The following is a 130,038-nucleotide window of genomic DNA, read 5'->3' on the forward strand; positions in this document are numbered from 1 at the left end:
GTAAGGGAGATGTATCGACCCTGGCCGAACGCACTCGTCCAGGTGTCAGTGGTGAGGTAAACCTTGCAGGCAACGGCATTCTTCAAGCTTCGGGTTATTTTGCTGACCACGTGCTCATGCAACTCAGGTACTGCAGAGCGCGCAAAGTGGTAGCGGCTGGGAACCACGTAACGTGGGATGGCCACTGACATCATGCCCTTGAAGCTGTTTGTCTCCACCACTCGATATGGCAGCATTTCGCAGGCCAGAAGCTTGGCTATGCTGGCTGTTAGTGCCACGGTCCGGGGGTCATTTGCTGGCAATTTCCTCTTGCGCTCAAGCATCTCCGAGACAGACAACTGAACCGTAGGGCTGCACACTGAACAGCTGTTGGTTGTTGTGTTTGATGACTGGGAGACCTCAAGAGCACTATTCCGGAAAGTGACAGTGTCAGCGTCGTCTGATGTTTGTGAATGTTGTTGTGAACCACGCAATGGCTGGGCTACTGCTGCTGCTGAGGAGGGTCTGGTGGTGAGTCTGGTGACCCCAAGGGAGGCAGTGTTGCTGCTGGTACCCTGTCCTGGCGGCCACAGAGTGGGATGTTTGGATACCATGTGGCGGGTCATGCTGGTGGTGGAGAGGTTGTTAATATGTTTCCCCCTGCTCAGGCGGGTCTTGCACACCTTGCAAATCACCATGGTACCATCCTCACTGCAGTCTTCAAAGAAAGGCCAGACTTTGGAGCACCTGCCTTGCTGGCGATTTCTGTTTGCGCCTCTTTTGCGTCTCACTTGAACTTCCACGCTTGTGGTGCCTGAAATTTCGCGCCGCCTACCTTGTGGCACAAGGCGAACTCGTGCAGCAGTGGGTTCTTCAACAGACTCATCTGTGCTGCTGCTACAACGGCGATGTTCTCCTTCACATACAAAATCTGGGTCTCTGTCAACATTGTCCATACCCTCCTCCTCTTCCATCTCCTCAAACTCGTCATATGTGATTGTGGGCCACCGCCGTGGAGTAGAGCTCCCCACAACAACCTCTGCGCAGCACACTCCAACGTCGTCTTCAAGATCTTCTCGCCCGACCTCCTGCAATTGAAACCCCTCCTGCCCAACTTGCTCTGGGATTTGGGTTTCAAAGTCCTCCTCGGACTCGCCTTGCATTTCAGTGCGCTGTGCATTTCCCACAGTCAATGGTTGTGAATCCGGGCACAAAATTTCTGGCTGTTCCATTGACCTTTGAAAGGTGGAAGTTTGTTGGGCTGGGAATAGCTCCTGCGAATACCCCATTGTGTCCTGAGGAAATTCTTCGGACTGGTTATTTGGCAGTTGTGTGCGTGGTGTCGCTGCCGGTTGTGTCAGCTTTGTGCCCACTGGCTCCTTGTAACTTGCTGAGCACTCGGACCTCGTGCGTGATGTGCTGGTGCTGCTTAACCCACTGCTGGACGCTTGAGAGGTCATCCAATTAATTATCTGGTCCTGTTCTTTTGGATTTGTGAGGGTTGAATTCCTGGACAACATGGGCGGTATTGAGTGGGTTTTCTTCGGTGCTCCACTGTGGCCTGTACGTGAACCATCAGGGGGAACACCTCTTCCCTTGCCCCTCCCTCTTTCACAGGATTTCTTCTTCATTTCACTTATCCTTAAAGTACACGCTGACTGGCAGCAGTACAGTGGCAGTACAGAAATGCTATACAGTGGCGGGTGAGCGGTGTACTACTATTCCCAGCAGCGACACAGAGCACAATGCTATACAGTGGTGGGTGAGCGGTGTACTACTATTCCCAGCAGCGACACAGAGCACAATGCTATACAGTGGTGGGTGAGCGGTGTACTACTATTCCCAGCAGCGACACAGAGCACAATGCTATACAGTGGTGGGTGAGCGGTGTACTACTATTCCCAGCAGCGACACAGAGCACAATGCTATACAGTGGTGGGTGAGCAGTGTACTACTATTCCCAGCAGCGACACAGAGCACAATGCTATACAGTGGTGGGTGAGCGGTGTACTACTATTCCCAGCAGCGACACAGAGCACAATGCTATACAGTGGTGGGTGAGCGATGTACTACTGTTCCCAGCAGAGACACAGAGTGGCAGTAAACACAGTGCTATATAGTGTGGCTGAGCGGTTTACTACTGTTCCCAGAAGCGACACAGAGCACAATGCTATACAGTGGTGGGTGAGCGGTGTACTACTGTTCCCAGCAGAGACACAGAGTGGCAGTAAACACAATGCTATATAGTGTGGCTGAGCGGTGTACTATTATTCCCAGCAGCGACACAGAGCACAATGCTATACAGGGTGAGCGTTGTACTACTGTTCCCAGCAGACACACAGAGTGGCAGTAAACACAATGCTATATAGTGTGGCTGAGCGGTGTACTACTATTCCCAGCAGCAACACAGAGCACAATGCTATACAGGGTGAGCGATGTACTACTGTTCCCAGCAGACACACAGAGTGGCAGTAAACACAATGCTATATAGTGTGGCTGAGCGGTGTACTACTATTCCCAGCAGCGACACAGAGCACAATGCTATACAGGGTGAGCGGTGTACTACTGTTCCCAGCAGACACACAGAGTGGCAGTAAACACAATGCTATATAGTGTGGCTGAGCGGTGTACTACTATTCCCAGCAGCGACACAATGACCAGGGGACCCTGGCTAGCCTGGCTGGAGAGAGAACTACCCTGCCTGCCTACCCAAAGCTAAACCCACAGACAAATGGCGGAGAAATGACGTGGATCGGGTATTTATTTACCCGAACCACGTGACCCGTTCGGCCAATCAGAGCGCGTTCGGGTCCGAACCACGTGGCCCGTTCGGCCAATCACAGCGCTAGCCGAACGTTCGGGTAACGTTCAGCCATGCGCTCTTAGTTCGGTTATATGGCCGAACAGTTTGGCTGAACACCATCAGGTGTTCGGCCGAACTCGAACATCACCCGAACAGGGTAATGTTCTGCAGAACCCGAACAGTGGTGAACACTGTTCGCCCAACACTAATGATTGCTAACTGCGAGACTATGGGAAAAGCTGAATCCTTATCATATGAGACAATAGCATTAAACCTACTTTTTTAGCTTTTTAAAACAGAAAATAAAACTGGGAGGTTCTAAAAAATTGAATACATTTTTCAGGAGTAGGATGGATGAAATTGTTTATCTTCACAGTTTATTTTCAACTTGGATTTTCCATAATGTTCATGTATGAGTTAAAACGTTTGTACAGTATTTCGTTTAAATTGCTGTTGCTACTTTGCGATAGATAAGTGACTTGTGGGTTGCAGTTTGGGCACTCGGCCTCCAAAAGGTTCGCCACCACTGTCATAATCTAATGTCCCACCATTGCTAGGTTTATGTAAATTTGTTTCCACCCGTTACCACACCTATATTCTGGTCCATGGCCCACCCATTTTTCGGTGCGGCGCGATAAGCACGCCGCACAACGTTATCCTCATATTTTTGGCACGCTAGCTGCAGTGTGCTGAATTCTGCTGCCTACAGTATGTACAGTATACGTTGTTCTCTAGTGCCTGCACTGTGTGCTGATTTACCTCCAGTGTGTACAGTGTAAGGTGTTACTCTGTGCCCGCAGTTGGCTGATGGTTAAGGGCTCTGCCTCTGACACAGGAGACCAGGGTTCGAATCTCGGCTCTGCCTGTTCAGTAAGCCAGCACTAATTCAGTAGGAGACCTTTGGCAAGTCTCCCTTACACTGCTACTGCCAATAGAGCACGCCCGCTGCTCTGCTCTGGCGCTTTGAGGCTGCAAGGAGAAAAGCGCAATATAAATGTTATTTTGTCCTTTACTGATTGTAAACCAGCTATATTGTATGCTGATCCCTGCTACTTTCAGTATGTTAGCTGTAAAGCCTGGTACACACATACAATTTTGATTAGCCAATTTTAGCTCTGTTCATAAAATTCATTGTCTGTTGGCCCACTTACTGCACGGGTGTGGTAAAATTGGGGGTCAGTGATTGACCAATCAAAATTGTATATGCGTATACATCTTTGATCTATGCCTATACTGATTGTAAATTATCCAAATAAAGGACAGGGGACTCCATCCAATATTTCGATGGGCAGGCCCATTATCTGTAGCTTACACCGCTGCTAAGTTCATGTACATTTGGCCCCACCCATGGCCATGCCCACTCACCTCATGGCCACGCCGCATATACCTCCCCGCCTGGTGCCCACAGGTTCCCCCGATCTCCAAGGACCCTAGAAACGCCCCTGGAACTGGGCCTAACAGATATCCATTATTTATCACAATTTTTGTTCACAGACCACTAAAATATGCATTAAAGGAGCATACAATTAAACATATATTTTTGAAGGGAACAAGTGGAAGATAGCTTGTAGAACTGGTTTTGGATACTGAGTATACCTCGTAGTGCACCAGCTACATTCCAACTCTTTGCGAATTACATCTTCGAAGAATTTTTGAATGTGTTCATAGTAGTCTACATGGGTAAAAGCTTCATCTTCACTACTTGTTTGGATAAATGTACAGTCTATGTCAGGAAGGTTCTTGGATGATTCAGATTCTCAGAAGGTAACAGCAATTCTTGAATGGTCAGCTCCACCCAGTAAAAAAGGAATGCAAGGGTTCACTCTATCTAAAATGTACTTTTACAACAAATATCCATTGGATTTCATATTTGGGCATGGATTTGTCAGATGTCTGCATTTTAAAAAACACCAATAGGCAATACCATTCCTTGTGTAGATTCCAATCACTGCCCCATAGGTCTCAAAGCACATAGCAGGTCTCAGATCAGTAGTTGGGGAAGGGGATGATTATGCCACAGAGAAAGAATTTAAATGTCTGTTACTCCCACTCTCCTTTCTATCCCCTCCTACTGTCCTGTCTCTACTCCCCTCTCTCCCTTTACTCCCCCTTTTAGACCTTGTTCACATCTAAAATCGCAATCACAGGCGCCAGCGTTTTGCGATTTTGTGCGCGATATTTAGCACCTCCCGGCGCTTACCTGCATGTTGTGATTCTTTTGTTAAGCGCTTCTACAGATCGATTTGTTTTTCACTTTGACGCAAGTCAAAAAAGTGAACTCTTTGACCCGGTTTTGCAATTTCCCTATACCTTCCATTGAGGCAAATCGCCCCAAAAATGATACAGGCAGTGCTTTGGTGAGCGGATCGTAATCGAACCGCTCATGTGAACACTCTCGTATGGAATCATTGCACAAGCGCTTTTAGGGCGATTTTCAAAATCGCCGGTGCTTAAAAAAAATCCTAAAAGCGCCCTTAGTGTGAACAAGCCCTTACTGATTACTCCTATCCTAACACGAAGCCTTGCAGCCCAAACTCTCTACCCTTCCATTTTCAGGAACTGCAGCCTCTGCCTTCTTTACTATGCCTCTCCTCCCTGCCAAGTAACCAATTACTGAGAGTGCCAACACCTTCACTAATGGCACAAGCATTGGGGGAAAAGAGATCCAGGGTGCAAAGACTTCAGCAGCCACACAAAGGAAGCCAGGGAACGGAGTAAAACCAAATACTGGTAAGAGAGGTAAAAAAAACTGATGCCCTATCTTTGAAATCTAGAAGTGTATTGGGGGGGGAAATAAATGTTAAAAATTACACTTACCTCCATACTATATAAAATCTCCAGCCATCTCAAGACTCCTGCATGCACCCTGCAGAAATCACCAGAGCTATGAATGGGAGCTATATCAGCAAGACATGGGAGAGGCTGTTCACAATAAGGAGCCTGGAGACCTAATCTTCAGGGATATTTTTAACCAAAGGCATTCCAGGCAACTGCTTGGAGTGCAATTGGTCCTGGGGGCTCCATGCCCCTGGATTAAGCCCCCACCCGAATAAAGCCCCACCTCCTGCATGTTTTTGATGACCTGCTTCTGCTGAATGCGTATAGCAATAGGATGTTCAGTGTTCTGAAGAGCAGCAGCATCACCAGTCCCTGGAGAGCAGACATCACAAGGTCAAGATAGAGTAAGTTGCAGGCAGCCTCCACTGTGTCCACCTGTGCTACATCCTATCTTGTGTATTCCTGTGTCTCCTCCTGTCCCCCTCTGTGCATTTTTCTGTTCCCCTTTGTGCCTCCTTGTAGTAATGTTGCAGCTGGTGCCCCTGGAAGAGTGGAGTCATACTAGCCTGAGAACCTATCACCCAAAACCAGATGTGGCTGATTTTATGCAGATTCCAGCCTGGTAATGTGTCAAAGGGCACCAACTTCCTGGCTGCTGTCAAGGCCATCAACCTGTCCCATATGCCCCGTTTTGCGCACATAATCTAGCAGTCGTTCTAAACATGTGGTGGTGTCTAACATAGCGCTTCTGGCGCAGCAGCTACTTACGCTACTCCTCCACATCACTGTCAGAGTGCAGTGGGAACAGTTTAACCACTTGCCGACCGCACGCTTATACCGTGCGTCAGCAAAGTGGCAGCTGCAGGACCAGCGACGCAGTACCAGCTGCAGGCTGATTAATTAGGAAGCAGCCGCTCTCGCGAGCGGCTGCCTCCTGTCAAATCACGGCGGGGGGCTCCGTGAATAGCCTGCGAGCCGCCTAAATGTAAACACAAGCGGAAATAATCCGCTTTGTTTACATTGTACGGCGCTGCTGCGCAGTAGCGCCGTAAGGCAGATCGGCGATCCCCGGCCAATCAGCGGCCGGGGATCGCCGCCATGTGACAGAGGACGTCCTGTCACTGGCTGCACAGGACGGATAGCGTCCTGTGCAGCCCGGATCACTGGGGGGACAGGTAGGAGAGGGAGGGGGAGGGAATGTCGCCGCGGAGGGGGGCTTTGAGGTGCCCCCCCCCCCCCCGCAACATGCCACCAGCAGGAGCGATCAGACCCCCCCTGCACATCATCCCCATAGGGGGGGAAAAAGGGGGGGCGATCTGATCGCTCTGCGTGCCCTCTGATCTGTGCTGGGGGCTGCAGAGCCCACCCAGCACAGATCCCATCAAACAGCGCTGGTCCTTAAGGGGGGGGGGGGGGTAAAGGGTGGGTCCTCAAGTGGTTAAAGCACCACAGGCTGAGTTTTGGCCAATGCAGGGAAACTAAACCCAGAGTGTGTTGCAAAGTTTGTGTGAACAGTGCAGAGTGGTTTGTCATTATGTACTGGTCCTGGAGCTGTGCTGCCTACAATGAACACAGCCATGTTTGTTAACCCCCTTGGCGGTATGAAAAATACCGCCGGGGGCAGCGCAGCAGTTTTTTTTTTATTATTTTTTTTTTTTAAATCATGTAGCGAGCCGAGGGCTCGCTACATGATAGCCGCTGCTCAGCGGCATCCCCCCAGCCCCGCCGATCGGCGATCAGGAAATCCCGTTCAAAGAACGGGATTTCCTGGAGGGCTTCCCCCGTCGCCATGGCGACAGGGCGGAATGACGTCAGCAACGTCGGGACGTCATTGGGAGACCCGATACACCCCTCGGCGCTGCCTGGCACTGATTGGCCAGGCAGCGCTCGGGGTCTGGGGGGGGGGGGGCCTCGCGCCGCACCGGTTAGCGGCGATCGGGCGCGCGGCGATCGGGGTGCTGGCACAGCTAGCAAAGTGCTAGCTGCGTCCAGCAAAAAAAAAATTAAGTAAATCGGCCCAGCAGGGCCTGAGCGGCACCCTCCGGCGGCTTACCCCGTGTCACACATGGGGTTACCGCTAAGGAGGTTAATGATTACCACTATTCAAAGTATCTAGAGAAGTGATTATTATGCGCACAGGACCAATAGAGAGCTAATTCTGCAGTTGAGGAAGGGCCCCTCGGCAGGGCACTCCCTATTGCTACGCCCCTGCTTGTCACAAATGCAACATAGCATCTCCATGTCGATTTCCTGAGGTGGAATAGCAGCAAGTGTTAGTAAAAGTCAGCAAAGGCTATGCAAAGCAGCAAAGACCTTACCGCATCCCCCCCCCCCCAAAAAAAGTCACTTTCCTGAGGCTTCTACCAGCCGTCCTGTGCCCTCGAGACGCTATGGGCGGGAACATGAAGGGATACATGTGGCCAGGCCTGCCGACTCCATTAGCAAAAACAAAACTAGCTTGGCTGCAGGGGACCTGAGGCTCCGTGAGTGACTGCAAGGGCATGGTAGAAGCCCCAGGCAAGTAAAACTGATTCTTTTTATTCCTGACTTAAGTGTCCCTTTAAAGCCTATAAATGACATTAATGCCAGTTGTACAAGCTAAAGCTTTTAAACGATGCAGTTCAGACGAGACAGATCAACAGCTGTATAACCAAGGCAAGTGTAACCCTCTAAAAATGGTTCCCAAAAGTTTTGCCAATTTGTGTGAGGTAACTTTGGCATTGAAGGCTTACTTTCGCCTTAGATGCTTGTCTGTGGAACCAAAACGGCGCATGGGAGAGGAGTGAAGGCATTGTAATGGTCGCATAGACTGTTGCTAAGCGACCAAAGCACACAGAGCAGTGGAACTTTCCAGAAGCCCAGCGCGGCCTGTTGGAAGCTACAGTGCAGAGGGGCAGAGCTAGAAGGGTGTCGCTGGAGGGAACTGGCTAGAGCGCTCCAGAGAGCGAGTGGAACTTAGGAGACAGGTGCAGCGGTGAGGAGTGGGAAAGGAGGCCACGAGTGGAGGAAGGCCGCAGCAGTCACCCCGGAGACTAAGAGGGGACCCGGCGGCCACACAGACTATAGTGGAGCAAGTTAGGCCGGGTTTCCACTGCTGCAAATACCCAGCCGATTCCCCGCCCACGAATTCGGATGTATTACAGCAGCCTACAGAAGTCTATGAGAGCCATCCGAATTCGTGGCCGAGGAAAAATCTGAGGCCCTGCAGCATAATTTCGTCCGTAGCTGTCCGAATCCCGTAGCTGTGCATAGCGCGGCTAGAGTGATTCGGCTGCGAGAGGCAGCAGTTGTGCCAGCATCGCGTCTCGCAAGACGCATGCCACCGCACAAATGGAAACGTTGCCTAAGGCAGAGGCAATTCGGCCAGTGACCAGAGGCAGCGTGCAGAGTCCATCCAAGCTAGTCTGGACAGAAAGGACCCCGACAGCCAGATGAGTATTAGGCCTTAGAGCCAACTTCAAGTTAGTGTGTGTTCAGTTATTAGCCAGTGTTCAGCAGAAGCTTGCTGAGATAGAAACATAGCAACCCAGAACCTGAAGAGGCCAAGTCTGTTCAAAGTGCTGTTACTAGAGATTGTGTGCAAAAGCTTTAAAGATACAGAGCACTTGTGTTGGATGTTAAAGCAAGATGGAACTGCCCAGCTAAAGTGAAGAATTCTGCCACTTAAAGTGTATTGAGTGTAAGAGACATTAACAGCCTCCATAAGTACCCCACAGAGCTGATACAGTCCCCCACTTACATTAAGTCCTGTTAGAGACAATGGGCTCTATCATGCGGTAAAGTACATGCGGGAAGTTTGCGACCAAAACATTGGCAAGTTCACATTCACAAAATGTTCTGCATGTTTTTCCGCATGCAGAAAAAAAAAATGCGGGATTCAGGCGGAAAAATTTCTGCATAAGTCGGTATTTTCCGCATACAAAAAAAAAAAATCAATTCACAAAACATTTCAGGCGCCTAATTTCAACATTTAGCTTTTTTATCACCTACAAGGAGGTGATATTCAGTATCCCATTGACTTGAAGTCTGGAGGCTTAAGGGCTGTGCTTGTTGGACTTACACTTTTTCATGCGACCTTTCTACCGCACGTTTAATAGCTGTTTATGCATCTTTTTTACTGCATGCGGAAAATAGTGAATGTGGGGGAGAGAGAAAAAAAAAAAGTTTACTGCTGGTGGAAATTTCAGTAAAATTTTGCGGTATTTTTTCATCTTTGTGATTAGATCCCATTGTACCTGTCAAGACGGTTTCAAGTCAAGAGTTAAAGTTCATGTGTTCTGTGCTGTTCTGAAGTGTTACAGTGATGCAAGAAGTGAACCAAAGTGTGATTTGTGCATATTACCTAATTACACGGTCCTAAAGAAACTACTAAGGCCATGAGAGTAAAGAGAACCTGTCAGTATTAGAGGATAAGTGAAGGAGGAGTTGCATTGAGTCTTGTGATACTAACGTGTGCTACAGTAAAGAGTGAACTGACCATTGACCAAGATACAGAGTCCACTTAGTACAAGTTTTGCAACAACTCTGACTTTTAGGCTGAATAAGCTCTAATTTAAAGTGCACTAAGAGTTATATTGTGGTAGAGTAATTTGGGTGGCATAGCTGGGTGCATTGGTTACTTGTATTTTCCTAATTCTTTGATTTATATTTGGTTTGTTATTTTGGGAGGACTTGTCCAGAAAGGTGTTTTAAGTGTAAAATGGGTTTGTGGTAGATCAAGGGTAAAGAGTAAGATTTGAGCAAGGTGAATATCCTTTTTGGGATCAACCAAACTGCAACTGTACAGTACCATAAGAACTGTCACAAGTTCCAAGGTTTTGCTGAGCAATATAGTTTGGACTTGGTTAGAAGGGACTGAACTTTTATTTCTCAGACCATCCCCTTTCCCAGCCCACACTCCAACAGTTGTATGGTGATGTAAACATGCGGTAAAGTGATTGAATTGTACAATTAGACCTTTGTAGCTCAAATTTCCTATACAATTTGTATGTTACTTAATCTTTTTATTCCGCAGCAATACCCGGTGCACTGGCTGTGAAGATTGGGAGATTGTGTATTTGGACCTGTGATGTGCAAGGGAGGTGTATTGTGTTGAAGTGTTACAGGTGTTTTTTTTTTTTTTTTAACAGTGGTCACTGTAGCTACAAAGATTTTTGACCCGAGTTTTGGTCTGGCGAATTCCTCTCAGCCAGAGCCCAGTGCTAATGGATAAATTGGGTTACACAGGGATGTGTTGAATTAAGTTATGAGGGGGCATGCTTCATGCCATGTGGCCTTATGGGGTGGGAAGTGTGGCATGCTATATGCACTGTGCAGAAAAATGGGTGTGGCCATGGACCAGGATGTGAGTGTGGTCATAAGTGGAGCCAAATTTACATGAACTTCGCAATGGTGGGTCATTAGACTAGGACTATGGTAGGTATTAGATTATGAGCACCTCTGATAGCGATATTGACAGGGGAACCCATCCAGTGATGTATACCTCAGGTCAGCACTTCCCATCATAATATGTAGCAAGCCAGCAGACCTCCAAACAGATGGCAGTCAGAAGCAGGCACATGATACCCCTGTGGACACCCACGCTGCATATGCAGGCCTTTCTGCAAATATCCCTGAGATACAAAAATGTTGGGATGAAAAATTAGGTTTTACCTTAAATACAAGGTCAGAATTGTAGAGACATTGTGATCTTCCCCTTGAACAAAAAGTACTTGATATACATCAGTATTGTATGCTCCTGCTGTATTGTGTAAAATTAATGCAAGACTTGAATTCGATATGGCAAGCTTAAGCTCCGAAATTAGAAAAAAAAAAAAAAAAGTCATTCTGAGTGTAACTGTTGGATCACTTGCTTACACGAGGCCTGTAGCTAGCAATGAAGTGGTGGAGATGGCCTCACCTCCTCCCAATGGGTGGGCACAAGGGCCAGTGCTAAAGACCCAATGATAATGTCAACTAAGGAAACATTGATGCCACCTTTACCACCACACTTAGTAGTTTTGCCAGTTTCCCCATTAATGAGAGAGCTTCACCCAGCCCCACTTATCTTCCCAGAAGATATTAGAAGCCACAACTGAACATGCAGGTGATTGGTTAGTCAAAATTTCAGTTAGTTCTATAAGCCTGAAGTGACTGAAAGGGTTTACCAGCAGCTGCATGTTGGCATTTGCTGAGCATCCTCACTTTCCTTCTACATGTACCTACAGTGCCCTGTACAGGTCTAGTTGTAGTTCTGAGTCCCCAGGCTAGACTGGGCTCAGTACACACCGACATGATGTAATATCCCAGTTTCCAGGGTACTGCTTGAGCAAGCTTTCAGTGTGGCAGGCAAGGGAGTTGAAGGGACCATCACAATGGATGTGGACAAGAATTCTGCCAATTTCTGACATTAACACCCACTGCCAAGTAGGGATTGTAATGAGATGCAAGCAATTCCAAGTGGATATTGGATTATGCAGCTTGAAAGAGTAAGCACAGCACCTTATTCCATTAGTATGTGCTTATTAAACCAAGGTCACCCCATCTTTATAATGGACATAGTGCTATGATTTGGTCTGTCTTCATTGTATCTATGTTCTAGCTGGGGTAGGGATGAAGCTCCAATTTACAATGGTTATATTTGCTAATGGCAAAGTCTATGCAAGTTCATTTCTGGGTTTCCCCAAATAAAATTCGCTTGGTTGCCTTTACTGCATTGTATGAGGGGCACCATATTGCTGGCAGATCAGAAGCATGACTGATGTTAAAGGTTCCCACAGCATGTGTGACATGCCAATTATGGCACTGGAGTTTCCTGGTTTTACGTACACCCCAATATTGAGACATCTGTAATCCCATTGCATATGTACTAATCAATCATTTTCTCAAGCAAGGCATTTTATAGTTAAGTAGTATAGTCCATGAGCAAAGATGAGACTTTACAAGTAGTTTTAAAACTGCATTTATTAAATTTAACCTGCTCCTGAAGATGCAGTGTTTTAGTTATGTGCATACATTTGTGACAAATAATTTAACAAGTGAGGAAAAAGTTTAAGTGTTCTTGTTATAAAAGCTTGTGAATGTGGCCACTACTGCAATGGTTTAGGCAATAAATATCAGTTTAGTGATTGCATGGACAAGTTCACTCATGAGTTTCCTTTTAAAGTGCATCAATCAGATACAATCCCTTAAAAAATGCAGCCTTATTACTTTATGCAGTTGGGTGCTTAAGGATGCAGTCAAAAAACAGTGTCTGACAGTCTGTACATCAATTAGTAATTATTTGGGCAGGCATATAGCCAACATCACCAAGTCCCTTGAGAGCTACTTGGCCATTATGATGAATTAGAAGTTCAGTGATGCTACCATGGTGAAGAGACATTCGTAGCCAAGCTTCTGGAGGCACTTGCAGAGTCCTAGAAAGAAGGAAAAGATTAGGCTAGCAGATCCATAACCTTTGTTTTCTGTGCACACCAAGATTCATTATGACTTGCCTGCAATGAGGCTGTACAAATATGAGGTTCTACCTGGTAAGTTGGTAGCAGTGGCATATTGAGAAAAGTCACTCATGATAAACACTATTAGACATCCAATGCAGTGTTCAGGCTACTGAAAGAGAAAAGGACAAACCAGTAAATGCTGCTCAAAAACTGCACTTTATTTTATGGTAATTAAAACACACACATAAATAACTTGAAAATGTCAGGTGATTCCTGACAGTAAATAGTACTGTAAATACAATATACGTGCTGCAATCTTAAGAGGGCAGTAAGGAAAAAGTCCCTTTTGAAAAGCCTATTTGTCTATATGGGGATCCATCCCTACCAAGCTGAGTTAAAGGTACATAGGAGTAGGGCACAGCTAATAGATCCAGCAAGTGTGCAGCTGCCAGCCCACCCCTAAAGTAAGTGAAGCTGGTATGTTGTCTTTGGTGACGTCCCAACTGTGACCCCGAGAGGGGACCCAGGTATAAATATCCTGGGGACAAATACCACTCACAGAGGGCAGAAAGGACGTGACCAATATGATCAATGATCAGTCAATCAGCAACCTGCAGTAGAAGGGGAGGACACCCAAACAATAAGACCAATACTGTGCAATATGTCAAAAATATTGAGGACACCCTATCCTGACCTGTGAGGAAACCAACATTTGGAATTTTTATAAAGGTTATAACCACTCACAGAGGATAAAAGGGTGTGACCAATATGATCAAAAATAGGCTATTCATAGAATGCAAGAGAGCCGGTAAACAGAGCAATATATACAGATGCCGCCAAAAATCATTTGTGCCAATACCACACTAAAATTCACAACAGATTTTCAATTCAAAACCGCTGAAATTGGATTGTATATGGGAGGGCGCCACATGTACTGTAGACCTAAAAAAATTCAAAAATTAGAATCGAATTGCAGCATAATAGAATGTAGCTAGGAGCAAACAGGAGGGCCCTCCTGTGTTAAGCCAGCAATTAGTTGATGTACAGTTCTCAGTCCAAGCGTACTCCTTCAATAATAAATCATCTCCACATAAATGTATATCACCACACCGTTACATATAGGTCGACAGGGTTTTAAATTGCCGGATAGTCTTTATAATGTGCCAAGTTCCACCTGGGCCAGCCAAACCACTACTATATCCACGAAGGTCGCCCAGTTTAGATATAGATAATCTTGCGGGCAGTTAGTGGGCAGTGGATAGGGCGCTATAGAGCAAATCTTCTGATGTTATCAGTAAAGAAAAGTCACATAGTCAGTTGCGCATAGCAATTAGCACCTCAATTTGTTTGTGGAATTGCTGACATTAAACAGTCATCTTGCCATTATTATGGCGCTGCAAACAAAGCTCCAGGCGTTTGTGATAGTAGCAGGCAAGATAGCCTAATGCGGAAATACTAGGCATCCAGTGGTTATAAGATCAATATTCGTAGTATGCCATTAATGCAAACTATAAATGGCAGCAATACGTTGAAATCACTTATCTGGTCCAGTGGTGTGCTGTAATCAATAAGCTGCATACAGGTTCAGTGAAAAGCGGCTGCTGGTGGCTTAGCTAGGCAACGGCAGGCAGGCTCTCCCACGTGTGGTAATGGCGGCGGCTCACATGAGTTAAACCCGGCTGTAGAGTGTAATAGAGCGTAGCATGACGTCTACGCGTTTCGCCCCGCCCACCGGAGCTTCATCAGGACGTGCTACGTCATCACGTCTGCTGTGTAAAGGTTCCCTCTATTTATATTGCACGGTCTGAACTTGGCGAAATTCCAAGCAGACCCCATCTAGTGGTGGGAACCTAACACAGCTGGTATTGCATTTATGGAGACATCTTGTGGTCAAAAAGGGGTAGAACAACCCCCTAGTAAAGGGACAAACCAAGGTATAGTAATATAGGCACCCAATTGGCAAAAAATGGGCTGAAAAGGGAAAAATTAGATCCTAAAAAATAGTTCAGGGATTCTATTTTAGAAATACCTTAAGATTAAGATCCACATTAAGCCCCAAAGGAACCAAAGTCTTTAGCTGATATATCCAGAAACTCTCCTTTTTAATTAGTTGAGCTTTCATATTTCTGTACCTGATACCCGGGTCTAGACGGTAAATGGCCTTAAATTTTAAACCCGATGGATCAGAATTATGGAACTCTGCAAAATGAGAGGCTATTGGAGTTTTATCTCTTTTTTCTTCCTCTGCTGAGTCAACAATCGCTCGCACATGTTCCTGAATTCTGGTTCTTAATTCCCTTTCCGTCTTGCCCACATAATGCTTATTGCAGGGGCAGGGGTTTCCTCACAGGTCAGGATAGGGTGTCCTCAATATTTTTGACATATTGCACAGTATTGGTCTTATTGTTTGGGTGTCCTCCCCTTCTACTGCAGGTTGCTGATTGACTGATCATTGATCATATTGGTCACATCCTTTCTGCCCTCTGTGAGTGGTATTTGTCCCCAGGATATTTATACCTGGGTCCCCTCTCGGGGTCACAGTTGGGACGTCACCAAAGACAACATACCAGCTTCACTTACTTTAGGGGTGGGCTGGCAGCTGCACACTTGCTGGATCTATTAGCTGTGCCCTACTCCTATGTACCTTTAACTCAGCTTGGTAGGGATGGATCCCCATATAGACAAATAGGCTTTTCAAAAGGGACTTTTTCCTTACTGCCCTCTTAAGATTGCAGCACGTATATTGTATTTACAGTACTATTTACTGTCAGGAATCACCTGACATTTTCAAGTTATTTATGTGTGTGTTTTAATTACCATAAAATAAAGTGCAGTTTTTGAGCAGCATTTACTGGTTTGTCCTTTTCTCTTTTTGCAAGTGTCATATTTATACCAGTGCTGGTACCTGCACATAGAGCACACACTCAATACTATTTTGGTTCTATATACAATTTTTTCTAGTTTAGTACCTCTGCTTTAAGGGGTTTTTCCAGTGCTGCAATTTATCTTGTTTGGACAGATTAGATACAGTCCCTTTATCTGTGGAGACATCTTGTGGTCTTTAGACATGGCCTATATACCCAAAATCGACATAGTGGATGAGGTGGAAAATGCATTTAAATCCTTTGAAAATGCTTCAGGTCAGGTGGTGAGTGTGGCACAAACACCGACTGAGACGCTGCCAGATCCTTTAGAGGGAATGTTTCGTACACATGAGGACTTGGCATTAAAAATTGTTAGGCGGAAGTGGAACATCATATCCTTGAAGAAGTATATTAAAGCTGAGATTATACCACGAGGTTTGAGAGAGAGAATTATCCCCGCAGAACATTTAAGAAATGATAGATTCATGCCCCAATGGAGGGAACACAGTATATCTAATTGTATATATATTATGACTATGATGGTTGAAGAGGAGACTATACAGCTAATTGAAATGGAAAAACAGTTGTGCAAATCCGCAGCAGAACTGGATAAATATGAGAATAATGAGGCCTTTGGCCCCTTTAATCTTAGAATGAAGAAAGCGTTAGACAGTGAAAACGACAAAATGAAAGCGGCCAAACAAAAAAAGTTTCAACGAGATGTGGATGACTTTGCAACACAAAAAGTGTTTGTGGAATATACACAGAAACCTAGGGGGCGTAGTAGATCCAGAAGAAGAAAGATGTTGGGCGTCCTCCTCGGGTGAATCCCAGGAGGACACCTCAACTTCAGCGTCTAGTACCCCCAATCGCCCTAATCCCCGTAAGAAAGATTATAGAGGGATACTCAAAAGATCGGAGGGAATGTCAACTAGACAGACTACTTTTTTAGAGAGAAGTCAAAAAAGAGGCGGAAGAGAAAAACAAGGTCACTTAGATTGAGGCAGGATGACAATCCAGCTTCTCAATCTGTGGATAATAATATTATCAATCTCACCGATTTAACCCTGACGTCTACTGATATCTCTGTGTTAAACAAGGGTCTCTCGTTCTGTCCGGCAGAGGCTGTCCAGAACTTTGAGATTTATAAAGATATGCAACTTTACTTACGCAAGATTCTTTTAAAGGTGGAATATGGAGATGTCATGACTCAGGGGTTAGTGGGAGATCACATGGGGTTTACCGACGTTGATGATTTTGAAATCATTGAGGGGATGGAGGAAGAGGAGATGGGTTTTGAACAAAAATTCCCCCTACATACAGATATGAGACCAGTTTCTGAGTATATTCCTTCAATGACAAAAAACAAACATGTTGCATTGTTTAATGAATGTGTTATGAATGAAATAGAGACTTGGCAGAAGCAAGATCCTAGTTGGGACAACTTATCTATAGGTGAACGTAAATCCCTGAAAAAATTGAAGAACCTTGATAATATTGTCATCAAAAAAAGTGATAAGGGCGGGAATATAGTTCTGATGCCAAAAGAAATGTATTTAAAGGAAATTAATCGACAATTGGCAGATTCTAGAACTAATTGTTATGAAAGAGTTATTTCTAACCCTTTTGTCAAATTAAAAGATGAACTAAATACAAGGTTAGAGTGGGGATATTTGGATAACGTGCTTACTGAAAAAGAACTCAAAGCCCTTAGGGTAGATCAATATGTTGTTCCGACTATTTACATACAGCCCAAAATTCATAAGGATCCAGTCTGTCCTCCCGGGCGCCCTATCATTGCTGCTATAAACTCTCCAACTGAAAAAATAGCACAATATGTAGACAAAAAATTACAACCTATGGTTGAGATGCTGCCATCCTTTGTCCTGGATACCATGCAATTGCTACACAAACTCAAAACTGTATCGGTTCCTAGTCATGCGATTTTAGTGGGCTTGGATGTGGAATCCCTTTTCACATCCATCCCTAATGACGTAGGCAGACGTGCGGTTAGAAAATTTATGACACGATTTTATCCTGATCAGGATGGACACAATGATTTTGTGGATACCCTGCTCCAGTTCATTTTGATGAATAATTTTTTTACTTTTAATCATCGGTATTATCGCCAGCGGCGGGGCGTGGCCATGGGGGCGGCCTGCTCTCCATCGTACGCCTGTCTCCACCTGGGCGCATGGGAGGAGGAAGTGGTCTATGTGGATCGGGCGTATCGGGAGCATGCCGCCCTCTGGCTGCGCTATGTGGATGATGTGTTCCTACTTTGGACAGGGTCCCCTGAAGCCTTACAGGATTTTATATCTCGCCTAAATGTCAATACTTATAATATTTTTTTGACCTATAAATCAAGTCCTAGTGAACTTGAATTTTTGGATATAAGGATTATACGAGAGGGTGATGGCATCACAACGTCTACTTTTAGAAAAAGCACTGCTGGTAATACTCTCCTACATTACCAGAGTGCTCATTTGCATTCCCAAAAGTCCGCAGTCCCAATAGGACAATTTCTGCGCCTTAGAAGAAACTGTAGTGACATTGACACGTTTAAAAAAGAGGCCTTGGACTTGAGACAGAGACTAAAAACCAGAGGTTACCCAAATAAACTCCTTAAGTCAGCTTATTATAGGGCCCTTAAAACAAACCGAGAGGATCTCTTAACCAAAAAACCACGCACCAATCCACAATTTTACCCAAGATTGATTGCCACTTATGGCCCCCATTGGAACAAATTCAGAGAGACTTTGCAGCGTTTCTGGCCCATTTTACTTAATGATTCAAAAATTGCTGGAATTATAGGGCCTAGACCATTACTAACAGCGCGACGAAATAAAAATCTAGCTGATATCCTCACTCAATCCGAATTCAAAAGTAAGCAAACCCCCTTTTTCAAAAAATCTAATGGGATGACGCCGTGTAAAAAATGTTCAGTTTGCCAATATGTAGACAGTACTGACATTTTTGTAAACTCTGCAGGTGACAGGACATATAATATTAGGTGCCCCCTTGATTGTCGTAGTACTTTTGTGGTATACCAAATGACCTGCCCCTGCAATAAGCATTATGTGGGCAAGACGGAAAGGGAATTAAGAACCAGAATTCAGGAACATGTGCGAGCGATTGTTGACTCAGCAGAGGAAGAAAAAAGAGATAAAACTCCAATAGCCTCTCATTTTGCAGAGTTCCATAATTCTGATCCATCGGGTTTAAAATTTAAGGCCATTTACCGTCTAGACCCGGGTATCAGGTACAGAAATATGAAAGCTCAACTAATTAAAAAGGAGAGTTTCTGGATATATCAGCTAAAGACTTTGGTTCCTTTGGGGCTTAATGTGGATCTTAATCTTAAGGTATTTCTAAAATAGAATCCCTGAACTATTTTTTAGGATCTAATTTTTCCCTTTTCAGCCCATTTTTTGCCAATTGGGTGCCTATATTACTATACCTTGGTTTGTCCCTTTACTAGGGGGTTGTTCTACCCCTTTTTGACCACAAGATGTCTCCATAAATGCAATACCAGCTGTGTTAGGTTCCCACCACTAGATGGGGTCTGCTTGGAATTTCGCCAAGTTCAGACCGTGCAATATAAATAGAGGGAACCTTTACACAGCAGACGTGATGACGTAGCACGTCCTGATGAAGCTCCGGTGGGCGGGGCTCCGGTGGGCGGGGCGAAACGCGTAGACGTCATGCTACGCTCTATTACACTCTACAGCCGGGTTTAACTCATGTGAGCCGCCGCCATTACCACACGTGGGAGAGCCTGCCTGCCGTTGCCTAGCTAAGCCACCAGCAGCCGCTTTTCACTGAACCTGTATGCAGCTTATTGATTACAGCACACCACTGGACCAGATAAGTGATTTCAACGTATTGCTGCCATTTATAGTTTGCATTAATGGCATACTACGAATATTGATCTTATAACCACTGGATGCCTAGTATTTCCGCATTAGGCTATCTTGCCTGCTACTATCACAAACGCCTGGAGCTTTGTTTGCAGCGCCATAATAATGGCAAGATGACTGTTTAATGTCAGCAATTCCACAAACAAATTGAGGTGCTAATTGCTATGCGCAACTGACTATGTGACTTTTCTTTACTGATAACATCAGAAGATTTGCTCTATAGCGCCCTATCCACTGCCCACTAACTGCCCGCAAGATTATCTATATCTAAACTGGGCGACCTTCGTGGATATAGTAGTGGTTTGGCTGGCCCAGGTGGAACTTGGCACATTATAAAGACTATCCGGCAATTTAAAACCCTCTGTCGACCTATATGTAACGGTGTGGTGATATACATTTATGTGGAGATGATTTATTATTGAAGGAGTACGCTTGGACTGAGAACTGTACATCAACTAATTGCTGGCTTAACACAGGAGGGCCCTCCTGTTTGCTCCTAGCTACATTCTATTATGCTGCAATTCGATTCTAATTTTTGAATTTTTTTAGGTCTACAGTACATGTGGCGCCCTCCCATATACAATCCAATTTCAGCGGTTTTGAATTGAAAATCTGTTGTGAATTTTAGTGTGGTATTGGCACAAATGATTTTTGGCGGCATCTGTATATATTGCTCTGTTTACCGGCTCTCTTGCATTCTATGAATAGCCTATTTTTGATCATATTGGTCACACCCTTTTATCCTCTGTGAGTGGTTATAACCTTTATAAAAATTCCAAATGTTGGTTTCCTCACAGGTCAGGATAGGGTTAGTGTTGGGCGAACATCTAGATGTTCGGGTTCGGGCCGAACAGGCCGAACATGGCCGCGATGTTCGGGTGTTCGACCCGAACTCCGAACATAATGGAAGTCAATGGGGACCCGAACTTTTGTGGTTTGTAAAGCCTCCTTACATGCTACATACCCCAAATTTGCAGGGTATGTGCACCTTGGGAGTGGGTACAAGAGGAAAAAAAAATTAGCAAAAAGAGCTTATAGTTTTTGAGAAAATCGATTTTAAAGTTTCAAAGGGAAAACTGTCTTTTAAATGCGGGAAATGTCTGTTTTCTTTGCACAGGTAACATGTTTTTTGTCGGCATGCAGTCATAAATGTAATACATATAAGAGGTTCCAGGAAAAGGGACCGGTAACGCTAACCCAGCAGCAGCACACGTGATGGAACAGGAGGAGGGTGGCGCAGGAGGAGAAGAAGGCCACGCTTTGTGAGACACAACAACCCCGGCCTTGCATGAGGGCAAGAAGCGTGCGGATAGCAGGCTTTGTACCGCCATGCAGTCATAAATGTAATAAAGATAAGTGGTTCAATAAACAGGGACCACGCGGCAACGCTAACCCAGCAGCAGCACACGTGATGGAACAGGAGGAGGCGCAGGAGGAGAAGGCCACGCTTTGTGAGACACAACAACCCAGGCCTTGCATGAGGACAAAAAGCGTGCGGATAGCATGCTTTTTACCGCCATGCAGTCATAAATGTAATAAAGACTCGGACCTCGTGCGTGATGTGCTGGTGCTGCTTAACCCACTGCTGGACGCTTGAGAGGTCATCTAAGTAATTATCTGGTCCTGTTCTTTTGGATTTGTGAGGGTTGTTGTCCTGGACAACATGGGCGGTATTGAGTGGGTTTTCTTGGGTGCTCCCCTGTGGCCTGTACGTGAACCGTCAGGGGAAACACCTCTTCCCTTGCCCCTCCCTCTTTCACCGGATTTCTTCCTCATTTCACTTATCCTTACAGTACACGCTGACTGGCAGCAGTACAGTGGCAGTACAGAAATGCTATACAGTACCACTATTCCCAGCAGCGACACAGAGCACAATGCTATACAGTGACGGGTGAGCGGTGTACCACTATTCCCAGCAGACACAGAACAGTACACAGAATGCTATATAGTGTGGCTGAACGAGCGGTGTACTACTGTTCCCAGCAGACACAGAACAGTGAACAGAATGCTATATAGTGTGGCTGAGCGAGCGGTGTACCACTATTCCCAGCAGACACAGAACAGTGAACAGAATGCTATATAGTGTGGCTGAGCGAGCGGTGTACCACTATTCCCAGCAGACACAGAACAGTGAACAGAATGCTATATAGTGTGGCTGAGCGAGCGGTGTACCACTATTCCCAGCAGACACAGAACAGTGAACAGAATGCTATATAGTGTGGCTGAGCGAGCGGTGTACCACTATTCCCAGCAGACACAGAACAGTGAACAGAATGCTATATAGTGTGGCTGAGCGAGCGGTGTACTACTGTTCCCAGCAGACACAGAACAGTACACAGAATGCTATATAGTGTGGCTGAACGAGCGGTGTACTACTGTTCCCAGCAGACACAGAACAGTACACAGAATGCTATATAGTGTGGCTGAACGAGCGGTGTACCACTATTCCAAGCAGACACAGAACAGTGAACAGAATGCTATATAGTGTGGCTGAGCGAGCGGTGTACCACTATTCCCAGCAGACACAGAGTGGCAGTAAACAGAATGCTATATAGTGTGGCTGAGCGAGGTACACAGAGTGGCAGTAAACAGAATGCTATATAGTGTGGCTGAGCAAGCGGTGTACTACTATTCCCAGCAGACACAGAGTGGCAGTAAACAGAATGCTATATAGTGTGGCTGAGCGAGGTACACAGAGTGGCAGTAAACAGAATGCTGAGCGAGCGGTGTACTACTATTCCCAGCAGCGACACACAATGACTGGGGGGGACCCTGGCTAGCGTGGCTGGAGCGCGAACTACCCTGCCTGCCTACCCAAAGCTAAACCCACAGACAAATGGCGGAGATATGACGTGGTTCGGGTATTTATTTACCCGAACCACGTGACAGTTCGGCCAATCAGAGCGCGTTCGGGTCCGAACCACGTGACCCGTTCGGCCAATCACAGCGCTAGCCGAACGTTCGGGGAACGTTCGGCCATGCGCTCTTAGTTCGGCCATATGGCCGAACGGTTTGGCCGAGCACCGTCAGGTGTTCGGCCGAACTCGAACATCACCCGAACAGGGTGATGTTCTGCAGAACCCGAACAGTGGCGAACACTGTTCGCCCAACACTAGATAGGGTGTCCTCAATATTTTTGACATATTGCACAGTATTGGTCTTATTGTTTGGGTGTCCTCCCCTTCTACTGCAGGTTGCTGATTGACTGATCATTGATCATATTGGTCACGTCCTTTCTGCCCTCTGTGAGTGGTATTTGTCCCCAGGATATTTATACCTGGGTCCCCTCTCGGGGTCACAGTTGGGACGTCACCAAAGACAACATACCAGCTTCACTTACTTTAGGGGTGGGCTGGCAGCTGCACACTTGCTGGATCTATTAGCTGTGCCCTACTCCTATGTACCTTTAACTCAGCTTGGTAGGGATGGATCCCCATATAGACAAATAGGCTTTTCAAAAGGGACTTTTTCCTTACTGCCCTCTTAAGATTGCAGCACGTATATTGTATTTACAGTACTATTTACTGTCAGGAATCACCTGACATTTTCAAGTTATTTATGTGTGTGTTTTAATTACCATAAAATAAAGTGCAGTTTTTGAGCAGCATTTACTGGTTTGTCCTTTTCTCTTTTTGCAAGTGTCATATTTATACCAGTGCTGGTACCTGCACATAGAGCACACACTCAATACTATTTTGGTTCTATATACAATTTTTTCAGGCTACTGAACACTGATGCTGGGAACATGGTACTTTTTTGCCACCATTTCATGCCCGATTGTTTTCTGCGCAGTATGTTCTTATCTTCCATTAGTCTTTTCCCATTGTTCCCTATGCATCATCAAGCGCAGAATCGAGTGGACATGTTGAAAATCAATTGAGCCATCTAAATGGCTCAATCGAGTGGCAAAAATGTACCGTGTATAGCCAGCATAAGAAATGTCTATTACTGGTCTTACATCACACACACTTCTAGATTGGACTACATGATGCTGGTCATTTAGCAATCTTTTCAGGGATAGATATAGTTTAGATTGGTTCTCTTTGATCACCTGTAGAGCAGAGTGGATCAGAATTACCAATCACAGAAATCTTGACACTTTCCCACTGCCACAATAGCAACTTTACACTATGCATAGCAATTGACCATAACTTAAGGTGGCCACTGGCCAAATTGCCACACAATGTTGAAACCAGATCCCTTTAATCTGATTCAGATTAGAAAGGCGATTAAAACCACCATACACTACACATTCAATAGGATTTCACAATGAAATCTACTGAAAACCTAGACAGCAGCATTGGTGTATCAAGTAGTGCAATGGTATGGGCCAAATTAAGAAAAAAAAACAAAACCTAGTTGATAAATTTGGGCGTCTTAGCATATCAAGTACTAGTGAAGTTTTAGCATCTCTAGTACTAGTGAAGTTGTAGAAGACTGCCCCATGCCATGAAAACAATCTTATACATGCCACACCTCCAGATTTATTCTGTAGTCAGATATGAGAGCTAGAGCCTGAGCAGAGGTGTAGCTAGGCTTCTCAGCGCCTGGGGACAAAGACAGTTTTTGCGTCCTCTGGACAAACTGGGCATGGCCATGAATCAGAATGTGAGTGTGGTCATGGGAGGAGCCAAATGTACATGCTGTAATGCTGGGTAGCCAAATGTGCCCCCTCTCTCCCCCCCCCATTTACATAGCCAAATGTGTCCCCCTTCCCCATGTTTAGATGCACCCCTAAAGTTATCCAGATGTGCCCCCTTGTTCTGTCCTGCTGTGGTTAACACTTCTGCACTTTACTGCAGAGGGAGAGAAGCAGGGGCACTTTGGGCAACCAGCAATCTGCCTTTCACTCACTTAGGGGTACACTGGCCATGCTCTGTGCCCCCTTACAGTTGGGGACATGTGTCCCCTCTTGCCCACCCATAGCTATGCCTCTGATCCTGAGCTATGAGTCATTTGGGTTCCCATGCAATGCAAACAGCTGAATGTTATTTGTCTAGATTTATCCTACTGCAAATTGGCTACTAGCTGGTGTAGGATGCCCACATCCACTGTAATGACTGCAGGAGACTGGCATTGCCATGGCTCTTTGGATGTACCTATCTAGATATGGATGCTAACCTAAATCCCCCCCCCCCCCCCTCCCTTGCTTATGTATTCATTCACTGGCTTTATATGGGCTAATCAAGTGTTTGCTGAAGTTAGTTAGCTGGGGGCTGTCTGCTCACATGCATGTTATCTTGAGCAAATGCTAAATGCTACCTGGACATGGGATACAGTCATAAGTCTACAAATAAATGCACAGGGTGCCAAGAGCCCACAATAGTAAACAGCTCTGCATCTGAACTGTAGTTTGACCAGAACTTCACTGACAACTAAATTGGTGGGTAGGAGAACACCAGGGCTGTGAAGTCAAAGCAATTTTGGGTGTCTGGAGTCAGGGTGAGGGATTGAAACTGTAATTAAAGTAGAAAATATGATAAAATGTTCCATTTCTCAGAGGGAGAATATATATATATATATATATATAGTAATACCTGTGCTTAGGCCAAACATGAAATAACCAATCAAAAAATAGTTACTTGTGCTGCTTCAATAAAGCAGCCCCTGTATTTTTAAAGTCAGATATACATATTTGATTGTGACTGTATAGTAGACAAGACAAACATTTATATTGCGCTTTTCTCCTTGCGGACTCAAACCACCAGTAAATATGTAATATAGTAAATATGATGTGTACACAGGAATCTCCTATACTAGACATTATGCTGTAAGAATAAAGCCTGATGTGTAGCTGTGTCACTAATAGAGATGGTCAATCAGATGGAAATTCTGCGTTGATGGCCGATTTATGCGCCCTTATGCAAAGGGTACCTGAGATGGAATTAAATTAAAATACGTAACTGGAGCTTCCTCCAGCCCCCTTCAGGCCAATCAGTCCCTCACCTGGATTTTCTGTGAAGAGACCCAGTAATTCAGCCAGTCAGGCCACATGCCGCTCCTACAGCCAGTAGCATTCTGCACCTGTGCAATAGTGCTGCGCAGGTGTAGTACGCTACCAGTGCCGGAGTGTGTGCGCGCACGCATGTGCTCTATGCCAGACTGGCTCAAGTACCTGGACTCATAGCAGAAGATCAAAGTGGCTGAGGAGGACAGCGAGGGATTGATTGGCCTGAAGGTACAAGTATGAATAAAACTTTAATTTCATCTGTCTCAGGTTTACTTTTTTACACAGTAGTACTATACATATGCACTCCCCACAGAGCTGCAGGGAATCCACTGAAAATGTTGTGCACATTGAACCAGGTTTATGGGTGATAAACACCTCTGGTCAGAATGGTGTATGAAAAATGTCTAATAGAAGAATCCCCTCATTCTCCTGCAGAGTAACACTGGGTACATGTAAGAATGATGTGCAGGTACATTGCCTAGGACCCATGTTCTTTGTTCCTGTCTGTACCTTTTACAAGTACTCTTACCAAGGACTAGTTTTAGTCTATGAATAAAGGGAATACACATGGCAATCTACATAGCCTCACTTCAGTTGGCTTTTAAATTTGTAAGTGTTGGCAGTTGAGACAAATAGATTATGTTACATACATCCAAAACAACAAGTTTGTAATATGCAAATTAGAAGAGTCTGAGTTATTGGATTTTGTAGCAACTCCACAGCCCTGGAGAACACCCCTGTAATATCAGGAACCAGAGTGCGTAGAAGATCTGCAATGTGTGGGCTTGGGAGATAGTGTTTAGGATAATGTACTGGATAGTTACTACACCATCATTCTGAGCTCCATCTCCAAGCCCACACAGCTGTTCCCCTGAGCACTGTGTGCAGTAACAGTATCCATAAGTGGTGAGCGAAATTGGTGTTCCTTGGGACAGACTAGGGAAGGAGTACTGCCACTTCTCACCTATAGACCATCTCATTCAAATTTTATGGCTGATAAATACAGGGTGCAATTAAAAGTATGCTTAGCAACACTCGGATCAGGGGTACTTTTGTTTCCCCAAACACAAGGTGCCCATACACAGATTGTCAAGCCTGACCCTCAGATCAAGAGGAATTCATTAATGCCAGTATATTACAGGTTTCTAATAGATCACAGCATGAAATCTATTGGAAATATGCAGCCACCTCTTAGGATGTTCTTATGGTAGCCCCTGGAGGGGGACTAAGAATAATAAGTTTCCTCACATCTGAAGAGAGAAAATAGAATATACATAACACTTGCCTCTGACCATTCCCCTCAAGCTTACGATTCCTTCCAGTTCTGACAAGGTTGTCAGAACTGAAATAAACCAGTTGCTGTCAGTTAAATGAAAGGACAACTGATGAGCAAGCTAGTGTCCATGTGAGACCTCCAATGTACATTCTCTGAAGCTCAAAGATCCAAACTAATTACCCACAAAACCTCCATCGTGATTAAAAATCCAAGAGAAACTAAGATATCACAATGGTATTTCACGCTGGAGAAACTACACTACATTTTTCCCCAACAACGGTTCTCTGAGAGAAGGTGTTCAGCAACGGGCTCCTTTCTGCCCCTGTTATGGGAATGCACTTTACTTGGCAAAAGTGGAACATTTAATCAGAGAAGTTAAGGTCCTTCACCCTGCAGTTATTTCTCCTTCACAATAATTGGAGCACAAAAGCATATAAAACTCCATAGTGACTATGCTAAAACCTGGAGACTCTGGACTTTCTACAGAAAGTCAGGAATTTAAAAATCTTAGCAAAGCCTTGAAGTCACTCATTGGGACACTCCCCTCCTTCCCCTGGTGTTGACTAACACATTCCTTTAAATCAGACAGCATTGGCCACCCATTACTCGGACCTTGCCAGTTATGTTTTTCCTTTACTCAACCTCTTTTTCCTCTGTCACGGTTCTGTTCTTACTCTTGCCTATATCATTGCACTGAAAATATGCCATCATACCAAAATATAGGTACGGCAACATTATGGGTAATACCCATTTTGGATCACAAAATCAATCTTGGACTGTGGAATCAAGACTCTTGCAATATCCTATATTTGCTCTGAGGTTATGAACATTTATATTCCTATAATATCTGAGGATTTACTATTAGTCACCACAATGTAATGCTTTGTGAGATTACATGTGGATTTCTTAAGTTATATGGATTACCCATTGTAAAAACTACATTCTGCCTATAAAGTATGGTTGTACTTGTATATTTTTATAACAGTGCTCTGTTATACCAAAACTATATAAATAAAATTTGAAAAAGTTATGTCAGTGTTTCCCTATGGCTCAAGTGGGAGACAGTTTAACAGTGCTGACCAGAAAGTAGTTACAGGGTGATGGCAATTTTCAAAATGGAGTATGGAGAATTCCAATGATTACAGTGGAGAAACAAGACAGAAGAGGAGAACGAGATTGAGGATAAGACTATGGGGCAAGTAGGATGTGTGTATTTTTCAGTTTTGGTTTAAGCTAGAGCACAGCAAGTATTACCTGCATACAAGGTAGCGGATTACATTGTCATGGCAGACAATTATCTCATAGCTGTCTTCTCTTTGCTCATGGTCAGCTCGGTGAATGAACTTCCTAAATGCAGCTTCTATACGAGGTCCATCTGTATAATACTGGACAAGACATTTTTATAACAGATTAGTGCTGCTTAAACTTGAGCTTGCAATCATTTCTATGCAATTGATGCAAAATAGCTGTTGTAACTGAAGATGAATTCAAGGACTCACAAAAACTTCTGGCCTCCAGTGCTGACATGGGTCTGGTTGGATGGGATGGCCTTCTTGCAACAAGTCAGAGCCTGTTCGTGCCACACCTGACAAAAAGGGTAGTTGGAAGATAAACATTTGAATGTAAAAGCATCAAAATTTGCAGCATTTCAGTACTTTAATTAGGAGTACCAATTTAAGGGCCCTTTTACACTTACTGCATTGCAGTACTCCTACTGCAGCTTGTCAATGGTCATTACAGGCAATTAGTGCATATATGAGATGCCCTGTGGATGCATGTTTAAGTGTGCATTTAGCTACCTTTCCATCTCCCTGGCAGCTTTGTACTTTCTGCCAAGTACAGAACTGCAAGAGAAACCAGAAGTAGCTCCTGGGAGAAGTGAAATCTGGACATCTAGCAAGGAGAGCTTCATGGAAGACCAGATGATCACTACCAGGAACGAGAGGCAATTATCCCCAACAAGCCGACACCCATCCCTTTTAGCACACTTCTCTCCCCTCCCACAAAAAAAAAAGCATACATGTTCACACTTCCTGTTAATTCCAGAGATGACCAAAGTCATGTGAGGCCTAGGTCTGATCTATGCCAAGATAGAATCCATGCTGCATTAACCACTTCTGTACCAGCGGCCTCTGCCCCCTTAAGGACCAGAGACGTCAGAATAAATGACAAATTGCTGCAAACGCTGTCCACCTCAGCCACACGTCATAGAGACTGCAGGGTTCCTGTGAGCCGGTCAGGAGCTGCTTTCATTGGCATCTGACTATCAAGTAAGACAAGGGGAATTGCTTACATTAACCACTTGAGGACTGTGGGCTTTACCCCCCTTAAGGACCAGACCCTTTTTTCCCCCATTCAGACCACTGCAGCTTTCATGGTTTATTGCTCGCTCATACAACCTACCACCTAAATTAAATTTTACCTCCTTTTCTTGTCACTAATAAAGCTTTCTTTTGGTGCCATTTGATTGCTGCTGCGATTTTTACTTATTATATTCGTCAAAAAAGACATGAATTTTGTCAAAAGTTTTTAACTCTGTCATGTTTCATGAGGGGCTAGAATTCCAGGATAGTATAAATACCCCCAAATGACCCCATTTTGGAAAGAAGACATACCAAAGTATTCACTGAGAGGCATGGTGAGTTCATAGAAGATTTTATTTTTTGTCACAAGTTAGTGGAAAATGACACTGACAAAAAAGAAAAAAAAAATGAAATCTGCCACGGACTCACTATGTTCCTCTCTGAATACCTTGAAGTGTCTACTTTCCAAAATGGGGTAATTTGTGGGGTGTGTTTACTGTCCTTGCATTTTGGGGTGTGCCTAATTGTAAGCACCCCTGTAAAGCCTAAAGGTGCTCATTGGACTTTGGGCCCCTTAGCGCAGTTAGGCTGCAAAAAAGTGCCACACATGTGGCATTGCCGTACTCAGGAGAAGTAGTATAATGTGTTTTGGGGTGTATTTTTACACATACCCATGCTGGGGAGAAATCTCTGTAAATGACAATTTGATTTTTTATTTTTACAGAGATATTTCTCCCACTCAGCATGGGTATGTGTAAAAATACACCCCAAAACACATTATACTACTTCTCCTGAGTACAGCAATACTATGTGTGACACTTTTGCAGCCTAGGTGCGCTAAGGGGCCCAACGTCCTATTCACAGGTCATTGAGGCATTTGTTTGCTAGACTACTCCTCACGGTTTAGGGCCCCTAAAATGCCAAGGCAGTATAGGAACCCCACAAGTGACCCCATTTTAGAAAGAAGACACCCCAAGGTATTCTGTTAGGTGTATGGCGAGTTCATAGGTTTTATTTTTTGTCACAAGTTTGTGAAAAAAAATATAACACATTTCCACTAAGTGTCATTTTTCACTAACTATTGACCAACACCACTGGCGAGGTGATCAGGGCTGGGGTCTGAGGGCATTCTGAGGGTGTGGGCATGTGATTGAGTGCCCTAGGGGGTCTAATCTGATGGGTAGCAGTGACAGGGGGTGATTGATGGGTAATTGGAGGGTGTTTAGGGTAAAGAACAGATGTAAACAATGCACTTGGGAGGTGATCTGACGTCGGATCTGCGGGTGATCTATTGGTGTGGGTGGGTGATCAGATTGCCTGCAAGGGGCAGGTTAGGGGCTGATTGATGGGTGGCAGTGATTGACAGGTGATCAGGGGGGATAGATGCATACAGTACACAGGGGGGGTGATCAGGAGGGAGCAGGGGCAGTTTAGGGCATTAAAAAAAAAGTTTACAGATCGTGACAGGGAGTGATTGATGGGTGATTAGGGGTTGATTGGGTGCAAACAGGGGTCTGGGGGGGGGGGTGGGCGATCAGGGGGCGGGAAATCAGTGTGCTTGGGTGCAGACTAGGGTGGCTGCAGCCTGCCCTGGTGGTCCCTCGGACACTGGGACCACCAGGGCAGGAGGCAGCCTGTATAATACACCTTGTATACATTACAAAGTGTATTATACACTGTATGCGGCGATCCGGGTGCTAGTAACCCACCGGCGCTTCCGAATGGCCGGCGGGTTACAGCGCGAGGGGGTGGAGGCAGTCACTGGCGGAGGATCGCGTCACAAATGACGCTATCGCTCCGCCCATGCCCGTACAAGGACCGCCGCCAATTGTACATGCGGCGGTCCTTGCGGGATCCACTTTCCGGCCGCCATTTGTACATGCGGCGGTCGGTAAGTGGTTAATAGACAGGGTCAGGAGCCAATGAAGTCAGCTCCTGACCAGCTCACAGGGCTCTGCCATTATAGAGACAGCAGAGAGAGTAAGCTGCAGACAATGGCAAGAACACAGCGGTGAGCTGTAATCTATGCCCTAGCAGCCACATCAGCATCAAAACAAGGTGTAGATTTCAACTAGTCATCCTTAAAGAGAGTCTGAAGCGAGAATAGATCTCGCTTCAGACCTCATAGCTAGCAGGGGCATGCGTGCCCCTGCTAAAACGCCGCTATAGCGCGGCTTAACAGGGGTCCCTGTCCCCCCAAACCCCCTCCGTGCAGCGGGGGGAGCGCTTCCTGGTTGGGGCAGGGCTAACCGCCGCAGCCCTGCCCCATGCGCGTCTGTCAGACGCGTATCTCCGCCTCTCCCCCACCCCTCTGTCTTCCTTCACTGAGATGGGCGGGGGAGAGGCGGCGATGCGCGTCTGATAGACGCGACTGGAGGCAGGGCTGCAGCCGTTAGCCCTGCCTCCAGGAAGAAGAATACGAGTGACCATTTTCCGACCAACTTTTGCGGGGGGTGGGTTGGGGGTGAAGGGACCCCCGTTAAGCCGCGGGATAGCGGCGTTTTAGCAGGGGCACACGTGCCCCTGCTATATATAAGACCTGAAGCGAGATTTAGTCTCGCTTCAGTGTCTCTTTAAGGACATGTTTTACCTGGCCTTAGAAATCACTGTGGAGTGATTCACTGGGGATATTTATATACCATTGGTTGTCAACTCTTGCATATATAGTTTTCATGCATATACACACCTTGGGAAGTGCTGTGGTCTCCAGAATTGTTAGTGTGCCTGTTGCATTCACCACTAATCTAGGTGTTTGTCTAACGAACAAGACCTACCCTTAGAGTTGGGCCGAACGGTTCGCCTGCGAACGGTTCCATGCGAACTTCTGTGGTTCGCGTCCCGCAGGTGAATGTTTTCAGAAGTTCGGTTCGCCCCATAATGCACCATGGAGGGTCAACTTTGACCCTCTACATCACAGTCAGCAGGCCCAGTGTAGCCAATTAGGCTACACTAGCCCCTGGAGCCCCACCCCCCTTATATAAGGCAGGCAGCGGCGGCCATTACGGCCACTCGTGTGCCTGCCTTAGTGAGAGTAGGGCGAGCTGCTGCACTGTCTCTCATAGGGAAAGATTAGTTAGGCTTAGCTTGTTCCTGGCTGCATACCTGTTCAGCGAACCCGCCACTGCATACCTGTTCTGTTCAGTGAACAGTTTGGTGTGTCAGTGTGAAGCAGTACCTTAATTACACTACCTGATTGATGTATACACATGCAAGATGTTTTAAAGCACTTTAGGCCTGTCATTTAGCATTCAATGTGATTTCTGCCCTTAAAACGCTGCTTTGCGTCAAATCCAGATTTTTCCCTGGGGACTTTTGGCATGTATCCCACTCCGCCATGCCCTCCTCCAGGTGTTAGACCCCTTGAAACATCTTTTCCATCCAACTTTTGTGGCCAGCATAGGTTTTTTTTTTCTCCAAAGTTTGCCTCCCCATTGAAGTCTATTGCGGTTCGCGAACCGAACCTTCCGCGAAAGTTTGCGAACCTAAAATCGGATGTTCGGCCCAACTCTACCTACCCTTTGGACTGTTGCCCCCATTCTGATTGGGCCGAGGGTCCAGGATGTAAAATTTGTGCATAAATTAGATTAATGGCTGCACAGGCTTAAGGGGAGCTTGCCGCCTTAAACATTGCATTGATGTGTTAGAATCCATCATAGTATAACAGGCTAAGTGAATAAAAGCTGCATTACTGAAGATTGACATGCTGGGCCACATACTGTTGCTGTTTTTATGCAAATATTGCATCTGCAACACTGCTTTTTTACAGCCATGTAATATCAGTATTAGGTAGCCAGCTATAAGTGTCCCCTGCATAGGTAGTTCGATATAGGTGTGAAAAACCAACACCTTACTCAGGCATTTGTCTGGATGTTATGGGGCAACAATGCAGGGCCCAGAGTGCTGACTAGGTTTTGCCATGTGAACAGCGTTAGAGCTGCCATGATATAGGTGTCCCCAGTATAGGTAGCCAGGTCTATAGATCCTCAGTATAGGCATCCAGGTCAGTAGGCGTTCCCAGTTTAGCCACATCTATAGGCATCCCCAGTGTACAGGTAGCCTGGGAGGAGGAGCAGTGGTGGGCACTCTTCCCCCTTCCTCACCTGGGCCCCTGCACCCCCCCCCCCCCCCCTTCAAGCTAGAATGTGCAGCAGGTGGGCAACATTCAACTTACATCTTCCTGCATGATCCTGCTCTGGTCTTCTCTGCTGTCCAATCACGCTCTCACTGCTTTCTGTGAGCATGATTGGACAGCAGAGAAGACCAGAGCAGTGGCAGGCAGAGCAGGATCATGCAGGTTGTATGTTGCCCGCTGCACATTCTAGCTTGGGGGGGGGCGGGGGGGAGTGGCGAAGGGGGCCCCCCTGGTGGAGGTGAGACTGCTCCCCTTGCTCTGTGCCCCCTCCTGCAGTGCTTGGGGGCCACTAAAAGGGAGGCCTACTGGGCAGAATCCCAAGCTCCTGCCAGCCCTGTCCAACGCTGTTTTAGCACGACAATGACTCAAAACAAAGTAAAAGTGGTAAGGAATTGTAGCAGACAACATTAACGTTTTGGAGTGGCCCAGTCTGAGTCCTGGCTTTAATCCAATTGAGATCTGTGGAGGGAACTAAAGATCAGGGTGATGGCAAGAAGACCCTCCAACCTGAAAGATTTGGAGCTCATTGATTAAGATGAACAGGCAAAAATACCTGGAGACATGCAAGAAGCTGGTAAGAAATTGAAAGCATTTGATTTGCTGTAATAGCCAATGAAGGCTTTTCTGTTGATTAAAAAAAAAAAAAAAAAAAAAAAAAAAAAGGGTATGAATTGTTGACTGGACACTTTTTGCTCAAATTTAAAAGCAGAGAAAAAAGGTTTATTCCACATTACACAGTCATTTTTTGGGAGACATCATGTCCAAAAAAAAACTACTTGCTGGTTGAATAAAACTTAGTCAAATTTGTCAGGGGTATGAATAATTATTGGCAGCACTGTACATACTTTAGTATAAATCTAGAAATTTAGGTCTGACTCACTAGGTAAAAATATAGGGGTTGACTTACGAGTCAAGAGCAACACTAAGCACAGAGTTGTGTGTACTATTAGTGACATTCCCCTTTGCAGTTTACCCAGTGGTGAGTGATGTTCTTTAAAGGCCTTACGAGCCAAAACAGTAAAGTCTGTACCTGTATGAAGTTGGAAGGCACAGAGGACGCCATCCACACCCTCCATTCAGCTCCGCCGGGTCCCCGCTGCTTATGCTCCCCCCCCCCCCGGTCAGCCCCTTACACCACAGCCCGGGTTGGGCTCTCCTGCCTCAAATATGGGTGTCGGAGGAGGCCGCGCAATTGCACCAACGCGAGTGCGGCTGCGCAGCTCTAAGGCCTCCCTCCCCGATCCACGCTATGTAGCGTGGATCGGGGAGGGAGGCCCTAGAGCTGCGCAGCCGCACTCGTGTCGGTGCAATTGCGCAGCCATATTTGAGGAGGCAGAAGAGCCTTACCCAGGCTTTGGGGGGTTCAGGGGGAGTTGCATGGAGGGCGCGGATGGCGTCCTCCGTGCCTTCCAACTTCATACCAGGTACAGACTTTACTGTTTTGGTTCGTAAGTCCTTTAAAAAAAAAAAAAAAAAAAAAAGCCAAGAAAATAAAGGTCTGGAAGTCCTGGCCACAACAACTAAGGAAAGGGGCAGGGGAAAACTAGGCTGCAGGAAGAGGGGTGAATAATTTCTACACAAGGGGCTGGAGGAGTTTTTGGCTGCACTTTAGACAGGAGGGATAAATGGTTGCAATACTGTATGCAGTGCAGTTATTAACCCCTCTAGGTCCCCAAGTACAGCTGTTAATTCTTCCTGGTCCCCAAGTATAGCCATTTAGTTTGCTTGATCGACTTAAGAGTCAATGAAACATTCCTGCTTAAGAGGGTCAAATATTGGAGTCAACTTGTACATGAGGTTGACTTATATTTGATATATGGTAATCTTGGTTGCATCATAAAGGCTTCCTAGATCTATGTAATCCAACCCGTGTCACAGCCTAGGCTGTTATGTAGAATTCAGTGGATTCTTGGAGGCCATGTGTTATGTCTGACTTCATAACACTAAAACATTCTGCATTTATACACCTGTTATAAATGTCAGAAAGTCAGTCAAGCTGAGGAGAGATTTAATGGGCAAACAAAAAGTTATAGTTTCATGTTATATAGCCAGTGAAATCCCTCTAAGGTTCTTTTAATTCCAAAACGGAATTAAACGTGCCAACTTCTTCCATAGCGTTGTACACACCATAACCAGTGGAAAGCCAAGATACAAAGAAAGATGGCCTAGTTGTACCACTTACCTTGCAGGCACTGGCCAATGATTTCTGATGTCTCTTTGGCCCTTGTCAATGTAGAGTAAGTTATGTGATCATAATGATACCCCAAATCAGCCAGACGCTTACCAGTCAATTGTGCCTGTTCACGACCTACAAGAAACGGGAGGAAAATTATTGCAGTGTAGTATTGTGGTTGATTTAAGAAGCCATTAGGAGTTGATACTATGGGAAGATACAAAAATTCAGCCTTATTTCTTCTATCCTATAATTTTCTAAACCTGTTCTAATGTGGTCTGGATTACTGCAGCCTTTGCTAGTTGCACTGTCTAATATATCTAATATTTTCTTTGCCAACCAAGGGAGGAATGGGCTGCCTCTGTTCTAATGAGTACAAGTTATGCATGCCCCCTCTAGGCTCTGTTTGCTGATGCATGGCAGAAAGGGGGGGGGGGGGGGGGGAGAAGCTGCCTGTCACATGCTGAGAAACCAAGAATCCCAGACTGGAGTGCGGAAGAATGTGCTCGGAGACTAAATTTAAAGATAAACTGCTCACTGCAGCTACAACTGGTGCAGGGGAGGGGGTGGTTGGAGTTGCATGCCTACCTGCCTAATGAATCAGATCCTAAAAGCCATTAGAAATAGATTTAAGAGTTACATTTTTTTGAGCAGAACAGCCACCTTAAGGCCTCTTGCACACTGCATATGCATTTCCAATTTTTAATCTTTACTGCATGCTGTGTTTTTTTGATCTGTTTCTGTTGAATGTATTCAGGGGGGAAAAAAAAAAAAAAAAAAAAAAAAAAAAAAAAAGAATACAAATTTGCAGTGTGCAGGGGCCTAAAACAATTTGTCTAATTCTTTATGCCTCTCACTTTCAAAATGCGAGCACTCATTTGCATCTCCTTAACCATCCCTACTACTAAGTTCATGCAAATCCTGTAGCTTGAAGACAGACCAATCAAACCACACCTTAGCAGGATTCAATTGGTCCATTTTCAAGCTACATATATTTGCATACAAAATTTGTAGTCCTGCATGAACTTGCATCTCATTGCCCATCCCTACTCAAGCAGCCCTTGTGCAACAATGCCACTTATAGTAATCCTGCAGTGCAGGCTCAGACACCAGAGGTGAATTAAGTTTTTATTGATGTTAATGTACAAAGCAACTTCGGTCCAATGTATACATTCCCTATTGCAGCTCAGTCCAATGTATACATTCTCCACTGCAGCTCTGGGAGCCTTACTGAATGTGCAGGTTTCTATTAGACTGCCCAAATATGTAGCCACCAGCTCCAATCAAAATGTTTATTTGTAAGGCCTAGTTCAGTGCATCACAGAATTCTGCATGTCAACTGAATGCTTATACAATTCTATGGGGCTGTTCACAGTACTGCATTGTAATGGATACAAAGTATGCAGGCTTTGTATTAAAGTCTATGTCCAGTCTCCATTGCAGTTCACTCAGTGCCATTGACCCTAGTCTAAAGGCAATATCATTTCTGTGGACCACTTGTAAATCAAGTTGTGTGTGAATTTACATTTTAAACCTGCCCATTACAATGCAAGTAGCCAAAATTGCTGAGATGAAGGGAAGACACTCTCCCCACACACTTACCAAGTTTAGTTAATACTTTCTCTGAATCTGTGTTTCCATCCACATTGTACTGCCCATGCCGAACAAGGAATATATGCCGCCTGGATGTGGCTTTATGCTTTTTAAGCTGATGCTTCAAATCTTTCTCCGTCAAATTCTTCAGGTCTTTTGGGTTAATAAGAGAGCTTGGTTCGCGGCTGGAAAAAAAAAAAAAAAATTAAATAAAGTCAGCTCATGTTCTTGTATCCGAGGCCAATACTAATCAGGGTTGTGGAGTGCGCTAGAAAATAAGAAAAAAAAATTCCACCAACTAAAGGTTAGGATTCCACTGATTAACTTCTAATTTGCATATTACAATTTTGTTGATTGACATGTAGCATGAAATGCATCTCTTAACTACCAACTCTTAGCAATTTTAAGATACAACTTAAGAGTGTGATATGGAGGCTGTCATATTTTATTCCCTTTTAAACAATACCAGTTACCTGGCTAGCCAGCTGATCTGCCTCTAATAAGGTTAGTCAGACTAACACAAGTCCTTGGTAAGTGTACTTGTAGAAGACAACATCTATCAGGCCCTAGGCAATGTGACTGGTAGAGTTGGGCCGAACCTCCGATTTTAGGTTCGCGAACTTCCGCGGAAGGTTCGGTTCGCGTTAAAGTTCGCGAACCGCAATAGACTTCAATGGGGATGCGAACTTTGAAAAAAAAAAATTATGCTGGCCACAAAAGTGATGGAAAAGATGTTTCAAGGGGTCTAACACCTGGAGGGGAGCATGGCTGAGTGGGATACACGCCAAAAGTCCCCAGGAAAAATCTGGATTTGACGCAAAGCAGCGTTTTAAGGGCAGAAATCATATTGAACGCTAAATGACAGGCCTAAAGTGCTTTAAAACATCTTGCATGTGTATACATCAGGTAGTGTAATTAAGGTACTGCTTCACACTGACACACCAAACTGTTCACTGAACAGAACAGGTATGCAGTGGTGGGTTCACAGAACAGGTATGCAGTGGTGGGTTCACAGAACAGGTATGCAGTGGTGGGTTCACAGAACAGGTATGCAGTGGTGGGTTCACAGAACAGGTATGCAGTGGTGGGTGGGTTCACAGAACAGGTATGCAGTGGTGGGTGGGTTCACAGAACAGGTATGCAGTGGCAGGATCACTGAACAGGTATGCAGTGGTGGGTGGGTTCACAGAACAGGTATGCAGTGGCAGGATCACTGAACAGGTATGCAGCCAGGAAAAGCTAAGCCTAACTAATGTTTCCCTATGAGAGACAGACAGCAGCTCGCCCTACTCTCTCTAATGCAGGCACACGAGTGGCTGTAATGGCCACCGCCGCCTGCCTTATATAAGGGGGGTGGGGCTCCAGGGGCTAGTGTAGCCTAATTGGCTACACTGGGCCTGCTGACTGATGTAGAGGGTCAAAGTTGACCCTCATAGTGCATTGTGGGGCGAACCGAACTTCCAGAAACGTTCGCCTGCGGGAGGCGAACCACCGAAGTTTGCCGGGAACCGTACGCCGGCGAACCGTTCGGCCCATCTCTAGTGACTGGGTACATGTGATATGCAGGTACTCAGCTGGAGAATGAGGCCATTCTTCATGTACAATCTGAACTAGGATTATGGGTGAAAGACAACACCTCTGTGTTCAATGTGCACAGCATTCTCAGGGGATTCCCTGCAGCTCTGTGGGGTATAGCACTACTGTGTAACAAAGTAAACCTGAGAGATGAATGTCATGATAGCAGCTAGTGATGTGGATAATACAGGAACATTTTTCATTTTTAAGTGCGTCACATGTGTATGGTTGAAGGAAGCTGCTACCTTGAGTCTGTATTCAGTCCTCTGAAAGTTGCTAATTGATCTCCTGTAGTACATTTGCATCTGAAGGTAAATAGCAGTCAGGTCTTCACCTTTGATCTGCTGTCTCGGATGTGATGGTCTGGGTACAGGTAATTACATAACATTGCTTTGAACTCTGTACATGTAAACAGCTACCTGTAGGCCGAAATACAATCTGACTAATTGAGTCTGTGATCGCGTGACGCGGCGTCTCCCTCCTACCTTGAAAAAGCGGGATCACTCCCGCGAAACTAGTGGGTCCGTTTGAGGGGTCCCTGGCCGCACCCTGCCTCCGCTCTGCCTGTTGCCTCCACTACCTATCCGGCTAAGTATTCTATTTACTTTCTTTCCTTTCACTATAGGGCGTACTGCACATTCACTGGTCCTGCCTGTCTATCTATTATTAGCACTTTATAATAACTTATTGTACTGTTATTGTGGGTACACTGTTGATAATTGTATGATTATTATATATTTTTGACACTCATGCACTTTGAGAGATTCTCATCCTAAAACACTTATGTTTACTGAACCCGGGTTCTGTCCGATTAGGGCTCATTCACTGAGCCCTTTGAGGAGTTGATACTTTATCATGAGAAGGTACCTACCAAGCATTGCGGATTTATTATGATGGGGCAGAGGTTTTGATGTGTTTGTTTTTCGTATTTTAATTGTTTTTATATCATGGATCAATTGTGAAGTATAGTAGCTCACATTATGTTGATTTACTAATAAAGATTTATATATATTTTTTGAGATTTCCGATTGTCCTGAGTGGTGCTATTTTAGGGGTTGTCTTTTTCTTCCTCTTTTAAAAGATACATTTTCTGCATTGTTCCACTTTTCCTGGAATATTAAACATTTAATAAGTTTGACTTCTGCTGTACTAAACTAACACTCATAGCCTAGAAGGAGAGACTGCAGTGTAGCCTGCATTACAAGTCAGTGCCTGATTGTTCTGTGCTACTGTATGATTGTACAGTGTGTGGTGTTCCTGCATTTGGCCTAAAGCGCAAAGCTGACCTAAATACGAAAACGTGGATTGCGTGCAGATTACTCAACAGCAGAGTGGATGTATCTAGCGACAGCTTGTGGTGGCAGTGAGAAGTGTTCTGAGGGGGTCACAGCCTTGTTTTAGCTTTGATCTGGTCAAACCAGGAACCGTATACGCAGGCGTGCCGTGTGGCCGGTTCCTGACAATGTATGTAAAAAAAATAAATAAAAATTTTTTTTTAATTTCATGGGGCTTCCTCCAGGCCCCTTCAGGCTAATCAGTCCCTCACTGTCCTCCGCCACCTGGATCTTCTGCTATGGGTCCAGGTACTTGAGCCAGTCGGTCAGTGTAGTGCGCATGCCACTGGGAGCATAATACACCTGCGCAGCACTATTGCGCAGAATGTTCCTGGCTGTGGGAGCGGCACACGGCTGGACTGCTTACTGGAACTCCTAGCAGAAGATCCAGGTGGCGGAGGAGGACAGCGAGTGTATTAGCCTGAAGGAAGCACCAGGCATTTATAAAAAATAAAAAAATAATTATTGTAGTCACTAAACCAAGTTAACACATATTTGATATCATGAGCAAAGGTAGTGCATAAACCAGCATTTTCCATCTCATTGACCATCTCTATGAGGGCTTTTTTCCACTATGAAATGCAATTGCGTTTTAATTTCCACCATGCGATTGCGCTTCTATACTCATAGTACAGCTCAATCGCATACAAAATGCGGCAGGACGACGATTGCGCTTTGACCAAGAGCGCATCGCAATCGGATCACACTAATGGAAATTGCTGCTGCAGTTTCCATTAGTTTAATGTACCTTGCAATTAGAATCAAATCGCAGGCTAGTGGAAAAAAGGCCCTTAGCTGCACATCAGGCTTTATATAGGATTCCTGTGTACACATCATATACTGTATAGTCACAATCAGATGTATATCTGACTTATGGGGACTGCTTTATTGAAGCAGCACAACTAACAATGTTTAATTCCTTTTTGTGGACCAAGCACAGCTATTACTATATATTTTTTATGATGCCTGTTATCCGAGTAATAGAAAATGTTAAAATATTCTAATTACCGTTTAAATTCATTAGGAGGTGTCTGAGCATTTTCTCCAGGTACCCAAAAATTGCCCCAACTCTGACTCCACAGCCCTGCTTATCAGGATAGGCCTCATATTAGATTATACAAGTAAATAGTATTTAGCATCTGAGTCTTTGGCCCATGAAAGTTCTCAAATCTGTCCCAGCAACAAAAGTAAAGCCAGGTACACATCTGAATTCAATTGGCCAATATCACCACTTTAATGTAGAACAAGAGCATACCTGAACATTCAAAATCTGTTCACCCGTCAGGTGGTTGGTAAAATTGGCCAAGCATAAAGTGTGTGCCATACTTGAAGTAAACCAAGGTGAGCAATATGGAGGTTGCCATATTTGTTTCCTTTTAGGGCCTGTTCTCACTATGGTGATTACTGTGAATTGTTGAAGTGCTAGTACTATTCTAACCTTGTGGCAGTGATCTCACTGCTGTGATTGATTGTAGACGATTAGCACCAATTGCTGGAAACAGTAAATTCGGGTGCCTGAGGCTAGTGGACAAATCGGGCGCCGCCATTCACTCCTATAATAAATATCGTTTAATGGGCGCCCGATAGGAAAAAAGGGCGCCGGAGAAAACTAACGTTTTAAAAGCGGCGCCCGGAGACTTGTTTTATTACGGTTTCTCATGATTACACATTATTTAATGATTTATACATTTTTAAATATTATTTTTAAACGAAAAACAGTACAATATTTTTCCCAAACATTATTTTTAAACGAAAAACAGTATTTTTTTTTTTTTTACATTATTTTTAAACGAAAAAACCAACAGGGGGGGTCTTAGGTTTAGGCACCAACAGGGGGGTCTTAGGTTTAGGCACCAACAGGGGGGTCTAGGGGTTAGGGGTAGGTACAGGGAGGGTTACTTAGTAATTTTTTTTTAAACGTTATTATACGTTTCACTATTTAAACAAAAGATTAACGTTTACAATTGCCGATTTAATGCACATTATTTATTTATAACTTAAAAACAATTTAAACGAAATACAGTACAATACACTTTTAAACGTTATCCATGCTTATCGTTAAAAACCTGGCGCCCTTTTTTCCCAGCGCCCCTTTTTAATGTACGCCCAATTGCTAACCTGCAGCATTTTGCTGTGATTCTGGAGCTATTGCAATACAGTGCTTAATAAAGCACAGATTGATTACTCCAAATCTTGGAAGTGTACAGTTATTTTACTGCACTAATTGTGGTAAAATGAGTGCTAAGCACTACAGTTGAGCTTTTAAGTGTGAATGGGCCCTTAAGCAATACCAGTTGCCTAGCTGTCCTGATCCTCTGCATACAGTATGCCTAAACAAGCATATGCTGATCAGGTGTTTGACAAAGTTGTCAGCTGACAAGATTAGCTAAATGCTTGTGATTCAGATACTTCAGCAGCCAAATAGGTCAGTGGGTCTGCCAGGCTACTAGTTTTTTGAAAGGGGGAAAAAAAAAATTAAAAAAAAAAAATATATATGGCAGCCTACATATTGTGCTCACTTTAATTCTGTGTTCATCACAAAGCAGTATGCTGTTGTATCTATGAAGTTACCTGAAACAAATCAACCCTCAACTTTAACACCAGAAGCACACAGAACACTATGAATGAATATACAAATCCAGTGAAGCAGAGGACTGAACTCCCCTCAATATTTGGGGACGGGACAATATTTTGGAGGGGAGTTTTGCTTTATAAGAAGCAGAAAAGACAGACTGGATAGTGAGGCTAGGTTCAGTGGGAATTGTGTTCTCTAACATGCAGGTCAACTTTCCCATTGCATTCCTATCCATGCATTACTTGCATATAGTCCATGAAAAGTATGCTTCACTGTAAGAGAACCCAAGATAAGAAGCATCTCAGGTTCCATACTAACCTGGGGCTTCCTTAAGCCCCCCCCCCCCTCGCCTCTGATATGCACGATTATGAAAATATCCTAAGACAAATCAGATTCAGAAACTAAGCTGTCGATTGACCAACAAACTTCTGAATCTGATAAACCTCATTCAAATTCTCAGTACAGCCAAGGTGAGTTTCTGCCAGTTGTTGAGTAGAACAAACTGACCAAACAGCATCTCTAGTATGTGCTCTGCCAGAAGCACTAGAGATGTTCATTTCCTTTAAAAATGAAATTTGCTTGGTTGTACTGCTGATCCTGTGCCTAAGGCCTGGTACACTTCAATTATGCTTGGCCAATCACTGACCAGTTTTACCAACTCCATGTATGGGCTGGTGCACACCTAAAAGCACTAGCATGGCAGCTTTTTAAAAAGTGATTTTTTTTAAGCAATTTACTTCACAGTAAAACGCTTGGAAAAAAAATTGCTCTGTTCTAGCTCTTTTTCCTACACTTCATTGAGGCGGAAGCACCTCAAAATGCTGCAGGACCTGTGTTTGAAAACAAAAAAAACCACAAAAGAAACAAACAAAAAAAAAAAACACCTCATGTAATCCACCATTCAAATACATTAGCCAAGTGCTTTTCAAAGTGCTCTAGCCCTTTGAGTGTTGCACAATATGCTTCTAGTATTGTATGAGCATGATTCACCCCTCACATTTTTACACTACCAAATGTCAAAAATATAATTATGGTGAGAAAATATTGAAATGAAGTTAGGATCAACTCTCGATTTTGCTTGTAATGTGCTGAAAGGTTTTTTTTTTATTTTTTTTTTTATTAGGTGATGTGAATAGAACCTAATAGCTATTTATCCTCATACTACATGAAGGTGGTAAAATTGGCAAATGAAAAGTGTAAGTGTGTACAGTATATAATACTTTATGTAAACCTTAAGGCTGGTTTCACACCAGGACGTTGCGTTAGAGGGGACGTTAAGGTCGCATAACGTGCCTGCAACGCCTGGTGGTGTTGGAGCAGGACGCTACCAAGAGCTGCGTTACAAGCAGCTCTTGGTGCGCCTGCTCTGTCAGAGGCACTGCGGAGACCACGTGAGCGGATCTCTCCGCATCACGTGGTCCCACCAGCAAATCAGCGGCCGCTCCAAGAAGAAAACACTGCAAGTGTAGTGAATATTAAGTAGCCATGTGCCTGGCTATGTAGCGGCCTCTCCCCACCTCCTCTCCGCCCCCAAAATAAAAAACCCACCCGTACTGAGCATGTGCAAACAGTCTAACGCGGCTTCGCCACGTGTAAGGTACTGCATGCAGTAAGTTATCTGGACGTGCTGCGTTACAATGTAATGCAACGTGGGCACTGTACAGCCCATTGATTTTTCATTGCTGTGCGTTGGGGTGCGTTACAGGCTGCTCTAACGTGCGCCTCTAAAAACCAGCCTAAGTGACCCAAAAAGTACATGTGCCAAGCAGCCAGCCAATAACCATGCAGGACTGAAGCCACATGGTGATAAGTTGCAAACTCAGGATATTACATGCATCATGCAGGGAGCAAGTATTAGGGATAAAATCTTAAAGTGAACCTCCGGACTAAAAATCTACTCAGCAGAACTGAAAAGGCTTGGTGTTTCTTTAACAGTTTCACAGCATCAGAACTTTGTTTTTCTTACCAAAGCATCATTTTTAGCTGCATTTTTAGCTAAGCTCCACCCATCAAAGAAAACTGCCCGGGCTTTTTTTTCCCTGATGCTGTGCAAAGCATGATGGGGTTTCTTATGTTATTCACGTTGCCTAGCAACTGGGAGGGGTGATCAGCACACAGGACAGTTGAAACTGTGTCTCATGCTCCCTGTCACCTCCTTTCAACCAAAAAGATGGCTGCCCTCATAAAATCAAACATTTGCTTGTTCTTTTAAAAACAGGGTGGGTAAGAGATTATATTACCTACCTATTTTAAATAACATAACTAATGTAATTTACTGACAGTATGTTTGTTTAGCCTGAAGTTCCTTTTTAAGCGGGCCACAGCAAAGGCAGTTGCTGCCTATAGCTGATGCACTGCTTGTCATGCATTATGGATTTATAAAGCACCAACATTCTGTGGCACTGTAGAACGCAAAAAGAAAACATGGGGTACATAATGCAGACAAATGGTCCTAATGCTGCCCGGTCTATGTGCCACCAATATGGCAGCCTTCCAGGTTAGAAGAATGAAGCATTCAGAGAGCGCATTGGCTATAAAGGCAAGCTCAACTGCATCGAATCCAAATGCCAGAGGTCATGATTAGCAGGAGTCTATAATGCTCTGCATTAGCTAGGAATAGGACTTTCCAGGCACCACCCCCACCCAAGTGTTGGGACAGCCATCTGTAGTTACACCCCAATTAGCTGCATGTTTGTTAAAGTGGACCTAAACTCAGAACCTCCTCTGCTCATGCACAACATAATACCCTTTAAAGAGGTTTGTAAATGTATTGCAGGATGTTTATTAGCTGTAACAGTGCTTACTTCCTGTTTCACAGCAGACATTGACATTTTATTTTTACGCGTTAGAAATCTCCTCTACCATGGCAGAGTAGCTGACAGATCAAGTTACAGTGGCGATTAGTCAGATGAGGGGGAATGAGATAAAAAAACAAAACAAAAAAAAACAAAAAAAACACACAGGGTGCATTTCTTTCAGTCTTCCTTCTGTCCTGTGCAAGAGTTCAGGTCCACTAATGGAGTTTTGGCAAGTCAGACAAATACCAGAAAGATCAGGACTGCCAGGCAACTGGCATTGTTCAAAGGAAATTAGGTAGCCTCCATATGCTTCACTAGGGATGATCAATGAGATGCAAATGTCATGCACCTTGAAATTGGACTACCGGTAATCAGAACAGCCTGTCAATGTTTTAGCCCAAGCTGCTTAACAATTACATTGAATTTGAATGTTTGGAGACGCTTGTATTTCAATCGATTATACCTAGCTTTGTTTCCCACCAAAAAGCACCTGCAATCAGAAAACGGGGATATATACAAATATTGCAGTCACACCTGCAGAAGCAACCCAATTGCCCTTCACTAGGCTAGCACTTGTGGAATCACCAGCAATGACAAAGCACTGTTGAAACTCCTGCCCTTAGGGCCCTTTTACACTTAATGCATTGGTATGCATTTTTCCCATAGCAGTGCATTGTCAAAGAGATTTAAGTTAACACATAGTGGGAACTGTGCCATAGGAAAACATGGGCATTACTTTAAAGGGGCACTATGGTGGGGGGGGGGGGGGGGGGGGAAATAAAAAAAAATATATAATTTAAAATATGTGTAAACAGACAAATAAAAAAGTACATTTTCACCAGAGTAAAAATGAGCCATAAATTACTTTACTCCTAGGTTGCTGTCATTTACAGTAGATGGTAGAAATTTGACAGAAGTGACAGGTTTTGGACTAGGCCATCTCCTCATAGGGGATTCTAAGCAAGGCTTTTATTCCTTAAAGATATTCCCTAAAAAGGATTTAAATAACTGTGCTAGCCAGCTTCCCTGCCCGCTACAGTTTTTTGGCAGTTAGACAGAGCAACTGCCATTCAACAAGTGCTTTTGAAAATACACACATAATAAAAAATTCAGTTATGACTGAGCAACCAATTAAGTGTAAAAGGTGCTTTAGGCTAATCAAGGTCTTCCAAAAGGGAAGACAGGAAGTACACCCCCCTTTTAATGCAAAGGCCCTTGTAATCAATGCTTTCATTTTTCAAAACAGGACCAGTGCCCCATAGCTGAAGATTAATCATACAAAATCTAGGGCTGGTGGTAGTCTTAGGCTATCATTCATAAAGGAGCTGTCGGTACAGGGAATCAGTGCGGGAAAACACCGCTGCCGGTGTTTTAGACTTCTGGGTGGGCATTCATAAAAACACATCTAGGTGCGGTGGCAGTGGAGATTCCCCGAACTAGGCAGGCGGTAGGCAGGCGGAGACACGGAAGCTGCCGAGTTGATACATTTCTCCGTGTTCCGCTCTGCTGCAGCTGCCTGGGAGGTCTGTGTGTCTCTATTCACTTGCATTGGTATCGCCACATCACAGGGAGCGGTACTTCCCGACCTCTCACCGCTTGCGGTGATCTTTATGAATAAACATTTTGCTACATTTGTTCTGATAATCACCGCACAAGGCGGTGATTTATCACTCTGCTCGGTAGTGTCATTTTTTTTATGCGGAAAGAGCCTTTATGAATGCTGACTTTGCCAAGTGGTCGGTAAAGTCAGCTGTTTTTAGCATTCCCGCATGCGGAAATGCTTTATGAATGATAGCCAAAGTAATAGATTTTTGCTGAAAATTCAAAATTCTACAAATGCAAAAAAGCACTGCATTAGTGAATTATCTACAGATGCAAGACTGACAACAAGATACAAGGCTGGATTCACAATGGTTTATGAATTTTCTGATAGCACTGCCTTGCCATCAGGGTTTTATATTAAAAAAAAAAAACAAAACAAAAAAAAAAAAAAAAACCAACACTTGAAAGTGCATTCAAATATAAACTAGCGCTTTGATTAACATGAAGTTTCCCTGTACAGAAACCGCACAGAAAAGACAGGCAAATGTGAATTTCAGCCCAGGTTGTTAGAAAGGAAAAGTACTACCTGGGGCAACCCATAAATTAAAGCTAAGCAAAAAGAAATCACTCTTCAGAAAGACTTACCAGTCCCAGTTGAAATTCCATCGCCCAGTGCAGGCAGGAGGCCATGAGGCAATAGCTGCTGCCTCTAAGTCATCCCCAGCATGGCTCACAGCTGCGGCAGCCAGAAGCGCTGCAGCCCCACCAGCCAATATAGCTCTGCGTAAGAACATTGTAACAGAGGATAACACAAGCCTAGAGTGAATAGCAGGAAGGTGTTTCACAGCACTTATATAACAGATAGACTCAGGCATTAGAAAGTCCTGAGGGGGGAACACATCCTCATATGTTTCTTCTTGAGCACATTTCATTCCATATGTAGCGAGACTATCGGCATCAATAAATGATCCAACCCCCCCAGCTGGCAGAAAATAGTCTGCTCCAAAAAAATTAGAGCTTCCTTCCTTATTGAAAACACCTAATTTTAAGTAAACTCTTCCCAATCCGAAATGATGAGGTTTCTATTCCTTGGGCAGCTCAAGCCTGTCAGCTGCTCCTGCACTAGCCGGGTGTTAGTATGGGCCCATTTCCACTAACCCTAAGGCCACATACACACATCAGACCATAGTCTTTTGAAAATGAAAGATCACAGACCAATCTTACCACCCTTCATGTAGTATGAGAGCCATACTCTTCACAGTCTTTTCTATGGAGCTGAACTCCCCATCAGAAAAACATCTTTGCAAGATGCTGCACACACAGATGCTGTACAGACACAAAAGATCAGTATCTGCAAAAGATCTGTTCCTGCAAAAAATCCATTCCTGCAAATTGCAATGATAGTCTATGAGATCTGCAGATCATCATACACACATGATTTAACTGACATTCATCTGCAGATCAGATCCACCAGGATGGATTTTCAGATCTGCAGATGATTGCTTGATCTGCAGATGAATGTCAGTTAAATCATGTGTGTATGATTATCTGCAGATCTCATAGACTATCATTGCAATTTGCAGGAATGGATTTTTTGCAGGAACAGATCTTTTGCAGATACTGATCTTTTGTGTCTGTACAGCATCTGTGTGTGCAGCATCTTGCAAAGATTTTTTTCTGATGGGGAGTTCAGCTCCATAGAAAAGACTGTGTAGGTATGGCTCTCATACTACATGAAGGGTGGTAAGATTGGTCTGTGATCTTTCATTTTCCAAAGACTATAGTCTGATGTGTGTATGTGGCAAAAGTCACATGCATTTCCGCATACAGATTCGCATGACAATACAAGTTAATGGGCCTGTTTCCAATACAAATGGAATCTGCGCGCAGGGCTATGCAGAAAAATTCTGCACAGCACAGTCCTCGCATAGTGTGCGATTCACATGTAATGTAATGAATAGAAAATTCACCTGCGTTTTCGCCATGCAGTTTACCATGCAAATTCCCATGCGTTTTCGCATAAGTTTCAATAAAAAAACAACACATAGGCACTCAGCTGGTTAAAAACGCATGTTTGGAAAAATACGCGATTCCATACCCATTTCGTGTTAAAATTTGCATTCGTATGTGAATTAGTTTGCGCGGTTTCCGCTACGAATTTTCAACGTACTAGTGGAAACGTAGCCTAACGGCCCATTGGAACTATGGCAAATTTGCATGTATTATCTGCATTTGAATTCACATAGCAATGTATTTCAATGGGCCTGTTTCTATTACAGTCGAAATCCGCTTCCCCCCGCAGGCGGAAAAAAAACCCCAGCCGCCTCTGTCAGGGCCCATTTCCACTATACCTAGGCTAATCTAAATAGAAAAAATTTGTATTTTATTTTACCGTCGCCACTCATTACTATTGACTTCTGCACGCGAAAACACGTAAATCGCAAGGAAAATTGTTACAGTTTCCGCCTGCCGGGGGGGGGGGGTAAATTTCCCTGTAATGGACACAGGTCCATTAAAATACATTGCTATGCAAATTCGCATGCAGATAATGCATGTGAATTCACCATAGTGGAAACAGGCCCCTAGGGCCTGTTTCCACTAGAGCGAATCTGCATGCGTTTTCTGCATGCAGATTCGCATAACTAATACAAGTGGATGGGACTGGTTCCACTTGTCACGATTTCTTAGCGTTTTTCTGTGCAGAAAAAATCTGCACGGCAGAGCCATCAGAATTCGCACACCGCAAAGTAGTGTGCGATTCGCATGCAATGTAATGCGTTTTTGCCATGCGTTTTTCTATGCGTTTTTGTGTAAAAACAATGTAAAGCACACCAGCATTGACATTTTTAAAAATGCTTGGCCCCAAAACGCATGCGAAATTGCATAGAAAAACGCATGGAAAAACGCATTCGCATGCAAAATCGCACGTACGTTTTCCGCACTGGAATCATACCGCACCAATGGAAATGTACCCACAGGCTACGTTTCCACTAGTACGTTGCAAATTCATAGTGGAAACCGCGCAAACGAATTTGCATGCGAATGAGAATGTATTTTTTATTTATGCAAATTTTAACACAAAATCGCATATTTTTTTCAAATATGCGTTTTTAACCATCTCAGTGCCCGTGTGCTTTTTTTAATTGAAATATATGCGAAAATGCACGCAAATTTGCATGGTAATAACATAATGCATGCAAATTCGCCATAGTGGAAAAGACCCTCAGGCTACGTTTCCACTATAACTACGTGAATCCACATAGAAAAAAACACTTGCAGATTCACATTCACTTAAGGACCACAGGCTTTTAAACCCCCTTAAAGACCAGGCCATTTTTTACAAAATGGGCCACTGCAGCTTTAAGGGCCCGTTTCCACTTGTGCGGTGCGAATCGCAGCGGTAAAAATTCGCATGCGAATTCGCAAGAAAATTCGCATGGATGACGCTGTATGCGAATTTAACCATGGCAGTGCCGGTGTGCATTTCCATTGATTTCCATGCGAACTCGCATACCAAAGCCGCAGGCGATTTCCCTATTAAATACATTAGCAGCGATTCGCATGCATTGCACATGCAGACGAATTCTGAGGGCTCTGCCGTGCAGAAAAATCCTGCACAGGAAAACGCTCAGGAAAACTGACAAGTGGAAACAGGCCCATCCACTTGTATTGGCTGTGCGAATCTGCATGCAGGAAACGCATGCAGATTCGCGATAGTGGAAACGGGCCCTAAGGCCTCGCTGCAGGGCCGCACAACTCAGCACACAAGTGATGCCCCCTCCCTAATTCCAGGTGCAAACCCCTGTACTTGGCCATTAAACTTGATTCTGATTCTGATTCTTTTCTCCCCACCAACAGAGATTTCTGTTGGTGGGGTCTGATCGATCACCCTGTGTTTATTTATTTTTTAGCAAATATTTATTTGATTTTTTTTTATTTATTAAATTTGCCTAATTTTTTGTAATTTTGTTCTCTCTCCCCCCGTCAGCCATTTACAGCGATCAGCTCACAGCGGATCGCTCCTGTATCTCCCAGGGGGACAGCCGTGTCGCAAGGCTGTCCCCAGTACAGCACTGCCTTAGATCGCAGCGCTGCACTGTACAGTGTTATTAGATGGCAGGCAGTACAGTGTTTCGCCGTCTAACAGTCTCCTAGCAGCGATCGCCACTGGGAGGCTGATGACGGAGCAACAGCTCTGACATTCAAGCAGAGATGCCCACGCATCGGCATGGAGCAGTGCCTGGGAGCGCTCTGCGCATGCATAGTAACCTCATACACCTGCGCAGAGCATGGATGTGCGCTGTTGGATGCGGACAGCCCGGGCAGCACCTGTGCAGTAAAGCCTGACTCCCGCCTTTATGCCTTTAGGAATGATGTGGGGGCCAGAGGAGAAAGGGGGAGTGACAGGCATCAGGCCCTCCCCCCCCACCCCCCCATTTCTGTTACTTATTTGACATCTGATATCCTTTATTGCCGCCCGGAATTTGTGTGACAGCAGGGTGAGCCGCCATTAGGCTCACTTTGCGCCAAAAATGACTGGCAGGCAGCGTATATCCATGTACAGTATATGTATATGACTGGCAGCGTATATCCATGTATATGCATATGACTGGCAGCATATATCCATGTATCATGAGTTACTGCCCACACAATTCTATGAGCCTTTTCACATTTCTGGGTTGTAATAGATTGCGTTATTCTAACCCACTACAAGCAGGTTTTGTGTATTTCAAAATGTGAACAAACCATTGCATTATAATTGCATTGTGCTGCTTTAACATTGTCCATTGTGAGATAACCAAATGGTGCAGTGTAAAGGTTCCCTTATGCCTCTGTCACAGGGGAGCTTGTAAACGGGCCTGAGTGTGCACCTTGGACTCCCTCCAATGGCTAGGAGCGTTCATTTCGTTGAGGCTTGTAACTATGCAGGTGCAGAACGGCATTGACCGCAGAAGTGCGACCAAGGAGGCGCATGGCCAGAGCCACGTATGTGAAGTAGACTCTGGCTGGCTCAGTTGAGGACTTTACCAGGCCTGCCAGCAGTGGACCAGACGGAGACCGAGTTAGCCCATGCACTACATGGGGCTGGAGGAAGTCCCAGGTGTGTTATTTAAATCTAAGGTATACTTTTCGGCGCGTACACACGTTAGATAGAAATCTTCAGAAAACAAGCAATCAACGATCAATCTGCAGATAGTCATCAGTGTTCAACCCAGAATTTTTTCCCAGCCGAGTGGCATGAAAAAGTAGCCGGGTGGGGCGAGATGAAAGAATGCAGGGCTGGTGCTTCTCTGCCCAACTCTGCTTAAAGCAGAGAAGGAGGTGAGCCGATGACAGCCGGGTGCTCACCAAAACTAGCCGGGTGGAGCACCTGGCTAAAAGAGCCTGGGGAGAACACTGGTCATCATAAAACAGTTTCTGAAGGCTCTTTCACACTAGGGGCATTTTTGAGATTTTTTTAAGCGCTGGCGATTTTCAAAATCACCCTGAAAGCACTTATGCAATGATTCTCTATGACAAAGTTCACATCTGAGCGGTTTGTTTCCGATCCGCTCAGATAAGCTGTGCATGGGCCATTTTTGAGGCGATTCCACCTCAATGGGAGGTATAGGAAAATGCAAACCGCTCACAAAATCGTTTTGTGCAGCGATTGCGTGAGCGTTTTTAAGAATAAACACATTGGGCTCTATTCACAATCATTTTCTGCATGCGGAAATCCATCCTGGCATGTATGTTTTGCCAACAATTGTCCTTTCCTTAAGGTGTGTATGAGATTGTCAGATATTTTTTAACTGAAGTCACGTGTTAACAGCACAAGGGTGAAGAAGACATTAGTAAATAAACTACAAAAGCTTTTCTTGTTTGCCTATGTGTGCAACATTATTAGGTTTGATGATCTGGGGCTTGAGCCCCAAATCCCTGCCCACTGCGCCCAGTGCCCATCATGGTGCTTTGAATGAAAACCGTACTGGCGCTGGCGTCCGTTGCTATGGCGCTGCCCTCTTCTTTCTCTGCTCCCCCTCCTGTGTAAGTGCAGTAGCCAGCTAGCTTCTCTCACTTACCTGCCACAGGTGGTGCTAAGCACAGGTGACACATCTCTTGTTCCAACATTGCTGGTCGGCGCAGTTGTGAGCAAGCATCCCACTGACGTGAAACATCTGTTAGCTGCAGTTTTGACATGGAATAAAGCCTTTTGCAATTTCATGGATTCCTGCAGTTGCGCCTCCTTTTCTTTTGCCTGAAGTTTACGCTATGCATTTTGTGGCTGTGCATGTTGGATGAGCAATAGCATACCAATGACGTGCACTGAGATGTCTTGCTGTTTCAGTCCAGCCCTGCCAGAAGTCTAGATGCTGTAATGCCTGGTACTGTGGTACACACCATGCAATTTCCCGGATACACACCATGTATTTACCCAGATAGACATGTTGAATCTATTATTTCCGACAGGTCCAATCTGCTTTCCAATAGGTTTTGTATAGAAGTGATCGTAAATCAAATAGGAACTGTCAGAAAGAATCGTTTCAACCCATCTATCTGACGGGAAATTGCATGGTGTGTACCAGACATTAGTTTGCTGATTTTCATTCCTTTTTTCTATCTACTTTTTTTTTTAACAATAAATCTGCCCATAAGGGCTGCTCCTGTAGTCTCCCATCTCCATGGAATGCACCATAAGCAGCCACAGATGTTCAAAGATTCCACCTGTGGAGCATGCTTCTGGGAGCTGCAATATGCACTGGTAGATGTACTTCATATATCTCTCTGGCTGGAGATGCACTCACATCTACAGACTACAGCTCCCGGCATGCATTGCGGCAGCCAGATGTGTACTCCACAGGCGATAACAGGAAACTGCATTACAAACCTCCTTTATGGGGAGGATTGCTGGGTGCTCAGTGCACTTTAAGCACCAGGAACAAGGAGACTGTTCTGGGAGACAAGGTCAGCCTGAGCCACCCACTGTCTTTTTGCCACTCACTGTATCCATCAGCTCTCTCTGACTATCCCACCACCCTCTGTCTGCCCCACACTAACCTATGCTTCTGCCCCACTACCCTTTGTGGGGGCATACCCCATAGCCCAGTTTATGCCCGACACTGCTCTCTCATTTCTTGTGTGGCATAATGTTTATTGCATTGTATTTAACATGTGGTGTCATGTTTACTGCATTTCGAATGCGGTGTCATGTTTACTGCATTACATATGTGTCACATGTGCTGAATTTCATATGTGGTGTAATGTTTGCTGTACTTTGTAACCTACCTGCACACAGCACAACTTGATAAAGGGGTGGAGGCCTCAAAACATCTTTGTATTTGTTACTTATGATGCAAACAAATTAAAGAGCATTATAATTACTCCATGACGGTGCTGACCTCCTTCTACTACCATTTATTACTATGCCTGGTGTGCTGCCAGCAGCCCATCGACTTTGCTGCTTTGGTGTGCATTCTTCCTTCTTTTCACTACCCAGCTTTAGAGACAGAGAACCGTGAGCTAAGCAGTATTTTCAAATGGGAGTCAGCAAAAAATTAGAACTTTTAGGGTAGGAACAAACTAGGCAGAATCGCATATGCGTTTTCCACTATGTGCTATGGAAAACATATATGCAATTTTGCCTAGTGTGTTCCTACCTTTAGGCAGGGGTCACTGACAGCCCATGTAAGGCTACTTTCACTCTGATGTGTTGCTTGTGTTGCATTGGTGATGGATTCAGTGCCATATTGTGATGCATGCTGTGCAATACCTCACAACTTGCGCTTTAACAGTTGCAGTGAATCATTCTTTGTATATACTGTATGCGCCACAATGCAATGCAACCCCCCAGTGCAGTGCCGCCCCCGGGCCAGGACAACCAGTTGTCCTGTAAGGGGCCCGCAGAGGCTGGGGCCTGTCCCCCTCTCTGCTGAGTAACATACATTTAACTGTTTCCAGGCTCAATTAACAAGCAAGCCTATTGGGCCAATCAAAGTGCAGGGAACAAGCCACTGGACCCTTCGGGGCTCAGAGTGCGTTTAGTGAAGCGACCATTACTTAGAAGGAGCACAAGTTAGCAGCGCACGCATGCTGCACTACTGCGCGTAGCGTGTGCATAGCTCCTCTCATTAAGCTGTGCTTCTTTAGCAGCGCACTTAATTAATCAACCCAAATCTGTGGTGCTATACCCAGTATTGCAGAATTCTCAGTATAGCCATTTCCACAATGTTTCACCCCAGCATTGCCATGTTCCCATATTCTTTTCCTACTTGTGATAATTGCCATGTTCCCGCGCTTATTTATTGAGGAGCGAACAAAGCAAGAATATCCACACAGGGGAACAGCTCCCAGTTAACGTGTGATAACTGAAAATGATGAATTTATGCAGCATTGAATAAATTAGTAAGCTGATTAAAAAATGCCAAATCTGCAATGTTTTGATTCGCTTTAGTGAAAGTTCTACTAGGGTCACAGTGGGCAAGGGTATTCACCTAGGTGAGGGTGGCTATGTGCTTAATGAACAGATAGCATCATTAGCCAGTGTAAAACTGCCTAGTGCAAACATTTCATAATTGAGCAATGTAAAATCACAGGTACGCCCGTCGCCCACAACTTTTTTTCCATTGATAAATCTGCACTTAGGATTTAGGTTTGGTTCACACTATGTGCATTGCGTTATATTGATGTGTGCTTAACCTAATGTATTGAAGGGAACCTGAGATGGGATGTATGGGTGTATTTATACTTACTTACCTGGGACTTCCTCCAGCCCCATTAGGTGCATGGGGTCCCTTGCTGTCCTCTCAGTTCTCTTATAATCTCGCTCGGTAGTCTGGCCAGCCACACTCTCCAGCGGCTGCACACACCCCCATCACGCTCCTGGGTACGGGAGCACGGCGGGGGCCGCTCATGCTCAGAAGCGCACGACTGGCTAGATTACCGGGGAAATTTACAAGTGACTCCTGAATCCAGGCCTTCTCATGAGTAGTGCCTCTCCTTGGCAATGCTCTCCCCCTGCCTGTCCATCAGCATATGACGGGAATCGCCGCCGGGAGACTTGGGCGCAGGATACAGCCGTTATATGGCTGATCCTGCTACTGCACAAGTTCCCGGCGACGTTAAATACTATTCCCCCTCCAGGCCGCCATGGATGGTGGGGAATGAAATAATTCGGCTTCCAGCAAATGCTGGAGGACGAATTATAATGTTTTATAAGTATTTTCAGCTCTGTCTTCTGACGGTGCTGAAGTTACTCATTGTGCGCCACTATAGCTGTAATTCCTATTACGGCCTATGGTGGCGCCGGCTGTGCCCAAATCTTCCTGCGCTGGAATGAAAGTGTTCGTGTCCGTCATGCTCCCAGCCTGGAAACCTTCAAACGCACTCTTAAAGGGAACCTGAAGCGAGGGGTATATGGAGGCTGCTATATTTATTTCCTATTAAGCTGTACTAGTTGTCTGGCTATCCTGCTGATCCACTGTTTCCAATACTTTTAGGGCTCGTTTCCACTGTAGCGGTGCGGAATCGCCTGGATTCCACCGCTGAAGAAATCGCATGCGGCTGCGTTTCCGCATGCAGATTTACCCGCGATTTCGCATGCGATTTCGCATGGCAAGGAGCCATGCGAATTTAACCATGTCACTGCCTGTGTTAAGTTCCATTGGCTTTCATGCGAAATCGCATGCGAAATCGCGGGGAAATCCGCATGACAAAGCCGCATGCGATTTCCCTATTGAATACATTAGCGGCGATTCGCCCGCATTCCTGCCGCACGCGAATCTGCACTTCCCCGCACCGAAAAACGCCGCCGCCGCCGCACACGTGGAAACAGCCCCATCCACTAACATTAAGTATGCGAATCCGCATGCAGTGCACGCATGCAGATTCGCTATAGTGGAAATGAGCCCTTAGCCATAGACCCTGAACAAGCATGCAGCAGATCAGGTGTTTCTACAATATTGTCAGATCTGACGGGATTAGCTGCATACTTGTTTCTGGTGTTATTCAGACACTACCGCAGACAAATAGATCAGCAGGGCTGCCAGGCAACTGGTGTTGTTTAACCTCCCTAGCGGTATGGACAGAAATGTCCGTTCAAAAAAACATGCTGTGAACAGTATAAACATGCATACACATCAATACTCTCCTGCACTGTATACCAGACCCTTGCTTGACACATTTTGGCAAGTTACAGGGAAAAAAAAGTTTTAAAAATACATTTTATCACTGTTTGCACAGAAATCCTGGGGAAATTGAACGCTGGGAAGGTTAAATGGAAATAAATAAAGCAGCCTCCATATACTTCTCACTTCCGGTTGTCTTTAAAACACACCTGTTCAGGCAAGCCTACAATTTGCTATAGGTAGTGTTGGAGGTCCACTGCCTGATCCACTAACCCCTGTGTCTCTTCCCCTAATGTCTACAATACACTACCCTCTAGATTGTAAACTCGAAGGGCAGGGACCTCCTCCTAATGTTTCTTATTGGGCTGTCATTTTTCATATAAACGTATCAATATCGGTGACGTATAAAACCACACATCAACTATGTAATGTACTTGTCCTGATTGTACAGTTTTTTGACTGTCTCATGTATCTATGCTCTCCACTATTTGTTTTGTAATATGTACAGCGCTACAGAAGTGGGCACTATATAAATAAAAATTGTAAAAAAAAAAGAAAAAAAAAAAGGGTCCTGGGGTACCCATAAATTGCTTTGTACAGTACCATTTTGTGCAGGTAAAGTCCCTGAAGAGAATTAACTTCTTCCAAACAGAAAATATTTGTTTTGTCTCTTTAGCTCGTAGAGTTTGTAAGAGTCCCAGTTTAAATATATTCGGAGTTCGGCGCGAACACCCGAACATCGCGGCCATGTTCAGCGAACGTTCACGAACCCGAACATCCAGGTGTTCGCCCAACACTAGCAATCATGTGACCCCCAACAAGACAAATTCAGCAATCATGAGGCCCCCAACAAATCATGAGGCCCCCAACAAGACAAATTCAGCAATTATGAGGCCTCCAACAAATCATGAGGCCCCCAACAAGACAAATTCGGCAATCTTGAGGCCCCCAACAAATCATAAGGCTCCCAACAAGACAAATTCAGCAGTCATGAGGCACATAAATAGAGAGCATTTCACATAAATAGGCAGAATGCCCCCTTAATATGGTAGCCCCCCAAGTTAATTAGTGAGTGACAGGGACCCCCAGGTTAGCTAGTGAGTGACAGGTGCCTCCAGTTAGGTAGTGAGTGACAGGGACCCCGATAGTGAGTGACAGGGAGCCCCTTTAGGTAGTGAGTGAGTGCCAGGGAGCCCCTTTAGGTAGTGAGTGAGTGCCAGGGAGCCCCTTTAGGCAGTGAGTGAGTGACAGGGAGCCCCTTTAGGCAAAGAGTGAGTGCCAGGGAGCCCCTTTAGGTAGTGAGTGAGTGCCAGGGAGCCCCTTCAGGCAGTGAGTGAGTGCCAGGGAGCCCCTTTAGGCAGTGAGTGAGTGCCAGGGAGCCCCTTCAGGCAGTGAGTGAGTGCCAGGGAGCCCCTTCAGGCAGTGAGTGAGTGCCAGGGAGCCCCTTCAGGCAGTGAGTGAGTGACAGGGAGGCCCTTTAGGTAGTGAGTGAGTGACAGGGAGCCCCTTTAGGGAGTGAGTGCCAGGGAGCCCCTTTAGGCAGTGAGTGCCAGGGAGCCCCTTTAGGCAGTGAGTGAGTGCCAGGGAGCCCCTTTAGGGAGTGAGTGACAGGGAGCCCCTTTAGGGAGTGAGTGACAGGGAGCCCCTTTAGGGAGTGAGTGAGTGCCAGGGAGCCCCTTTAGGCAGTGAGTGAGTGACAGGGAGCCCCTTTAGGCAGTGAGTGAGTGACAGGGAGCCCCTTTAGGCAGTGAGTGAGTGACAGGGAGCCCCTTTAGGCAGTGAGTGAGTGACAGGGAGCCCCTTTAGGCAGTGAGTGAGTGACAGGGAGCCCCTTTAGGCAGTGAGTGAGTGACAGGAAGCCCCTTTAGGCAGTGAGTGAGTGCCAGGGAGCCCCTTTAGGAAGTGAGTGAGTGACAGGGAGCCCCTTTAGGAAGTGAGTGAGTGACAGGGAGCCCCTTTAGGTAGTGAGTGAGTGAGTGACAGGGAGGCCCTTTAGGTAGTGAGTGAGTGACAGTGAGGCCCTTTAGGTAGTGAGTGAGTGCCAGGGAGCCCCTTTAGGCAGTGAGTGAGTGCCAGGGAGCCCCTTTAGGGAGTGAGTGCCAGGGAGCCCCTTTAGGAAGTGAGTGAGTGACAGGGAGGCCCTTTAGGTAGTGAGTGAGTGCCAGGGAGCCCCTTTAGGGAGTGAGTGAGTGCCAGGGAGCCCCTTTGGGGAGTGAGTGACAGGGAGGCCCTTTAGGGAGTGAGTGAGTGACAGGGAGGCCCCCCCTCTAGCCGCCGCCGCTCCCCCCCCCTTACCTCACAGCAGACCTCATGATCAGCGGTGACCCGACCAGTACCAGCGGGCGCCGGACGCACCCGCTCGATATGCGGAAGTAATGTCACATCCGCATATCAGTGTGGGCGCTAGGTCCTAGCGCCCGCACGATTGGTCGCCGGCTCGCCGCCTGATCCTGAGGTCTGAGTGACGCGTCGGTGGCGGCTGGAGGGAGCCGCTGACAGAGGGGGTGAGCGGCGGCTGGGCGGAGATCCGTGGCACCCCAGGACAGATTGGGGGCATGTGCCCCCCCAAAATAGGGCTAGCGACGCCCCTGCCCAGTGCACACCAAAAACCTCTAGCAGATCCGCAAAATGCTAGAGGTTTTTGAAGCAGATTTCAGAGTGATTCTAGGCAGCATGCCTAGCGTTTTTAGGAACGTTTTTATGTTGCAGATTTCAAATATTGTTACAGTAAAGCTGTTACTGAACAGCTTCTGTAACAAAAACGCCTGGAAAACCGCTCTGATCTAGCGTTTTTTCAGAGCGGTTTTCCATTTTCCTATATTTTAACATTGAGGCAGAAACGCCTCAGAAATCTAAAAAATGCTGCAGCCCCCGAGTTTGCATTTGTAGAAAAAACGACCCGCTCTGGTGTGCACCATCCCATTCACTTTCATTAGCCAAGTGGTTTTCCCCCTGCAAGCGTTTTAGAAAACGCTCCAGAACCACTCTGGTGTGCACCAGCCCTCAGTTGGGAAACTGAATTTAGGATAATCTATGCAGGGTCTTACAGAACAGTCTTTTCTGGTAAAAAAAATAAAAAATAATCAAAATACCTTTTCTGGTAGGTGACTTAAGGTTCGTATACACGTCCGATAAAGATCGTTCGTTACGAACGATTCGTGACGTTTACACGATATTCAAATTAGACGGAAAAGATCGTTCGTAATGAACGATTGTGTACACACGTGAACGATATAAGTATAAAGTACTGAACGACGAACGATTAAAAAATGCGTGCGCAAACGGAAGTGACGTTATGACAGGCAATAAGAACATGCGTTATCGGACGATCTTTGTACACACTGCAACGATTGAACGATTATCTTTCGAAAAAATCCGCCGGGTTGGATCGGTCCGATTGAACGATAACGATCGTTATCGTTCACAAAAACGATCGTTCACACTTTTTGAACGCACGATTATCGTTCCGATTGTCGTTATCGTTCGTTTTTGAACGATCGTTATCGTACGTGTGTACTCAGCTTTAGGAGCCTGGAGGAAACCATTCTTGAGGCCTTTGTCTATATACAGTGAGTTGCAAAAGTATTCAGCCCCCTTGAAGTTTTCCACATTTTGTCATATTACTGCCACAAACATGAATCAATTTTATTGGAATTCCACATGAAAGACCAACACAAAGTGGTGTACACGTGAGAAGTGGAATGAAAATCATACATGATTCCAAATATTTTTTACAAATAAATAACTGCAAAGTGGTGTGTGCATAATTATTCGGCCCCCTTTGATTTGAGTGCAGTCAGTTGCCTATAGGCATTGCCTAATGAGTGCTAATGACTAAATAGAGTGCACCTGTGTGTAATCTAATGTCAGTACAAATACAGCTGCTCTGTGAGGGCCTCAGAGGTTGTCTAAGAGAATATTGGGAGCAACAGCACCATGAAGTCCAAAGAACACACAAGACAGGTCAGGGATAAAGTTATTGAGAAATTTAAAGCAGGCTTAGGCTACAAGAATTTCCAAAGCCTTGAACATGCCACGGAGCACTGTTCAAGCGATCATTCACAAATGGAAGGAGTATGGCACAGCTGTAAACCTACCAAGACAAGGCCGTCCACCTAAACTCACAGGCCAAAGAGCTGATCAGAAATGGAGTCAAGAGGCTCATGGTGACTCTGCACGAGCTGCAGAGATCTACAGCTCAGGTGAGAGACTCTGTCCATAGGACAACTATTAGTCATGCACTGTACAAAGTTGGCCTTTATGGAAGAGTGGCAAGACGAAAGGCATTGTTAACAGAAAGCATAAGAAGTCCCGTTTGCAGTTTGCCACAAGCCATGTGGGGGACACAGCAACCATGTGGAAGAAGGTGCTCTGGTCAGATGAGACCAAAATGGAACTTTCTGGCCAAAATGCAAAACGCTATGTGTGGCGGAAAACTAACACGGCACATCAGTCTGAACACATCATCCCCACTGTCAAATATGGTGGTGGCAGCATCATGTTTGGGGGGTGCATCTCTTCAGCAGAGACAGGGAAGCTGGTCAGAGTTGATGGGAAGATGGATGAAGCCAAATGCAGGGCAAACTTGGAAGAAAACCTCTTGGACCCTGCAAAAGACTTGAGACTGGAGCGGAGGTTCACCTTCCAGCAGGACAATGACCCTAAACATAAAGCCAGGGCAACAATGGAATGGTTTAAAACAAAACATATCTCTGTGTTAGAATGGCCCAGTCAAAGTCCAGATCTAAATCCAATCGAGAATCTGTGGCAAGATCTGAAAACTGCTGTTCACAAACGCTGTCCATCTAATCTGACTGAGCTGGAGCTGTTTTGCAAAGAAGAATGGGCAAGGATTTCAGTCTCCAGATGTGCAAAGCTGGTAGAGACATATAGTACCCTAAAAGACTGGCAGCTATAATTGCAGCAAAAGGTGGTTCTACAAAATATTGACTCAGGGGGCCGAATAATTACGCACACCCCACTTTGCAGTTATTTGTTTGTAAAAAATGTTTGGAATGATGTATGATTTTCGATCCACTTCTCACGTGTACACCACTTTGTATTGGAATTCTAATAAAATTGATGCATGTTTGTGGCAGTAATGTGACAAAATGTGGAAAACTTCAAGGGGGCCGGATACTTTTGCAACCCACTGTAGTCCTTCAGCGTGACTAATTGTGGTTTAGATAATGGAAATATAAAGCCAAGGAGAATCTCTGCTGCAGGGAGCAACTCAGTAGGGCACTTGTAGTTGTGATGAAGTGGTAAGGTGTCATGGCCCATACTCACGGGCTACAATTGTCGCCCGTGAGTATGGCGCGCACGCCCCGAACCGTCGTTCGCCACTGCTGTCGCCAGGCGATTGGTGCGGTCAATTGCCTAGCGACAGTTGTCACCGCAACTTCGCCGCAACTGTCGCTAGTCCGCGTGTGTATGCGGACTAGCGACAGCAACCTAATAGCCAGTGCACTGAGTTTCCGGCAGGGGGGAGGAACGTCGGCGACAGCTTCCGTCGCATCACTAATCCCTCTTCGGCGCTGTGTATGCGGAGGGACCTGGCAACGAGCTGTCGCCGAACTGTCGCGAACTTTATTTTCAAAATCTATACAAAGAACATTTCCTGGATGAGAAAATTAGAAATGTTGACAAAAAAGATAAGGGAAAAAGATGTAATCAGCAGTCCAGTTGATGCAAGGGTCATGAGCATGTTACCAAGGCATTCTAGGGATTACTGAGGGATAGAATGTTTTCAAATCTGAAGTGTTCTTTATGGTAGGTAAAGACTTGGTAAGGATCAGTAAGGCCTCCTCAGTGATGGATCTATATTTAAAGCTGAGGTGAGAGGAATATGGAGGCTGTCATATCTATCTTGTTTTAAAGTGCACCTGAGGCTAACCTCAGGTCAAAAGTCAAACACTTACCTAAGAAAAGGGAAGCCCCTCAAACCTGTAAAGGCTCCCTATGCTGTCCTCCATTGCATAGCACGTCCCCTCCCTCAAAGGAATCGGACAGGCTGCTGTGGAATTCCAAGATTGAGAACATACTCCTCTTCAAGCTCAGGACCAGGCTCTCTTCAAGCACGAGTGTGGCCTTACCGTTTCTGCATGAGCATGGCCACATCCATGGGCGTCCGCACATACGGCAAAACCGGGCATCTGCCCGAGCCTGGCCGCCCGCTGCCCCCCCTGGCCGTGTGCCCGTGCAGCCAGAAAGAGGGGTCCAGCGCAGAGAAGAGAGAGCGCTATGGGCACAGCGGGGAAGGGCGGACGTCTCCCCCCCCTTCCCTCACCTTAGGGGGCTCTCTCTCCCTCGCTGTCCCCTCCGGAATGAAGTGTGCAGCGGCTGGGCAGCGGGCGGAACTTACCTCGTCTCGCTCCTGCGCCGGAAGTTCTGGTGCCGCACTCTGGTCTGGATCAGACCAGAGTAGTGGCTAATCCATCCGGCGCGTGCGACGAGAGGAGGTAAGTTCCGCCCGCTGCCCAGCCGCTGCACACTTCATTCCGGACTCCGGAGGGGAGAGCGAGAGAGGGAGGGAGAGCCCCCTAAGGTGAGTGCCCATAGCTCTCCCTCTTCTCTGCGCTGCTCCCCTCCTGCTGGGGCACACATGGCAACTTTTTCTGGGGACATATACCCCTGCCTACATATACTTGGACATATCCCCCTGGCTACATATACTGGGACATATACCCCTGCCTACATATACTGGGACATATACCCCCTGCCTACATATACTGGGACATATACCCCTGCCTACATATACTGGGACATATCCCCCTGCCTACATATACTGGGACATATACCCCTGCCTACATATACTGGGACATATACCCCCTGCCTACATATACTGGGACATATACCCCCTGCCTACATATACTGGGACATATCCCCTGGATACATATACTGGGACATATCCCCCTGCCTACATATACTGGGACATATACCCCTGCCTACATATACTGGGACATATACCCCTGCCTACATATACTGGGACATATCCCCCTGGCTACATATACTGGGACATATCCCCCTGGCTACATATACTGGGACATATACCCCCTGCCTACATATACTGGGACATATACCCCTGCCTACATATACCGGGACATATACCCCTGCCTACATATACTGGGACATATACCCCCTGCCTACATATACTGGGACATATACCCCTGCCTACATATACTGGGACATATACCCCTGCCTACATATACTGGGACATATACCCCTGCCTACATATACTGGGACATATCCCCCTGGCTACTTTTTCTGGGGACATATACCCCTGCCTACATATACTGGAACATATCCCCCTGGCTACATATACTGGGACATATACCCCTGCCTACATATACTGGGACATATCCCCTTGGCTACTTTTTCTGGGGACATATACCCCTGCCTACATATACTGGGACATATCCCCCTGGCTACATATACTGGGACATATACCCCTGCCTACATATACTGGGACATATCCCCCTGGCTACATATACTGGGACATATACCCCCTGCCTACATATACTGGGACATATACCCCTGCCTACATATACTGGGACATATACCCCTGCCTACATATACTGGGACATATACCCCTGCCTACATATACTGGGACATATCCCCCTGGCTACTTTTTCTGGGGACATATACCCCTGCCTACATATACTGGAACATATCCCCCTGGCTACATATACTGGGACATATACCCCTGCCTACATATACTGGGACATATCCCCTTGGCTACTTTTTCTGGGGACATATACCCCTGCCTACATATACTGGGACATATCCCCCTGGCTACATTTACTGGGACATATACCCCCTGCCTACATATACTGGGACATATACCCCCTGCCTACATATACTGGGACATATACCCCTGCCTACATATACTGGGACATATCCCCCTGGCTACATATACTGGGACATATCCCCCTGGCTACATATACTGGGACATATACTGGGACATATACCCCTGCCTACATATACTGGGACATATCCCCCTGGCTACATATACTGGGACATATCCCCCTGGCTACATGTACTGGGACATATCCCCCGGCTACATATACTGGGACATATACCCCTGCCTACATATACTGGGACATATACCCCTGCCTACATATACTGGGGACATATACCCCCTGCCTACATATACTGGGACATATACCCCCTGCCTACATATACTGGGACATATACCCCTGCCTACATATACTGGGACATATCCCCCTGGCTACATATACTGGGACATATCCCCCTGGCTACATATACTGGGACATATACTGGGACATATACCCCTGCCTACATATACTGGGACATATACCCCTGCCTACATATACTGGGACATATCCCCCTGGCTACTTTTTCTGGGGACATATACCCCTGCCTACATATACTGGGACATATCCCCCTGGCTACATATACTGGGACATATACCCCCTGCCTACATATACTGGGACATATACCCCCTGCCTACATATACTGGGACATATACCCCTGCCTACATATACTGGGACATATCCCCCTGGCTACATATACTGGGACATATCCCCCTGGCTACATATACTGGGACATATACTGGGACATATACCCCTGCCTACATATACTGGGACATATCCCCCTGGCTACATATACTGGGACATATCCCCCTGGCTACATGTACTGGGACATATCCCCCTGGCTACATATACTGGGACATATACCCCCTGCCTACATATACTGGGACATATACCCCCTGCCTACATATACTGGGACATATCCCCCTGGCTACATATACTGGGACATATCCCCTGGCTACATATACTGGGACATATACCCCTGCCTACATATACTGGGACATATACCCCTGCCTACATATACTGGGGACATATACCCCTGCCTACATATACTGGGCACATATACCCATGCCTACAGATACTGGGCACATATACCCCTGACTACATATACTGGGCACATATACCCCTGGCTACCTGTTCTGGGGACATCTCTACCCCTGGCTACCAGTTCTGGGGACATCTATACCGCTGGCCACCTATTCTGGGGACACCTATAGACCTGGGGCTACCTATTTTTGGGGAACCACTGCTGTCAGATTGAGTGTATTTTGGGGAACTGCTGCCAGGTGAGAGGTGTCTACATATTAAGGGGGCATTCTGCCTATTTATGTGAAAAGCTGTCTATTTATGTGCCTCATGACTGCTGAATTTGTCTTGTTGCGGGCCTCATGGTTACTGACTTTGTCTTGTTGGGAGCCTCATGATTTGTTGGGGGCCTCAAGATTGCTGAATTTGTCTTGTTGGGGGGCTCATGATTGCTGAATTTGTCTTGTTGGGGGCCTCATGATTGCTGAATTTGTCTTGTTGGGGGCCTCATGATTGCTGAGTTGGTCATGTTGGGGGCCTCATGATTGCTGAATTTGTCTTGATGGGGGGAAGGGGGGGGGCCTCATGATTGCTGAATTTGTCTTGTTGGGGGTCACATGATTGCTAACTGCGAGACTATGGAAAAAGCTGAATCATCATCATATGAGACAATAGCATTAAACCTACTTTTTCCGCTTTTTAAAACAGAAAATGAAACTGGGAGGTTCTAAAAAAAATGAATAATTTTTTCAGGAGTAGGATGGATGAAATTGTTTATCTTCACAGTTTATTTTCAACTTAATTTTCCATAATGTTCATGTATGAGTTAAAACGTTTGAATTTAGTTTAAATTGCTGTTGGCACTTTGTGATAGTAAAGTGATTTTGCAGTTTGGACACTCGATCTCCAAAAGGTTCGCCACCACTGTCCTAATCTAATGTCCCACCATTGCTTAGTTCATGTAAACTTGTCTCCACCCACGACCACACCCACATTCTGGTTCATGACCACACCCATTTTTCGGCGCTGCGCGCGTAATGACGTAGCTCCGTCTTTTGGCGCGCGTACAACGCCACCCCAGATTTGCGGTGCGGCGTGCTACGTGCGCCGCCCCACTTTTTGCTCCCCACTTTTTGCCCCCCCCCTGGAAAATTTTCTGCGGACGCCCATGCCCACATCTGTGCAGTAGGCTAGAGCCGCTGTGCTCCTGCAGGTGCGGCATTGCTCGTGCATGAAGAGGAACATGGTCGCGATGTACAGGAGGGTTCTGGGCAGCAGCAGAGGTCCAAGGACAGCATGGGAAGCATCTGGAAGATCCAAAGACCCTGTCCTTAGGTAAGTATTTGACTTTCGTTCTCTTTAAACAATGCACATTTCCTGGCAGTCCTCAATCCTCTGCCTCTAATACTTTTAACCATAGCCCATAAACAAGCATGCAGATTAGATGCCATTTGCTTGTTTTGGGTGGGTGATGCAGACTCCAGTGCAGCCAAAGAAATCAGTATGACAACCTGGTAATTAGTATTGTTTAAAAGTAAATATTCCTCTTACTTCATCTGTGCTTGAGGGCCCGTTCACACTTAAAATCGCAGAACGCTGGCGATTACCGCCGGCGTTTTGCGGGAGTGATTTTCCCGCGATTAGCGCGGAAAAATCACTGGACACTGCGGCGGTTTTGGAGCGATCACGATCGCTAATCGCAGAACGCTCGTCGCCAGCAAACCGCTGTATGCAGCGCGGTTGCGGTTATCGCTAACCGCAACCGCGGTAGTGAGAACACTGCCACTCGCTACATTGTGTAGCGGTTCTGGCAGAACCGCTAGCGGTTTGCCGTGAGCGGGAATCGCGCGATTCCCGCTCAGGTGAGAACGGGCCCTTAATGTTGGTTCCAGCAGCAGAAGGTGTCATAGGCATGAACCAGGCAGGGCTAGATTTCTGGAAAGGCAACAGAGGTCAGGGCCTTGGGCAGCTGCCGGACATAAAATAGGTGTTGCTGTATATGGAAAAGGAGGCTGCAAATGAACAGCAGCACATGGAGGAGGGGAGCTGCTGCCCAAGGGAGCTCTGCATAAAAGAGAGGGGTTGCTGTATATGGATTTTACACATGGAAGAAGGAACAGCACATTGATTGGGAGGGCTGCTGCTGCTGCACATGGAAGAGGACACGAGAGGAAATTGGCAAAGGGTGAAAAAAGCATTTATAAAAAATATAAATTTGGCCTTGGAAGCAGGGCTGAGTATTATCCTTACCATGTTGTCTTATGAGGCAGTTTCACAGGAAGTGACCCGAGGTCCTACAATATAGGCACAGGTTTGTCCCACCCACAATATAGGCACAGGTTTGACTGGTTGCACCACTGCCATTCTTCTGTGGCAACAAAGGGTCTAGCTAGGCTAACCCTCATGGGTTCTGGATCTTCAGATGAGAAGAGTAGCAACTCTAGTAGAAGGAAATAGTGCTACTTCTTTTTCCAATTTGTGTTCCCCGAGCTGGCTGTGGATTTGTTCAGGCAGCTGTATAGATCTTACGCGTCCCCGGATTCGATTTCCCGCTCGTACCCGCCGGCGCCGCTTATCTTCCGCTCGATTCCCTGCCATTGTCCCCTCGCGGGGAGCGAGCAGGGAATCGGCGGTGGGGAGATCCGTCCTGTCGGATCTTATCAATCGAGCCGCATCAGCGGCTCGATTGTTAAGACACATCGCCGCCTCATCTACGCATGTAGATGAGGCTTTAGTCAACTGATTACATGCACACATGACTAGACCAGCAGGGAAGGTTTGAATCTTTGTACTTGAAACTCTATCCTTTGAATAAGGCCTCTTTTCCACGAACTGTTGAGCTCTGTGCTCAGCAAACAGTTGCCAGGCAGCAGTGAGCAGTTACCAGGCAGCAGCAAGCAGTTGTGAGAGTTTGAGAGGCATTTCACTGCTTGTAAAAACAGTTCGTGGAAAAGAGGCCTAACTTTAATCACTGACCTTAAACGACAACTAAAGTGAAAGGTACATGGAGGCTGCCATATTTATTTCTTTTTTAACCACTTCGTCCACAGGTCAGTAGATATACTGACCTGTCCAAAAGCAGTGCTGTACAGGATTGGGCTTACTCCTGTGCACATTTCTGGCACTATCTGTTGCAGGACTAATTGGAGAATGGGAATATACGTTTCCTGAGCTAATGAGATTGATTTTTACTATTAAAAATACTTTTATTTTCTCATTCATAGTGAAAAACACACTCTGTAGCATTATTTCAGAATCAAATATCTTTACCATAAATTGTGACCGGAACATACCGGTAATCCAAGTTTTGTGATAAGCAGTAAGAATAGCCAAACAAAATGTGTGTTTTTTATCTACAGTAACACTTTTTATTTTTATGCTGGAATTGGAAAAACTGAGAAAGGCCTGGTGCACACCAAAAACCGCTAGCAGATCCGCAAAATGCTAGCAGATTTTGAAACGCTTTTTCTTCTTTTTCTGTAGCGTTTCAGCTAGCATTTTGCGGTTTTGTGAAGCGTTTTTGGTGTAGTAGATTTCATGTATTGTGACAGTAAAGCTGTTACTGAACAGCTACTGTAACAAAAAACGCCTGGCAAACCGCTCTGAAGTGCCGTTTTTCAGAGCGGTTTGCGTTTTTCCTATACTTAACATTGAGGCAGAAACGCATCCGCAATCCAAAATCTGCAGCAGCCCGGGAGTATGCGTTTCTGCAAAACGCCTCCCGCTCTGGTGTGCACCAGCCCATTGAAATACATTACCCTAGCGGATCCGCACCCGCAAGCGGATCGCAAACCGCAGCAGAACCGCTCTGGTGTGCACTAGGCCAAATACATGTTTTTTTCTATTTTTTTTTCTTTGTTTTCCCATTAAAATTCATAGAAAACAAAATTGTTTGAGGAAAAAAATGGCATACAATTAATGCCTAGTTTGTCTTGAAAAAAACAATATATATTTCATTTCCAGGGACGTAGCAATAGGGGGTGCAGAGGTAGCGACCGCATCGGGGCCCTTGGGCTAGAGGGGCCCCGAGGGGCCCTCCCTCAGTTGCAGTTTTAGCTTTCTATTGGTCCTGTGCTCATAATAATCACTTCTATAGATACTTTGAATAGTGGTAATCACTAACAAACTGTTCCCCATTCCCTTCTTGCACCTCTGACACTGTAGTTGCCATTGGCAGGTTTTGTCCCGCCGTATCAATTGTTATGTATAGAGTGCTTGGGGGGCCCCATTGTAAAACTTGCATCGGGGCCCGTAGCTCCTTAGCTACGCCACTGTTCATTTATGTGTCATAAATAGGAACAAAGTTATTTCTGATTAAATAGGGACATAGCTAAACTGTCAATACTGCTCTGGTCAATAAGTTGAAAACAAGGTCTGGATGCGAAGTGGTTAAGCAATACCAGTTGCCTGGCAGCCTTGCTGATGCTCTGCCTTTAATACGTTTAGCCATAGACCCTGAAGAAGCATGCAGCAGATCACGTGTTTCTGACGTTAGTGTCAGATCTAACAAGCTGCATGCTTGTTTCTGGTGTGATACAGACACTACTGCAGCTAACTAGATTAGCAGGGCTGCCAGGCAACTAGTACTGCTTAAAGAGAGTCTGAAGACATAAAAATTACCTCTTTTTATTGGCCAGTTATCTTAAAGGGAACCAGAGAGGAAGCACCCTTGTGTATTTTACCATATATATCAGTAAGAACATTAGAGAAAACACTTACCATGCTCTCTGTTTCCTCCTCACTGCTAAAAGTGTCTGTTAACAGCAGTCACAAGAATCCCAGACTGAGCAATTAAATCTGGCTTTGCTGGGAATGATTATAGCTGAGTCATTATAGCAAAGCCACAAGGGGGCAGGCTTGGGCTTGAAATAACACCACAGAATACATACTTAGCTATAATCTTTCTGTAGCAAAGCTAGACGGAGCAGCCTGACTTCTCAGTCGAGGATTCTTATCAGACGTGATAACAGTCAGATTACACAGAGAACAATGAAACAAAGGGCAGATTAGGTGTTTACTGTCATGTTCCCACTGATTTATAAGGTAAAATACAAGAGGGTGCTTCATCTCTGGTTCTCTTTAAGCATTAAGATCATAGCTGCAGAGGCGTAGCTAGGCCCTTCAGCGCCCGGGGGCAAAGACAGTTTTTGCGCCCTCCCCCATGGTAAAACATGCGTCGCCGTGCAAGAAATGAGCATGGTCATACAGCAGATAGTGGCCATAGTCATGGGTGGAGCCAAATGCACCGGACGTTAGCAGTGGTGTAATGAGACCTGCCAAGCAAATCGTTGGATTAAGATCCCTTTCCTTTAAACCATACAATATCCCCACAAAGCACTGCAGAAGAGGCCACCACTATATAAATACATAATAATAATGTGATAGGACATTAGACTATGACTATGGGAGGATTAAAGTGTGAGCTCTCTGAGGACAGTCAGTGACATGACTGTACTCTGTAATGTGCTGCAGGAGATGTCAGTGCTATATAAATACATAATAATAATATGGTAGGACATTAGACTATGACTATGGTAGGATTAGATTGTGAGCTCCTCTGAGGACAGTCAGTGACATGACTATGTACTCTGTAAAGTGCTGCAGAAGATGTCACTGCTAGATAAATACATAATAATAGAATGGTAAGACATTAGACTATGACTATGGTAGGATTAGATTGTGAGCTCCTCTGAGGACAGTCAGTGGCATGACTTTGTACTCTGTAAAGTGCTGCAGAAAATGTCAGGGATGCCAAGTGGATGAGCTTTTTTACATTTTTTTTTTTTTTTTTTGCTGATAGAGGATTGGGGGGAGAGCGAGTGAGAGAGGGGAAGAGAGAAACGAGAGAGGGCAAAAGAAAGAGGGGGAGAGAGAGAAAGAGGAGGAGACTAGGGGGGGGGGAGAGAAGAGAGGGGGGGGTAAGAGAGAGAGGAGGATAAAGAGAGAGAGGAGGGAGAGAAGGGGGGAGAGAGAAAGAGATGGGGGAAGAGAGAGAGAGGAGGGGGAGAGAGAAAGAGGAGGAGAGAGGAGGGAGAATGAGAGAGAGAGGGACAGGAGGAGAGAGAGATGGAGGGGGAGAGAGAGAATGTTGGAACACCGGCTGGGAGAAAGAGAGGGGGGAGAGAGAGACACGTGTGTGAGACTGTGTCCACTCTGCTACCTGCTTCCACACAGAAATTCAGCAAGTCGTCTGGGTTTGGATGACCTCTCTCTTCTCTTGACACATGACACTGCTGCCTGGGGGGGCTGGGCTGCGTCAGCGCTATTTTTCACAGTGTGCACAAACACACCACACAGGGTCGGAAGAAATGATGGCAGACCTGTACTCTCCTCTCCCACACATTCCACCTAAAGCAAGTGCTGGCTACGCTGATCCCAGGTCTTTGCATTCTTCGTTCCTGGCTATCCAGCCCAGGAATGTGTACAGCTGACAGGCAATACAGCCTTTCAAATCTCGCTCCTACCTCATTCCCCACCAGCCTGCGAGGGTACACAAACAGACAGGAGGCGGGCAACACTCTCTCCTGGATGGCTGAAAGTGTCCCCTAAAGCTGCCAATCTAGGAAGAGTCAGAGGTATCGGAGTCGGCGGCTCTGCAGGGAATTTTACCATTATACCGGTGTCGGCTTTGTGTAACATTTTCCGGCTGGGTGGCAACAACTTGGTGGCATCCCTACCTGTCACCTAGTTGGGCTTAGGTGGCTGCTGGTTCCGCTGTACTTTGTCTATCTCCGCCCCCTCCACAGTCGCACTTCTTGCCTCAGTGCCTCGGCTCCTCCTCACCATCTCTGACTGGCTGCCGCTACTGCTGGCCCTGCCTGCGTTCCACTCGTGGCTATTATACATGCTGCGCAGCGGCAGCGGCTGGTGACCTCACACAGGAAGAGCAAGGCAGCCGCAGCAATGCTGCGGCAGACAGATGAGATTAAAAAAAAGACGTGGCTGGGCGCCCTTAGGGAGTCAGCGCCCGGGGGCACATGTCCTACCCCGCCCCCCCCAAGCTACGCCCCTGCATAGCTGATACGCTGCATCCCCATGGCAGAACAAGGTATTTATCCCCCAAAAAATCCCTGGGGCAAAATTCCACGACTTTCCAGGTCATAGATTTTGCTGCCCGGGGGAGGCAGAACTTTGCACTGTAGCTTTGCCTCCAGTCCAGTCAATCTCCGCCTCTACCCCACCCCTATTAAGTGAAAAAAAAGACTGAGAGGGGCGGGGAGAGGCAGAGATTGACTGGAGCAGAGGCAAAGCTACTGTGCAAAGGACCGCAGAATTTTTCCCCGGGGATTTCAAGGGGATAAATACCTCGTTCTGCTGCAGGAATGCGGCGTATCAGCTAATCTTAATGCTTAATATAACTGGCCAATAAAAAGAGGTAATTTTTATGGCTTCAGACTCTATGTAAGGCTTCATTCATAGTGCGCTCCGCTCGCGTTAGCGGTAGGTTTTTTTTTTAAGTGGTTTTTTTTCCTTTCCCGGCGCTTGGGTGGGCATTGCATTTTTGTGAAAAGTGCTTTTCTAAGCGCTTTTCCCAAGCATTTTTTTTAATTCACTCCCTGACGCAAGTCAGGAAATGAACTCTTTCCCCCGGAAAATAATAAATACAATGTATTTATTCTTAAAAACGTGAACGCAATTGCTGCACAAAGCAATTTTGTGAGCGTTTTGTGTTTTTCCTATACCTTCCATTGAGGCAAAAATCGCCTCAAAAATGGTACATGCAATGCTTTTCTGAACCGCTCAGATGTGAACTCTCTCATAGAGAATCATTGCGTAAGCGATTTCAGGGCGATTTTGAAAAATCACCAGCGCCTCTAAGGGCTCATTCACACCTTGGGCATTTCACTTTTTTAAAAAAACGCCCTGAAATCGCTAGTGCAATGAATCCTTATGGGACAGTTCATATCAGCGCATTTCGTCTGCTTTTCGCTCAGCAAAGCATTGCATGTACCATTTTCGGGGGCGATTTTGCTACATTGGAAGGTATAGGAAAAGTGCAAAATGCTCACAAATCACTTTATCCGGCGATTGCGTTCACACTTTAATAAATAAATACATTGTATTTATTCATTTCCGGGTGAAAGAGTTCACCCAGGAAGTGAAAAAACGGAATCGCTCTGCAAAAGCGCTTACAAAAGTGCTTTGTACAATATAGTGGAGCGCCCGGGAGGGGGAAAAACGCGCAAAAAATTGAAGATTGCTGGCGTCTTCGAATTTAGAAGTGAACAAAGCCTAAAAGAAAATAAATATGCCAGCCTCCATATCCCTCTCACTTCAGCTGTCCTTTAAAGAGAACCCGAGGTGGGATTTACTTATGCTAGTGGGGCACAGAGGCTGGTTGTGCACACTAACACCAGCCTCTGTTGCCCCATGGTGTGCCTCCAAGACCCCCCTGCGCGCCGCTATACCCCCCGCAGTGCTGGTGACACGCAGCGTGTCGCCAGCACAATGTTTACCTCTCGCCTGTCTGTTAGCGCCGCTAACCCGCCTCCTCCGTATCGGCGCTACCCACCCGCGTCACTTCCCTCCAATCAGCAGGAGGGAAGGGACGCGGGCGGGTAGCGCCGATACGAAGGAGGCGGGGGAGCGGCGCTAACAGACAGGCGAGAGGTAAACATTGTGCTGGCAACACGCTGCGTGTCGTCAGCACTGCGGGAGGTATAGCGGCGTGCAGGGGGGTCCTGGAGGCACACCATGGGGCAACAGAGGCTGGTGTTAGTGTGCACAACCAGCCTCTGTGCCCCACTAGCATAAGTAAATCCCACCTCGGGTTCTCTTAAGGGCTGTGCTTGCTGGAATTTTTTTTTTAAACTATTTTTCATGCGACCTTTTTACCGCATATTTACTGCATGCTTAATGGCTGTTTACGCATTTTTTTTTGCCTCTTTGTGAATAGCGCCCAATCTGTTACAATGCAGAGATGTAAACAGGCCCATACAATTGTATGGGCATTGAGATGAATTATCTGCAGATCAGGCAATCATCTGCAGATCCATCCTGGTGGATCTGATCTGCAGATGATTGTTCGTTAAACAAGGTGTGTATGAGATCTGCAGATATCATAGACTATGGGCCTGATTCACAAAGCGGTGCAAACTGTTTAGCACGGGTGTGCTAAACAGTTAGCACGGGAAGTCCGTTCGTGGACTTTTGCGCGCAAAGTGCCGCGATCGCGCGAATCGCGGCACTTTGCGTGCGCAAAAGTCCGAGAACGGCACTTCACATGGGTGTGCTAAACAGTTTGCACTGCTTTGTGAATCAGGCCCAATGAATGCATTTTGCAGGAACTGATCTTTTGCAGATACTGATCTGTTGCATGTGTATGTTAGACCACTGTTAAAGAGAACCTAAAGTCAACAAAAAAAAAAATTAGATTAACTCACCTGTCGGCCGGTGACGGCCAAACCGGAAGTGTTCGCCGGTGGGTCCTGGACCATCGGAGTCTCTGCGAGGGCACCGATCGTCTGCAGGGGGCTGAGGGAAGCCCCAGGTGAGTTAATCTCATTTTTTTTGTTGACTTTAGGTTCTCTTTAACAGTGGTCTAAGTAGGCCTGCCCAGTAAATGTTGGATGAAGCCCCTCTCTCCATTTATACAAAAACTAAAAACAAAAATTCTGCATATTACAGGCAGTGTAACTTAAAGGAAACATCAAGCAAAATTTCCTGCCCCATGATATTCTTACCGCGGGCTTCCTCCAGCCCCTTGCAGCTGACTTGTCCCACGCCGCGTCTCCGATCACAGCCGCCGGCCCGGGGTTCCCACTGGTGGAGAGGCGTGCAGCCATTTTGTGAGGCAATCCCCCCATAGCATTCCCTGACCTTCTAGTGGACCCCCTTCCATGCTCCAAGGGGCCTCCCATTAAGGCACCACAACTCCCATGCCCCCATAGAAGAACCACAGCTCCCTGAATGCCCCCATAAAGGCAACACAGCACCCAGCATGGCGTACCCCCCATTGATGCACCACAGCTCCCAGTATGCCTGCCATTGAGACACCACAGTTGCCAGTGTGCCATCATAGAGGCTCCACAGTTCTATGGGGGCATGCTGGGAGCTGTGGTGCCCCTATGGCAATATCCTGGGAGCTGTGGTGCCTCAATGGGGGCATGCTGGGAGCTGTGATACATCAATGGGGGAAGATTCTGGGTGCTGTGGTGCCTCTATGGGGGCATGCTAGGTGCTTTGGTTCCTGTATGGGGGCAAGCAGGGCACTGTGGTACCTCTATCGGGCTTGCTGGGTGCTGTGGTGCCATTCTGGGTGCTGTGGTGCCATGCTTAGTGTTATGGTGTCATGCTGGGTGCTATGGTGCCTCTATGGGGCATGCTGGATGGTGTAGTGCCATGCTATGTGCTATGGTCAGAGCTGGGACAAGGTCCTCCAGCACCCAAGGCTGAGACACCAAAGTGCGCCCCTCCATCCCTCCCACCCCAGCTGTCACACACTGATTGCTATTAGACTAAGAGGGCCACAGGGTCCACAACTTCCCCAACACCTTAATAACTAGTTATCTGGCTTGCAGTCACTGCTATGTATCCCCTTTTCTTATTTCTTTCTGCTTCAACCAAAATTAGAAATGACAGCTGAATGAATTGTTCGCCCCCTCCTACACTGCGCCCTGAGGCTGGAGCCTCTCCAGCCTATGCCTCGGCCCTGGCTATGGTGTCATGCTGTGTTCTGTGTAGTGCCAGGCTGGGTGCTGTGGTGCCTGTATGGGGCTTGCTGGGTGCTGTGTGGTGCCATGCTGGGTGCTATGGTGCCTTTACTCTGCATGGGGGACATCCGGGGCACATGCCACTGATCTTTGGGGCTAGCAATGTCCCTGTCATCAGGCCTTCATTTACGTCCCTTTCACATGGGTAGCTGACAAGCAGTGGAGTCACAGCCTGTCTGCTGCTCTCCTGCATCAGCTTGGTTCTTGTTAGCGCCCGATATCGGCACTGTACAGGCCTCCCCCCCCCCCAAACTGAGTTCTAAGCACGGCCGCAGCCACGTTCAGACTCGACATGTCGCAGTTCTCTGGCGCCCAGTAACACCAACATGTGTCAACGCTTAACACACGTGGTGTTACAAATGCTACAATTCAGCTGCATTTAAATTGCACTGGCGGGCGGCAGGCGGAAGACTGAACTGCTCTGAAAACGCGCAGTTCAGCCTCCCATCTGAAAGGGGCCTCACAGGATTTTGATAGAAGAAATGGGATAATCGTTTGTTTTTCTTGATCGAAAAAAAATAATATTTTCAACTTTCATTCAATATGATCGTTTTGGTCTACAAAATAGGAAAATCAAACGTTTTTATTGTACCGTGTATGGGTACCATAAGGAACTTGCCTGGATGGCTGCATCATTTACCTGCCTGGATGCCCCCTTGCACCTTGACCAGAGATCAGCTTGGCAGATTGACTGAGGCCCCGTTTACACTTAATCAGTTGGTATGCGTTAGTGTGCGTTAGTGTGTGTTTTTTCCATAGCAGTGCATTGGGAAGAAAATTTCAGTTAAAACGCGTATAGTGAGAATTGTGCCATAGGAAAACATGGGCATTACTTTGAAAATCAGTTTTCTTTCAGTTATAACTGAGAGCAACTGATAAGTGTAAAAGGGGCCTAACTATGCTATGGAGCTATGGAGAATCGCAAATTCCTCCTGAAAAAAGCAGTGGATCCATAGAATCAGGTTCAGAATCACTTTATTTCGCCAAGCATGACTGGGTCAAGCCCGGAATTGGGTTTGGCACAATGGAGCAGTACATAGGGAGAAAGGCAGGAGAAAATGTCAGAATAACAGTAAACATACACAAATATACACTCAGCATCAGATATACATATAGCTCTGTATTCATCTTTCAAAGGCACACTGCTGAAGTCTACCGCTCCTATGCAGGTGGTAGGGCGCTGATAGAGGGTGGTAGAATGTTAAGGGAGTTCAGGAGGCTAACGGCCATAGGGAAGAAAGAGTTCTTGTGTCTGGTGGTCTTGGTGGGGATGGCCCGGAGTCTCCGACCCAGTGAAAGTGGGGTGAAAAAACAGTGGCCTGGATGAGAGAGGTCACCTGCAATCCTCAGAGCCCTGGCTCGCAGTCTTGTGTTATACAGGTGGTCAAGTGGTGGCAGAGGTCTCCTAACGATTCTCTCCGCCGACCTGATGATCCTCTGTAGTTTGTGCCTGTCACTGGCGGTGGCTCCCACATACCACACCAAGATGGCGGAGCAGAGGATCGATTCAATGGTGGCAGTGTAAAAGCATGTTAGAATCTCCTGCGCCATGCTGAACTTCCGCAGTTGGTGGAGGAAGAAGAGTCTCTGCTGGGATTTCCGTAGGGTTGACGTGATGTTGACCCTCCAACTGAGATTGCTGGAGATGGTGGTGCCCAGCAGGCGGACGCAGGGCACTCTGGCCACCTCGGTGCCATCAATGTAGATGGGAGGTGGGGTAGGGGCAGACTTCCTGAAGTCAATTATAAGTTCGACGGTTTTGGCCGTGTTGATCACCAGGCTGTTCTCCTTGCACCAGTGACATAGTCTATCCACTTGCTGCTGGTAATCCTGGATGTTGTCCTTGGTGATGAGGCCGACATTGGTGGTGTCATCCGCAAATGTTATGACTTTGACAGAGTCTACCGTGGATCTACAATCATTTGTGTAAAGGGAGAAGAGCAGCGGGGACAGGACGCAGCCCTGGGGTGCCCCTGTGTTGGTTATCACTTCTCGTGAGTAGATGTCCCCCACCCTGACAACTTGGGATCTGTTGGAGAGAAAGTCAGTGATCCATAGACGTAGGGTTGAGTGGGACCCCAAGTGTGGCCAGAACATTCTGGAGGGTGCGTGGGCATATAGTGTTAAATGCCGAACTGAAGTCTAATAGCAGTACTCTGGCATACGCATCCTTCCTGTCTAGATGGTTGTAGACATATTCCATACAGATGTTTAGAGCATCGTCAGTGGACCTATTTGCACTCTAGGAAAACTGGAGTGGGTCTAGTAGGGGCAAGGTGGATAGCTTGAGGGTGGATAAGACCACTCTCTCTAGGGACTTCCTGATAATGGACGTCAGGGTCACAGGCCTGTAGTTGTAGTTGTTGTAGTTGTTGAGGTCGGAGATGCCTTGAAATGCGCTTTGAGTCCCATGGGAGAAAAGCGCTTTACAAATGATATTTGTTGTTGTTGTTTCTTAGGAACCGGAATGATGGTGGACCTCTTGGAGACAATCATTACATGCAATTTCACATGCATTTTAGAACTGCGGCAAAAAGTGTGACATTTGCCTTAGGCCTGGAACCCACTAGGAATTGCTGCAGGGCTTTAAAATCGCCCCAGCACTGTGTGCAGCGAATCCTAGTCCGATTGCGCTTGCAATTACACAACGCTTAGAAGCGATGTACAGTAAACTGTACAGTGCTTCCAATTAGTGATTTGCATATTTTTTTTTTAATAAAAAACTTTATTATACTTACCAGGTGTCTGACTTCCATCTGTAGCCCCACCCCCTAAAGGAAGAGGTCATAGGTGCTTCTCTATGACCAATAAGAGAAGCACCTGTGACCTCTTCCTTTAGGGGGCGGGGCTACAAATGGAAGTAGGAAATCCGGACACCGGGTGACTATTATAAGGTTTTATTTAAAGCACAATTGCTTACCCCCAAGTGCTTTGAAAATTGATTTTGCAGTGCTTATATACTTTAACATTGAACGCTAAAGCGGTCAAAATGCTACATGTCCTACGATTGCTAGTACCCCTAATCTCAGTCGCACCAGTAGGGTCCCCACCACCCACTTTTTATTGACAAAGTGTTTTTAGGAATTGCCGGCGATTGTCGGCAATCGCAAAATGCTGCCAAAATCGCCCTAGTGGGTTGCAGTCCTAACACCATCTCAATTTGTGCTTATATGTTGCTGAACTGGACTGTCCCCAGCCACCCACATGCCCTGCCTGTTCATTCAGCTAAATGAGGCCTAATGCCTGGTACACACATGCAAATTGTTTGGCCAGTTTTAATACTTCCATGTACTATGAGAGATGACCTACACAATGGCCTCCATTCTCAATGAGCTAGGGCTCGTTCGCACAAGAGGCGCTTTTGGACTTTTTTAAGCTCTGATGATTTTTGAAAAGCGCCCTAAAAGCAACTACACCATGCTTTCCAATGGTGTAGTTCAGATTTGGGCGTTCCGTGCGCTGTCAGTTGACATAAGCGCTGCATGCATGGACCATTTTCAGGACGATTTGCCTTGAATGGAAGTTATAGGAAAAAAGAAAAACGCTCACAAAATCGCTTTGTGCAGCGATTGCATTTACATTTTTTAAGAATAAATATATTGTATGTAATATTTTCCGGATCAAAGAGTTCACTTCCTGACTTGCGTCAGGGAGTGAATTAAAAAACTGCTGTGGAAAAGCGCTTACAAAAGCACTTTTAACAAAAACGCATCTCCACCCAAGCGCCGGGAAAGGAAAAAAAAAATGCTTCAAAAAACTGCAAAGGGAACAGACAAGCTATCAGAACGCAATGGGAACGAGGCATTTTGGTAATTAAATGTCTGAAAATTACCGACTAAACTATGAAGTATTTTAACATTCACAATGTTTTCAGTTGGGAATTACCATTTGCAGAAAAATTACAGGAAAAAAAGTGATAAAAGTGCGGTAACGTAGGTAAAAAAAAAATCATTATTTTAGAAGCTAATTCCACAAAAAAAGGAATTTGTAATGAAAAAACAGCACATAATTTCACAGACATTCATCTGCAGATAATCTGCAGATCAGATCCACCAGGATGGATTTTCAGATCTGCAGATGATTGTCAGTTATGCAGATGAAGTCTGTTAAACAAGGTGTGTATGATGATCTGCAGATATCATAGACTATGAATGCATTTTGCAAGGACGGATCTTTTGCAGGAACAGATCTTTTGCAGATACTGATCTTTTGAATGTGTACAGCGGTCTTTGTAAGCAGCATCTTGCAACGATTTGTACCTGATGGGGACTCGGAGTTCAGCTCCATAGAATAGACTGTGTAGAGTATGACTCTCATACTCAGGGCCGGTTTAAGCAACAATGGGGCCCCAGGGCAAAATAAACCTGCGGGGCCCCCAAACAGATACCCCGGAGCAAAAATTGGCATTAAGGGACCTTTTTTGCAGCTGGTATAGTCAGGGTTTGAAGCCCCAATTAGTCGGAGCTCCACATTCTGGCTACCCCAGCCTGCATGGGGGATAAGGGGTTAAAAAGTTTCAGGAGGGGGGACCCCACATAATTTAAAAAAAAAAAAATTCCCACACTCTAAAAAATTTTTGGGGGGGAAAATAGGAAAAAAATGCCAGGGATCTTCATACAGCCATATTGCAGCTGTATAGGGATCCCTGACCAAAGTGCTGCGGCTGCGTACGGACCCCCTGGAAACCCTGTCAGGAAATGTATTGCTCTTTCTTTTGATACATGTAAAATTACACTACCGTTAGGTACTAAAAGTGACATTTACCGCATTTAAAAGTATACTTTTTTCCTTCGAAACTTTAAAATCGATTTTCTCAAAAACTATAAGGTCTTTTTGAAAAATTGTTTTTTCCTCTTATTCCCAATGATCTCCTTAACATATCCTGCAAATTTAGGGTTTCTAGAATTTAAGGTGGATTTGCTATTAACCATTAAAGGGGAACTTCAGCCTAAACAAAAATACTGTCATTAAGTTACATCAGTTATGTTAATTAGAATGGATAGGTAATATAATCTCTTACCCACCCTGTTTTAAAAGAACAGGCAAATTTGTGTGATTCATGGGGGCTGCCATCTTTGTCATGGGGGCAGCCATCTTTTTGGTTGAAAGGAGGTGACAAGGAGCAGGAGACACAGTTCCAACTGTCCTGTGTCCCGATAACCCCTACCAGCTGCACACACTAGGCTTCAAATGTCAAATGCAAAATGTAAAAAAAAAAATTGCACCAAAACAGCAGAACGAGAACAACAAAATCAGAAATCCCATCATGCTTTGCACAGCATCAGGGGAAAAAAGCCCGGGCAGTTTTTTTCTGTGCAGCTAAAAATGAGGCTTGTATAAGAGAAACAAATTTCTGATGCTGTGAAACTGTTAAAGAAACACAAGGCCTTTTCAGTGCTGCTGAGTTGATTTTTAGTCCGGAGGTTCACTTTAAACTCGGCTGGTTTTGAAATATGTATTTTTTTTTCCTTTGAAACTTTAAAATCGATTTTCTCAGGAACTATAAGGTCGATTTGAAAAAAAAATGTTTTCCTCTTGTAGCCACTGGGGGCCCCTACAAGTTCTGGGGCCCTGGGGCAGCTGCCTCCTTTGCCTCTATGGTAGCGCCGACCCTGCTCATACTACATGGAAGGTGGTAAAATTGGTCTGATATCTTTCATTTATCTTTCAAGTGTGTACACACCATTACACAATCTGCTCATAGTATTCATTATGTTGACTCTCACACTACATGAAGGTATTAAAATGTGGCACTTCGCAATCTTTTTGATTTACAGGGGGAGGTGGACATGGGAGACGAGGAGATAGGGATATGTCTTCTTCCACCCTGCGGTTATTACCCCCGTTTACAGGATGTTGGACTCTTTAATAGATCCAAGAGGTTCCCCCCGTTCACGCTCTGCCCTAATCTAAAAACTTTTGTATCGGTTGTGGAGAAGGATTTGAGGGGCATAGATGGAGGGATTCTGCGGCACAGCAATTTGAATGATGAGGAGTTGGCTACACTTGCTGAATTGTCAACTCAGAATCGGTGGACTATTAAACCTGCCGATAAAGGTGGTAATGTGGTGGTCATGACCACCGCAGCATATAGGGAGATGTGTTTGGACATTCTCAATGTGCGGGATTGCTATGTTGGGGTCTCCCCCTCGAGGGCCACTCGTTGCCAGAAGGAACTCTTTTCCATTATTGATGAGGCTGTGAGACGTGATGTCATTAATGCGGACGTGGGTACTTTTCTTAAGGTTGCAGATCCGATCACTCCAACATTTTATGCACTTCCTAAAGTGCATTAAAATCTCATTAAACCACCTGGGCGTCCCATCGTCTCGGGTAGGGGCTCTTTAACGGAGAAAGTAAGTGTTTATATCGATCGACATCTGCAGCCTCATGTTAAGTGCCTCCCCTCATATACTCGTGACACCTTGCACCTCCTCCAAATTTTGGATGGGATGCAGGTGCCGGAAGGCACGCTGCTTGTGGCCCTTGATGTGGAGGCCCTATACTCGAGTATCCCGCACAGTCTAGGCATTGATGCCATTGACCTTTTCCTGAGTGAATTAGGGTTACAACATGTGCCTCACAATCTCTTCCTCTCGTCCCTCTTACGCTTTCTTTTACATAACAATATTTTTGTTTTTGAGGAGTCTCACTACCTCCAGGTGCAGGGGGCGGCGATGGGCACCACCTGTGCTCCGTCGTACGCCAATCTGTACCTGGGGGCGTGGGAACGTGTCGTTTTTTCGGATGATGGGCTTTCGATGTACCTGTGCCACGTTTTGACGTGGCACAGGTACATTGACGACATCTTCATATTATGGACGGGGGGCGTGAATCTTCTGCAGAAGTTTGTGTCCTGTTTAAACGCAAACGAACGCAACCTTAGATTTACGCTACAATGGGATGCATGTAGCATCCCATTTTTGGACATTAGGGTGGGCATTGATGAACGAGGCTGCCTCTTTACCCAACTCTTTCGCAAAGACACTTCAACCAACTCTCTGCTGCGGGCTGATAGCTTCCACCCTGATCACACGATCAGGGGGATTCCTATGGGCCAGTACCTCCGCCTAAGGCGGAACTGTTCACAGACTGTTGATTTTAAGAGAGAAGCCGATGACCTTCGCGCACGTTTTCGTGCGAGGGGTTATCGTGACAAACACCTAAAACGAGCTTACAAACGAGCTCACATGAGCAGCAGGGACACTCTACTTGGATCGTCCGGGGGTGCGACACGCGAATCGGAGGTGCTGAGATTTTGCACGCAATTTTGTGCACAGTCCACATCAATTCAACGTATAATGGACCGCCACTGGCATATCCTCACTAATGATCCTAAACTTGTTAAAATTGTGCCCGAGAAACCGCAGGTAGTTTTTCGTAGGGCACCATCATTGAGGGATAAATTGGTTGGGAGTCACTTCCAGGGGAGTGGGAATACACGACAACACTGCAAAGTCTTGGGTACGTACACATGTGGCGGCTGTACGATGTGCCGCTACATCCAGGTCGGAAAAACAGTAATACTTCCTAATAATAGACCGTGGAATCTTTCGCATTTTGTTAATTGCGGAACGATCCTGGTGGTGTACTTACTGACATGCCCCTGTGGGGCGTTTTATGTCGGCAAGACAAAACGCGATTTAAGATCTCGCATGTCTGAGCACATCACCAGTATTGTGAGCAAAAACACCTCGGTTGTTCCCACCCCGGTGGCTCGTCATTTTAAATCAGTACACGGTGGTAACCCGTCGGGGGTTCGGTTTATAGGTTTAGATCGCATCCATCGCACGATCCGTGGTGGTAATAGTGATCGCCTGCTGCTCCAGAGGGAGTCTAGGTGGATCTTTGACCTTCGGGCCACGGATCCACCTGGACTCAATGAAAACAACAGTTATGCTTCCTTCTTACCTCTTTAATTGGGCCCTCTTGTGGGTTGCAGTTTTTTTGGGGGTGCCTCTACTTCTCTGCCTGTGATCTGCCGGTGTGTGTTGGTGCAGCATCCCCACACGTGAATTACTGCAGTATTCCACATATAGATATGTGGAGTTGTTTAAATATATTAAAGGAGTAGTGGCTCCTTACTTTCTATATTTGTAGAGACTACCTTATATATATAGTTGACTGCTACTTTATTTTTCACCACTCAATAATTGATACGTTGTATACACCTTTATACCCTATTGGGTTTATGCTTATCGTTGATGTGTCTAGTTAGTATATAGAGGGTTTTAGTTCTGGACGCCCTTATCGCTCCCCTGTGAGGGCTGGCTGGGCTTCTTAGTCCCACACCCTCCATCTGACACTCTTGCCCCCTCCTGTGTGTAGGCGCGGTCTGGGGGAGCCTGTGGGCGTCTTTGTATGGCTGGTTGTATGTGCCTGGCTGCGTCTGTCGGTGGCTGCTGCGCCCGCCCCCCCCGGCTCATGAGTGGATGAAGCGGTCTGCCTCTCTCCCTCCTCCCTTCGGGGATTGGGCCGTTTGGGGCGGGCGCTGCGGGCACTGATTGGCGTGCTGGAGTACTTTAGTTGGATGCAGGTATGTGTGCCACATTTCTGCTACGCCCCCCTTTGAGAAAGCAGGAAGTCCGGCGAAACATGTCAGGACAGCGTGGGTTAGCGTCCTGAGGCTGTCCGCACCGGCTGCTGTGCCATCGCGCACCTACCCACCACCCTACCTGCAGGCTGGACTCTGTCCCTCTCAGCACGCTCTGCTTCTGGACCCTGCTCCTTGCATTTGCAGTCTGGACTTTGTTCTCCTAAGCAGGGGTGCAGCTAAGGTTTTTGTGGCCCCAAGCGGACTGTAGCAAGAGGCCCTGGCGAAAAATGGGTGTGGCTATCCCGCATAAGTGGGCGTGGCCATGACATGTGGGTGGAGCAGGAGGGCGGATTGGGGCGGGGCTGTTTGCGGGGAAAAAATGGATGTTGGGGTGATTGAGGCGCGCGTAGCGCGCCGAAAGATTGGCGCGGCCATGACATTGTATGGGCGAAGCTTAACCGTAGCACAGCAAATATAGCCAACTATGACCATTAAATAATAAATGCAGCAACAGTTACCCCAGACACCAGAAAATAAAAACGCAATTTGGGCCACATTTCAGCAGAAATCAAACGCAATTAGGGCACATTTTCAGCCGAAATCAAACGCAATTAGGGCACATTTTCAGCAGAAATCAAACACAATTAGGGCAGAGTTCAGCAGAAATCAAACGCAATTAGGGCCACATTTTCAGCAGATATCAAACGCAATTAGGGCACAGTTCAGCAGAAATCAATCGCAATTAGGGCACAGTTCAGCAGAAATCAATCGCAACTAGGGCCACATTTTCAGCAGATATCAAACGCAATTAGGGCACAGTTCAGCAGAAATCAATCGCAATTAGGGCACAGTTCAGCAGAAATCAATCGCAATTAGGGCCACATTTTCAGCAGATATCAAACGCAATTAGGGCACAGTTCAGCAGAAATCAATCGCAATTAGGGCCACATTTTCAGCAGATATCAAACGCAATTAGGGCACAGTTCAGCAGAAATCAATCGCAATTAGGGCCACATTTTCAGCAGATATCAAACGCATTTAGGGCACAGTTCAGCAGAAATCAATCGCAATTAGGGCCACATTTTCAGCAGATATCAAACGCAATTAGGGCACAGTTCAGCAGAAATCAATCGCAATTAGGGCCACATTTTCAGCAGATATCAAACGCAATTAGGGCACAGTTCAGCAGAAATCAATCGCAATTAGGGCCACATTTTCAGCAGATATCAAACGCATTTAGGGCACAGTTCAGCAGAAATCAATCGCAATTAGGGCCACATTTTCAGCAGATATCAAACGCATTTAGGGCACAGTTCAGCAGAAATCAATCGCAATTAGGGCCACATTTTCAGCAGATATCAAACGCATTTAGGGCACAGTTCAGCAGAAATCAATCGCAATTAGGGCCACATTTTCAGCAGATATCAAACGCATTTAGGGCACAGTTCAGCAGAAATCAATCGCAATTAGGGCCACATTTTCAGCAGATATCAAACGCAATTAGGGCACAGTTCAGCAGAAATCAATCGCAATTAGGGCCACATTTTCAGCAGATATCAAATGCAATTAGGGCACAGTTCAGCAGAAATCAATCGCAATTAGGGCTGCGGCTGCAAAAAGAAAAGAATTTACTCACCTGGCAGGCTGGCACTGGCAGAAGTCTTCTCTCCCTGGTCTCCTCTCCCGGCCGGCTCCTCAGGCGCGCAGTTCCCACGGAGCTCCCTCCCTGGCTTCCTCCTCCAATCTCCCGCGCTGATTCATGCAGGGCTACGGGTCGGGAAGATGGCCACCCGAAGCCCTGTACTGGAGACATAGTCTCCAGAGCAGGGCTTCGGCGGCGGCCATCTTCCTGTAGCCCTGCTCTGCTCTGCCAGTGCCAGCCCGGCGGGGCTGCGGGGAAAAAGTGACGTCACGCCGACGTCACGGAGCCGCCGAGGCCCCTAAGATTGTGAGGCCCCAAGCGACCGCTTGGTTCGCTTTATGCCTCGCGGCGCCCCTGCTCCTAAGCACGCCTTACAGCCGACATGTGACCCAAGTCTAGGGCACATAGACACCCTGGGACATATTCTCAGACGGCTGTTGCTGCTAACAGGATGGAGGTTTCCTTTGCATCTCCTGCTACATCTACGGATTGGAACTGACAGGACACCACTCACCTGGTATCGTATGCTTTGCCTTCTTGGAGGACCTGTTGTGTCCATGCTCTGCACTGCACGCCGCTAGCTTGCAGTGTCTGTCGTTCCTGCTTATGCATTGCCGGACTTTGCTTTGCTTCTTCCTTGTCCTGCAGTATACTGTCGCTTCTTACCTGTGCCCTTCTGAACTGCTTGCTTTATACAAGTGCTGTAACCATTGATGCTTGGAGTATTTACTCTTCATCTTCTATGTGGGTTGCGGATTGCGGAGTTACTGGAGGCTACCTGACACCTGATTGTCACTGCAGCTGAGCGGACTCTTTACTTAAGAACTTTGATCTAGTCTGAATCAGATCATATTGGCTCATGCATGAGTTTCTATAGTCGAGTTGCTACCAGCAGCGAGTGTGGGGTTTAGTGTGTATGGTGGTCTGCGTATGTGGCATGAGTGAGCGGTGTGTTGACAGCTATCAGGAGGTCTCTGTTTTTATGTGTGAAACCCTTTTTTTTATGCATTTTCCTTTTTTTGATAATTAATAAAGCAGTTTTTGATACTTTCTTAATATTTGTGTCCTTATTGCTTGGAGCATATGCCTCGCATTAATACCTCCTTAAGTGTTTTTTAGGTATTAAAATTGGTCAGTGATTGGCCAATTATAATTGAAAAAAAAATCTTGTCGCGCATTGCAAATCCCTCTCGCTATGCATATCACTATTCTGTTACCCTGTTACCATATTCAATAATATATATCTTTAGTTCCTGTGAGGCCAGGTTCACAGTGGGTGTTGCATTCCATATGACAGTAGGAACACAATGCAGTGGGAAGGCAGCACAGGGGCGCCTGGTCCAAGCGGTCGCCTGGGCCCTGTGCGGAGGGGGCCCAACCCCCCGCCAGATTGTGGGACCCCCGTGATGAACTGGCTTGCAGTGTTTTCACTACCCGCAGCTCACCTCAGCCTGCGAAGTCTTCCGACAAGCAGACCAGGGCTATGGGAAGATGGCGTCTCAAGCCCTGCACTGGAGACTATTTGTGTCTCCAGTACAGGGTGTGATGATTTGCTCAGCTGCCTGTGCAGGCAGGCAGCCTTTTGACCATTGTGTAGGTTTGCATGCTGCAGGACTCTGGAAAGAAGAGCTTCTGTCAGTTTTGCAGCTTGTGCTTGCAGAGGAATTTGCATACGTTGTCATGCAAATTGCCTGGCCACATTCATTGGAGGCGTGTACTATAAGTACTATGTCTTTCCCACAATGCTTCGCTGGTCATAAGGATTTCGTCCTATGTAACACTCCTGGTGGGGTGTCAGCCTTGGAAACAGTAAAAAAGGGCGCAGGAGGCTAGTGGACAAATCGGGCGCCGCCATTCACTCCCATAATAAATATCGTTTAATGGGCGCCCGATAGGAAAAAAGGGCGCCGGAGAAAAATAACGTTTTAAAAGCGGCGCCCGGAGACTTAATGTTTTATTACTGCTTCTCATGATTACACATTATTTAATGATTTATACATTTTCTAATATTATTTTTAAACGAAAAACAGTACAATATTTTTTTCAAACATTATTTTTAAACGAAAAACAGTACAATTTTTTTTTTTTTTTTTTACATTATTTTTAAACGAAAAAAACCGCACAATATGTTTTTGAAACGTTATTAATGCTTATCACAGGGGGGGTCTTAGGTTTAGGCACCAACAGGGGGGTCTTAGGTTTAGGCACCAACAGGGGGGTCTTAGGTTTAGGCACCAACAGGGGGGTCTTAGGTTTAGGCACCAACAGGGGGGTCTTAGGTTTAGGCACCACCAGGGGGGTCTTAGGTTTAGGCACCAACAGGGGGTCTTAGGTTTAGGCACCAACAGGGGGGTCTTAGGTTTAGGCACCAACAGGGGGTCTTAGGTTTAGGCACCAACAGGGGGGTCTTAGGTTTAGGCACCAACAGGGGGTCTTAGGTTTAGGCACCAACAGGGGGGTCTTAGGTTTAGGCACCAACAGGGGGGTCTAGGGGTTAGGGGTAGGTACAGGGAGGGTTACTTAGGCACCAACAGGGGGGGTCTTAGGTTTAGGCATCAACAGGGGGGTCTAGGGGTTAGGGGTAGGTACAGGGAGGGTTACTTAGTAATTTTTTTTTAAACGTTATACGTTTCACTATTTAAACGAAAGATTAACGTTTTTACAATTGCCGATTTAATGCACATTATTTAATGATTTATAACTTTATAAAACATTAATTTTAAACGAAATACAGTACAATACATTTTTAAACGTTATCCATGCTTATCGTTTAAAACCCCGCGCCCTTTTTTCCCAGCGCCCCTTTTTAACGTACGCGTCAGCCTTACTCTCTGTTTGAAGTTCAGCTTAGAGTAATTCCTGGAAACTGTGCTAGGCAGATTTCCCTAGTGCAGTTAGGATTGTTTATCTGTTTTGTTTGTCTGTTGCGATTGTCCTGTCCCAGCGGTGGTCGATAGGAAGTCGTTCTGATCTCTGTTCTTGGAGCATAGCTGGTGCAGCGGTTGCTACCAGCTATCTCTTCTGTTCTGCCTCTCTGGATCGCGCTAGCCACTTTTCGCTAGCGCTGTGGATCCTTCTGTTCTGTCTCCTGGGATCGCGCTAGCCACTTTTCGCTAGCGCTGTGGATCCTTCTGTTCTGTCTCCTGGGATCGCGCTAGCCACTTTTCGCTAGTGCTGTGGATCCTTCTGTTCTGTCTTCCTGGATCGCGCTAGCCACTTTTCGCTAGTGCTGTGGATCCTATCTCTCGCTTGTCCCTGTTTTCGTGTGTCTGTCTTGTCTGCTACGACCGCTTGCTGGAGGCTCGGTGAGGTAACCGTTAAGCAAGCGTTCGCGTCCTCTGTTTCATGTTTGTCTGTCGATGGTTAGTTAGGCGTGCTTTTCTCTATTGTGCTTATCACGTGGAGACCGCACATAACCGCGTGCACTGTTGCGAATGAGTGCGGTGTTCGCGGTTAGCTAGCGTTTGTTATTTTCCGCATCCCCTCATTGTATGATTTGCTGTGCCTTTGCTAACCTCGTATTCTGTTCTGATCTGCCTTGTGTCACGTCTGGCGATCGCACCTCTCGCGATCGCGTTCCTATTTCATATCTGCTGTTGTGTGTGCGCGGTCGCGGGGTGGCGACTGGATTGGCGCACACACATACAACCTGTCCCTTTGCTCGTTCTCATTCGCAATCGCCTCTCTTGCGATTGCGTTCTGCGCTTCGTACAATTCCTGTCTGGCATTTGTGGAGGTACAGAGGATTGGTTCCTCTGCACTCCCCAGCGCCATCTGCCGACAGGAATTTCCCTCTACAGGTGCGTAGCACCTTTTGCTGGGTGCCTGCAATTACACGCTTGTGGAGGATTTCCGCCGTGTCAGCGCATGCGTTGTGCGCTGATCACGGAGAAAGTTCCACAATCGTTACACAGGGCTACGGCGCCATCTTCCCATAGCCCTGCTCTCTGCCTGTCAGCTCGGGACTTTCGCAGCGGCTGACTGCAGGAAGATCATCGGGGGAGCTGCGCACCAGGAGAGGAGTCTTCTGCAGGTGAGTAAATTTTTTTTTTTTTTACAGGTGCACATTATTTGCTGGTGAAACGCTGCCCACACTACGATTATTTTCTGGTGAAACATTTCAGCATTACGATTATTTTCTAGTGAAAGATTGCCGCATTACGATTATTTTCTGGTGAAACATTGCTGCATTACGATTATTTTCTAGTAAAACATTGCTGCGCTACGATTATTTTCTGATGAAAGATTGCCACATTACAATTATTTTATGGTGAAACATTGCTGCATTACGATTATTTTCTGGTGAAATATTGCCACATTACGATTATTTTCTGATGAAACATTGCCACATTAGAGGTGCCCCTGGGCAGCTTGCGTAATATGCACATTGCGTCACATACAGTGAAGCATTCAGTCATTGAAAAGTATGCTTCAATGCACTGTTAACATGGGCATTATGCGGTCAATGCACTGAATGCAGTGCATTGGAGTACCACACTCTGATCAAACGCACCGCAATGTTCTTTGTTAGAATGTGGGCGTTATAACGCACCGCAAGTATCCACTTTGAACCCGTACTAAGGCTAAGGTCACACTTAGGGCTCGTTTCCACTAGTGCGGTGCGGAATCGCCTGCATTCCATCGCGGACGAAATCGCATGCGGGTGCGATTCCGCATGCATTTTTGCCGCGATTTCGCATGCGATTCCGCATAGGTAAGGTATATGCGAATTTAACCATGTCACTGCCTGTGTAAATTAACATTAATACATATGCGAAATCGCATGCGATTTCGCGGCAAAAAACGCATGGTCACCCCGCATGCGATTTCCCTATTAGATACATTAGCGGCGATTCGCGCACATTCCTTCTGCACGCGAAATCTGATGGCTCTGCCGTGCAGATTTCTGCCGCACCAAAAAACGCTCCCGCAGCCGCACAAGTGGAAACGACCCCATCCACTTACATTGCCTATGCGAATCCGCGTGCAGTGCCCGCATGCGGATTCGCTATAGTGGAAACGAGCCCTTAGGAAATACCAGGGCGTTTTCTGCAACCTAAAACCACACATAATGCTTTCCAATGCACAATGTCCGTGCACAGGGAGCAATGTGTGGTTTTCTGCAGCGGGTAAAAATGGTGAGTGCTCATTTCCACTATCGCGAATTCGCATGTGTCTAATGCATGCGGATTCGCACATGTAATGCAAGTGGATGGGCCTGTTTCCACTGTAGCGTTGTTGAGGTGAGTTTTTTTCAGCGGTGAAAAAACGCACAAAAGAGCCTCAGAATTTGCCTGCGAGTGGAATGCATGCGAATCGCATGCAATGTATTTAACAGGGAAATCGCATGCGATTTCCCCATGCGTTTTTGCCGCGAATTCACATCGGTACCAATGTAAATTCACACAGGCAGTGACATGGTTAAAATCGCATATACCCTCACCTATGCGAATTCGCATGCGAATTTGCGGCAAAAAACGTATGGGGAATTGCATCTGCATGCGATTTCATCAGCGGTGGAATCCAGGTGATTCCGCACCGCAATAGTGGAAACGAGCCCTGACACTGTTGCTTTTTACTGCACAACGTGTGGGATTTCCCTTTGCCGAAAGTCAGGTGTCCTCAGCCGCTGCCGGCCAAGAATGTTGAGTTGTTTTCCCGCGGCCTTAAGTGTGACCCTACCCTTAACCACTTGAGGACCTAGGGCTTTCTACCCCTTAAAGGGAACCTTAATTGAGAGGAATATGGATGTTTCCTTTTAAACAATACCAGTTGCCTGGCAGGCCTGCTGAGCTCTGTGTCTGCAGTAGTAGCTGAATCACACCTGAAACAAGCATGCAGCTAATCCAGTCTGACTTCAGTCAGAGCACCTGATCTGCATGCTTGTTCAGGGGCTGTGGCTGAAAGTATTGGAAACACAGGATCAGCAGGAGAGTCAGGCAACTGGTATTATTTTAAAAGGAAAAATTCATATACTTCTCAGTTTAGGTTCCCTTTAAGGACCGGCCACTTTTTTTCCATTCAGACCACTGCAGCTTTCACGGTTTATTGCTCGCTCATACAACCTACCACCTAAATGAATTTTGGCTCCTTTTCTTGTCACTAATAAAGCTTTCTTTTGGTGCTATTTGATTGCTCCTGCGATTTTTACTTTTTATTATATTCATCAAAAAAGACATGAATTTTGGCAAAAAAATGATTTTTTTAACTTTCTGTGCTGACATTTTTCAAATAAAGTAAAATTTCTGAATACATGCAGCGCGAAAAATGTGGACAAACATGTTTTTAATAAAAAAAAACCCATTCAGTGTATATTTATTGGTTTGGGTAAAAGTTATAGCGTTTACAAACTATGGTGCAAAAAGTGAATTTTCCCATTTTCAAGCATCTCTGACTTTTCTGACCCCCTGTCATGTTTCATGAGGGGCTAGAATTCCAGGATAGTATAAATACCCCCCAAATGACCCCATTTTGGAAAGAAGACATCCCAAAGTATTCACTGAGAGGCATAGTGAGTTCATAGAAGATATTATTTTTTGTCACAAGTAAGCGGAAAATGACACTTTGTGAGAAAAAAAAAAAAAAAAAAGTTTCCATTTCTTCTAACTTGCGACAAAAAAAAAATGAAATCTGCCACGGACTCACCATGCCCCTCTCTGAATACCTTGAAGGGTCTACTTTCCAAAATGGGATCATTTGTGGGGTGTGTTTACTGTCCTGACATTTTGGGGGGTGCTAAATTGTAAGCACCCCTGTAAAGCCTAAAGGTGCTCATTGGACTTTGGACCCCTTAGCGCAGTTAGGCTGCAAAAAAGTGCCACACATGTGGTATTGCCGTACTCAGGAGAAGTAGTTTAATGTGTTTTGGGGTGTATTTTTACACATACCCATGCTGGGTGGGAGAAATATCTCTGTAAATGACAATTTGTTAATTTTTTTTACACACAATTGTCCATTTACAGAGATATTTCTCCCACTCAGCATGGGTATGTGTAAAAATACACCACAAAACACATTATACTACTTCTCCTGAGTACGGCGATACCACATGTGTGGCACTTTTTTGCACCCTAACTGCGCTAAAGGGCCCAAAGTCCAATGAGTACCTTTAGAATTTCACAGGTCATTTTGAGAAATTTCGTTTCAAGACTACTCCTCACGGTTTAGGGCCCCTAAAATGCCAGGGCAGTATAGGAACCCCACAAATGACCCCATTTTAGAAAGAAGACACCCCAAGATATTCCGTTAGTAGTATGGCGAGTTCATAGAAGATTTTATTTTTTGTCACAAGTTAGCGGAAAATGACACTTTGTGAAAAAACACAATTAAAATCAATTTCCGCTAACTTTTGACAAAAAATAAAATCTTCTATGAACTCACCATACTCCTAACGGAATACCTTGGGGTGTCTTCTTTCTAAAATGGGGTCATTTGTGGGGTTCCTATACTGCCCTGGCATTTTAGGGGCCCTAAACCGTGAGGAGTAGTCTTGAAACGAAATTTCTCAAAATGACCTGTGAAATCCTAAAGGTACTCATTGGACTTTGGGCCCTTTAGCGCAGTTAGGGTGCAAAAAAGTGCCACACATGTGGTATCGCCATACTCGGGAGAAGTAGTACAATGTGTTTTAGGGTGTATTTTTACACATACCCATGCTGGGTGGGAGAAATACCTCTGTAAATGGACAATTGTGTGTAAAAAAATCAAAAGATTGTCATTTACAGAGGTATTTCTCCCACCCAGCATGGGTATGTGTAAAAATACACCCCAAAACACATTGTACTACTTCTCCCGAGTACGGCGATACCACATGTGTGGCACTTTTTTGCACCCTAACTGCACTAAGGGGCCCAAAGTCCAATGAGTACCTTTAGGATTTCACAGGTCATTTTTGTTTCAAGACTACTCCTCACGGTTTAGGGCCCCTAAAATGCCAGGGCAGTATAGGAACCCCACTAATGACCCCATTTTAGAAAGAAGACACCCCAAGGTATTCCGTTAGGAGTATGGTGAGTTCATAGAAGTTTTTATTTTTTTGTCACAAGTTAGCGGAAATTGATTTTAATAGTTTTTTTTCACAAAGTGTCATTTTCCGCTAACTTGTGACAAAAAATAAAATCTTCTATGAACTCACCATACTCCGTACGGAATACCTTTGGGTGTCTTCTTTCTAGAATGGGGTCATTTGTGGGGTTCCTATACTGCCCTGGCATTTTAGGGGCCCTAAACCGTGAGGAGTAGTCTTGAAACCAAATGTCGCAAAATGACCTGTGAAATCCTAAAGGTACTCATTGGACTTTGGGCCCCTTAGCGTACTTAGGGTGTAAAAAAGTGCCACACATGTGGTACCGCTGTACTCAGGAGAAGTAGTATAATGCGTTTTGGGGTGTATTTTTACACATACCCATGCTAAGTGGGAGAAATATCTCTGTAAATGACAATTGTTTGATTTTTTTTACACACAATTGTCCATTTACATAGAAATTTCTCCCACCCAGCATGGGTATGTGTAAAAATACACCCCAAAACACATTATACTACTTTTCCTGAGTACGGCGGTACCACATGTGTGACACTTTTTTGCAGCCTAGGTGCGCTAAGGGGCCCAACGTCCTATTCACAGGTCATTTTGAAGCATTTGTTTTCTAGACTACTCCTCGCGGTTTAGGGCCCCTAAAATGCCAGGGCAGTATAGGAACCCCACAAGTGACCCCATTTTATGTCAAAAAGAAGAAAAAGGGGCCTTGCACATCGCTTAAAACTTCACTTTTAATGGAACCAGTAAAAGGCATACATTACATCTCTTTGAGGTGGAAAGAGAGGTACAGGCAGTGAGGGTAGTCGACAGCCGTTTCGCGCCGGTTACGTACAGTGGCGCATCATCAGGACAACCTGCCCCTTGTAAAATCACCCCTTAAATAAGTGCAACACTCACCCCATACGAGCAGCCGCCATCATTCAGCTAAGGGTGCGCCCTCAGTGTATGGAACGCACGCTGGCAAAAAACGCCGCATCCCAGTGTAGTTTCCTGGTTGTGGAACGCTAAGCCGGAAGCTGACGTCACATAGTTACGTCGGGACAAAGCGTCAAATTTGACGCAATACGTCCCCGCATGCGTATCACGGACGCACATAAACTGACCATCAGAGGGCGAACAAGAGCCATAAAGCCATACACCCTACAAAGTAAAGCCACCCATGCTGAATCAACAGTCGCTCTGCTGCCATCTAGTGTACAAATATACCATTACATCCCAAAAGGCATAAATAGCATCCATAGGTATATGGCAGCAGATAGACCAAATTTACAATAAAAAATACAGATGGCTGCTGCTCATAATCTACACCATTGTCCAAAGGAATCACATATCATATGTAACCCACATGTAATTGCTAAATACAGTCCATCCATGTTGGGAGGGAGAAAAGAGATTAAATCAATTATTTATATGCACATTTGCATCAGTATACTACAAATACTCACCACCCTGATGGGATGGACTGCAAAGCAAAACCCATGGTGATCCTGTAGGGGCAGTAAATAATTAAAATGCAAAAAGAGGCAACATAGGATACTAATAACAATTAAAACATAAAACAAAGAATCTCAGATGAAAACAGCCAAATGATTTCTTTCATTCAGACCCAAAGGTCCAACCGCATCGAAATACGAAATCCAATAGCTTTCTCTCTGCAAAAGCCTGCGATGCCAATCACCCCCCCCCGTTTATCATGTCCAACTTGTTCTAGCCCTAGAAATCTCAGTTTGGTCACATCACTATTGTGAACCTCCCGCATGTGATCTATCACTCTAGGGCAACCCTCTCCGCTATGTACGGACCTGCAATGGGCCTGATATCTATCCTTGAGCATATTCGTGGTTTCACCCACGTAAATACGTCTACAAGGACATACAAGTGCATAGACCAAGCCTCTGGTCCGACAGTTAATGAACTGTCTGATCTTGCAAGTCCGCCCAAAACGGGTAAAGGTATCACCCAACTCCATAAAGTTACAGCAGGAGCACCTTTGGCATCTGAAATTTCCTTTGGGGCGATTGGAACCTAGCCAACAAGAGGTTTGAGAGCTAATAAACTCACTGTGTGAAAGTTTGTCTTTTAAATTGGGAACTCGTTTATAGGAAACACAGGGAGGCAGGGTACTCTTTGATTTTAACATTTTATCCTGTTGAATTATCCACCAGTGTTTTCTAATCGTTTGTTGGATACACTGGAACATGGGGGAATACGTGAAGTGCATAAAAAATCTGTCTTGAGAAGCAGACCTATTGGACCTCCTAGTATGCGATAGTAATGAAGTTCTATCTCTAGAGGCAGCTCTGGCAAATGCCTGTTGGATATCTTGTAAATTGTACCCCCTTAATTGCAACCTCTGTCCCAAATCTTCTGACTGTTCTATAAAGTCTTCCCAGCAGCTGGCATTTCTACGCAGCCTCAAGAACTGCCCATAAGGGACTCCCTTAAGTGTAGGGTTGGGGTGGTAGCTATTTGCATTAAGTAAGGAATTGACAGCCGTCTTCTTCCTAAAAGTTTTGGTTACTATCACTCCCTCTTGAATCTTAATATCCAGATCTAAAAAGTCTAGTTGTTGGTCTCCCCAAGTATAGGTAAAGGACATATTCACATCATTGGACCCAAGATAATCCATGAATAACTTAAATGATTCCTGTGACCCCTCCCATATGATCAAAATATCATCTATATAGCGGACCCAGAGCTTAATCCGATCCAGGAACCCATTCCTCGATGAATAGACGAAATCGGCCTCCCAGCGGCCCATGAAGAGGCCAGCATAGGTGGGGGCCACAGGGCTCCCCATCGCTGTGCCGACCTCCTGATGGTACCACTGCCGGTCAAAGAGGAATGAGTTCCTGGTTAGGACAAACTCCAGGCCCGCCAGGACAAACCACCGCAGAGGCTCGTCATCAATAACCTCAGGAATAAAGGATTCTATAGCTCTTAAACCATCTGGATGACATATTCTGCTATATAAAGAGGCCACATCAATTGAGGCTAAGTGGTACTCCGATTGCCACTCAAAAGTGTCCAGGACATTAAGGACCTCTGTAGTGTCACCTACATAAGACGGCAAGGACCTCAACAGGGGCCTCAATTGAAAGTCAACGTATTGAGATAATGCCTCTGTCAATGATCCAATTGCCGAAACAATGGGGCGGCCCGGTGGGTTATTCAGGGTTTTATGTATCTTAGGGATGCAATACCACACCGGGCTGCGGGGGAAGTGAGGGAGCAATTTATTTGCTGTTGCCCTATCCAGTGCACCATCCTCCACCCCCTTCTGTAGTAATTTTTTGAGATCCCCAATGTATTGTGCAGTTGGATCTGCAGGTAGTTTAGAGTATGTTGATCTATCCTCCAGTTGTCGCAGACATTCCCTCCTATATTGATCAGTTGACAACACAACCACCCCTCCCCCCTTATCCGCTTCCTTTATGGTGAGGTCAGACCTCGATTGTAACCAGAAATTTCGTTTCAAGACTACTCCTCACGGTTTAGGGCCCCTAAAATGCCAGGGCAGTATAGGAACCCCACAAATGACCCCATTTTAGAAAGAAGACACCCCAAGGTATTCCGTTAGGTGTATGGCGAGTTCATAGAAGATTTTATTTTTTGTCACAAGTTAGTGAAAAATGACACTTTGTGAAAAAAAACCAATAAAAATTAATTTCCGCTAACTTTTGACAAAAAATAAAATCTTCTATGAACTCGTCATACACCTAACAGAATACCTTGGGGTGTCTTTTTTTTCTAAAATGGGGTCACTTGTGGGGTTCCTATACCGCCCTGGCATTTTACAGGCCCAAAACCGTGAGTAGTCTGGAAACCAAATGTCTCAAAATGACTGTTCAGGGGTATAAGCATCTGCAAATTTTGATGACAGGTGGTCTATGAGGGGGCGAATTTTGTGGAACCGGTCATAAGCAGGGTGGCCTTTTAGATGACAGGTTGTATTGGGCCTGATCTGATGGATAGGAGTGCTAGGGGGGTGACAGGAGGTGATTGATGGGTGTCTCAGGGGGTGGTTAGAGGAGAAAATAGATGCAATCAATGCACTGGGGAGGTGATCGGAAGGGGGTCTGAGGGTTTGGCCGAGTGATCAGGAGCCCACACGGGGCAAATTGGGGCCTGATCTGATGGGTAGGTGTGCTAGGGGGTGACAGGAGGTGATTGATGGGTGTCTCAAGGTGTGATTAGAGGGGGGAATAGATGCAAGCAATGCACTGGCGAGGTGATCAGGGCTGGGGTCTGAGGGCATTCTGAGGGTGTGGGCGGGTGATTGAGTGCCCTAGGGGCAGATAGGGGTCTAATCTGATAGGTAGCAGTGACAGGGGGTGATTGATGGGTAATTAGTGGGTGTTTAGGGTAGAGAATAGATGGAAACACTGCACTTGGGTGGTGATCTGATGTCGGATCTGCGGGCGATCTATTGGTGTGGGTGGGTGATCAGTTTGCCCGCAAGGGGCAGGTTAGGGGCTGATTGTTGGGTGGCAGTGACAGGGGGTGATTGATGGGTGATAGGTGATTGGCAGGTGATTGACAGGTGATCAGTGGGTTATTACAGGGAAGGACAGATGTAAATATTGCACTGGCGAATTGATAAGGAGGGGTCTGAGGGCAATCTGAGCGTGTAGGCGGGTGATTGGGTGCCCGCAAGGGGCAGATTAGGGTCTGATCTGATAGGTAACAGTGACAGGTGGTGATAGGGAGTGATTGATGGGTGATTGATGGGTAATTAGTGGGTGTTTAGAGGAGAGAATAGATGTAAACGCTGCGCTTGGGTGGTGATCTGATGTCGGATCTGCGGGCGATCTATTGGTGTGGGTGGGTGATCAGATTGCCCGCAAGGGGCAGGTTAGGGGCTGATTGTTGGGTGGCAGTGACAGGGGGTGATTGATGGGTGATAGGTGATTGGCAGGTGATTGACAGGTGATCAGTGGGTTATTACAGGGAAGGACAGATGTAATTAATGCACTGGCGAATTGATAAGGGGGGGGGGGGTCTGAGGGCAATCTGAGCGTGTGGGCGGGTGATTGGGTGCCCGCAAGGGGCAGATTAGGGTCTGATCTGATAGGTAACAGTGACAGGTGGTGATAGGGGGTGATTGATGGGTGATTGATGGGTAATTAGTGGGTGTTTAGAGAAGATAACAGATGTAAACGATACATTTGGGAGGTAATCTGACGGCGGGTTTGCGGGCGATCTAATGGTGTGGGTGGGTGATCAGATTGCCCGCAAGGGGCAGGTTAGGGGCTGATTGATGGGTGGCAGTGACAGGGGGTGACAGGGGGTGATTGATGGGTGATAGGTGATTGGCAGGTGATTGACAGGTGATCAGTGGGTTATTACAGGGAAGAACAGATGTAATTAATGCACTGGTGAATTGATAAGGGGGGGTCAGAGGGCAATCTGAGCGTGTGGGCGGGTGATTGGGTGCCCGCAAGGGGCAGATTAGGGTCTGATCTGATAGGTAAAAGTGACAGGTGGTGATAGGGGGTGATTGATGGGTAATTAGTGGGTGTTTAGAGGAGAGAATAGATGTAAACAATGGATTTGGGAGGTGATCTGATGTCGGATCTGTGGGCGATCTATTGGTGTGGGGGGGTGATCAGATTGCCCGCAAGGGGCAGGTTAGGGGCTGATTGATGGGTGGCAGTGACAGGGGGTGATTGACGGGTGATTGACGGGTGATTGACAGGTGATTGACAGGTGATCAGGGGGATAGATGCATACAGTAAACAGGGGGGGGTGGTCTGGGGGGGGGGTCTGGGGAGAATCTGAGGGGTGGGGGGTGATCAGAAGGGGGCAGGGAGCAGGGGGGGGGATAAAAAAAAATAGCGTTGACAGATAGTGACAGGGAGTGATTGATGGGTGATTAGGGGGGTGATTGGGTGCAAACAGGGGTCTGGAGGGTGGGCAGGGGGGGTCTGATGGGTGCTGTGGGCGATCTGGGGCAGGGGGGGGGAGAAATCAGTGTGCTTGGGTGCAGACTAGGGTGGCTGCAGCCTGCCCTGGTGGTCCCTCGGACACTGGGATCACCAGGGCAGGAGGCAGCCTGTATAATACACTTTGTAAACATTACAAAGTGTATTATACACTTTGTATGCGGCGATCGCAGAGTTAACATCCCGCCGGCGCTTCCGTATAGCCGGCGGGATGTTGCGGCGAGCGAGCGGTGACAGGCGCCGGCGGAGGATCGCGTCACGGATGACGCGATCGCTCCGCCCATGCCCTTAAATGGACCGCCGCCTCTGTGGGTGAGCCGGTCCTTAAGGGCTCCACTTCCCGGCCGCCTCTGTGCATTAGGCGGTCGGGAAGTGGTTAAGCTGTGAACACACGCAAGACTGAGGCGGCCGATAATGACCGCCTCAGCCAATAATTTGGCATGTGTACAGCAGCCCCTGATGAATAGCCGCTGCTTGGCTAGAGATCCGCCCAGCAGATCATCTTAGCCGAGCGACAGCAGATTGCTTTGTCTCCGCTCACCCGACCATCGTGTGACATTATGTGTGCGCACTCCGTATTCCCTCCACCTTCCTGCATAGCAACAGAACACATCGTCAGCTGTACAGCTGACACGTGTCTATAGTCCAGCCCAGCGATGTTGTCCAAGGGATCGGGTCCCGATCCCCAACGGGCAACATCAGCCAGCCCATGTGTATGGGCCTATATGGTATAAAGCTTTTTACTTTCTGAGACCTGGAATCCATTTCAAATCGCAAAGCGGTAGCGCAATTGCTAGCTTTTTTAAGTAGCGTTTTCTAAGCGATTTCATGAGCGTTTTCCGGCGATTTTGGTAGCGATTCTAAAAAATGTACGCTTTTTGGCAGTGATTGTGATAGTGATTTGCGATAAGCGATTTTAATTCTGATTGGTCCTTTCAAATTATTATAATTTTTTTACAGTTTGCAGTAATTTAAAATTGCACACAAATCCCTACGTGAAGCAATTCATGAACGATTTGCCAGCGCTTCAATACTTTACATTGAAGCGCAAATGCTCCCAAAATGCTGCATGTCCTACGATTGTGATTTTGCTAATCGCAATTGCTACTGTGGAATTTGTTACAGTTATTTACGTTGGTAGAGAGAAATCACTAGCGATTTAAAGCGCTTCCTAAACACTCAAAAAGCGCTCTGGTGGGTTCCAGGCCTGAATGAAACATTTAATAAAAACTATTGATATCATTTTCACAAGTGTGAGGGAGGGATCACACTTGTGTGCCTGGAAACCAAACACGATTCCCTGCAAGCCTTTTGCCACACAATTCTGCATGTTGGGGTGCGTTTGAACGCATGCAGTTTTCTTACAGAGGCCATTGATTCAAATGAGAAAACACATGCGTTGTGCAGAGATGCTGACGGCTCCTGAAAACGCAACAACAGACAATCATTACACTTGAAAGCCCAAAACTTGCGGGAGTGATTTTTCTGTGATTTCACTGGACAGTGCAGCGATTTCTCAGCGATCACGTTTAGCGCTTCTATAGCACTGAAACGCGAATTGCCGGGAAATCAACTGAAAATGGTGCAGGCTACGCGTTTGCGTTTCGCGATTTTGGATTATTTGCGGCGTTTAGCCTTTTATTACACTAGCGCTTAGGGTTTTATTACTATAGGGCCCATAGGGTTTTATTACACTAGCACTTTCAAAAGCGCTAGCGTTTGAGTGTTTTGCCGAAATTGCCGGCAAAACGCTCAAGTGTGAATGGGGCCTACAAGCGTGTTTGCATGGATTTTTGAACTGTGGTAAAGCGCTACAGATTTTCCTTGGGGAGACCCCTGCTGGGCAGTGCAGTTTCTAGGCTAAAATGCACCCAGGGCGAAGGTGTAAAAATTGCGCCCCCCCCCCGGACCCCTCCCCCGGAGCAAGGTATGGGTGCCCGCAGTATAGGTTTGCCAGGTCTAGTTGCACTTAGTATAGGTCCCCCCAGTATAGGTAGCCAAGAATAGGTACCCCAGTATAGGTAGCCAGCTATAGGTCCCCCCAGTATAGGTAGCCAGGCATAGGTGAGCCAGTATAGTTGCCCCCGCTATAGGTTAGCCAGGTAGGTGCCTCCAGTATAGGTAGCCAGTATAGTTGCCCCAGTATAGGTTAGATAGGCAGGCGCCGTCGGTATAAGTTAGATAGGTAGGTGCCCCAGTACAGGTTAGCTAGGTGGGTGCCTCTAATATAGGTAGCCAGAATAGTTGCCCCCAGCATAGGTTAGATAGGTAGGTGCCCCCAGTATAGGTTATTTAGGTACGTGTCTCCAATATAGGTAGCCAGTATAGTTGCCACCTGTATAGGCTAGCTAGGTAGGTAGGTGCCCCCAATACAGGTTAGATAAGTGCCCCCAGTATAGGTTAGATAGGTAGCTGCCCCCCCAGTATAGGTTAGATATGTAGGTGCCCCCCAGTACAGGTTAGATAGGTAGGTGCCCCTCAGTATAGGTTAGATAGGTAGGTGCCCCCCAGTATAGGTTAGATTAGGTATTAGGTAGCCCCCCCCCCCCCCAGTATAGGCTAGATTAGACAGGTGCCCCCCAGTATAGGTTAGATAGGTAGCTGCTCCCCAGTATAGGTTAGATTAGGTAGCTGCCCCCAGTATAGGTTAGATTAGGTAGGTAGCTGCCCCCCCCTATGTAGGTTAGATAGGTAGCTGCCCCCCAGTGTAGGTTAGATAGGTAGCTGCCCCCCAGTGTAGGTTAGATAGGTAGCTGCCCCCCAGTGTAGGTTAGATTAGGTAGGTGCCCCCCCCCCCAGTATAGGTTAGATTAGGTTGGTGCCCCCCAGCGTAGGTTAGATTAGGTAGGTGCCCCCCAGCGTAGGTTAGATAGGTAGCTGTCCCCCATAATGGAGGGGGGAGCCGGAGCCGCAGACAGGGCAGCCCGACCTCTCCCTCCCTCTCCTGGGCCGCCCTCCGTGCTCCCCCCTCAGACGCATACTCAGGCAGGAAGCGTTGCTGTTTACAACTCACCTCCCTGGCTCCAAGCGCTGCTCGCCTCTGGCCGCCGGTCTTTTCCTCTCTGCCTACACGCTAATACACACGCTGCTTCCGGCAGTGTGTGTATCAGCGTGTATACAGAGAGGAGACCTGCGGCGAGAGAGCAGCGCTTGGAGCCAGGGAGGTGAGTTGTAAACAGCGGCGCTTCCTGCCTGAGTATGCGTCTGAGGGGGGAGCACGGAGGGCGGCCCAGGAGAGGGAGGGAGAGGTCGGGCTGCCCTCCCCGCGGCTCCGGCTCCCCCCTCCATTACAGCGCCCCCCCTCCCAACAGCGCCCCGGGCGGCGGCACGCCCCGAAAGGCCCAAGAAACCGGCATGCTGCTGGACACACAGAGATGCACATGACAGAAAACGCATGGTTTCCTGCAGAGAAACATTTCTGCAGCAGCAGCATTTAAAATGGACTGTTTTTATGCAGCATAACGCTGAGGGGGTAACTTTTCAGCACATTTTTTGTGCTGAAAAATTAGGCTTGTACAGGAGTATATAAGAGGCTCTATTCACAAAACCATGTGCGGTAACTTTTTTGGGTGAAAAATTACCTCCAGTGATAATTCACTAAAAATAGTGAAAATAGTGAGTATTCACTAAAAATGTGCCAAGTGTGATAAATGTTTGATAAAAGTGCGGTAAAACAGGTAATAAACAGGTGATAAAAGTCAGTAATATGTACGGGAATAACGGAAAATTGAATACTTACCTGCTGGTAATTTTCCTTTCCATATGTATCCATGGCATGCACAGTCGGGTTAAGCCCCGCCCACTTGACCCCTAGAGGACCAATGCTATAAATGTTTCCCCATGCCCCCCCCCCAGCTTTGCTAGTCTTCGTTACTCGAATCACCGAATCCAAGGGAGGGAGCCCTGTGCTGCCATGGATACATATGGAAAGGAAAATTACCGGCAGGTAAGTATTCAATTTTCCATCTGTCTCCATGGCATGCACAGTCGGGAGTTAACTAGAATAAATACTCAGGGAGGGCAAAGGTGATATGCTTCAACACACAATTTTAATGCTTTGTAGGTAGCCTTTAATACAGCAGAACCAAATTGTATGGTGGAATTGACTGCTGTATCCACCCTATAGTGTCTCATGAAGGTATTGATTGAGGTCCAATTGGCCGCTTGACAGATCTTCTCTGCGGAAACCTTATTAAAAGCGGCCCAAGATGCGGCTAATCCTCCCGTTGAATGTGCCGTTATCTGTTGTGGAGGTGTTTGATTATTAGCCCTATAGCATGCCTGTATCGTCTTGACCATCCAGCCCGCTATTGTCCTTGACGTAGCTGCTTGGCCCCTTCTATAGCCTGAAGGTATGACGAAAAGTCTCTCTGTCTTACACAGTTCTCTGGTCTTTTCAATATAAGTCCTTAACGTGTTCCCCACATCTAAGGGATGTGGAGTAGAGTTAGCCTCTTCGTAGAGCGTTGGTAAAGTCCACTCCTGGTTGAAGTGATATGCCGAAGATACTTTCGGTATAAAGTGTTGTATGGGACGGAGTACCACTCTGTCCGGGAAAAAAGTTATTGAAGGCTCTTCCCAGCCTAAGGCGTGTAACTCTGATATCCTCCTTGCTGAAGCTATCACAACCAGAAAAACTGCTTTCTGTGTCACTTGTTGTAGCGTGGCCTCCTCCAGAGGAAAGTAAGGAGCTCTTGAGAGAGTCTCTAACACTAATGGTAAATTCCACTTGGGAATTATTGCCTTCACCGGTGGTCTCTCCTTCATCACCCCCTTCAAGAATTGTATAATGAGAGGTTGTAAAGCCCATCTCTGGTCGGTTAGTGCCGATAGAGCTGACACCTGTACCTTTAAAGAATGGTATCCCATTCCTTTTTCTAAGCCAGTCTGCAGGAACTGAAGGATCTGTGTTATCTGAGGTTTCAATGGGTCAAAATGTAAGTTCTCGGCAAACTCCTGGAATCTTGACCATATCCGCTGATATGACGCATTAGTGGTTGATTTTCGGACCTTTAGGATAGTATCAATAACAGTAGTAGAACATCCTATTGCTTCCAGCTTCCTCCTCTCAACCTCCATACTGCTAATTTTAGTGCAGCCGGATTGGGGTGATATATTGGACCCTGCGCAAGTAGATTGGCTGCTACCGGGAGTTGTCTCGGATCCTGTACTCTGAGGCTCCACAAGAGTGGAAACCAAGGTCTCCTTGGCCAGAATGGGATCACCGCTATCAAGGTTACTTGTTCCTGTACCAGTCTCAGTAGTAGCTTGTGGATAAGTGGAACAGGCGCGAAGACATAGGCTACTGAAAAGTCCCAAGGAGCTGTTAATGCATCCATTGCCACTGCCCCCTGTGACTGGTATTGCGACATGAATGTCTCGCACTTCTTGTTTTGTGACGTAGCCATTAGATCCAGTTGTGGATATCCCATCTCTCTGCAGATCTCCTGGAACAACTCCGGGTTCAGCGACCACTCGTTGTTGTCTATGGTCGTCCTTCTTAAGAAGTCTGTGGTCACGTTCTCCCGGCCAGGTAAGTATATGGCTGTCAGGCTGTTGAGGCAACGTTCTGCCAGTTGAAATATCGGTGCCAACCTTCTGTAATAGTGCTCTTGATCTGGTTCCTCCCTGTCTCCTCACATAAGCTACTGCTGTCCGGTTGTCCATCTGTAATGTAACGTCCTTCTGCAGTAGTTGGGTTCTGAAGGTACACAATGCCAGAAATGCTGCCCTGATCTCTAAAATGTTGGCTGACTCCTGGACATGTTGCTGGTTCCACCGGCCCTGTATTGTCTGAGTCTCTAAGCAGGCGCACCAACCTCTTTGGCTGGCATCGGTGGTAACTATGATCCTGGAACGTTGCTGAATGTTCAACGGTGTCGATAGATTTCGCCTTTCTGTCCACCAATACAGACTGTCTCTCATCAGTCTTGTGATTACTATTATTTGTTTCGTCTCCTTGCTGACCCACTGAGACAGGAACCCTAGTTGCCAAGGTCTTGTATGCCACTGGGCCCACCTTACCATAGGTATAGTAGAAGTCATGGACCCCAACAAACTGAGGCATTGTCTCGCTGTGGCAGTTGAAGAGCAGATCATGTTCCTTGCTAGTGCCTGTATCCTCAACTGTTTGTCCTCGGGTAGGCTTACCGTGTTGAGGATGGTCTGCAATCGTGCTCCTAGATATATGATATCTGTGGTCGGTGTTAACTGACTCTTGTTGAAGTTGATTATCCAGCCAAACCTCTGCAATTCCATAACCAGAATCTGTCTGTGTTGAAGAATCGTTTCTTTGTTCTGATGTAGAAGTAGCAGATCGTCCAGATAGTGGTATAGTCTCAAATCTTTGAGTCTCATTACTTCCACCACTGCCAGCAAAATCTTTGTAAAGGTTCTTGGGGCCATGCATATGCCGAATGGGAGGCACTTGAACTGGAAATGACGATCTTCCACCGTGAACCTGAGGAATTTCCGAAACCGAGGGTCTATGGGAATGTGAAGGTAGGCGTCCTCCAAATCTATAGAGAGTGCCCAATCTCCCACCATTATGACCTTTAGAATAATCTGAAATGTCTCCATTTTGAAGTGTTCCAACTTTATGAAGGAATTCAGTCTCCTCAGGTCCATTACTGGCCTGAGGTCTCCCGTCTTTTTTCTGAGAAAGAATAGGGATGAATATATTCCTGATCCTTTCTCCTCCCGTGGAACCTCCACTATGGCTTGTTTGCTGATTAGCTCGTCTACATACTTGGCTAGAGTATCCCTCCTGTCCTGAGCAACCGGAATGCTTGTTGCCCTGAAGATATCGGGAGGTTGTTCTGAAAAAGTCCATCGATGGCCCCGTGAGATAGTCTGGATTACCCATTTGTCCTGTATTGCTTCCGCCCAGACTGCCCTGAAAGCCTGGAGTCTCCCTCTTACTGGGACTGCCTGAGCGGGCTGCATATCAAAAAGACTTTTGATTGGTAGATGTCTGCGCAACTTTCTTCTGTCTATTAAGTTTCATCAAAGTCGATTGGGAGCTCTGCCAGCCTCTCTTGAAATCTCTCCCCGGACGGTATGACCCCGTATTTCTAAATCTAGAAGGGTACGTATTTCTCTGGAATGGACCTCTCTTTGTCTTGCAGTCTTGCGGGATGAGACCCGACTTGCCTCCGGTGACACGACGGATAGCCGTGTCCATCTCGTCGGCAAACAGATTTTTTCCGTCATATGGTATCCGGCACCAATCTTGTTTAGATGAAGAATCAGCTGACCATGCCTTCAGCCATAAGGCTCTTTTGGCTATCACAGAATGTAACATCGATCTAGAAGAATTCCTTATGATGTCTACGGCTGCCTCTCCCACGAAGTCCGCCGTAAGTTTGATGTCGTCTAGAGCTGAGATGATGGTTTCTCTGTCAGTATCTGAGTTGAGAGCCACCTCGATATTATCGGTCCAGACACGCAGGGCCTCAGCTAGAAACGTGAGTGCAACAGCTGGCTTGCATGCACTTCCCGCTGATAGATAGGATTTCTTGAACTCTGAGTCAATTTTCCTATCTAGAGGGTCTTTAAACGATGCCGCATCCTTTCTGGGTAGCGTAATGTGCTTTGCAAGGACCACTACTGATGCGTCCACCTTGGGAGGTTCGTCTAACGCCGTCAGTTTAGACTCCTCCATGGGGTACAGCTTATTTAGTCTGTTGGAAGGGACCGTCTTCTTATCCACCTTCCTCCATTCCTCCAGTATCAGATTGTGTATCATAGAAAATAAAGGAAATGACTTTACAGTTTTCTTCAAATGGGAATAATACTCGCACTGCGTAGACGTACCAGCCTCCGCTTGCTGATCCTCCTGCCAGTCTATGGCCTCTCTTATTGCTGTAATAAATGGTTGTACTAAACTGAAGTTGAATCCTACTTCCGGTTGTTCTGGGTCCACATCCTGAGGCTGTGAGGGTCCCGGCTGTGTCGAGGCTGTATCTGCTTGAGCTGACGGTAAAGATGCTATGTACGTATTCAATGACTCTTGTACTGCCTCTTTAATCATTACAGAAATGTCCTTTGGTTGTTCGGTCTGTCTTGCCATGGACTTGAAACAAGGATGACACACCAGCTTTCCAGGTATAACCTGATTCCCGCAGGCCCAGCATCCTCTTCTATAAGAGCTTCTGTGGTAATGATGCTCTCTACTAGATGACCGACTGTAACGTCTTCTCTTGTGAGATGACCTCCTGTGCGACCTTGATCTAGATCTGCTCCTTGAGCGTGACTGTCTTGAGCTCCTTCGCTGACGAGATTCTGCTCTCGGGTAGGAACTTTGCTGTCTGTCTCTCCGATGCTCCTCGTAGTCTTCATTAGGGCTGAAAGGAGCAGAGTGACAAATGGTAAACTTCACCTCTACTGAAAAGGAAATACATACCTGGTTGGTGGCTAGAAAGGGACTCTTACCTAATAATCTCAACCTGATCTTCAATAGGCACGTCCTGCTCCATTCTGCCAGCACCTGCTGCAGAGCAAACAAAATTAATAAAAATAAACAAAGAGTATACAGCCCTACAGCCTGCTATGCCATAACCAACTATGTTACCTACACTTAAGATAAGAAAGAAAAAATCAAATCCGCTGGAGAGCTTGCTAGAGAGCTCCTGCTCGCGCTGACACCAAGTCAGAATGACCAGCGCTGAGCACTAGCTCTCTGAAACCTAAATAGCCGCCTCCCAGCCCAGCACCAATCAGCAGTCGGCTCAGAGCCCTCCAATCAGCGCCAGCCCCACAAGGAAGGAAGCGCCGACCGGAAGTGATGACATAAAGGGGCGGAACGCATAGTGGAGAGCGCGCCGACCAGGTTTCCGGAAAGAGAGCAGAATGCCAGTGACGTTTAGGCACAGAGATGCGCAGCAGACGGCAATGGAGGGTTTACCTCACCGGCGGTCGCTCAATCCGTGACCAGCAACGGATTCTTCCGGGCTCCGTGTCGTTTAGACTCCTGCGCCCGGGACTTCACACTGGCAAGGCAGATCAGTCTGGCAGGTAAGAGGCACCTTCCCGCATAGCACTTTGGTCCCCATGGATGAGGTGGTGAGAGGACAAAAAAGACTAGCGAGGGAGGGGGGGGGGGGGGGGGAATGGGGAAACATTTATAGCATTGGTCCTCTAGGGGTCAAGTGGGCGGGGCTTAACCCGACTGTGCATGCCATGGAGACAGATGGAAAAAGCTTTTTTGAGCACTGTAGGGCAGCCCATATACAGGATCTTCTCATAAAATTAGCATATTGTGATAAAGTTCATTATTTTCTGTAATGTACTGATAAACATTAGACTTTCATATATTTTAGATTCAAATACACACAACTGAAGTAGTTCAAGCCTTTTATTGTTTTAATATTGATGATTTTGGCATACAGCTCATGAAAATCCAAATTTCCTATCTCAAAAAATTAGCATATTTCATCCGACCAATAAAAGAAAAGTGTTTTTAAAACCAAAAAAGTCAACCTTCAAATAATTATGTTCAGTTATGCACTCAATACTTGGTCGGGAATCCTTTTGCAGAAATGACTGCTTCAATGCGGCGTGGCATGGAGGCAATCAGCCTGTGGCACTGCTCAGGTGTTATGGAGGCCCAGGATGCTTTGATAGCGGCCTTAAGCTCATCCAGGGTGTTGGGTCTTGCGTCTCTCAACTTTCTCTTCACAATATCCCACAGATTCTCTATGGGGTTCAGGTCCGGAGAGTTGGCAGGCCAATTGAGCACAGTAATACCATGGTCAGTAAACCATTTACCAGTGGTTTTGGCACTGTGAGCAGGTGCCTGGTCGTGCTGAAAAATGAAATCTTCATCTCCATAAAGCTTTTCAGCAGATGGAAGCAGGATTCAGCAAGCTTTTCAGCAGGATCAGCCATATACTGGCTGTGTCCTGCGCCCAAATCTCCGGCGCCGTTCTCTCTCGTACGCAGCTCAAAAGGCTTCACCCTGAAGGCCAACAGCAGAGAAGTGATAATTATCACCTACCATTTGTAGGTGATAAAAAAATACTTAATTAACACCAACTTTTCAATTGAAAATCTCAAATTGGAGATAAATTTTGAGATAATTACCTCACTTTTACCGCATGAGGTAATTTAGGGAGAAAAAAAATGTGTGAATTTCAAAATGGAGATATTTTGGACGATGTTTATCACTACCTAATTTTACTCATGCGGTAACTCATTGAGAATAGAGCCCAAGGTGTTTAAATACAGATTGGGCTCTATTCTCAATGATTTTCCGCATGCGGAAATGCACTTGCGGTAAATTCCCGACTGAAAAAAAACATCTTGACATTCACAAATGTTTACGCATGAAATTTACCGCATGCGTAAAATTTTACGCATTAATTATCCGCATGCGTAAAAGTCAGCAAAAGTCGGTAGTTTCCGCAAAAAATCAAAATTCACAAAAAAAAAGAGGCGCCTTATTTCTGACTTAAAGCGGAATATAATCCTGCATTTCAACTTTGCTCTAAAACATTATTTACAGCATATTATATGCAACCAGTATTTTTTTTTACTAGACCAGCATTGGAAGAGTTAAACACAGAGGTTTAACCACTTGCCGACCGCACACTCATACCGTGCGGCGGCAAAGTGGTAGCTGGAGGACGTCGCCAGGTGCCTCCCTAATAAATCAGGAAAGGCCGCTCGCGCGAGCGGCCATTTCCTGTTAGATCACGGAGCGGGTCTCCGTGAATAGCCTGCGAGCCGCTGATTGCGGCTCGCAGACTAAATATAAACGTAGGAGACATTTGTCTCCTTTGTTTACATTGTACGGCGCTGCTGCGCAGCAGATCGGCGATCCCCAGCCAATCAGCGGCCGGGGATCGCCGCCATGTGACAGGGGACAGCCTGTCACTGGCTGCACAGGACGGATAGCGTCCTGTGCAGCCCGGATCGCCAGGGGTGAGAGGGAGGAGAGGGAGGGGGGGGATTTCACCGCGGAGGAGGGCTTTGAGGTGCCCCCCCCCCGCAACATGCCAGCCAGGAGGAGCGATCAGACCCCCCCTGCACATCATCCCCATAGGGGGGAAAAAAGGGGGGCGATCTGATTGCTCTGCGTGCCAGCTGATCTGTGCTGGGGGCTGCAGAGCCCACCCAGCACAGATCACAAAAAATAGTCCTGGTCCTTAAGGGGGGGGGGGGGGGGGATAAAGGCTGGGTCATCAAGTGGTTAAAGTTCCGTGGAGAGATATTCAGAAGTTCAGATGGATACATTTAACTAAATAGAATGTAACAAGTGAGAAATGTTACACACTCTTTGGCTGTCCTCCAGCTCCTTCTCAGTCAGAGAGAGTGAGTCACATTCCACACTTAGATACATTTATGTAAACAAAATGTATCTATGTAAGCTTCGGATGTGTCTGCAGTTCTCTCCAGGAACTTTAAAGCTCTGTGTAACCCTTCCAATGCTGGTCTAGTAAAAAAAAAAATGCTGGTTGCATATAATATACTGTAAATAATGTTTTAGAGCAAAGTTGAAATGCAGGGTTATATTCCGCTTTAACTACCAAATTTTTATCACCTACTAGTACTTGGTGATATATTCTGCAGCCTTAAGTGCTGTGTTTGCTGAACTTTTTTTTGGACATGTTTCTTTATGCAACTTTTTTTCCGCAAGGTTTCCGCATGTTTACTATGTAATTACGCATGCTTCCCAAATTTTTTTACGCATTGTTCCCGCATGCGGGAAACATGCGGAACATTTTTAGTGAATTTGGAAAAAATGCGGAATTTATCACATGCGGTAATATAGCGGTAAAAAATCTCTTACCGCATGTGTGATTGAGAATAGAGCCCATTGGGCTCTATTCACAAAACCATGTGCAGTAACTCTTTTTTGGGTGAAAATTTACCTCCAGTGATAATTCACTAAAAATAGTGAAAATAGTGAGTATTCACTAAAAATGTACCAAGTGTGATAAATGTTTGATAAAAGTGCGGTAAAACAGGTGATAAAACAGGTGATAAACAGGTGATAAAACAGTCAGTAATATGTACGGAAATAAAGCTTTTTTGACCACTGTAGGGCAGCCCATATACTTGCCACCCATTACACAGAGACGACCCAGGAAAGCCTGTCACATTTAAAGTGGGACCTCAACTCTTGAACAGGACAGAAGGAAAACATATAGAAATGCACCCTGTATATATATATAATTTAGCCTGTCTAATTCCCCCTCATCTGTGAATAATCACAACTGTAATTTTAGCTCTCAGCTGTGCCAGCTGGCTGCCACGGCAGAGCAGCTAATGTGTAAATACAGGATGTTAACCCTATGTCTGCTTCCCTGAAAGCAGGAAGTACATACACTGGAGATTTTTTTGCTGGATTTCTATCAGCTGTAACAAAGAAATGTTTTTCTTTAAAGGCAATTATGCTGTTGCTTATCTTTTAGAGCAGAGAAGAATTTCCTCCTCGGCATCTATTAAATCATCTAAAAGACTATACAAGGTCTGAAAATGCGCATTGAGATTAGACACACTCGTCTTTTCTGCCTTCTATGTAAAATTGACATAAACTCCAGCAAAGAAAGGTCAAAAGGGCAGCACGGTGGCGTAGAGGTTAGCTCACTCGCCTTGCAGCGCTGGGTCCCCGGTTCGAATCCCAGCTAGGGCACTATCTGCAAAGAGTTTGTATGTTCTCTTCGTGTCTGCGTGGGTTTCCTCCGGGCACTCCGGTTTCCTCCCACATTCCAAAAACATACAGATAAGTTAATTGGCTCCCTCTAAAAAAAAATTGGCCCTAGACTACAGTACTTACACTACATAATATTGACATATGGCAATGGTAGGGATTAGATTGTGAGCTCCTTTGAGGGACAGTTAGTGACAAGATATATATATATACACTGTACAGCGCTGCGTAATATGTCGGCGCTATATAAATACTAAATAATAATAATAATAATAATAAAAGGCTCCATCCTGAAGGCCAAAAGCAGAGAAGTGATAATTATCACCTACCATTTGTAGGTGATAAAAAATCCTTAATTAACACCAACTTTTCAATTGAGAATCTCAAATTGGAGATAAACTTTGAGGTAATTACCACACTTTTACCGCATGAGGTAAAAAAAATTGTGAATTTCAAAATGGAGATATTTTGGTCGGTGTTTATCACTACCTAATTTAACGGTACTTATCCGTTAGCCGGGCGCATCCGGCAGGTGGCACTAATTACTATTTCCCCTCCAGGCCGACATGGATAGTAGGGAAAGATGTAACTCTGGTGGAGTTTTGTCGCCACCTGCCGGATGCGCCCGGCTAACGGATAAGTACCATTTAACCAATGGGCTCTATTCTCAAAGAGCCAAATTTTCCGCAAAATGTTACCGCTATATTCCCGCCAGCGGTAAACTCCGCATTTTTTCCACATTCACTAATATTTTCCGCATGTTTTCCGCATGCGGGGAAAAAGATGCGGAAACAGCCATTATTCATGCGGGAATCATTCGGTAAAAAGGTCGCATGAAAAAGTTAAAGTCCAGCAAGCACAGCCCTTAAGACCACATACACACATCAGACCATAGTCTTTTGAAAATGAAAGATCGCAGACCAATCTTACCACCCTTCATGTAGTATGAGAGCCATACTCTACACAGTCTTTTCTATGGAGCTGAACTCTACATCAGAAAAAAATCTTTGCAAGATGCTGCACACACAGATGCTGTACAGACACAAAAGATCAGTATCTGCAAAAGATCTGTTCCTGCCAAAAATCCATTCCTGCAAATTGCAATGATAGGCTATGAGATCTGCAGATCATCATACACACATGATTTAACAGACATTCATCTGCAGATCAGATCCACCAGGATGGATTTTCAGATCTGCAGATGATTGCTTCATCTGCAGATGAATGTCAGTTAAATCATGTGTGTATGATGATCTGCAGATCTCATAGACTATCATTGCAATTTGCAGGAATGGATTTTTGGCAGGAACAGATCTTTTGCAGATACTGATCTTTTCTGTCTGTACAGCATCTGTGTGTGCAGCATCTTGCAAAGATTTTTTTCTGATGTGCAGTTCAGCTCCATAGAAAAGACTGTGTAGAGTATGGCTCTCATACTACATGAAGGGTGGTAAGATTGGTCTGTGATCTTTCATTTTCCAAAGACTATAGTCTGATGTGTGTATGAGCCTTTAGCCTCCACACTTCATTAAAGTCAATGGGATGCGGAATATATCACCTTCTATTTGTAGGTGATAAAAAAATCGGTGATAAAAAATCGGTAATTAACGACGAAATGATGCGCCTAAACATTTTTGAGAATTGATCTTTTATTGCGGAAAATACCGACTTTTGCGGAAATTTTTCCGCATGAATCCCGAACTTTTACCACACTTTTTCCGCATGCGGGAAAAACATGCGGAACACTTTGAGAATTCCAATTTGACGGTATTTTGGGTGCAAACTTCCCGCATGTACTTTATCGCATGCGGGAAGTCTTTGAGAATAGAGCCCAATGGGCTCTATTCTCAATGAGTTACCGCATGAGTTAAATTAGGTAGTGATAAACACCGACCAAAATGGGCTCTATTCTCAATGAGTTACCGCATGAGTTAAATTAGGTAGTGATAAACACCGACCAAAATATCTCCATTTTCAAATTCACAATTTTTTTTTACCTCATGCGGTAAAAGTGAGGTAAAAGTGTGGTAATTACCTCAAATTTATCTCCAATTTGAGATTCTCAATTGAAAAGTTGGTGTTAATTAAGGATGTTTTTATCACCTACAAATGGTAGGTGATAATTATCACTTCTCTGCTTTTGGCCTTCAGGATGGAGCCTATTGAGCTTTGTTTGCTCGAGTTTATGTCAGTTTTACATAGAAGGCAGAAAAGACGAGTGTGTCTAATCTCAAGGCGCACTTTCCGACCTCGTACAGTCTTTTAGATGATTTAATAGATGCCGAGGAGGAAATTCTTCTCTGCTCTAAAAGATAAGCAACAGCATAATTACCTTTAAAGAAAAACATTTCTTTGTTACAGCTGATACAAATCCAGCAAACAATCTCCAGTGTATGTACTTCCTGCTTTCATGGAAGCAGACATGGGGTTAACATCCTGTGTTTACACATTAGCTGCTCTGCTGAGGCAGCCAGCTGGCAAAGCTGAGAGGTCAAATTACAGTTGTGATTATTCACAGATGAGGGGGAAGGACAGGCTAAATTATATACATACAGGGTGCATTTATATATGTTTTCCTTCTGTCCTGTGCAAGAGTTGAGGTCCCACTTTAAACGTGACAGGCTTTCCTGGGTCATCTCTGTGTAATGGGTGGCAAGTATATGGGCTGCCCTACAGTGGTCAAAAAAGCTTTATTTCCGTACCTATTACTGACAGTTTTATCACCTGTTTTATCACCTGTTTTATCACCTGTTTTATCACCTGTTTTACCGCACTTTTATCAAACATTTATCACACTTGGTACATTTTTAGTGAATACTCACTTTTTTCACTATTTTTAGTGAATTATAACTGGAGGTAATTTTTCACCCAAAAAAGAGTTACCGCACATGGTTTTGTGAATAGAGCCCAATATCTCCATTTTGAAATTCACAATTTTTTTTCTCAATAAATTACCTCATGCGGTAAAAGTGTGGTAATTACCTCAAAATTTATCTCCAATTTGAGATTCTCAATTGAAAAGTTGGTGTTAATTAAGGATGTTTTTATCACCTACAAATGGTAGGTGATAATTATCACTTCTCTGCTTTTGGCCTTCAGGATGGAGCCTTTTGAGCTTTCTTTGCTTGAGTTCATGTCAATTTTACATAGAAGGCAGAAAAGACGAGTGTGTCTAATCTCAAGGCGCACTTTCACACCTTGTACAGTCTTTTAGATGATTTTATAGATGCCGAGGAGGAAATTCCTCTCTGCTGTAAAAGATAAGCAGCAGCATAATTACCTTTAAAGAAAAACATTTCTTTGTTACAGCTGATACAAATCCAGCAAAAAATCTCCAGTGTATGTACTTCCTGCTTTCATGGAAGCAGACATAGGGTTAACATCCTGTATTTACACATTAGCTGCTCTGCTGAGGCAGCCAGCTGGCACAGCTGAGAGCTCAAATTACAGTTGTGATTATTCACAGATGCGGGTGAATTAGACAGGCTAAATTATATACATACGGGGTGCATTTATATATGTTTTCCTTCTGTCCTGTGCAAGAGTTGAGGTCCAACTTTAAATGTGACAGGCTATCCTGGGTGGTCTCTGTGTAATGGGTGGCAAGTATTTGGGCTGCCCTACAGTGGTCAAAAAAAGCTTTATTTCCGTTCATATTACTGACAGTTTTATCACCTGTTTTATCACCAGTTTATCACCTGTTTTATCACCTGTTTTATCACCTGTTTTACCGCACTTTTATCAAACATTTATCACACTTGGTACATTTTTAGTGAATACTCACTATTTTCACTATTTTTAGTGAATTATAACTGGAGGTAATTTTTCACCCAAAAAAGAGTTACCGCACATGGTTTTGTGAATAGAGCCCATTGGGCTCTATTCTCAAAGAGCCAAATTTTCCGCAAAATTTTACCGCTATATTCCCGCCAGCGGTAAACTCCGCATTTTTTCCACATTCACTAATATTTGCGGAAAACATGCGGAAAAAAAAGATGCGGAAACGGCCATTATTCATGCGGGAATCATGCGGTAAAAAGGTCGCATGAAAAAGTGTTTAAAAAAAAAAAGTTAAAGTCCAGCAAGCACAGCCCTTAAGCCTCCACCCTTCATTAAAGTCAATGGGATGCGGAATATATCACCTACTACTTGTAGGTGATAAAAAATCGGTAATTAACGACGAAATGATGCGCCTGAACATTTTTGAGAATTTATCTTTTATTGCGGAAAATACCGACTTTTGCGGAAATTTTTCCGCATGAATCTCGCACTTTTACCACACTTTTTCCGCATGCGGAAAAAATATGCGGAACCTTTTCAGAATTTCAATGTGGCGGTGTTTTGGTCGGTAACTTCCCGCATGCACTTTACCGCATGCGGGAAGTCTTTGAGAATAGAGCCCAGTGTAGTTAAGAAAGGGAAATTGAAAATATTGGAGGAATGTATCCTGAGGCCTGGAACCCACTAGAGCACTTTTTGAGCATTTAGGGAGCTCTTTAAATTGCTAGCGATTTCCCTAAATGCTCTGCCAACGTAAATAAATGTAACAAATTCCACAGTAGTGATTGTGATGAGCAAAATCGGGCTTAAATTGATTGGTCCATTTTCAAACTGCATATATTTGCATACAAATTAGCATCAACTCAGAAAAATTTCCATCTCATTGATCATCCCTATGCTACGTACACACATGCGACAACGATCGTTCGTTAAGAACGACGAACGAACTTTTAATTGATGAAAGAACGACCTAAGTAAAGATAGTTTTAAAATGTGTGTAACGATCTGATCGTTAGAACGAACGTTACATCACAGAAAGCAACTATTGCGCCTGCGCATAAAAATGAGAAGTTCCATGGAGAAATAGTGAAATGCGCATGTCAAGCCTAGTACGAACGATCGTTTCCAACGATGTACTACTTTTGCAAACGATCGTCGTTGGTTTAAATCCGCCGAGACAGAACTTTCTTTTGTAGCGATTTGGCTCGTTCGTCGTTTGCCTTAATAGTCGGTGGTTCGTTTTTTGTAACGATCGTCGTTGGTAAAGATCGGGGAACGATCGTTACAAACGACTATAGTCGCATGTGTGTACGCACCTTTAGTCTTTACACCTGTATCTCTATGGGCTCTATTCTCAAAGACTTCCCGCATGCGGTAAAGTACATGCGGAAAGTTTGCACCCAAAATACCGTCAAGTTGGAATTCTCAAAATGTTCCGCATGTTTTTTCCGCATGTGGAAAAAGTGTGATAAAAGTGCGGGATTCATGTGGAAAACTTTCCGCAAAAGTCGGTATTTTCCGCAATAGAAGATCAATTCTCAAAATTGTTCAGGCGCATCATTTCGTCGTTAATTACCGATTTTTTTATCACCTACAAGTAGTAGGTGATATATTCCGCATCCCATTGACTTTAATGAAGTGTGGAGGCTTAAGGGCTGTGCTTGCTGGACTTTAACTTTTTTTTTTTAAACACTTTTTCATGCGACCTTTTTATCGCATCATTCCCGCATGAATAATGGCTGTTTCCGCATCTTTTTTCCCGCATGCGGCAAACATGCGGAAAATGTTAGTGAATGCTGAAAAAATGCGGAGTTTACCGCTGGCGGGAATTTAGCGGTAAAATTTTGCGGTACTTTTGGCTCTTTGAGAATAGAGCCCTATCTCTATTAAAATAAAAAACACATGAAAAAAAGCAGGATAGGTGAAGGTGTGTATCCTAGAGCGCCCTCTAGTGTCTGTGGTCTAACAGTATATAAGTGCTGTAGCCCAGGATTTCACATTAGGTTCAGTGGTTTTGTTTTGGGGGAAATGTTTGTTCGTAGAGCAATCGTTGCCGGTGGTGCTGCCGCCACTCTTCTCACTGCCTTTGCTATGAAGCCGAATGGGGAAACCCCAATGGCAGAAACTGCCCCTTGGCCACCTGTCTGCACTGCGCGCTGGAACTGCAACTGGGACTAGTAAGTTGTTCTGATGGAGGAAATCCTGGTTCTAGGAGAATGTCTGTGCCCTGGATATGCATGTGGTCTCTAAAAGTTTGGAATTTTACAGGGTCCCACCACCCCAAATCTGCAAAACGTTTCATTAGTTCAAGAGACCCTCTCTGTAGTGCATCACAATTTTCTACATGTAGATGTACTGTTTCTTGCCTTTACCCCTAAAGACCCCTCCACACATGAGTGTAGCAATCACCCCTGCAACCTCTGCCATTGCAGGGGGGGTTGGAGGCTTTGGGGGCCCCTGCTCCCTCTTCCCAAGTCCAAGTGCAGCCAATTTAAAAAAACAAAACAAAAAAACAAACTGTTTGCTCATTTAAAACTGTCCGCTCATTTAAAACTGTCCCTGCTATGCACAGTAGTGTGTGTGTGTGTGTGTGTGTGTGTGTGTGTGTGTGTGTGTGTGTGTGTGTGTGTGTTGGGATTTAAAGGGAACCTTAACTGAGAGGAATATGGATGTTTCCATTTATTGTATTTATAACGCACCAACATATTGCGCAGCGCTGAACATTTAGTTAAGGTTACAGACAATATTTAAGCGTGACATACAGAAATAAGACAATATGGGAATATAAGAAAAACCAGAGGTACTTATCTGTTAGCCGGGCGCATCCGGCAGGTGGCGCTAATTACTATTCCCCCTCCAGGCCGACATGGATAGTAGGGAAAGATGTAACTCTGGGGGAGTTTTGTCGCCACCTGCCGGATGCTAACGGATAAGTACCAAACCAGATCATGCAGCACAGTACGAGTATAAGTTAATGCTTAGTCACTCAATGAATCGGAGCATGGCGATTAGGCAAGTCGCACTCACTCAAATGCATAGCGTGGGTGCACAGTAATAGAGGTGCGTGATCAGGTAGGAGACACAAGGAGGACCCTGCCGCAGGATTACAATCTAGGAGAGGTAGGCACACGAAAGGTCGGGACCAGAGTTCAGCTTTGGGTTTAACCTCCTTAGCGGTAACCCCGTGCTGGACACTGGGTAAGCCGCCGGAGGGTGCCGCTCAGGCCCTGCTGGGCCGATTTTCATAATTTTTTTTTTGCTGGACGCAGCTAGCACTTTGCTAGCTGCGCCAGCACTCTGATCGCCCCCGCCCGATCGCCGCTATTTGCTGCGGCGCGCGCCCCCCCCCCCCCCCCCCAGACCCCAGCGCTGCCTGGCCAATCAGTGCCAGGCAGCGCCGAGGGGTGGCCCGGGACTCCCAATGACGTCCCGACGTCGGTGACGTCATCCCGCCCCATCGCCATGGCGACGGGGGAAGCCCTCCAGGAAATCCCGTTCTATGAACGGGATTTCCTGATCGGAGATCGCCGAAGGCGATCGAAGCGGGCGGGGGGATGCCGCTCAGCAGCGGCTATCATGTAGCGAGCCCTCGGCTCGCTACATGATTAAAAAAAAAAATGTTTTTAAAAAAACTGCTGCGCTCCCTCCTGGCGGTATTTTTCATACCGCCAAGGAGGTTAAACAACCAGTGAGGGGTGGTAGCCCAGAGTGAAAAGGTGAGTTTTGAGGGCCTTCTTGAAACTGTTGAAGGAGGGGGGCTGCCGTAATGTTGGAGGTAGGAAGTTCCATAGTGTTGGAGCTTAAACAATACCAGTTGCCTGGCAGTCCTGCTGATCTTGTTGGCTGCAGTAGTGGCTGAAACAAGCATGCAACTATTCCAGTGACTTCAGTCAGAGCACCTGATATGCATGCTTGTTGAGGGGCTGTGGCTAAAAGTATTAGACACAGGAACGGCAGGAGAGTCAGGCAACTCAGTTTAGGTTCCCTTTAAGGCTTTGGTTGTAGTCTTAGATCAGTGCTATATTATGCTAGGTACACAGTGGAAGGCTGCATTGTAGTGCAGAACCTTACAATGCAACATGGTACACTTATGCACAATACATGCATTTACAGCACAGTAAAGCATACTTTTTTTTAATTAGTGTGCTCTCCACTGTGAGACGCAGCACTGCTTATCTGTTCCTGCTGTCCCATGCAACTTTCATTGCATCTAGCAGAAAGGGGATCTGACAGTCAATTCACCTGTACAGGTAATACTGTCCATAGCACTCCCCCGACCCCTGAGGGGTATAATAGGATATAGTCAGGGTAGGTATGGATGCTCTTCTATTATGGCACTTAGGAGCCTTTGTGAGCATACAAACAGTACTTAACCCTTCATGCCATATGACAAAACTTTCAAACAAACCCCTCACTGGCATAACATTATCACACCCCCAAATCCAATGTCAAAATGTGCCACTAAAAAGAGGGTAGGAGGTGCATTTGACTAGTCCAAGCTGCATGTATGCAGGGATGACCAATAAAATGTGAGTCCATGCAGGATTTTTTTATTCAATTTTCTTTTTTCCCGCAACTTAGAAATGGACCACCTTGATTGCATTGAACTACTTTCAAGTTGCATCGATTTGCTCCAAACATAAGTCTGTATTTCAGAAATGGCTTTAAAGAGAACCCGAGGTGGGTTTGAAGAATATTATCTGCATACAGAGGCTGGATCTGCCTATACAGCCCAGCCTCTGTTGCTATCCCAAACCCCCCTAAGGTCCCCCTGCACTCTGCAATCCCTCATAAATCACAGCCACGCTGCTGACAAACAGCTTGTCAGAGCTGGCTGTGTTTATCTCTATAGTGTCAGTCTGCTGCTCTCCCCGCCTCCTGCAGAACTCCAGTCCCCGCCTGCATGCCTTCCCTCCCTGCTGATTGGAGGGAAGGGACGGGGGCAGGGACCGGAGCTATGCAGGAGGCGGGGGAGCAACCGAGACTGACACTAGAGATGTAAACACAGCCTCACAGCATGGCTGTGATTTATGAGAGATTGCAGAGTGCAGGGGGACCTTAGTGGGGTTTGGGATAGCAACAGAGGCTGGACTGTATAGGCAGATCCAGCCTCTGTATGCAGATAACCTTCTTTAAACACACCTCGGGTTCTCTTTAAAGTACTGAATCTAAAATATTTGCAAGTGATTCAAGGCTATAATTGGGCTAGGTTGAAAGTGGCCTCCTGCAGTGCGTTGTAACTCAGAACATCGCAATAAGCAGTGTGGCCATTGTGGTTCAGTCTGCCAAAGCTCAGTTTCTCAATGCACTGCATGCAGGGTGTTTGCCACATAATGTCAGCATTGTACAGTGAAGCATACTATGCATTGACTGTATGCTTCACTGTATACTGCAACCTGGGGTGTAAATCGCCCCCATGGTGAATGCAACTGCTGGGAGGGGGCTCAGGGGCCTGTTTTATGGGGGAGCAGTGGGCCCACACCCATGGGTAGCAGGCCCACTCCAGAAATTAGAGCAGCAGGTGAATTTGCCTTTTCAGCATTCCAAGCAATGTCTGTGCTGTGTCCAATTGTGCTTCCCTAAAATTTGCGCTGCCCCGCATTCACAGTAGCGTCCTGTCCTTAAAGGACACCTGAGGTGAAAATAAACAAACAATTGTATCTATCCTCCTTCCCCCCCCCCCCCCCCCCCAAAAGAAAAAAAACCTTAAGATATTCCAGCTTTATTTTATATTGAAATCCACCTTTTTTTATTTTTTTAGTTTTTGCTCAATGACACATTCATTGAAGTATGCCAGAGCTAAAATCTATGAACAATTGACCCTCTCTTTCCTGCTCTCAGAAGCCATTTTCTGCTAGGAAAGTGTTTTTATAGTTAGTTCTTATCAGTAAGGGTCACACTGTAAGGAACTGCCACTTACATACCTGATTTTCTTTCAGGCAGAGAAAGAGAGGAGGGGGGGGGACACAGCAGTTATTTGTGTGCTAGGCACTTTACATACACGCCTGTCTCATGTCACCTCGGGTTTCCTTTAACCCAGAGTCCATGGCGGCCTAGAGGGGGATAGTAATCTATGCCACACTATTTGCCACTGAGCATGCGCATGAAGGCACCTTTAGGACAGCACAATTGGGACACTGCACCAGTCTTCTGTCTCTGCTGCTCACTCTATTTCCTGTTGGTGACAAAGTGAGCGGCTGAGATGGGGGAAGACCAGCAGCGCATGGAACGCGGAATGGGCAAGTCGCCCTGCCGCTGTTCACATTTTTGAAGGGAGGGGGCCCCTTGGTGATGGAGGGGGAAGTCAGGCCCCCCACTCTGAGGCTATTTGCCTGTTGGTTCCCCCACCCCCTCCTTCACTAGCGCTATTCGTGCTACTGTTTGTCCCCTATCTTATTGCCTGATGAAGCGGTCTGTGCCTGCGAAATGCGTTGCATCTTTTGGGGTACCAATTTTATTTAATTCAGACAGTATATTGAGTCTGCTTTCTGGAGGTAAGTCCACCACTCCCTCCCAGCAAATTTAAAAAAAAAATGTATTACCTTTTTATCGTGCTGGCGCCTCTGTTCTCTTATGACAACCCCACCCCCTCCAGGCTACCTATACTGGGGACACCTATACCTGGCTTCCTATACTGGAAAGTTTGTTTCTAGAGCCTGGCTTTCCAATGTCTGTTTTGGGGTGGCATCAGTTTTGCAGGGAAGCCCAGTGATTTCTAGTTCTGCCCCTGACAAACTCAAGGATAACATTCTGCGCTGGTTTCCCTTTCCATGCCTGCTTTTACAGGATTGCTACTAAAAGTGGACCTAAATTAAAAATACAAGATTTCAGAAATGAAATCTGTTTTCTAAATTATGGCAGCCTTTTTTTCAGCTGCATGATGACAAATATAAAATATTTTATACTTATTGGAGGAACCCTTCCCTTCCTTTCATATTGCCAGGACAGAATCGGTCAGACTGGGGTAGGTGGTGTCCGGCAAAGGAGGAATTGCTAATGGCTGCCACCTGTATAACCCTGGTTATGAAAAGAGAAGGTGAAAAGCATGCACTGAAGTGCTCATAGGCTTGAAGCAGTGTTTATTTATCTTTGTATGTGTCAGAGTGGTGCAACTAAATATTTTGAATTAAAAAGTGTGGTTTGGGTCCGCTTTAAAGTACAAGTGACACCCACGCTAACATAGAATTTGTATGTATGGTATATGTATTATAACTGCCCACGTTGATTCCTGTGACGTTTTTTATAAAGGAAAAGCAGAGAATCCTATTTTAGACAGGTGGTTTTTTTTGTTTTGTTTTGTTACCTGTTTCTCCCCCCCCCCCCCCCCTCCCTCCCTCCCATAGTCTTCAGACACTCTCACTGAAGTCTATACTAGAAAGTGAACGGTCTTATGTCATTAGGAGAGGGAAATAAAGTGAAGAGGAGGAATATATTATAGATAAAAAGACCCCCAGAATGCAATTGTTTTGCCTGCCAATGGCAATAAAAGGGCCAGTGCTCCTAATGCTAGGAATACACAATGAGATTTAAGTAGTTTTACTGGCCGATCTTATACTGTATTCAATTGATTTTCTTATCAAATTTCCATTCACCTCTACGAGAAATCTATCAGAGAACGATCGGATATGTCAGAAATTATCGAACCATCCATCTGCTGAAAAAACTTATGGTGTATTCCCAGGCCAGCGTTGTGTATGTGATAACTCCAAACCATAACAGCAGAACGTTATGAATGCAGGATTAGCACCTTTATCACTTAATACACTCAAACCAGTTGCTGTTGAAATTTGACTTTTATGGTGACAATCCCTCTTTAACTGTGAACCTAGCCTTAATCTAAAACTTGATTTTAAAAAGTGATTTAGGCTCCCTGCACACTGCAAGCATTTCTGGATTTGTTTATTTTTTTTTTTTTTAAATCGTTACTGCATGCTGCATTTTTTTTCCTCAGTGTTTCTGTTACCGTAATTGCATTCAGGGAAAATCTGAATCGCAAAATGGATTTGCAGGGAGCCGTAAGCCCATCCCAGGTTTTCTGCAAGGCCATATTGTAGAGCAGTACTATCCTATTTCCATATGGCCACACAGAAAATGTGGCAAAAACGGCTCTCTCCAATACTTTGCCAGTGCAGTGGAACAGGTGTGCAGCATTCCACTGCATGAAGTACATTACCACACAATGTAACATTAAAGTGGACCAGGGCCGGTTTAAGCAACAATGGGGCCCCAGGGCAAAATAAACCTGCAGAGGCGTAGCTAGGGCTTTCAGCGCCCGGGGACAAAGACTATTAATGCGCCCCCTAAGGGGAAGGCCGCGGCGCGCCAAAAAGGGGCGTGACCATATAATGTGGGCGTGGTTATGGGTGGAGCCAAATGTACAGGAAGTTAGCAGGCTCACGCTCTCCCCCTCAGTATGTACCTTCCAGCATGTTCCAAGACAAATTCAGCAATCATGAGCCCCCCCCCCATCAAGACAAATTCAGCAATCATGAGGCCCCCAACATGACCAACTCAGCAATCATGAGGCCCCCAACAAGACAAATTCAGCGATCTTGAGGCCACCAACAAATCATGAGGCCCCCAACAAGACAAATTCAGTAACCATGAGGCCCCCAACAAGACAAATTCAGCAGTCATGAGGCACATAAATAGACAGCATTTCACATAAATAGGCAGAATGCCCCCTTAATATGGTAGACACCTCTCACCTGGCAGCAGTTCCCCAAAATACACTCAATCCGACAGCAGTGGTTCCCCAAAAATAGGTAGCCCCAGGTCTATAGGTGTCCCCAGAATAGGTGGGCAGCAGTATAGATGTCCCCAGAATAGGTGGCCAGCGGTATAATGTCCCCAGTATATGTAGCCAGGGGTATATGTGTCCAGTATATGTAGCCAGGGGTATATGTGTCCAGTATATGTAGGCAGGGGGTATATGTGCCCAGTATATGTAGGCAGGGGGTATATGTGCCCAGTATATGTAGGCAGGGGGTATATGTGCCCAGTATATGTAGGCAGGGGGTATATGTCCCCAGTATATGTAGGCAGGGGGTATATGTCCCCAGTATATGTAGGCAGGGGGTATATGTCCCCAGTATATGTAGGCAGGGGGTATATGTCCCCAGTATATGTAGGCAGGGGGTATATGTCCCCAGTATATGTAGGCAGGGGGTATATGTCCCCAGTATATGTAGGCAGGGGGTATATGTCTATAACAACAGTTCCCTCACAAAAGGATAAAACTTAACATTTATTATTACATTAAAAAACTAGGATTACTGTCATATTAGTATCTACAATAGGCTGCTGTCATAAGCCTATACGCTATGCTACTATTGATAATGCTTTTAATAACTTTGTAATGCATCCTAACACTATATGCACTTAATGCACTGCACTTTTCCCTTGAGAAAGCTTCCAATTAGGAAGTGAAACATGTCGGGTTTTTCATGTATGGTGGGGGGTTTTTTGTAACAGTTATTATCTGGTTGACAGTGGGAGGAGTATTTGACTCTCTATATTATTACCTACTGTGTCAACCTTTTATGTAGATACTAATATGACAGTAATCCTAGTTTTTTTAATGTAATAATAAATGTTAAGTTTTATCCTTTTGTGAGGGAACTGTTGTTATATGCTGATAATTCAGGTTCTGTGTTGTTTAGGGGGTATATGTCCCCAGTATATGTAGGCAGGGGGTATATGTCCCCAGTATATGTAGTCAGGGGGTATATATGCGCCCAGTATATGTAGTCAGGTGTGTGCCCCAGCATGAAGGGAGCAGCGCAGAGAAGAGGGAGAGCTGTGAGCAGCGGTGGAGAAGGGGGGCCATCTCCCCCCTCCTCTCACCTTAGGTGCTCTCCCTCCCTCGCTGTCCCCTCCACAACTAATGTCCGTCCGGGTGGCTGGCGGCGGGCAGGACTTACCTGTCCCCTCCACAACTAATGTCCGTCCGGGTGGCTGGCGGCGGGCGGGACTTACCTGCGTCTCGTCGCAGCGCCGGATGGATCTGCCGCTACTCTCTCGTCTAGTCCAGAGCAGCGGCTGCAGGACCCGAACTTCCGGCGCTGGAGCGAGATGGAGGTAAGTCCTGCCAGCCACCCGGACAAACATTAGTTGTGGAGGGGACAGCGAGGGACGGAGAGCACCTAAGGTGAGAAGGAGGGGGGAGATGGCCCCCCTTCTCCACCGCTGCTCACAGCTCTCCCTCTTCTCTGCGCTGCTCCCCCTCCCCAAAAAAAACAACCCTGTAGCTCAGCTGGGCGCCCTTGGGGACCCGGCGCCCCGGGGCACCTGTCCTACTCCAACCCCCCTAGCTCCGTGCCTGTAAACCTGGGGGCCCCCCAACAGAGACCCCGGAGCAAAAATTTGCATTAAGGGACCTTTTTTGCAGCTGGTATAGTCAGGGTTTGAAGCCCCAATCGGTCGGAGCTCCACATTCTGGCTACCCCAGCCTGCATGGGGGACAAGGGGTTAAAAAGTTTCAGGAGGGGGGACCCCACATAATTTAAAAAAAAAAAAAATTCCCACACTCCCAAAAAAAAAAAAAAAAAAAAAAAAAAAATTGGGAAAATGGGAAAAAAATGCCAGGGATCTTCATACAGCCATATTGCGGCTCTATAGCGATCCCTGGCCAAAGCACGGCGGCTGCGCATGGACCCCCTGGAAACCCTGTCAGGAAATTTTATTGCTCTTTCTTTTGATACATGTAAAATTACACTACCGTTAGGTACTAAAAGTGACATTTACCGCATTTAAAAGTATACTTTTTTTTTTTTTTCCTTCAAAACTTTAAAATCGATTTTCTCAAACTATAAGGTCTTTTTGAAAAATTGTGTTTTCCTCTTATTTCCAATGATCTCCTTAACATATCCTGCAAATTTAGGGTTTCTAGAATTTTTAAGGTGGATTTGCTATTAACCATTAAAGTCAGCTGGTTTTGAAATGTCTGTTTTTTTTTTTTTTTTTTGTTTTTGTTTTTTTTTCCCTTTTGAAACTTTAAAATTGAATTTCTCGAACTATAAGGTCGATTTGAATTTTTTTTTCCCTCTTGTAGCCACTGGGGGCCCCTACAAGCTCTGGGGCAGCTGCCTCCTTTGCCTCTATGGTAGCGCCGGCCCTGCCTGACACAAGAAGTGTCACAGGAGCAATACTTACCTGGAGCTTCCTTAAGCCCCCTTAGGGCTGCTAGTCCCTTGCCATAGTCCCGTGTGGCTCAGGCCACAGTAACTCATCCCAAAAGCCTGGCTGAGTAGTGCATGTACAGCCAGGCGCGCTACCATCCCTGGGAGAAATCTGTATGTGCAGTAGTACTGCACAGGTGCAGAACGCTCCCAAGGACAGCACACCAGGCCACACTACGTGACCTGGCCAGGCTTTTGGGATGAATTGCTGGGAACCAAAGCCACCTATGGAGACAGCACAGGGCGAGGAGGCTTAAGGAAGCCCCAGGTAAGTATGGAACCTGTGATGCTTCTTATCTCGGGTTCTTTTTTTTTAACGGTGAGTGAAGCCTACTTTTCCCTGGCAACTCCATGGCAGCATAACATTTGGGCAGTTCCTCGCGTGTAACTGCCAGATAGGACCACCCTGAGTATAAAAGACTCCACCCACTGCTCAGTATTCCTTTTTATGTCCTTGCCGCCAGATAAGTGACTTTTTCTTCTACTCTATTTCCTGAGTACTTTTTATTCCTTGTGATTTTTGTTGTAACCTTACCTCTGCGTTTTGCAGCTTCCAGCCGGTCAGGCCGCCGGCTGAAGCTCTGTTCCCAGGTTTCTAAATGAGCCTATGGGTTCAGTTGTCTCTGGTTGGTCGCCAGGATTAAGAAACCATCATTAAATATGATGAAGTACACTTCAGTTACCTGTCTGTGCTGAAATCCGCCGGCCGAATTAAGATGTCTGGTGTATTAGGAGGTTAAACGCTTCTCTGAAGTAAGCTGAACCGCCGATATACAATACAATACAATACAATAACATTTCTATAGCGCTTTTCTCCCATAGGACTCAAAGCGCTTAGGCTCTCTCAGATTCAGTAATTAGTAGGATGAAGTATTCACACAACAAAAGTTATATTTCTGCAAATGCCAAACTGAACAGGTGGGTTTTCAGTCTGGATTTAAACACGTCCAGGGATGGAGCTGTCCTGATCTGTTGAGGTAAGGAGTTCCAAAACGTAGGGGCAGCATGACAGAAGGCTCTGGGACCAAAAGTTTCCAAGTGGACTCTGGGTATGACTAGATTATTAGAACCTGTTGATCTGAGAATGCGGGGATTGCTACGCAGCTGCAACATATCTTTCATGTATCCAGGGCCTAAATTATTCAGGGATTTAAATGTCAGTAGGCCGATCTTGAATAGGACCCTCCATTCTATAGGTAGCCAGTGAAGGGAGTGCAGGACTGGCGTTATGTGGCAGTGACGGGGTTGGTTGGTTAGCAGTCTGGCAGCAGTATTCTGTATCAGCTGTAGTCGGTACAAGACCTTTTTTGGAAGGCCAGTGTAGAGAGCATTGCAGTAGTCCAGTCGGGATGTGATGAAGGCGTGGACTAAGGTTGGCAGATCTTCTGGGGGTATGAGGTGCTTGATTTTTGCAATGGTCCCTTCCGAGTGTGCCGGCTCGGACGTTGTGCGCAGGGAGCAAAGGTCGCGGCGGCCATCTTGGATACTGGCGCCGCGGCTAATATTACCAGAAGGCTCTGCAGTCGCCTTCTTGCTTAGTGGCAGCAGCGTCGGGTAGGTCCTGGAGCTATAAAGC

At 45.9% G+C, this 130,038-nt stretch overlaps 1 protein-coding gene across 3 annotated transcripts; it reads right to left on the reverse strand.

Moving 5' to 3' along the window:
* Positions 1–12,484: 12,484 nt before the first annotated feature.
* Positions 12,485–96,386, reverse strand: LOC137523394 (serine/threonine-protein phosphatase PGAM5, mitochondrial-like). Of its 3 annotated transcripts, none has more exons than XM_068243406.1 (6): positions 96,348–96,386; positions 37,199–37,374; positions 35,606–35,731; positions 28,488–28,573; positions 28,243–28,373; positions 12,485–12,954 (listed from the first exon to the last, which is right to left on the reverse strand). In XM_068243406.1, exons 1-6 carry the CDS (start codon positions 96,380–96,382, stop codon positions 12,807–12,809), a joined length of 702 nt encoding a protein of 233 aa, XP_068099507.1. In that variant the 5' UTR covers positions 96,383–96,386; the 3' UTR covers positions 12,485–12,806. The 3 variants fall into 3 exon arrangements, with proteins under 3 accessions (XP_068099507.1, XP_068099508.1, XP_068099506.1); XM_068243407.1 differs by lacking the exon at positions 96,348–96,386 and adding an exon at positions 72,439–72,459; XM_068243405.1 differs by lacking the exon at positions 96,348–96,386 and adding an exon at positions 46,337–46,455.
* Positions 96,387–130,038: the final 33,652 nt, after the last annotated feature.

Source organism: Hyperolius riggenbachi, chromosome 1 (genome assembly GCF_040937935.1).
Source record: "Hyperolius riggenbachi isolate aHypRig1 chromosome 1, aHypRig1.pri, whole genome shotgun sequence".
NCBI classification, from domain to species: Eukaryota; Metazoa; Chordata; class Amphibia; order Anura; family Hyperoliidae; genus Hyperolius; species Hyperolius riggenbachi.

Coding starts and splice junctions, on each gene's coding strand:
- LOC137523394 (XM_068243405.1), bottom strand. CDS start 46,419: ATGAGGAGATGGCCTAGTCCAAAACCTGTCACTTCTGTCAAATTTCTA. Junction 28,374..28,487: donor ACTGGAGGCCAGAAGTTTTT/GTGAGTCCTTGA, acceptor TGTCTTGTCCAG/TATTATACAGATGGACCTCG. Junction 12,955..28,242: donor ATCCGCTACCTTGTATGCAG/GTAATACTTGCT, acceptor CCTTCTTTCTAG/GACTCTGCAAGTGCCTCCAG.